Here is a 116,944-nt window from a genome sequence, read left to right as displayed (position 1 = left end):
AATAACTACTCTGAATCTACTTCCATATGATAAGCACATGTCGAAAGCGGAAAGAAAACGTCATCTTGTAAGGGATTTAAAACTATTGTTCCCATAATGTCTTTCTTCATTTTAAAAAAGAAGAAATAAAAATACATACTGATTACAAGTACAACGCACTTGTTTACAGACAAGGGGAAGAAAATGTTGATACTTAGCTCTTACATGTATCCTTTAATAATTTAACGTAACGAATCATTGTCGTGTCTTTTTATTTATTGAATCTAGATTTTTGGCTCACAACCGGGTAAGGCTATTGTCAACACCAAGTGTCGTCGCTCGTTAACTATTGCTTCGCCCCTGAAACTAATAGGGCTGTTGAAATCATGGCCGAGGTAGTCCCCGTTGAATCTGTCTACCAACCAACATGGGCACCAATCGAACCTAAAATTATAGCAAACAATAGATATTTTTCCTAATATTGATAGAACTTTTTAAAAAGCGTTTTCGGTATGAATTGAATTTTGAATAAAAATCATATACACCAGCTGAAAAGTATATTCACCGCGCTAAACGTCGCGTGCTTTTTCGTTTATAATAATGGTAAAATGTTTGTAATTATGAAGGTGATAGGAAATGGATGGGAAAATGCAAATACAAAACGGAATGTACTAAGCTTGAAACCGAATTCATGAAGTTTATACATGGACAGCATTTAGAGTACATGTAAGAAAAAATACATACTCTTTTTTGTTATTGCTCTTTTCCATCTGGGAAAGACTACACAAGGATATGTAGAGTATACATGTACACCATACTATGGTATATACAATAGCTAGTGAGAAATATTTGGTATTAATGAGCTATCAATAGAAAGTGTATAAATATTTCTTCATTGTTGAACAAGGAAGTAAAAACAAAACAAAAATCAGTCACGTGTTTACAACTCTGGTGTCACAATTACTTCGAATTGAAGAAATCATATATATTTACTTTCCTTCCAAGAATTTTACCAAATTAAGTTTCAAATTTAATAATGTAGTAAGCGTTTCCCAATGTGATGTTTTTACATGTTGATCTTATTTAATTTGAAGTAATCGTAGAGAAAGTCAACTTTCGTTAAGACAGTGTTGACTTTGGAAATTAAATTCAACAAAATGACGCAACAATTACATTTGTATCAGCAATCGACGCCAAAAATAACTTAATTTTGTTAGATTAAAAACGAACAAGAGGATGTAAAGGAGGGAACGTTAGCTTGAATTACATATAATATTTTCACTGGGGAATGATTTCTACAAGAATGAATTCAGTAAGTCAGGGTTAGAATTTTGATGTAATTATACGACGACTTTTTATTCCGTAAGGAAATCAAACAAAACCATGAACAGGAATAGATTACTGAGGAAAAAAATCAAACAATGATCTGTTTTCAAAAGTCTAAGACGATCTTGATTATAGGGTTATTTTAGGAAATAAGATGTATCAAATTTACATCAATTTGAAAAACGAAAAAGACACATTGTCGCATTTAAATCCTATGCAAATATCGTCTTAAAATAATATATATTAATGAGCTGAGGGTCTGGTCTCTAAGGTTTTAATAGATGTGTTTGATAAATAGTAAATGATATGATACTATAGCTAGTACGGTGTGTGTCGAATTATTTATGTGACTCTCAGCTTCCCGAGTTAAATCGAAGCTGCGCCAGCACATGAAACAATACTTAAAATGTGGAGCTTTATTAAAATTGTAAGCAAACTGATAAATCTATCTTAAGTTATGATGGTCTTTCTGATATTGTTTAACATCATCCCTTATTTGATTGATTTTGCATTTACATTAAGTCATAGATCAAATTTATTTGTTCAATGTATGTTCACTTGTTGTGTTAATGAGTATTTTGATAGATTTAAGACATTTCAATTTTTTATAGTGTGTCTTTCTATGCTGTGAAGGTACACTATTGTTTCATGTAAGAGTGAAGGTCAGTACTATTGGTTTTCCTGGTTGAATTGTTTTACACTAGTAATTTTAGGGACCCTTTATAGCTTGTGGTTCAGTGTAAACCATGGCTCCGTGTTAACGTTGATGACAGTACTTTGATCTATTATAATTGTTCACTTTTACAAATTGTGACTTGGATGGAGAGATGTCTCATTGGCACTCATAACACATCTTTCTATATCTATTAGACATTTCTACCTTCTGTTACTAAGGTAAATGTGCTAGAATTGAGCTTTTCTGACAATTCTTACGCATGGGAAGCACGCTAATAAAAAAAGCAAGTATTTAATAATTAAAGAGCTATAAAATAAACAGCAAATGGGTTTTCTGTATATTGAATGTACTTTGAAGCTTGTTTGACTTACGAAGTTCTCGAAAATTGACACATAATCGGGTTACTTTGGACCAAAGTATCGACCAATTTAGAATTATTTACCATGAAACAATAATTTCACAAGAATAATTACATGTATACATTTTTGGTATTAAGAACTTTATTTAATGAAGCCAAAAACGAAATTTGAACTTATTTGCACAATAATTAACTTCACAAAAAGCTGAGTGTCAAAATTATTGTATTTATCAAACTCTAATGACTTGTAATTGGAATCACATTTTCAAAATGAATCGCTATAATTGAGTTAATTAATACATTACCTATAGACTTATTAAAAAACCTGTTTGTTATCATAATAATATGAAGTCTGTATTATCAACAAAATATAAAAAAGAAAACAAACTCTAGTAATCTTGGCAAGATCATTAAGTGTGATGCTAGTGTGTTATTACGAATAGAAGTAACGGTACATACTACAACTGACTTCGTCGCACCAAGTTTACCGATTCTGTCGTTTTATTGTTGCTACTAGCAAACTATCTTAATTCATAACTTTAAATTTTTACAATTGTCCTTATAACTTAGTGCACGTAAGACTCGTTCTGTATGATGTATTGATCTTTCCTAACAATTTCATATAGGGGCAGTACGTTTATTATAGCTCACAGTTCTACTTGTTATTTTGTTTTATTTTCCTCTTTTGAAGTTAAATATGTATGCAAACTTTTTATAAGTTGGTATAGGATCATGATGACTTAGTATACTGTTTTTTTCATAATTACCCTATCTGTAAATGTTATGTATACAAAATGTCAAATTTTTCATTTATAGAGTTTTCTTGATAGAGGGTTGCTGCTCACAAAGAAGCTATTAAACCAAGAGTTCCAAATGGTAAAGTTGAAATCATCCCTTCGTAAATTTTACGGACGCCATCACGAGTTGGTTGAGCGTTATGGAATAACCGTTTCACAAATGATATCGGAGATGTTCCTACGTCATAACTACAATCCCCTTCCTTTTCATAAATGTGACCTACCGATTTAGACTATTTACCGGATTTGTTATCACATAAGCAACACGACGGGGCACCTGAGATCACCCCCAGTTTTTGGTGGGGTTCGTGTTACTTATTCTTTAGTTTTATATGTTGTGTCATGTGTACTTTTGTTTGTCTGTTTGTCTTTTTCATTTTTAGCAATGGCGTTGTCAGTTTATTTTCGATTTATAAGTTTGACTGTCCCTCTGGTATCTTTCGTCCCTCTTTTAACAAACAATATACAAAAATAAAAATGCGTAACACCAAACAAATGTAAACAATTAAATCAACCAAAACAACATAATAATGATAAATATTGGATATAGATAAAGTTTAAGATACAGTTCAATGAGACATAAACACTGTCTGACACGATAGACGTTAAGTAAACACCAATCGTCAAACAATTTGACACGGATTGTCGATAATATGGTCAAAGAGTATGGCTTTAATTTTCTCATAGGACTGCATCTATGGTCTACTGATATAATGTGTAGGCTTCAATAACACGATACATATGTGTGAGAATGTTTGCAAAAAGATAAAACAAAAATTCTGAACTCCAAAGCAATATAAATGGGACTTCTATAAAAACTGACAAAATCAAACGCTATCAATTAATGGAACAAATAAAAAACAACTGCCATATTCCTATATGGACCGGACATTTTCCGAATAAAATGTTTGCTTTAACATGGTTTATTGCTAGCTTAACCTCCCACGTTTACAACGATTATAAGTTGGCTAGGTAGATACTTTTAAGTGATGTTTTCTTTAAAGTATAAAGGTAAGATGTTGTAAGTTAGAAAATAAGTAAGCCTCATTCGATGGTTGATTTTCAAAAACAATCTAGTTAGAACAGTAAATTGATTTCAGGTCCTGTTTTCGACCAATTTTCAACGTCGTTCTTTAATTTTTGTTTTATCTACAAAGCAACTTGCTATTGCTATTTCAAGGTCGATTATAACCTATAGTCAGCTATATGAACATGTATTTAGACTTGATGTAAATCAAACCAATGACCGATATGGCGTGGAAGATAACAAATCTTCCATCGAATATATGCAACCAACAATTATAGTCCATCTAATATTCAAAAGATTTTATGCCATATAGGCAACACCATCATTGTCTTTGGTAAATAACTGGATGAAGCGCAACTAATTTGTTCGAACATGTCGGATTGTTTTTTTTTAGCATTCTTATTGGTTGGGTTATTCCGATAGAAGATTTTCATTTTTTGCAGAGCAATCCTATTTTACCTGAACATTGAACCATTGTTTCTTCTGCACGATTAAGTGAACATGGCATTTCTCATTCATATCAATTAAACGTCCTTGGAAAATATTTTAATTCCCATTCATTTTTTATAAAATTACTGCAATTTTATAAAACTCAATCTTTCGGAAATAATATAACATGCAAGAAATTGATGACCAATCTTACATTCAATATTTTTGATAAAGTGAAGATAGTATTTCTAAGAGAGTTGGTAATTTCCTTGAACGGTAAACATGTTAATGTGATATTTAAATTTTTTTTATAACAATTGGCTAGCATATATTAGCATCGTCAAAAGCTGCTCAATGTTACATCTCCGACAGGTGCTCAAGGTTGTCTCTGTGAAAGCTATTCAAGGTTGCCTCCGTGTAGGCTGTTCAATACATTTCATCCTTATAACACACTATGAAAATTCGTACAGACAAAAAACATTGCATCGTTTTTTTTTTTTGCAGGAATTTATTATAATTAATCTTTCTGTAGTTTAGTTGTACGATATCAGTGTATTGTGTGCGAATATTTGTTTGTGGTTTTCTTTTCCTATTTTGCCGATGATAATGATGGTTTATTTAATTTATATATCAAGAATACATATCTACACGAATCCTCGGATATGAACAACTTATTAAAGGGACACTCGCTGTCAAATTCATGTTCACTGATTTGACTCAAAATTTCATATTTGATATAAATTGTAATATACTAAAATGAATATCCAAATTTAAAAAAAAAGCTAAAGTAAAAAAAATATTAGGCATGGGGACGATAATATGATTCATAATTTTGTGTGTATTTTAGTCTAGACGCCATCTAATTAACTATCTAGTTGGCCCCGATATTTTACCTTTGTTTCACTTTCAATGTTGACATTCTTTTCTATTTGATATCTTAACACGCATAATTCATGCGTAATTCGCCTTTAGCTAAGGGGTTTAATTGAAGTTTACATGAATACGGATTCAATGAAATCGAACTATTCACTTGCAAGTTAAAAAACTCATCAGTGACGCTCGAACAAAAAAAGCAAAAATCAACAAATAAATTACGAAGTTGTAGAGAGTAAAGGATCCACAGTTTTGTCAAATACAGCTAAGTTAATCTATTCCTTGGGTAGCAGAACATTAGTATTTCGAAAAATTCATTTTTGTGAGATAATGCATAGTAATAATCGTTTAAATGATGATTCATGTCGACACAGAAGTGCCGATTAATACTTAGGCGAAGGAACATGAAAACAGAAGGCAAATGGGAAATTGTCTATTGCTAAGGCAGAAAGCAAAATTAACCTTTACCCACTTCAATTTAGCCAATAAATTTTATCCTAATAATCTCTTTTAAATAAAATATTTTATGTAATTCCTAACAATTGCTGCTACTGCATATTGACGACATTTACGTTTCTCTTTGTGTTGTTTTATCTACAGACAAAGTAAACATATACATGTATATCTAACGAGCATATCTTTAAAAGATCATCAATTTTGCCCCATTAGAAATATTTGAAATATCATTGAGCACCTGAACAATTAAGTTATAGTTACGCCACCTGTTATATAATTCATTTAAATATGAGAACGATCTACGATAATGGGAAGCGAAATTATTAGTATTCCACTTATGAAATTAATTTTTATCTTTGATATATTTTATACACTGTTTATAAAACACATTGTTTCGACTTACTTACATTTCATTGAATTTACCATATGGCTGACCCGAAAAAAAACTATAACATCAAATAGTTTAGCTAAATTTATTTTTATTTAAACCTTTTATGTTTTGCAATAAAACCACAGAAATACATATAAAACATTGATTAAAACATAAAGAATTGATTTACAAGGAGGCACACAAAACTGTAATTTACGACAAGTTAATTTCGTAGAGACATAAAGAATCAAATGATATGCAAATTTTCCTTGTTTAAATTGCAAAATGGATTTCTATGATTCAAGTATTCCAATAATCAATTTTATTAATATAATACGCAATCATCCATAGTTTATTAATATGCACCAACAAGCAAATAGAAACATCGTGAAAACTTAATAGAGCAGTATTTGCATACGATTAAAAACTGTTATACCAACTTACATTCATCAGTACACATATACATGAATAAAACCAACTTTATTCATTGAAATTTGCGTTTGAAATCATGACGTCAGTCCTGTTTGTTCATAATTACAGGATTCACTTAAAATATCAAATAAGCTTTGATTTCAGTACCGTAAATAAATGTACATTACAAATATGATACATGGTTTTCTTTTTTTTCATACAGGTTTTTCTAATTAATAGAATTAACCTAACTAACGTCTAAGACGGTTCACATCAAATTCACGTATAGTTTTCTTTAACATCGAGATGTCTTTTGTCTATTTCTGTCGTTCCGTTCCATTGACATAAAACCTGTAACTATAATTGCTATTAAATCACCCTATGCAAAAGTAATACATAATTCAACATTTTGTCCATTTCAACAATAAAGTAAATTAAAACTTGTTATACATTGATAAATGCAAAATATGTTTATTTGATGTTTTTCGTTTTATATCATATATATAACAAGTAAAATGATACAAACCTGGTTTCATATGTAAGTGCCTGCACCAATTCTTGTCTTTGTCGCCAGTAATTACCACGATGATCGCTGCTATCGGTCTGCTGGGTTCCAAAAAGTTGTGAAAGGACATTGATTACTTGTAAGTGACAGGATGTTTGATACATATGTTTTTGTCCTATTGATAACCAAACAAGCAAATAAAAGAAAAAGAAAAAAGAAAATGGATTCACTTTGCTTCTAATTTAATGGAAAGAAACAAAAGTTACTTATTTCAAAACAGTCAATAAAGGTGTGATTCTTGTAAATGAACATTGGTTGTCATGTCTGATTGTAATCTGATAAAAAAATGTTAATGTTCATGACATCTTTCTACCTACCTTGCATATTGCATTTCAATATCTATCAAATTTTTTTGTTTAGGGTTACTGTCTCATTTTTCATCTCATTTATATTTGTATAAACGTAAACCATATTACCTTTAACAAAATACAGTATTGCTTTTCAATATATCTTAGAAACTGTTAATCCACCGTTTGTGGCCTATCTCCAATTTCTGATTTGTTGAGTATAAGTTGGCATGTCGGGTGATGCATGCAGAGCACGATACGCCTCCCTGTCGACATACAGGATCACACAGGGTGGTTCCCTTTGGAGTTTTCAACAATTTTTACTTGTAACCTTGATTGCATATAATGTATAATCGATTTGCTAGATCTGAACATCGGTAAAATAGTTTCACCTTTAAAATTAATAACACGCGCCACTTCGAGTCTGTCACAAGGCAGTTTCTTTCAAAGACTAGACCTTGCATGAGACATACAATTTGACAAATCGTGTTTTCTCTAATTGCTGATTACTAACGTTTCTATCAGGCAATTTGTTATGATACATGATGCATGGTAGAAAAAAAATACTAGTTTATCTGTCTGCTGTAATTTTCATAGCGGATTTCTTTCTTTGATTGGTAAGATTTCGAATCATACGGTGCTCATCAGAGCAAATATTAATCATGAACAATTTTCATTTCCTAATTGAAACATCTTTGTAAAATCAGCTTATCAAAAGTACATTTTAAGGTTTCCTCAAATTACATAGTGTTAATTAAAATTATTAGAAATGTTTCACTTATTTTCACACTGATTCAGCGTATTGATATTACAAAATTTTCTATTTGGACAGTTTTTTTTACGCTAGAGGGTAGAAAATACAATATGATATATAACAGGGAACATAACGTGATTATGGCGGATAATACCAACTTGGGTTGATTACTGTCCGGAAATAACATAAAATAAATTAGGATTCGTATTTATTGAAACTGTTTGTTAATTACCTTTCCTATACCAATATGTTGCTGATATCGTCTAATCTTTCTTGTGTTCAGTATGTTGGTTAAGTTATATATATTATGTCAAGGTTTATTTTCATTTTCCGTTTTTGTACATACATGTATGAATTATATATGTTGGACCACCAAATGACATTAATCAATGGCTAGTTCGTAACAAATAAAAAAACACTATTCACGAACGAGGAACACAGGCCAAAGTGTCATGGATACAAATCCTTATATATATATTTCTAAAATTAGGAAGGTCGTTAGTGATTTAATGCTTTTGTCTCTTGGTTTGATTTCAGATATTTTTGTCACATTTGAATTCATTTATAATTGCATAAACGAGATACAGTATGCATCAATACGGCTTTAAAGTAAAACCTTTTTTTAAACCTATATATACGTCTATTCAAAATGCATATAGGTTGCTGTCCTATCGAATTTGAACTCGCATCCAGACATTTACCTCATTTCCATATTAATTCATAGTTATCATGATTAAAATTTCACTGAATTATTTGCCACAATACACACTACATCGATCTAAATACATTCGATTGGTTTTGTTTTGATGTATTCAATGATTGCCTCAGCTGTATTTTGCGTATTCCAAAACTCCGCACATTATTTAAGTTTGGTAGATAATGAGGTATGATGATGTCATGCTATTCGAAAATACAAATATTTTGAACTAATCGTTGCAGTAAATTAATTTGATGAGACGTTGATCTCGAATGCCTTTTAAATGTGATTACAAACATGTCTAGGTAAGGATTTCGATAATTTATATTTCATCAATAATAAAATAAAAAGGTTGATTTGTCCACTTTGTTACGTGTACTTATTGATTTTTCCTAACTTCCTAATCGGTAAAATGGATGAATCGATTTATTACCCCAAAGTATAAGTGATCTAAGCCGAATTTTTCACAACGTTTCGGACATTTCGTAATGTACAAAGTCATATTTGATTTGGCCTTTCAACTCTGATGTACATGCATGCATGGGAATGCATATATTTAAACCAATAACGTATCTTCAAGGTTGTGTAGACTACGGAGTATCTGACTTGCTCTTTGCATTTCTAGTTATCAGGTATCGAGGACCACAGTCTCCCTAAAATCTGATAACATTTCATTACACTGCTGGCTCTAATCATTCGTGTCCCTAGTTAATGTCGGACACTTGCGTAGTATGTTGAGCGCATGCTGATCTCGGTTCACACATATCATCGATTATAAATGTTGACATTTTAGATAGGGTTGGACAACAGGTAAAAGGGATGAATTGGTACCGATTTCAATATTTACGCTTTATACAAATACACGAAAGCTAATCAAACGGAAATACATAAATCAAAGGTGTACAGAAGTTGGGAACTCTAATAAATTATAGAAAAATCTCCCTGGTAATAAATAACATGTACACCTACCGGACCAATTATTCCTCACCAGGGGCACATTTAGACAACTTATGCATCTTCATTGATGCTTGAAGCAATATTATTTGAAAATCAAGAACTTGTTTAAATAATTTGTATATATATATATATTAAGAAAAAGTCGTATGCACAAGCCTTTCTCTTTACCGATACTATCTGAAATCTTTCTGAAAACTATAATGTTGTATATACCTTAATATTCGTTTGGTGGGTCTGCAAAGTAATCTATGATTTTATTATCAGTGATCAACATTCTCTCTCCGAATGATGACATATCGGTATATTTATCAGCTCATTGTTCTATCTCAGGAATAGATTTCCTTAGCTGTATTTGGCAAAACCTTTATTGAATATTTGGTCCTCAATGCATTTCATCTTCGTACTTTATTTGGCCTTTTAACATTTTCTTGATTCGAGCATCACTGGTGAGTCTTTTGTAGACGCAACGGACGTCTGGCAAAATATATAAAAAATTCAATTCTGGTGTCTATAATGTGTTTATTTGCATTTATATCTTGTTTTTATATTATTAAAGGATTTCTTTCAATGAAAAAAAACCCCAATGTACCTTTGAATTCCTGTCATTTTCAAATAATTTCAGTGTGCATAACTCGTTTTTCTGTCATGTTTTCACCTTGTAAGTTCCAGACCAAATATGGTTTCCACTAAATGATACTAGTGAACTAGATATTAAATATAAAACCAGTCAGCAATTCTTCACATCAAAGATACTAATTGGAAGAATCCTAACTATTTCGGATATTAAACTAGAAATACAGGGCTATTAAACAGCCAGCGAAGCTGTAAATACAGGGATTTTTTTGTGTTCATTTTTAAAATAAAAAATAGTAAATGATTTTAAAAAACACAATCATAAAAGAACAATTAAAACCATCCCATTATTATTTACTGATGTATATTTAGGGTCTTTTTTTATTGTCAACTACCGGCTCGAGGTAGTAATAGTTTAGGACATTAACTAGTCTATTACTGACGACCTTAGCTTGAACTCTTTTGTATTGGAGATTTGTTTAACGCTGCTAGTTTTCTATCTCATCAACCATTATCTCTTTTTATTCATATTAAATACGCAATAAAATAATACTATAAAATGGTATCAAAATAACAGTTTGTAAGAGATAATTTTGCATTGTATTGTTTTCATTGATGCTTGTTTTATACCATCATGTATATGTTGTTAATAAGTAGCAGTTAGCTACCCATCAATGACCTTTATCCTTTTTTTAGTTTATTTGATTTGAGTAGAGAATGAATAGCATACTGTATGTGTTTTTCAATATTCAGATCTATTATATTGAATTCAATTTAATAGCAAAATGATGAGGCCAAATTTTGCTAATATTCCAAAATAGACAAAATCGGGTATATGAAGTTTAACCAGCAAAGATACAGTGAAATACTTTCTTACACATAACTTTAAAATGTAGTTAATAGGATATGGACTATTTCATATAATTACTGTTACTTACTGTTATTTTATAATTAACTGCAATGTTTTGTAAGAAAAGAAAGTTGCATAAATCGCACAATTAGCATTACCATATCAAAAGAATTAAAGGAAACATTGTCATACATTATTTACTGACGTTATATCTTTTGTCGAGACGTTTTACCATAATTCTTCTTTTGAAATGAAAGGAACCATAATCAGTTACACACTTTTATATTGCAATCGTTTTATTTAAGAATTGAAGTAGGTACTATGTGATATTCAGCCATTGACCACATACACTCAAAAGCCGTATACACCAAATAAACTCATCATAGATACCAGGATTGGAAATTTGTATTTAAGCCAGACGCGAGTTTCGTCTACAAAAGACTTGTTAGTAACGAGAAACTAACTTACTTCAGCTGGCCCCTAAACAAAAAAGTATACTAGAATTTTATTTTAGAGTTCAGGGATAATAGACGTCATACTAAACTCCGAAATAAAAAATAAACACAAGAAACTAAAATTTAGAATCATACAAGACTAACAAAGGCCAGAGTCTCCTGACTTGGGACAGGCGCAAAAATGCAGCGGGGTTAAACATGTTTTTTTGAGATTTAAAAGAATGCCTGATATTTATTGAAAATGTAAACAAGATATAAGATTCAAAATAGTTTAACTTTAATTTTTGATTCGACGATAATGGGAGAGTTTAACGACTTATTTTGTTGTGTAGCGTTTGGTTAAGATGGAGATACCGTTAATATTATTTCAAAGCCGACATTAACATCAGTCCAATAGTAACGAGGGTATCACTAGTTTAGTGGCCTTACTTGGGTATTGGCATGAAAATACGGTTATCGTTTGATGAACATTTGCTGTTAAAAATATTTAAAATTAAGGAATATAAAAAGATCAAACACTTCAAACGAACTCTGATTCCTGGTCAAAATTTCGCTATTCTTATAGTTCTTTTTTGGTTAGATTTGGTCTTCAATAGCTGAATGAGATTTTGGATACTCAAATATTTTATATTTGAGCATCACTTAAAAGACGTCAATTGTCGAATTTTACATCTTTTGCTTTAAATTGATACCAGGCGCCATTTATGCCATTAACAAAATTTATATACGAAGTTACTTCTCTTTCACAGGTATCACCCGCCTCATATAATTTATATGTGAATTCGGCTATTAAAATATTAAATCTCAATAATGTTGATACGAATAACGAATCAATACTTTATGAAACGTAACATGTTATTTAAATTAAAAGGCTATATGTAAGAGATACAACATTATCACATACAAAAAAGAAATATGTAATTTTTATTCCAAGTATATATCCTACTAGGATGTGCACTTTTTTCTGTGTACACAAACGTAATATTTTGACAAGCGCAACTGCTTTGATACAAGAAAATTTAAAACAATTGTATATACATGTTAAAACGTAAAGACATAACTTATATACAAACAAAACATTTGAGTTATTCCTCTTTCAATAATATAGGCACACTTATTGGATTGATGATGAGTGACCTTTTCCCTTTATCTTAACACGAACGACCACGTAAATTTTGATTTTGATAATTCATAATAATTTGGGAGGTGTGATAATGTAACAATTATAGTTTGTTACAGAAAGGCAATATTAAGGTTATATTAAGGTTGATCTGATATCATCTTCAAGTTTTTATGATTTTCAATAAGAAATTATCCACCCAAAATGTGATTGATTTGTTCGGAAAAAGCAATTAAACCAAAACCGGTGACTATATAGTATACACATACTTACTGTAACATCTCCTTATCCTAAACATGTTTAGGCCTTGTACCTTTGATAACTATAAGCATGTCTAAATGTCTTATTGTGATGTTTATTTGTGTATTTCTCTGTCCTGAATGTTCTTGCATTTATTTGTACTGTAGTTTTGTCAAGAAAGGTTGTTATTTTAGTGTTATATTTAATATTGTCATTAACGCGCGAGGTTTGGCTAGCCGAAAAACCAGGTTCAGCCCACCTTTTTTTCTTCTTGTATTGTCCTGTACCAAGTCAGGAAAATGGCAGTTGTTATAATAGTATTATAGTTCGTTTCTGTGTGTGTTGCATTTTAGTGTTTCTGTTATGTCGTTGTTCTCCTCTTATATTTGATGTGTTTCCCTCAGTTTTAGTTTGTAACCCAGATTGTTTTTTCTCAATCGATTTATGAATTTCGAACAGCGGTATACTGCTGTTCCCTTTATTATGTCATTCTAGTTTGCTTGACGACTACCAATATCTTGATAACGACAAAAACTGCATTAAACTTTTATATCTATAGGAACGAAAATCTAATTTCTCTAGTTGCTTAATGGGTAGGAAATAATTTCATACATGATAGGGTTTGGTGACAACAAAATTTAACCTTTTTAAGCAACGAAAATATAACTGCACATGTTAACGATACTATTTGCAATTGAAATATTTATCTGCTATAAACCGAAAGTTATAAACAATTTTCAGTAGCACGGGAATTTCTTATAACTGAATTCAACACTGGTAGAAGTGTAGATGATTTTACAGATTGAAGGGTGAGAGTAAGACTAAAACGTGTTTTCAATAAAAATCACATGACAGTAGAAAAAAATTAGTACTAAGAGACGGAAAAGAAAAACTGAAAACATTCTATAGTTTTTTTAATGTGATGTAGATATATAGTATGTTCTTGATATAATAATTCAACTGGAAACCAACTGTCATACTGCTGACTTGGTACAGACATATCTGTAGACAATGATGGTAAAAATCGGGTTTGAAAGCTGTCCGACCTTTGAATTGTATGACAGGTGTTTATACTTTCGTAATATTGACAAAATTAAAAACAAACCATAGACGGTTTTGTCAAAACATAATGAATTTCCAATTTGATGATTCTGTTTTACTTTTTGTTATTTTGTTCTGTTTTGATATCTTCTCCCTACTTATAGCTCACGCGTACATTTCTGTTCAGATTATATACATTCAACAAAGATACTTTATTTCAATGAAATCATTAAAAAAAAACCTTGGTTCTCGAGTATGGTATCAGCTTGCTCGAGTATCTGCACTTACAATGACCTCTATCATTTTCTCGTTATTTTCTTTACTGAGCGACCTTTGGGTTTCTTTTATTTCGTGATGACATTATTCACATTAAAGTTTGTTAAGTAATTGTATTAGCATGTAATGTCATTAACTTAACTCGATGTCTTGTATATCAATAATCACTTCAAGATAAAACAACCTTTGTGTAAGACTTTGATATCGTGGGATTTAAAAAAAACAAACAATTACAAAATCTTTTCTGTCACAAATCAATAAAAGGTGATATTTCTTCAAGGATTTCATGTTTTTGAATTATAACAAGTTTCAAGCAATGCTTTCGGGATCCGGATTATAACATGCAATGATATAAGAACATTCTGGAGTTAAATTTCTTCTAACGTTTATTAAAAATACAAACTAATTCTGATTGAACCTTAGCTACGTTATGAGGTTTGGTCATAGTAATTATAACTAGAAAAACTAACGATAACATTATAATACTATATAACGATATATTATTATCCCTTATATTTTTCCATATCTTCCCTTCCAAACACAGGTTACAATTTTTAAAACAAGGTTTAATCCATCATTTTCTACATAGGAAAATGCCTTTACCCAGTAAGGTATATGACAGTTGTTATCCATTCGTTTGATGTGTTTGAGCTTTTGAATTTGCTATTTGATTAGGAACTTTCCTTTTCGAATTATCCTCAGAGCTCAGTATTTATTTGGTTTACTTTTTACTGGTTTTAAGAGTCTCTGAGGAATGTCAATTTGAAAAAAAGCCAGTGGTAAAAACGGAAATTACTAAACTCAAAGCTAAAGAGAAGTTTAGATTTTATAAGCTACATTTCAAACCATCAATGACATAAATAGACATCTCCCTTTTCTCGAACATACCACAAGAAAACTTACATAATCTGACGTTAACGAATTCTTTTGATTAATCCATGTACTCTATCTCATGTTTACAGGAAAATAGAAATAAAGTGAGACGGTAATACACTACATATAACTTTTTTGATACACCTTTACTTAACATAAAGGAAACTGTTTTCAATTACATCTATGTTTTACTCATAGGTTAAATCACTAATGAGTAGTTATAAAAGAGAAATGCTATTCTCAATTGAGAATATGTTAACATGTAATTTTCACAAAACTTCGTATCAGAGCACATACATTATATTTATTCCCAATATAAAATTGTTTGTTGTATTATGTCCATTTCGTAAATATAAAAAAGAAGATGTGGTATGATTGCCAATGAGACAACTATCCACAAAAGACCAAAATGAAACAGACATTACAACTATAGGTCACCGTACGGCCTTCAACAATGAGCAAAGCCCATACCGCATAGTCAGCTATAAAAGGCCCCGATAAGACAATGTAAAACAATTCAAACGAGAAAACTAACGGCCTTATTTATGTAAAAAATGAACGAAAAACAAATATGTAACACATTAACAAACGACCACCACTGAATTACGGGCTCTGTATTATAGCCTTTTTTGCAATTGTGTTTTCTGTTTATCTAGACTTTTTTTAATATCTATCTTTGACCTCTTTATCATATTTATTGCTCCCATGTAAAAGTTTCTGTTAAGATTTGAGACATTAAACAATGATACTAAAAGTGTATTGTGTACTACTTTTATCTGTACTTCTATCATATGATCTGACATGAAGTGTCATTGATATGGTTATATTTATAAATTTACTGTTTACAAATTTTTAAATTTTTTTAATTACTAAGGCTTTTCTACCTCAGGCATATATTACCTTAGCTGTATTTGGCAAAACTTTTAGGAATTTTATTCTTAAATGCTCTTCAATTTCGTACTTTATTTGGCCTTTTTAACTTTTTTGGATTCGAGCGTCACTGATGAGTCTTTTGTAGACGAAACCCGCGTCTGGCGTATATACTAAATTTAGTCCTGGTATCTATGATGAGTTTATTCATAAATCTTTACAAAAGTCTTTTTTCCCGAATATGTTTGCATACTAGTGTTGTTGCTATACAGCCGTATCTGCACTTCAATTGACTTCTATAAAAATTTTTTTTTATAATTTTCTGTACTCAACGACTTATTTCTATTTCGTGATGACATCATTCACATTTAATTTTGTTAAATAATTGCTTTAGCATGTTATGTCAATTATTTAGCTCGGTATCTTTTATATTAATACTTGATTCAAGAAAATAAAATTTATTCTGCCTAAGATACCGTGGGTTTTCTTAAATAACAATTACAAAATCTTTTGCGTTACAAATCAATAATAAATGGAATTGTTCGCAGGAGTTCATGTTTATACTTATAACAAGTTCCTAACAATGCTTTTGGGAATCAAATTTTAGAATGCGATGGGAAAAGAAAATTCTGGAGTTACGTTTCGTCTAACGTTTATCAACTATACAATTTTATTCTGTTTGAACGTAAGCTACGATTTGATTACTTACCATGGTTATTAAATATAAACTATCAAAACTAACGTTAGCGTAAAAATATTAAATTAAAATTCCATAATAATTTTTACTCTTTCTATTTTATAGATTACAATGTTTTAAAGACCCGAGAAATATCTTAAGTATAAAATAGCGAATGGGAAAATTGTTGAATTACTGAACTGATAAGAAGTATACACCTTCTTTCTTTTATTAAGGTAACAAAATATAAACTGAGAGATTCGAATGCCCAAATTAACAGAACGCGACTATTTTGGTATGTAAAGAGCAAGGACTGCGGAAACATATCGCTAGTGGGTTGAGCTCAGACATATCGTATCGGTCAACCAATTTGTGAAGGTAAACTTAAACTAGTATTCGTATTATTTTCATTATATAACACACTTGAAAGAAATAATATGATGTATGCCATGAAAGTCTCTGTCAAAACTATAACGCACTTCATGATATGATAATATTGCACATATTGCATTAAATGAGAACGTCTTTTTATTTGTCCGAGTACAAATGAGTAACGCACTTCCATGATTCTAAGGCACCCTTTGTCAATAAGTAATATCGCATCACTTGATGTTCATGTAAGGATGAGAGAAGTATAGAAGATGATGTAAGATTAGCAAAGATCTATGTTAATTTTGTACTACTGTTTTCCCATTTAAATAACAGCAACACCTTCAAAAAGATGACTAAAAGGATTATGCATTGGACCACGCAAGAAATAGTTCACGGACGAAAATTCTTCTCACAAATGCACATTCTACCTTAAAACCTACAGGAAAATAGCACTAATAATGATAATAAAACCTTTTTAATAGATTTAAAAATAAAGCCATCCACCATTGTCTGTTCCTATAGAATACTCTTAAATAGAGCAATATCTTGTTTTCATTCTGATATCCTTTGTTTAAGGTGAATACGGTTATTTTGTCGTAGGATTCAATAAAAAAAAATCATTAAAGAAACCAGGCTTATATAATGTTGTATGTCAGACGCGTGTTTCGTCTGCAATACATAAATATATAATTGCAATAAGTCATGATAACTTCAAGTTCTTGTAGTGTTAACAGCTCTTTTAATCTCTGCTTAAGTTATATTTGTTACATCAAATCATTTGCCATTTTAAATTAGCAATATCGCAATCCTTATCTCATCTCATAGAAATAATCAAAGACCTCTTGCTTACATTGTCAGATATAATCCTGAACTGTTTAAATCAGGATCGCGTGTGTTTCTGTCCTTTACAAATCAGAAACTTTATCACTTTGTTGGGTGGTTCAAAGATATATACTAGATCAACCTTCTTAGTATTTGAATAGCAAAATATTAGTTATTGTACGATGAAACTGATTTATCTATTTAATCCTTTCTTAAAACTATGTCTTATGTTTTATGGATTTTAAAACAAAAGTGTAATCAACACCAAACCAATACAAAAAAGGTTGGTAAGAGAATAAACAAAGCTACAAAAATAAATAAGATATCGAATAATAATTCAGACAAACAATATCTCTCATATATATAGTGAAATTCAAAAGCTGTATAGATTTCTATTTTTGAAATGTGACAACTGACATTTTCATCCTATATCTTTTGTAAACTAATAACCATAATAGCATGAACAGTTTTATTCATAATATAAAAATTCCAAGGATTTTTACTAGAATAACAGTTACTCTCCTCTACTCGCCGACTTGTTTCTTTATTTTTATGAGGCTGACTTCATGCAGGAACTTCTTAGAAAGAAAGATAAGAAGTTAGCAATATCCTTTAACTCTACTTTCCGCTATATAGATGATGTTCTTTCACTAAACAATTCAAAATTTGGTGACTATGTGGAACGCATCTATCCAATCGAACTAGAGATAAAGGATACTACAGATACAGTTAAGTCGGCTTCATATCTTGACTTACATCTAGAAATTGACAATGAGGGTCGGTTGAAAACAAAACTTTACGACAAAAGAGATGATTTCAACTTTCCAATTGTGAACTTTCCATTTCTAAGTAGCAACATTCCAGCAGCACCTGCATACGGGGTATATATCTCCCAATTGATACGATATTCCCGTGCTTGCATTTCCTATCATGATTTTCTTGATAGAGGTTTGCTGCTCACAAGGAAGCTATTAAACCAAGAGTTCCAAATGGTGAAGTTGAAATCATCCCTTCGTAAATTTTACGGACCCATCAAGAGTTGGTTGACCGTTATGGAATAACCGTTTCAATAAATGATATCGGATATGTTCCTTAAGTCGTAACTACAATCCCCTTCCCTTTCATGAATATGACCTACCGAATTAGATTATTTACCGGATTTGTAATCACATAAGCAACACGACGGGTGCCACATGTGGAGCAGGATCTGCTTAACCTTCCGGAGCACCTGAGATCACCCCTAGTTTTTGGTGGGGTTCGTGTTGTTTATTCTTTAGTTTTCTAAGTTGTGTCGTGTGTATTATTGTTTTTCTGTTTGTCTTTTTCATTTTTAGCCATGGCGTTGTCAGTTTGGTTTGGATTTATGAGTTTGACTGTCCCTTTGGTATCTTTCGTCCCTCTTTTATTTATACTGGAAAATATTTTAAAGAATAACAGACACACAAAATTTGCACTGAGTAACTATATATCAATGGAAACCCCAATATATTGTAGTCCTGTTTCAGTTCAATTAAATTCAAATGAGAATCACCTAACTGGTCAAAAGCGTACATATATTTCTTAGAATTAGATCGTCAGGTTATCTTAACAAAGGTTTTAATGACTGATAAATTTCCTTTTTTTATTGGTAGTGGTTTTATGTTTAAAGGTTATTAAAAGTAAGATGCTGTAGGTAAGAGGTGACTAGTTTATATGCAATTTATGGATTATTATCGTATATATTTGCAAATCGATGCATTATACATGTACCATTGTTATAAAAATCAGTCGTCTAGGTTTCGCTTATAACTTTGAACAGAAGTAAAGGTGTCTGTGTTTGAAATGTATGATTTTTCTATCAGCAAGGAATGTTTGACATGAACAAAAAGTATCCTGTCTATAAGTATTACCATTAAAAGTCCAATTTTGGCAATAAATTACCAAATATGTAGGAAGAATGTGTCGGTCTTATATGAAATTTATTGAAAACGGTCGCATACCTTTCGTCAACGACGTACTTAGCAGTTATCGATGAACAAAAAAAATACCGTTTGATACATTCAAATGCAATATAATAATCTTACTGTAAATTACATCTCAGTACATTGGTGTAGATCCACATGCAATTTTCAGTGAAAGGAATAGCAATAAACGCTGTCAAATATTGATTATTGCTGGAAAAAAATTGATTCTCTCTGTATCTGTACCTGCAATTTGTTTTAAAATTTCCAATGTATATAATTAAAGTTGTATCACTACATAAACCCCAAAAATTGTCTTGAGTATTTCATGTAGCAGTTGTTTTGTACTGTTCTTATTGATAGTGCTAGCTTTAAAAAAAGAAATTGTTCTTCCCTTGGTGAACGTCAGGATCATATCCTTGTCTTCTTGTGGTTGATTTAAAATTTAAAACGTTCGTGGTATGACCCCTGGGTTACTATGTGCGAATGTTGCGATATTCAAGTTGAATAGTTGCTATTGCTATCAGTAGTTTAGCTGCGAATATTTAAATTTCTTCTCATGAAAGATACCTGATTGGTATCATTTTCGTTTATTTTACAAATTCTTAACTGTTTCAAACAAGACGACCGAGCGCATAGAGATTGGTTAGTGTGACCACCATTAGAAAAAAAGGGATTGTTGGAGACTGACACCAATTTTACACTGTAACAGCTAACCTTCGGGCTCCATGTATTTTTAGATGTGCAGGTTTCTTTGCATACTCCATTAACCTCTAAATTCCGATTGAACTGTGAATATAAACATAATGAAAAACGAGTCCCGTTTCAGCATTAGTTATAATGCTCGAAGGAAGAAAACATGAAAAACATGAAATATTATTGGTTGAGATCTCATATGGGGACTGATTCACATAGCCACTAAGATGACCGTTAATCCATGTATGAAATAGAGTGTCTAACCCTCCAACCTTCTACAAAGGGTGTTTACATGGGTACAATCAATATATGAAATACATAGAATTCAAAAACAATATTTTTTTTCGCAGTTACATTATATTTTATGGTGTAAGTAGTCCATGTGGAGTAATGGAGTAAACGATAGAGTTTATAGGATGTTATTTTTTAGTTTATCAAAATTTGGACGGTACATCTGAAAAAACGGTGACTCTTTTGTCATCATTTTATATCTTTATATTATGAAATATATAAATGTGTGCGTGATCGTAAAGTATAAATCATTTATTTCAAATTGAAAGGCGCATTTTTAAAATTTAAAGTATATATATATTTAGGATATCTTCTGCTAGAAGATATATAAACATTTATCGATTGATTTTCTGAATAAAAACTACAAGATGGAAACCGAGTGATTACAAAGCATTACGACAGCAATATAATACCTACTAAAAGCTTACACTATTCTCACCAGAAATTAAGAGCAATTCGTAGCTTTCGAATTTGCAGTACACCAATTTAGCGATATATTTATGCAGACTTGTCATGCTGGCCAAACATAGGAATTAAGTGGTACATTGAGTCTTGTGTTTACAACTTTGAACAAATATATTTACACTTATTACATATGTACATAATACCTTACGGTAAATATATATAAATTAACGCCCGTCAATGGTTCACCTTGGGGGAGAATAAAGATGCTGATTATATGTCAATTATATAGTAACCAACCGACTCATAGAATCAAATCACAAAAAGAGGGCAACCAAAAACCAAAAACATTGTTAATGAACGCAATAGAAACAACCACATATATTCTATCAGCCCAAATGAACAGATGTAATGATAAAAAGAACAAACAAAGTTACAGCAAATATGCACATCTTCTAAAAAAACCTATTGAAATAGAGAAAAAGAAAAGGTTCATTTTTACTCTTTTTGTACTTTGTACAGCTGGATCTGAAGTTACATATTTTTTAAAAATTGTGTTAATTAAAAAAAAAATCATTTTTATACACATATATGTTCAACCACGATCTTACAATCTGTCAATACATTTACTTCTGCATTGCACATGCTCATGTTTTTCTCTTAATTATAATGACGTTTTCCTACTAAATCTATTTGAAGTTGGATGCACACGAATATATATTTTTGTCTTAGATACATTTTTTTAATTAAAAGTTGTTATTGGTTTTGAACAAGCTTTCAGTAACTGCAGGTACTCTCCATTCTGTTCCTTGTTACTTTATTAGGATTATATTTTTGCTAAATATTTCGTGCTGATAAATTAACATTTACTGTTACAAAATGATAGAAATTATTTTAAATTAAGGAATGTATCTCCCTCATGCAAAGCTCTGATTCCTTTCCCGGATTTGGCTATACTTTTTGAACCTTATGGATTATAGCTCTTCATCTTTTATATAAGCTTTGGATTTCAAATATTTTGGCCACGAGCAGAAGAGACATGTATTGTCGAAATGCGCATCTGGTGCAAGAAAATTGGTACCGTTAATTTTATTAAGCCCTTTTCGACTGATTTCCATAGTTTGTTCTTATGGTAAATTGTTATACCACTGCTCCCGGTATGGTGAAGGTTTGGCACTATCAAACAGGTTTACCCTTGCGACATTCTAAATGTGCCTGAGTATTTCAGTCAGGAGACTAATTCAGTGGTTGTTGTATTTTTCTACATATCATATTTGTTTTTCGTTTTTTTGTTTGTATATACATCGGGTTGTCGATTTTCTCGCTTAAATTATTTTTAATATGTCATTTTGGGGTCTTTTTTGCTGACTTTGCAGCATGGGTTTTGCTCATTGTTGTTAAGTTCTTTTCGTAGGTTGCTCCACTCCAATTATCATTGGAGCACCATTGCTTTCTTTTAGGTATGGGGTTTTCTCATTATGGAAGGCTGTACGATGACCTATACTTGTTAACTCTACTTTCTTCAGTCTCTGATAAAGAGTTTTCTCATTGGTAATGATAACAAATATTCTTATATTAATATTCCACGAAGTAAAAAAATGAGTAAAGAGTAAAATCACAAAAATATTGAACTCAATACGGCTAGTCCCTAATCAAATGGCAAATTCAAAAGCTCAAACATATCAAACGAATGGAAAACAACTGTCATATTCCAGACATTGTAAAGGCATTTTCTTATGTAAAACATTGTGGATTGAACCTGCTTGCTAAACGTCTCACTCGTAAGATAGTCGTATAAAATTCAATAGTAAATGTTAATTACAGTATATTTTTATTGTATAAGTATGGTACAAATGTACAGTAGATGATTTGATATCATTACAACCATTTTACAGCTATTATATACAAAGCATGAACATTCGGACAAGATACATTAAGGTGTGGGATTTTTACATGCACTTTATTATACACCATTTAGCTATAGGCCTTGCTTACTTTAATGTACAAAATTTAAACATTTAGCTTACTAACATATTTGTCTACTCTTGCACGCAAACGGCTTCACATCATTTACTCATTATAGTGTTTTCTTTCATTTTCATTAAATATTTAACTGCAAATATTGCAGTCGATAGCACACTTAACCTATGCATGATTTCAGCGGAGGGTGGAGCAAATGAATATTTGATAGACAATGGTTCATTTCAACACTGATAAAATACATACAGAAAAAGCATACATTTGTACGGTAATACCACAGCGCTCAACTATGAAATGGTCCCGTTGGTTATACAGGTATGTCCGTCGGTCTGATGTCCACACGTTGTTGAGACAGTTATCTGTATAATACGAATTTGTCAGACTTAACATATCAAAAAGAGACCGAAGAAATTGTAAAAATAATCGTTCGGATCAATTTTCATCTTAATCACTTCGAAACTAGTATTTCAGTAAAACATAAAAGTAAGTTATCATATATCAAAGTTAGAAATAGCAAATGCTCCTAGCAACCTTTAAAAGTATATTGATTCACATCTTTATATGAAAGTTGAATCGATTCATAATATTTTAGCAAAAGAAAGAAGTGATTAGATATAAAGTAATGACTGAAAGATTGACACACTTGTAATTAACATGAGAAATGAAAATGATTTTGATTATTAAGGTATTTTTGGTACGCGTAATTCTAGACGATGAAAAGAAGTGAATAAAGACTAACATCTAGCACTACGAATAGTTGCAGAAGAACATATTTAATGTGTACTACAGAACCAGAAGACGGTTACTTTGGTCCCGATTTCCTCAGTTTTTAGTTGTTACCTCTTTTATCTTAATTCGAAATTGATTTGTGAGATTAGAACATCTGTAAGCTACGCAGTTCCCTAATTAGCCACCCCTTGAAAATTGTAAAATATTTTGACACGACCATGATCAATGAACATGTATATGTGTAAAATGAAGTTCACATTTTATTGTAAAAAAAAACCGATATATATGATATATACAAAATTAATTAGTTTACAATTGAAAAATCTATCATTTATAATGACTTTATAAAATGATTATATTAACAGATAAAAAGGTTTATTATTATCGTTTAAAAATATAAATGATTATTTGAAATTTAACAGGTCAAATGTTGCGACATCACGGAATGAAGATAACGAAACAAAATAACTTGAATATATAATATCGCTTGACAAATTTAAATAAAAGAGTTATGAATGACAGATGCATCGAGATCAAAAATAAATATGTGCCATGTTTTACCGATTTTGGGGACATAGTTATCTTTGATTAAAGCATATTTAATACAGTTTTTTAACGCTTTTCGATCAAAGATTAATTGTCCTTGAGGTTTATCATTCATATTTCTATTCAACAATCTTTATATGCATAAATGAGTAATGGGAGAACTTCAAAATAACATACAACAGTGAACAAGTTAGACGTGTTTTTTCAACTAAATAAAATGTATTCCCATTCTCATTTTATTCAGATGAAAAAAAAAAATAATCCTAGTACCAAGATATTAATATGTGAAATTTAGAAATTTGTCGTTTTATAAACCCACATCAAGATAAGTCGCTTGCGCCTATTTTTGGCAAACTCCTTTTTCAATAATAAAAAAGCAGTTTAAACACATCATGCAGACATAATGCTAGAGTTGTCACTTCTTTACAATCGGTAACGAGGGGAATTAAAAAGGCATTGGGCATTGATGGTATTGGACAAAACTGAATCCTGCGAAGCAAAAGCTTTGAAAAACGACAATTTAGAATAATATGTTTACCATTTGCTCTTTTTTGTTTTGTAATCTCGACAAAAAAATGAGTTCGATATCGGTCTACTTGTCTCCCTAAAACGGAAAGAGATAAATTACACTTTATACTGCGTTTTGTTTTGTTTATTCGCGCAATCGAGATATTTCAACATTATAGTACCAAAATACATGGTTACTAGTACAAAAATGACATATTGATCAATTTGAGTAACAAATCTTTATAATAATTCATTTTTATATAATTTAAATTATTTATCGGTGAGAAAACTTTCTTCCAAAAACCAAATGACCTAGCATAAGTGTTATTCTGATTTCCTACAAGGTTTTCTGTCCTTGCTTTTAATTAAACATTTTTGTTTAGTGTCCTTCACCTATTTGTCATGTTAGCAATGTCCACATTCTGCTACTATAACATATCAAGATTTTCTGTCTCTCCTTCCTTCCCTGTTGTAGTCACACCAAATCTTTCATCATAATTTACACTTAACTTTATACGTTCCCCAGCACCGCCATCTGTAAATATTCAATATTTATTAATTATTTCATGTATTTTAACTATGTGGCAGATGTGGATAATTGCACAAGTGCTACACCTCAAGTAAAAATCAAATAGATATGTATCAATCTATTACAGGCGTGTAAAAAGCTATTGCTGTGAGAAATTTAACTACAATGTATAATATTACATAAAAGAAAGGCGAAAGATACCAAAGGGATATTCAAAGTCGAAAATAATCTGACAATGCCATCGAAAAGAATGAAAAACGACGAAAAGACATATAGTCTAAATATCGCAATATACAAAATTGAGCTACACGAACTAAACAAAAAAAACCGGGAGTAATAATAGGTGCTATGGCAGGGTAGGCAGATTCTGTTTTATTTCAAGATTTTGAAATAATTTTTTAATTATAGATTCCGATGAAAATTATGGTTCATTTTTTTCTTCTAAAAACCCAATCATCTAGAATAATACCTTAACAGTAAAATGTTTTCTCTCTCCTCGTTTAATCATATTTGCATTTACAGACTTTAAAAAATTACATTGAAATGAATTATACTTCAATACGTCCAATGTATAAAATCGAATTTATCAAGTACATATGACCTTAGAAGTTCTGGTAGTGAATGAAAAATTACTGGAAACATTATATTAGTTTTTTTCTTCTTCTAGGAGATGGTTTACTTTGAATCTCATTATGCATTCACTCATACCGTTTGTATCTTTATTAGGGAACTACACAACCCTCACTGCTTATGTCTTACTTATAGCAGTAAATAAAGGCAACAGTAGTACACCGTTGTTCAAAGTCAAAAATCGATTGAAAGAAAACAAATCAGGGTTTCAAACTAAAACCGAAGTGAAACACAACAACTATAAGAGGGAAACAGTAGAATAACATGTCACTGAGGCGCAACAAAAACAAACGCCAATGCAGCATACATAGAAACGAAATATTAGATAACAACTACCACTAAAATTGTTACAGGGGTGAAATAGAAACAAAGACAGAAAATTATGAAGGTTCATGTAGCAAGACTACTGATACTTGAAACCGTCAAAGTCAGATTATCCTATCATGAAAAGAAATTAATTTGATTCACGAATAAAATGAACTTATTTTGACCCTTGCAGTCCACCTATCCACTTATTATTAACAAGTGATAATTTTACGATAACTTATTATTTCTAACATTTTATCAAACTACATGCTTAATGTTTTATGTTTGAAATCTTAATTTGTCTTTTTGTTCGTTGAATAAAAGTTGTATCGAAAATAAATTATCCTTCCACAATAAAAGAAGTATTTCGTGCCTTTCAACAGTAAGAAAAAAGAAATGATGAAATTTAAATATGACCTTAATATGAAACAGATTAATAGAAAATGATTGCAAATAACCGTAATTATGATATTATAAAGTCATAAACCTGTCGTATCAGAGGAAGTGATAACATTTTAAACATTTTATGTAAATTCTAATAAGTGGAAAATATCATTTTATTGCCATTTTATATGAAGAAGAACACATTTTATTCACAGCTTCTTTTACGATCATATCGGCTATTAGAACTAATTACTCTATATTGGTCTAGAAAAAAATGTAGATTCTGTTTATCAAGGAAGTTTAGACGATAATTTTCTGTTGTACGACAGTAAAATGTATCATTGTAAAAGGCTTATATTTATTCATTTTTTTTTAATAATGGGAATAAAACGAAAACAAGTCAATTAATGTTATTTACAGCTTAATCCTTAGTATAGACACTCGTCTAATGTTGTCATTATCTCTTTCTAGTTATTCTCGTTCTCAATGAAGCAGAGGTAATAATGTGCGCTGTTTGTCTGAACATATAATAGATTCAAAATAGCCAGGACAATCGCAGCAAACAACAATCGCGGTTTCAAGAACTTTAGCAGTATTTTACCACTTAAGATAATATTTTGATCTCTTTACGAACAAAAATGTCAACGAAAAAGAGTTTTCTGGTGACCGTCACGTTTTCATAGTGAAATATTTTGTACTTTCCAAAGAATATAACGTTTATACTTGAATAAAATTCCCAGGGCATGTTTTTTTTACTAATTGTATAGGGACTATCGGGCAACACATTAGAGCATTAAACTCAGAGGTCTAAAACGCATTATATTAAAAGTGTCTATAAAACGAAATATAGATTGGTCAGGAATTTCATACCATTTGATACATTTGATGATAAACCATGCCATGTTTACATTTAAATATAAGATTTAGGAAATTAGCTATTTTCCCGATTCCATAAAAAATGGACGAAATTGTGTTTCAAAATCTCAAATATCTATAAACCTATAAAAATTTTATTTCTAGTATATTTATTAGAAACTCAAGATTTTGAGTTCATGATAATTATCACTGTAACAGTTGTCTCTGCTTAATGTCTTGGAATTTTAATTTTGATTTCTTTTAATGTTATAAGGACACAAAAAGTACGAAATTATATATAGGTTATCCAGCATACAAATCATACACCAAAAATTGGTTATATTGGTTTTTGTCTTGTCCAAAACACATGTACATTTTGTCTATATGGCTGTCGAAATATCAATAAAAGCTGTATTTTTCGCAATTATTTATTTAAATTTAGGTTCACTGTCTTCTGGAAATATGCTGCCACCGAAAAACGAAGGAACATATGCTGGGACAAACAAAGAAGAAAAAGACGAAATCAATGTATTTGACTCCCACAAACACATGTGATAAAAAAAAAATTGCCATATGTAAATATAAGGAGATAAGGGTATATGCATATACATTTGTTTTCGGTAGTTACATAATTAATCGGTACCATTGGTTTTTATTTTACATCAGATGCACATTTCTACAATCAATATCTCTTCCGTGATGTTCGAGTAAAACATATTTGAAAATCAAAAACTTATAAAAAAGATGAAGAGCTACATGTATTAGCCAAAAAAGACAATCAAAGGACAGCCAAAACAAGGCAAGACAATGTAAAGGTTAACTAATATGCAATAATTGTTAACAAAAACAGCAAGCGCCCAAGCTTAATTACAGGAGATGCTCTGTGTAAAAACGTCTATAACTTGCCACCAAATCCTGTTAATTAATTTATTTTGTTATTTATGTATCATGTATATTTCATGAATAAAAATATGTGCAAATCAAACTCTTAATTGCTCCAGCAATTCGACAAGTTGTGGGTGAAATGAAAATAGATTACTAGTATCAATATGCACTTCAAGATGGAACACCAAACCATCACGAAGTACGATTGATTTGTACATGTACGAATATAATATGTGAGGTTTTATCACTTATCTTAAATATAAATTATCCATATCAATTCAAACGTTTTCATTATGTTTAATTATATTTACTGCACCTAAATGCCATGCATTCTCATCTATTGATTTCTTCCATTCCAGAAAACCAAATATTTAAACGTTCAGGTTACAGAAAAAACAATTAACAGTGATAGATATCTGTGTTTCAGGGAATAAAACTACAGAAACTTGAAGCGATGTACTTTTCAAAATCGAAGACTTAAAAACACATTGACTTAATTCTATAATTTGCTATTAAACAGAACGAATACGCTGAGTGTATCACTCCCTACTGTGAAAACACTACGCGTAATGTAATATAAGTGATTAATACATAATCCTTTATTCTGTCCTAATGAAAATTGAATGCCCAACAGGACCGCTGTTTAACTCTATTAATCACCAACGTATACTACAGGTTCATCTACAAACGCTTTTTAACTCCGAGAATGTTGATTTAAAAAATAAAGTACTTTAAAATGACGTCATCGACCATGTCTTTCGAAATCAAATGCTTAATTTTCAATTCTAAAAGATACAATTGATTCATTACACCAAACTTTAATTCTAATTGGTGCTTTACATGAAAAAATTACAGCTGAGAGAACATGCAGCTTCCAAAGGATATTTTCCTAAAGATAATTTAATATGCGTTTTATCTACTTTGAATTTAGAATTTTAACTGTTTTTGAAGTTTCTGTCAAAATTCAATTGACAACAAGCTGAACAAAACACTTACCGCAAAATAAACTGAATTAACATAGTTTTGGTGGTAAAAGAGTCTAAATTATTTAATCATTAAATTGAAAATGAAACCAACATTTTTAGTTTCCAATATGGTCGTCTGATCTGTAATATTACCGATTGTGACTTTTTGACCGAATGTGAATTTGGCATCCATTGCATGATACACTCACTCTGTCGGCAAACAAGCATCGCTTCATCTATAGAGTTATGCGATTCCCTTAGTTGTTGTTTGTTACATTGATTTGCCTCGTATACGAAATTTAAACATCGGTAAACTACTGCTGCCTTAATAAATACATATTAAGGATTGCAGATTGTATTTTTGCATTCCAAATATACCATTTTGCACCTTCCTAAATTGCATGACATATTTGCGAAAAGATTTTTTGTAAGCAAAAAACAAGCAAGCTCAACATAATTATCTTAGAGTTAGTATGATTGAAATTCTGATTCTATTGTATTACAAAATTATGCAAATTCATAGAAAGGCCTGAGTGATTCTTTTGTTTAAGATAGAAATAAACATTAAACTGTAGCTTTAATCCTTTGATGATACACTTCTCATAGATAACAGGCGTATAATTTTGGCGACAATCACCGTTTTCGTTTACAATAAAATCAACGGTACTAATTTTGTTACACCAGATGCGCATTTCGACAAAACATGTCTCTTCAGTGATGCTCGTAGCCAAAATATTTGAAATCCAAAGCTTATATAAAAGATGAAGAGCTATAATCCAAAAGGTCCAAAAAATATAGTCAAATTCGTGAAAGGAATCAGAGCTTTGCATATAGCTCGAATAGAACAACTTATAAAGGTAAAAAAAGTATGAATTTGAAGAGCATTGACCAACAAACCCTAAGGTTTGCCAAACACTGATGAGTTAATCTATTCTTTAGGTAAAGAACATCATAATTATTTATAAAAATAATCCATGATTCGAATTATTAAGACATTAGGCAAATTTCAGGATATTTTACCTATTTATATTTAGGTTTCATATTGAGTAATAAAGGAGCTGATGCCAGCCAAGGAAGAAGACGGAAGGATTCCAGCATATTAAGTATGACAAGAGAACATCATTTATAACCCTAACAACTGCACAACTGTAAGTATGAGACCGTGCCATATTCTTTGCCTCGGGTCGGCTATATAGCAGTGAGCCAGGATCACACGCAAATACATACTTCCATCGGACTTCTAAAGACTAATTAATTCCAAGTAAGGAAATATTGATGAATAATAATTTTAGATAACAATTGAGACGGACGTTTGAGCAAATCAATCATCAACAATAAACACTTCATTAGATTGTATTTATTGTATTACAATATTAGACAATAAATTTGTATAAAGTATAATTCTTCTCAGGAGTCAATTATATCATTTCTCTTTATTAATCAATGAGACGTGTCAACTAACATAACAGATAGCTTCCGACAGAACATATTTGCAATAATTAATAGTTCTTGGAAAAAATAACTGCAGACAAATCCTTAGATAATTTGTTCTCTCTTCCTGACGAGTTAAAATTGCATTTAACGTATAGGAATGTACATCAGATTGAATACACTCGTGCTTCAGACGAATTCTTGAATTATCACTGAGTAAATCTTAAATGTTGCATTCTCTTTCTATTTAATTTGTTAGTAAAAACTGATGCTTTTGCATTTAAGGTTTATGCGCTTATATTATAAAAACGACCAATGTATAGGTAACACAATACCAAATTATTTTTTGTGTGGCTTGTCTGGTTCGGCAACTGGAGTAAAAACAGTGACAAAATCCTGTAGGATATTTTTTTCTCCCTTAAGACATTTGTAAATCCCACAGGATAATGAAATAAATTGAATGAAAAATTTTCTGACTTTTTGAAGATTTTTAAAATGGCTTCAACTAATACAATAAAGGCAACAGTAGTATACCGCTGTTCAAAATTCATAAATCGATAGAGATAATAACAAATCCGGGTTACAAACTCAAACTGAGGGAAACGTATCAAATATAAGAGAACTACGACACAACAGAGACACAACACCGAAATGTAACACACACAGAAACGAACTATAAAATAACAATGGCCATTTTCCTGACTTGGTACAGGGCATTTTATGAAAAAATGGTGGGTTGAACCTGGTTTTGTGGCATGCCAAACCTTCCGATTTAATGGCAGTGTTAATTATAACATTAAAATGACAGCATTATACGACAGGGTTACAATAAATAAACTGATGAATGGGAGAAAATATAGGACAGAGAAACAAATGAATAAAAGCCGTCAAAAGGTAACAGGTTAAAAAATATTTTTATACGCCACAATGTTGAAGATCGCCGAGGACCAAACATTCCAAAAAGTTGTGAGGCTAGGGTTATCCGCCTGGGACAAAAACTTCATTATTATTAAGAATAATACATAGTTTTGAAAACAGTAAATTTTATAAAATGACTATATAATAGATATACATGATTAATCTATTACAAAATTGAAATAAAACAAAAAAGTTTATTAAACGTTTTTGCAGAAACAATATCTTCATTATTTTTATGTGTTTATTAACACCCCAGCCCTAATCACACCTAATCATTTATATCAAAGGACCTAATCTACACGATAATTGGTAGTGAATATGATCATCGGTCTTGCAAATCCAAAATGTCGGCGCGTGCATATAAAAACTTTTAAATAGCTTCTCAAATATTGAATTAATTTCATCTAATCAAAATATATACAAAATAAAAAATTAAAATTTCTATCGAATGCATATACCAATAACATGCATAACCCTTCGGATATTTTTTTATCCCACTTTTTTTCTGTAATGACATCCCTTAGGATATTTATTAATCCAATAGAAATGTTTAAACCCATGGGATTCTTTTAATAAACAAATATCCTATAGGGTAAGCAATATCCTGTAGGAAATGCATTTATTTTTCCTTAGGGTTTTATTTAATCCTAAGGGAGATAATATATCCTAAAGGATATTTTTTATTCTGTAGGATATAAAAATATCCTATTGGATTATGACTTTATCCGATAGGATTTCTCAAAATCCTGTAGGATTTTTAAAAATCCCATGGGAGAAAAAAATATCATATAGGATTTTGTCACTGTTTTTACTCCAGTTGCCGAACCAGGCGAGCTAGACCAAATTTCTTTGTATTGTGTTATTTATCCCCAGAGGTACATTATTGCCAAATTTGATGATTCTACGACTAAAGAAAGTGTGGTTCCAATTTGCACTTATGAAAATTAATCCAAGAACATGTTTTGAGTTAAAACTCGAATATAACAAGCAATGAAAATTAATCCAAGAACATGTTTTGAGTTAAAACTCGAATATAACAAGCAACTGTTTGATGTTTATTTATTAGTTTTTGTATGTTCAAGTAATTAATCATTGAATGTACCTTTTGTATTAAAAAAGTGTATGATGTCAATGAAACAATGCAAACTCAGATGAAGCTGCCTTAGTTTATCGGAACCGTTTTGTTTAAATTGCACCTTCTTTGTCATAACCTATTTCAGCTTCTCTTTTATAAATACGAATTCTTTCTGTAATATTTTCGTTTTTTATATCAAATTGACCGTTGTTTTAGTTTTAGAATTTATCAAATTCTTGAAACTATAAAATAAAATTTGAATGTTAAAATATATAATACTAACCGTAATTGTTACTGTTCAATACAGAACTACTAGTTAACTGTGGTTTCTTTGTACTAGTTGAATTCATAGTTAGTTTTCGAACATTTTTGGCAGGATGGAAGACTATAATGTACATTTTTGGCGTAAACAAACACACTAGAATGACTGTTGCGCTCAGACTAATTGACACACTTAATGTTGTTATCTGGATCTGTGAAGAGAAAACAAACAAATTTAATATGACTTTCACTAATTTTATACAAAATCAAGTGCACTTTACATTTTCTTCAGATTTCTGTTAGTTTTTTTTTTTGCTCTGAAACGATTTGATTATTATAGTATTGTCCTTTAATGTGATTTTCCACCACTGTTTCAGGTTAGTAGATGTTTGGGCGCATGCAAACAAATTTTATCCCGCCTTATTCTGCATGTTCTACTCCCAATGCAGGGTCCTGTAATTTAATGGATGTCGTTTGACGGTGTATAATATATTTTTTTTTATTGTTTTGCGCATAAATCATGCAATTACGTTTACTTATTTGAATTGTTTTAAATTCGTTATATCTGGGCCTTTTATAGCCGTCTAGACGGTTTGAATTTTGCTCATTGTTGAAGATACAGTATTTGGACCCACACTTGCTAACTTCTACGTTAATTGATCTCTTGCGGAATGTTGTCTCACTTGCAATCATACCAGATGTTTTTATCTTTATAAATCATCTGAACTCGGATTCCCATATTAGCTTTAAGAGTACAGAGATATATAACCGCCGTCTTATGTCAATGTAGAATACTGATTAAAACAATAAAAATACCAGTCTTATCATGCCCATAATCAATTAACGATAAACAGTAACGTACTATTTCTCTTTCTAATTAGTTTCTTTTATTTAACAGTATCAATAAAGATACTGGGATTTCCTTGTATTAAAGAAACTAGTCCAAGAACTGTCTACTAGGTTGCCATAATTTGCCAAGCTGATCTAATATTAAAAGGTTTCATCACAGACTTGTATAAATTAAATGAATAAATCAAATAAGGTTATAATAAATTTAGTGTCTTTGGTAACATGGTTACAGCTAAGCTGTCAGCTCCGTCTAACTCTGCTTTATTACCATCAATGTACAGTGTTACAAAACTTCCGTTTTAAGAATCAAACGCGATTAATATACAACTATTTCAATTTCTTAAATTTCATTTATTTTCCTTTTTAACAGTTGATGGACAAATTTAGTTAACCTCGATAAAAACTAAGACATTTATTTGGAAGATCATTTAATTCTCTTGGGAACACTGAGCAAACTTCTATAATAAGACAATCAATTACTAACAAATATCGATATCGGCTTCTTTTATAAATGTGAACTTATTGTTTTGACCTGACCCAATCAGAATTAAACCTTTCTATTTAGTAGGGTGCTATTTAATAAGATATTAAACGGAAGAGGCTGTCAGTAAAAATGTAGATTTATAAGATGATATAATCCTATGTCAAGTCAGGGATCGATACGATCTTCCGTGTTGATCCAGGCATGAAATTGTTCTGATAACAAAATGGTCCATAGAGTACAAGAAAGAACTGGTTGTAGCAGATGGAAAAGATTACAAAATAATTTAGTCCCTTCATCATCATTGGTACTGCAGATTTTATTGATGAAGGATACATAAATACTTGTTACAAAATGATCCGTCGCTTGATAGAAATAATGAAAACACATTGAAAAGTCATACTAATATAGAAATATTTAGACGTTCTGCGTTGTTAACAAAATAGATAAACTAAGGAGATTTGAAATAATGATTGTCTATGAGACAAATCTACCAGAGATCAAATGACGCGTTGATGTTCGCAACTATAAGTAACTGCTCAACCTTCAATAATAAGCAAATCCCATACTGTTTATTAAGCTATCATAGGTCACAATTAGTTTATTTACTTGGGCGAACCGTTTATAATTACACAATTTATATCATTCAAAGAAACATGCTGCGGTATAAGACAGGAAATAAGAAATGTAATATGACTTTATGTATTGGTAAATATCGACGCAGGTGTAAGTTCTTGTCTGTACAAAATTGTCAACATCCAAGTGAGTATTTAGTCCAGGGTTATGACACATATATATAAATGAGTAAGAGGCCCACGTGATAAATGATAGTAGATTCAGTTATATGTAATGATTTTGCTAAAAGTGATGTCCCACATTAAAATTGTTATTGAAAATTATATGATTCATTTTTGAAATGCTGCATATTTCTATCACTTTTGTAATCAAACGAAAATGAGGGAATTAAAAAGGAAATTGCATTAGCCAGTCACGAATCTTTAAGATAACAGGCAATAGTTTAGAATAAACAAAATAACTTTAAGCTTGTCATAAAAAATAATATTCCAATCAGTAGTTATCAATAGGCCATAACAAAAAGTTATTAAAATGAAAAGAACAAATGCTTTGCTATGTATTAAACAGGTACCCACTTGCATGCTAGTTAAAGTGACTATGATAAAACTTTTAGAGTTAATTATCGAATGCTTGTAAAATGACACTATTGTTGGCTTGCTTGTTTTGTTTGTATCAATGCTTGCTACAGCTTTCTTATTAAGATTGAATTAGGAACTTAGCTCTAAAAGTCACTCCTAGGAACCCATAGGTTAGTATCTCTTTTATCAAGCTGTTTCTAAAACATAGTTGAGGTGAGGTACGTACAGAAAAATATATTAGTATAGTCTATATGAAAATAATGCAAGAATGTTGTTTAAACAAACCCAAGCCGCCTTTTTCTGACATATTTTAAGAGCGATTTCCTTTTTGCGATCTCTGGTGTAAAGTTTCTTTCAGTCTATTATTACAAAGTCATGATAACATGACAGAAATTATCTATTGAAATGCACTCAGAATAATAATGCATGTGTATGGGGTTGAAAATTGACAGGAATTATCCCATTGTTTACAGTCTTGTCGGTTTTGTACTAGCAATAAATGAAATATCAGCAGTAACCTAGTTATATAGTGTGTGCAACGAGGCTAACGAAGTTGAGCACGGCCTTGTTGAAAGTGAGTGCAACCAGTAAAAGAAGAAGAACACATCCGCTATTCAGTTGAATGTAGCATGGCTAAAAGTGCATTAAACCAGAGAAAGACCTTCACAGAATATAATCCAAAGGAAAACCTTAACAGGATATAATCCAGTTGTTAATTAACTGGTCAAAAATGCGTACAACCATTGAAAGAACATTACTGTGAACCAACTAATTTTCGAGGTCGATTTATTTTCGCGATTCGCAAGTAGATATTACTTTACTTCATCAAGTAAATTTAAGAATCGCGAAATTTAATCGCCACAAAAGGGCTAAAAAGGGCTTAATGCGACATAAAGTATCCGCGAAAATAAGTTTGTTTACAGTATTTCATATCGGTTTCTCTTATTGGATAACAAGAGATCACATGACAATCTGTATTCTTAATTAAGTTCATTTTTGACCAGACTGTTTAAAAAAAGTCATTATAGTGATGCATTGGTTGCCCGTATGACAGTGGTATTGACTGCGATAGCGACAATGACATCACTCATGGGTAGTCCTTATCGCTGCCTTAGTCAATACCAATGTCCTTTAGGTAGTCCATATATCACGATAATGACCAGTTTTTCAATAATCATTACGTAAATAGCAGGAGGAACTCAGTTCTTCATAGTATGTTCAAAAATACATGCGACCAGTGAAAGAACACAGCATGTGTACAACTGTTGTAAACAGCATATAGTGCAATCATCCATTGAAAGAAAATAGCAGGAGTTCCCAAGTTAAATACAAGCTAGTCAAAAGAGCTTGAACACAATGTTAAAACATAAGAGGGGAAATCCATTGTAATCAGCCTGGTCGAAAATGCACATAATCAATGCAAATAAATACATTATAAGAGGTCCATAGTTGTATACAGTCTGGAAAGAAGTACATGTAACCAATGATGGGATAAAACAGGAGAAATGTAGTGCTATACATATCCTGGTCGAATGTTCTTGTAATATTGTGATCATAATGAAAGTTATATGTTGACAAAGGGCATGACGTAAGGATGGAATAAGATGATTTTTGGTTTACAGCCTTGTTGAAGATGCCCGTGTGTGTATAGTACCACGACCAGAGTTATAATTGGTCTACATTTATTGCTTCTTTCATTTAAGCGCACTTGAACGTTTGAACATTTCCGTGATGTTTTCAAACTCAAATTTAAATATGTAAAAATCTTTAAATCTTATTATAGGATATGGTTTTTTGCTTATTGTTGCCGTATAATACTTAAAAGTGTATTTATTTATACTCTCGCCATTTGGTTTCTGCCGGATCGTTGCAATTATTTCACATCGCTTTGTATTTATATAGATACAGATGACATTTGTTTTATATCTTTTCAGCCCAGTTCTAAGTCAGGAATATGACAGTTGTTATCCATTCGTTTGATTTGTTTGAGCTTTTGATTTTGCAATTTGATTAGGGAATTTCCAATTTGAAATTTCCTCGACGTTCGGTATTTTTGTGATTTTACTTTTCCTTGATGTTCTGTTTCCAAAACAACTTTGTTTCTTGCAGCAATATTAAAGAAACAATTGTCAAACTTAAACAATAAAAATCTTACCTGGAATGAATTTAAAGTTCCAAAATATATCGGAATGAATGCTAACCAAATTATACATGTAGTGTACATGGCAAATCCGATGAACTTGGATTCGTTGAAATTCTCCGGAATTTTTCTCGTTTTTATTGCAAAGTATGTACATATGATAATGAGTAGCATGTTATACACTAATGACATGAGGAATGATATATCGTCTGTCCTACACTTCAGGATAACCTCATCCCTTCGCTCATTTGGAGTATACAATCTGGTTCCTGGTCTTTCTAATACTAACCAGATAGCAGTGAATAATACTTGTATAAATATGAGAATACTAGCTATCACAATTTGTGATTTTGGACTTATAAATGGCGGTCGCCGTGCAGACCGTCTAGCACTATCAAAAATTCTTGAAATTCGGTTTGTTTTCGTCAGTAGCGAGGAATACATCACAGAAAACCCAAAACCAACACCGAATCTTTGAATTCCACATATAAAGGTGGAAGGCTTGGCTATCAGCACGAATGTTATTAAATAACACAAAATACACCCTGACAACAACATATAACTAAGTTCACGTCCCGACGCCATCACAATGGGCGTGTCTCTAAAATTGAAAAACGTGACTATAACCGTACATGTTGAAAATAGCCCTACACATGCTAAAACGATGGGGATTATAGCGTATATTGTATTCCATTGCATGTATTTCTCAGCAAGAGAATGACAACCCTTTTTATCCAGATCCGGCCATTCACCGTAGCCACACTCCTCACAAGTAAACTCGTCTTTTAAATATTGATATTCTTTACACTTAATACACATCCAACAACACTGATTCGCGTTTCCGTTTTTCCCAACATGCTTATATTCGTCGAATTCACATGGCCTACTGCATCTTGAAGATGGGATATCTTTTGTTCCGCCAGCCCAGACAATCTTTTCAGTATCAAGCTCCAAAGAAGTGGACCAGTTTCCAACTGCAACGTACTCATATAACCGTGTATTTCGATTAAGTTGATAATTCATGATATTGTATCTTCCTAAAGCATCACCTTTCTCGTTAAATTTTACCAGTGCGCCGTATTTATCTGTAAATATATATAAAGATAATGCATAAATACATAAAAGATGCGAGTAATACGAACGTCAACGAGACCCCAACCAAACGACATCTCGAAGTCAACATACAGTCTTCAACTTATGTCTTTCCAATACGTAATCGCAATTTAGTCTCGTGGGTCAAAACAATGAGTGAATAAATAAAACAGAAACTATCAAAGGTAGTGTTCTATTATAAACATACAATGTTTAAATAAATGAAAAAAATATATATTAGATACTGGCAAAGCAACCATTGACGAGATGTCTCACTCAGAAATATATATATACATGAGTGAGCAAAACTAATTAATATGCAGCATAGAGGTGACACAGGGATGCTTATTTCCTACTTCCAATTGCAAGGTGACGAGCGTTTTTGGCTTAAATTATCCTGCTTCTATATTTTATGCCAATTTGCGACAGAGAGTATATTGTGAGAGATTAGAGATTTAGGAAACGAAATGAACGCAATGACGGATAATCTTCCCGTGTTATAATATAATAAACGTATGTCTAACAATATTTTCTGTTTCAATGACAATATAAACAATAAAAGAAATACTAAAAAGATATATATGGTTTTACATCATGAGTACTATTGGTAAATATTGTCCTAAATAGATGTTTATATTGCAAGTTCAATATAATGCTTCATGAGGTAATATGCATGCAATAACCCTATTTTATTGCGTATGAAAACATGATTTTTGTCAGAGCCTGATGAAGCATTAATGTGACGCATTTTTTACATATATGTTTTTGCTATACACTTATCAAAATAACAAAGAAAAGTTACGTTTTGGACATATCTGGTGTTTATAATCAAAAAATTATTTGGACCTTACAGATTTTTATTCTCGATGTTATTTATTTGTTTACTCATCTTTCATATTCACGAGGTAGTGTATTTGTCATTTCTGCTAATTCATGGATGATGTTATATTTTTTGTCTTCCTTGCTACTTAATTCATAAGGTAGGGTATTTGATCCTGTCTGATCAAATATGCATTCAGTTATGTTTCGTCTCCTCTGCTGTTTATATGTATGAGATCATGTATCTGATCATCTCATGCTTTTGTATTCTTTCTGTTATTTATTTGGTCCTGTCTGCTATTCTTTTCATTGGAAAAAGACCCCTCCTAATCTTTTATTCATTCGGTTATGTATTGGGACCTGTCTGGTTTTTTTTAAATCATGTGGTTGTGTTTTTCATCTCTGCTCCTTTTATTCGTGATGTTTTGCATTGTAGCCCTCTGCTGTTCTTAATAATGAGTTGAGGCAAATGGTCTTCTCTCTTAGTTATTTATAAGATAATAGCTGGTCATCGTTGCTGTTTTATTGATGAGGTGAAGTATTCGGTTCTAGCAGATTTTATGTAGGCTTAATAATTTGTATTTGTTACTTATGATGTTATACTTTGGTCCTCTCTGCTGGTGTTATTAACCTCATTTTGATTAGATTTTTTCACAGAACTAGCATTAAGTACTTTTCCCGTTTATACATAACAATAATGGCCGTCCTGTTACCTCCATTTCGGCCAATAATAATTTATAACACAATATTACAGATGAACAAGTGTGCACGTCAAATATCGAATTTGTTCACTCTTGTTCCAATTATTTTTCAGCCTAAAAATTAAAATAACAAAAAATGCCAAACTCCAAGGAAAATTGAAAATGGAAAGTCCCTTAAAAATGGCAAAAATGCAATTAGATTGCAATACTGTATCACACACTGTTACGTAAACAACAAACATCCAAAAGTATAATAAAACAGTTAATATTCCACACATGTTGAAATAAATTAGTTTATTCTGTGACGACTTCGTACCAGTGTCATTAACGACATTGCATGAGTATTTCGTTGATAACTTAATCTGTCATTAGTAAAATTAGTATACGCGAAAATATATGACCAATGCATAAAACGATTTTTCTTTGGAAAATTAAATAATACAATGAAATAATTATGGGTATTGACTTAAATTCTGAAAATTAAGAAGAATTGGATGAGCTTTTCAATCTGGAAATTGCCTGAGATATTCCTTAACGCGATGGAAAAATGATATATCATTAAGACATATATTAACTTAATATAAGTTGGATTCCAGTGCACTTGTACTGAAATTTGATAACTATTAATTCATGGTCTCAATCTGCATCTAAATTAAAATACTCAAAATGTTGTAAAGTTGATTGATTCTTGATTGACAACATATTTGTTACGTTTGGATGAAGAGTTTTCAACAAACCATCGGCATTCATATGTGAACCAACTGTGTTCCCCCTCTTGCGACTTAGTCTGTTATTCAATCAAGGCAACCTTCATACATGAGATTCTTATAAAGACGAAAAGAATTTAGTATTATTTTTTAAATTTATGTTCTGCTATAAAGATGATTTCCTTTCACTTTTTAATTTAATGTATTATAGATATGTTGAAAATATGTTGAAAAATATTGGAAAAAGGGATACGACAGATACAGATACGTCTGTCACATATCTAGAAATGGACAATGAGGGTCGGTTAAGAACAAAATTTTAAAAGAGATGATGTTAGCCTTACAACTGTGAATTTTCTATTCATTTGTAGCAACATTTCAACAAAGCCAGCATATGATGTATATTTCTCCAAAGTAATACAATATTAAAGAGCTTGCTTATCTTTTATGATTTACTTGATCGTAGTTGTCTATTTACAGTGAAGCTAATAAACCAAGAGATTCAAGTCGTTAAGTTGGAATCATCTTTTGCTTAATTTTACAGTTGCATCACAATTGGTTTACCGCATGGTAAATAAAGGTAACAGTAGTGTACCGCTGTTCGAAATTCATAAATCGATAGAGAAAAAACATATCCGGGTTACAAACTAAAACTGAGGGAAACGTATTAAATATAAGAGAACTACGACACAACAGAAACACAACATTAAAATGTTACACACACTGAAACGAATTATAATATAATGGTAATATCTGTTTAACAGACGACGATTGATATGTTCCAAGTGCCGTAACCACATTCCAGTCCTTTTTTCCTAGAATGTGACCGACCGAACGACACACAAGCCTTGGAAATATTGACATCATGATGAATTTGTAATGAATGAATAACGTCAGACATGTTTTAAGTAAAGAGTGGGAAACACACTAGCAATGTCTTACAAGAAAATGGTAAACAATTTACAGTCCAGATAAAAAAAACACAACAACATATATGTTTGTTTTAATATGACATTGAACATTATTAGTCTCATTACCGATGAGTTAACACGTAATCGAGTTAACATTTGCATGTACTAACTACTTGTAATTCGTATGGAATTTGCAACTGGTAAGGGTTTTCTGTAACAAATTAACACCTGATAATTAAAAAACAATCAGCGAGAGGCAGGTTTCACTCGTTTGGTATATGACTTTAGCCAACATTTTTGAAGAAGACACTACTAAATACATTTCTCTGGTAGCACATTTAAGCCAGTGAATACAGTTAATACAGTTAATATAGGCAATATATTATAGTGTAACATCCCGCACAGACTGGTTGGTATATGAAACAGAAAGAAAACTAGGCGTTCATGAATATGTATTATTTGCAAATCAAATAATTTTTATTCAGAAAATACGTGAAATGGCTAAAAAGGCACACCCTATGTACTGTTTTTGAGTCATGAATAGATAACTCACATCCTTTCTTTTTAAATATACATATATATATAATTTGATTTTACAGTTGGAAAAAACAAATTGGAGAAGGTTGAAAATTACAAGTATTTAGGGATTACATTTAGTCATAACGGAAGTTTCATAACCAATGCGGAAAATTTGTCGAAAGGCGGTGGGAGAGCACTAGGGTCGATCATATCCAAAATTCATAACAATAAAGACTTTGGATTTAATGCCTACGAAAAACTGTATTACTTGTGTGTAGTTCCTATCTTAGATTATGCCTCAGGTGTTTGGGGATACAGAAAATTTCTAACAATAGACGTCGTTCATCGTTTTGTGCCTACTCTCGCCCTACATGGAGATGTTGGATGGATCCCAAGCCAGTTTCGAAGATGGATAAACATGGTCAGGTATTGGAACAGAGTCCTCAAATTTGAAGATGAACACATAACGAAGGTCGCCTTTAATACAGACTATAATCGTTGTACCGACAATTGGTGTAGCGAATTGAAAGACATTCTCTGTAAACTTAATTTAGAACATTACTTTGATTCAAAAACTGCTCTTAATTTGAAAACTGCAGAAATGAACATCAGCACCTTTATTCAAACATGTGGAATGATGATATAAAACAAGTGCCATACTATACAAGAAAAATATAAATGAAATCTAAACGTCTTTAATCCTGTTGTTAAGTGCCACCTCGCATGAATCTTTTGAAAAATGATTTATTAATATGATCGAACGTATAAATGTACTTCCCTTTTTGAAAGCTTAATTAAATTATTAAATATTTTGTAAGTTAGTTCTTGTCATTAAGTGCAATGGAAAAGAACAGTTGTAAGTAAGCATATGGACAAGTTTTGTTTGGTAAACATAGCAATATGTTCTTTTCTAGTACTTATTGCAATAGTAAAATATTATTTCAAACGGATACAAATCAAGAACTTTTAGATATAGTTACTGTAAACATAAAGATCAAAAGGTATTCAAAACACGCTTCTGTTGAAACAGTCTTGAAAGATAATTTAATTATATTAAAAAAAATCTTGTAAGGTAATTTATATTAAAAATAATTGAAGGAGTGTGTAAATAAAAATCAGATGACGCAAAATGAAACACATGTGTAAACTTTGATTTGAAATAAACATATGCTTATGAATTTTTTTTTCACTTGAAAAAACAGAAATTATCAAAGCTTACAATAGTTACAATAAGTTAGCCCCTCTCAATAAAGATCTTCCATCAGATTTCAAAAGATGTGCTGTCTATTCTTAATATATAAATGCTTATTTTGTCTTTAAAATCGGTACAACAAATGTTATTACAACCACTGTACCAACCCTAGACTGTCAGTTAACGAGGTTACTTACAAAGTAGTAACCAGTGCTTACCTACTTGTATGCATAAACTAATGCATTTAGATTATTAGTTTTCATATTCACTGTATATTTTCTCTAATTTTATTCATAAACAAGAATGTATCCATAGTACACGGATGCCCCACTCGTACTATCATTTTCCATGTTCAGTGGACCGTGAAATAGGGATCAAAACTTTAATTTGGCATTTAAATTAGAAAGATCAAAGCATAGTGAACATGTGTACTAAGTTTTATGTTGATTGGACTTCAACTTCATTAAAACTACCTTGACCAAAAAACTTTACCCTGAAGCGGTACAAACGGACGAACAGACGCACAGACCAGAAAACATAATGCCCCTCTACGATCGTAGGTTGGGCATAAAAAATAGGTGTGTACATTGTAACTCGTCCAAGTAGAGTTGATCTGATGACTTAATGTTATATAATGTAATATTGAGAATTGAAGTGTAAACCCTCTTTAATTTCGATGTGCATGCATGTTATGCGTTGCTTATCTTTGAATTTTTACATTGTTTGTGTCAAGCGTATCTAAGTGGTCACCATTAATACTGCTGCGAGTGTAATTTCATTATCCGAAAAGGTATCATCCGCCCAGTAGCAGTACTATTCATATGTAAGGAATGGATGACCTTTACATACGCTAATTGCAACTTTTAAAATACTTTTGTTGGTTTATACTGTTAATGTATATTTAAATATATTAAAAGGTATGAGTTCGATCCCCCAAAAGTTTGTTAGCAAAAAAAGATTACTCGAAACTATTAGACTTATTTAAATAAATTTATATATGTTACGTTCATAATCATTATGTCAAATCATAAAAATACAAATTGTTTAATAGTTACTAAACAAGAATGTGTCCCCAGTACACGGATGCCCCACTCGCACTATCATTTTCTATGTTCAGTGGACCGTGAAATTGGGGTCTAAACTCTTATTTGGCATTAGAATAAGAAAGATCATATCATAAGGAACAGGTGTACTAAGTTTCAAGTTGATTGGACTTCAACTTCATCAAAAACTACCTTGACCAAAAACCTTAACCTGAAGCGGGACGAACGGACGGACGAACGAACAGACAGACGGACAAACGGACGTACAGACCAGAAAATACAATGCCTCTCTACTATCGTAGGTGGGGCATAAAAAAACTTTTAGCTATTTTTTTCAATTTTGGGATACGTAAAGTGCTATGTTACCATATACCATTGTCAATAATTGAAATCCAGATATTCGTATTCGATATACCTAGAAGTTATAAATCTCTATGTTATTTTGTTAGCTAAAGTTGTGTATAACTGTTTTTTTCTTCAATTTTGACTTCTTGCAGGAAATTGATCAACTAATTACAGTGAATGCATCGATGTGAGAGATAATGAATACATAATAACACAGTACTTCGAGCAGCGGAGAATAAATTCTGGGGCTTTCCCGACTAATTATGCAGTTTGACATGAAATTACATGGCTGTTTGGCATCTCTTATGTAGAGTTCAATTCTATTTTTTTTTGGTATTAATGATTAATGATTAACTTTTGGAGCCAAAAAGAGTCATATAACATTTTTCTAATGTCAACACACCTACGAATCGTTAATTAAGTGACCGATATCGCGATGTTGTTAAAATCGTTTTATCATGAATAGGATAACGTTACGTTACTTGGAAATTAAATAGTTTCAATCAATACAAAAGTTGATTGAATATGCTTAGTTAGGATAATGACGATTACACATTTTAACCCAAAACGAATCAAGTGAAAGACGAATTAATTTGGCAATCTTTGTATTCGATTATTGATATTTTTTTTTTCTTTGTAGAAGAAAAAAGAAAGTAACGACAAATGCAGGACAACCTACAACAACTCCATCAATAACATGGTATACAATAAAACTACGAAGAAATTCTACTCATTTATCAAAATCTGAAAACGCTTGTATTGTCCCACTATACGTTACGAGGGTACTTACATTCAACATCATCAGAAAAAGCGGAAATACTGAACCGCTAGTTTTTGTCAGTCTTCAACACCAGAAACTCAAACAGTATGCAACATCTTGGGGGAATTACTATAAAGCCAAACACACATAGAAAGGTGTTCTGAAATTGCTAAAAGACTTTAATCCTCACAAAGCTCGACAGAATATCAACCAAAGTCACGAAGAATACGGTGACAGTGATCACTTTTTTAAAAATGCTGTTCCAACAATCAATTGACCAAGGGACCGTTCCAGATGATAGGAAGCTAGCATTCGTCATTCCAATATGTAAGAAAGGAAATAAAGCGATCGTTCTGTATAACAAACATCAGTTTGCTATAAAGTTGTAATGCACATTATTTACAGCCATATCATCAACCACCTAGAGGCCAAACACACCAGAGCCGATGAATAGTAAAAAGGCAATAATGCGAGCGCCAGTCCATCAATACGATTGATGATCTGGACAAGGGACTGAACAGCAGATAGATGCTACACGTATCCTGCTTGATTCAGTAAGGCTTTTGACAAAATGAGAGTTTTGCTGTGAAAATGAGAGTTTTGCTGTGAAAATGAGAGTTTTGCTGTGAAACTGCACTTATATAACGTGAATAGCAGTACACTGCAGTGGATTAAGAGCTTCCTTGTAGACAGATAACAGTAAGAAATTGGTTGATGGCGTGTCATATAATGCCACTAGGAAAGTCTGTCCACCATTAAATAATCTAGTCTATAAAAAGTAAAATTACAAAAAATACCGGCCTCAGAAGAAAATCAATTCGGAAAGTCCACAATCACATGGCAAAATCAAACAACAAAACGCATCGAAAACAAATGGTCAAGAACTGTCATATTCCTGACTTGGTACAGGCATTTTCAAATGTAGAAAATGGTGGATTGAACCTGGTTTTATAGCTAGCTTAACCTCTCACTTGTATGACAGTCGCATCAAAGTCCATTATATAAATATGACCTACTATCAAAATTTCAAAAGATCTTGATTAACTGCAACAGTGATAGAAAGACTGGATGATGAGGTTCATAACATGACCAACAAGCGGAAAATAACTAAGGTCGATTTTTCCATGCATGGCTTAATTTTACAACCGACTGACCGGGCGAAATACTTGGGCGTTACAATCAGCAGTAAGAACACTTATCAGTAGCTTCACGAAAAAGGCAAACAACACCTTTAGATTTTTGAGGTGACATATAAGCAGCTCGTCCTCCAAATACACAAAAGCAACAAGCTACAACACCCTTGTCCAATCTTGTCCGCCCACATATCGAATGTTTGTGTACTATTTTAAACCATTCAACCGGAAAACATAGCCATCGCAACTATAAAGCGTCGTGCAGCCAAATTCATCATAAGTTACTATAGGAGAGATAGAATTACATCACGTTCCAACAACTACAGAAAAGCTTGCAGTCACGCAGATATCAACAATTGTTTTAACCAGTTTTGATAGAGAAGAAGGGGCTAGTGTATACTGCATATGTTGCATTATACTTGATTGAATAGCAGTCTTGGGTACTGATACGGCCGTTTAATTTTTATAATTACGTCTAAAATGTATTTAAAGGCATCTATTACTTCAAATTCGCACTAGTACTTCATATTTACACTATTTCTCAATTTTGATTAAAGAGTGACTTACTTAACTTAACACCTGGTTTAATGTTTTATATGCATCACCCCATATCCTTTCTTTTAATGTGTAAACAGAGGGACTATGCTTCTTTACAAAAACAAGTCTTCAAATTTGACACAAGGAAAGGTTCTAATATTTTGCAGTAACAAAATGTTTGTTCAGCAAGTTTTTAATCTTTCAAGGAGTAAAGAATCAAGATTAGCACTGTTATTTGGTCGATTTCGTTTTGCTCAGACTTTAGTTTACTATACAAAGTGTGTTGTAGATTGTTGTCTTTTGATCTCATTAAAGGATTGTGGACCTGTTAGTTAGTATTTCAAGAAGTAGAGTATAGACTAAAACAGATCTCAAAAACTCGAAAAACCATTTGTTATATAAAAGAAGAAGAGAAAAAACCCGGATGAAATCGAATGAATTAAAAATTTATCGACCTACCACGTGCACTACCCGAGATCCAGACTATGTGTGTACACTATGACACAATAGGGAATTGGACTTAATTAGTAAATGTTTAGATCAGATGTTTTAAGACTATGTTACAAACACAACTGTTAAGATTAACATTAAAAGCAATATGTCTTTAACTATTAATGCCGGTTACTTCCTGGTATGCACTTAAAAGATTGTCTTCTCTGATACACCCACTCTATATCTTTTCATTTTCAATTAAGTATTGCTCTTTTGTTTGTCACACAATTTTCTATATGAATTAATTCAATTTATAATTCTGAACCCGTTCCAGTAATGGAGCTTCCTTTAATAATACTGAGTCTCACTCACCTGTAAAGGATGTGTTTAACAAATATGACTTTAATAGTGTTTCCCCATTCAGCTTGGTCATTTCAGCACACAACTCTGCCTTCCCCGTCCTATTGCCACAAATATTCGCATGCATGTTGTGCAAGGCGATAGCTAATGCATACACGGCATTATAAATAAACTGGACTTTACTCTCCTGTTTATATACAGAAAGTGACAATCGTTCTTTCCCAGTACAAAACTTTGCCAACGGATTTGTAATAGGATGGGTAACGTTAGGCCAACTGCACTTATGAACCTTTGCCCAGTATTCTCTAAACCAAGGGTTTCTTTTATTGTCTTGTGGGTTCAATTTGAAAAAGTACTTGTCGAATTCGGGTAGAAAAGTAGATTGTAATTCTAAAGTCAATGCTCCCTCAGCCGCTCTTTCGTGGTCTGCAACAGCAGCCGTTTGCTGACCCCAACCGTCAGCGGCTATCCAATAGAACCGACCATACATGTTTTTCTCATGAACAGCTCTTAGAATACCTTTCGCATCTTCCTGTCTAAGAAATAAAATGATAACTTTGGCATTTTCTGGTGAGGCTGCTAATTTTTGTACCGCGTCAATATACGAGTTCTTATTAGCATTGGAATTTATTTTGATTGACTCTGAAATGCAAATATTCCTCGCATTAGCTTCCTCTACAAATGCTTCAATACCGGAAACCCCATATTCTCCTTCCGATGCCACTGTGGATACGTATGTCCAGTTGAATTTTGACACAATGTCAACCATAGCCTTAGCTTGAAAATTATCTGGTGGGACTGTTCTAATGAAATAGTCATAACGTTTTTTATCACTTAATCTTGCACTGGTGGATGCGTAACTTATTTGGGGGATTTTAAATAATCGTAATAGATTTGCAACTTGCTCAGAAACAGAACTATACGAGCCACCAATAACACCTGCTATTGCTTTAGGTGTTTTATTAGCCTTTGCAAGGGATCCATCTTCACACCGGAAGTCGGAAGCATCAAGAGATGTAAATGTTCCGCGTATAAACTCTAAAGATCTATCCAATGCAATTGTTTCCCTAGCACACGTGTCAAATATTTCGGTTCCGATTCGTATTCCAGGAAGAATATTTTGATCCAGATTTATTTCATCCAAAGTAAAGAGCATTGCTTCTAACCTTTGAATTCCACGGTCAGGATTAATTGCACCACAAGTGCCGTCTGCACCCTTTTGGTGAACAGGGAAAAGTCCGCCAAAGAGAAATCTCCCCGGTATCGTGGCTGATCTTACTGATTGAGTCACAGCTGTCCCATGTAATATACAAATATAGTTTAAAAACACTGTTATTTGTATTAATTTCCAATGTTCTCGGCCAGAACGTTGTACGGTGAAAGATGTCGCCATTCTCCGTCCATTACTGGTCAGTTATTATTGTAATATCCCAACAAATATCATTAGTGCTATCAATCAGCTCCATAATGTGACTTATAAAACCATCAACAATAAACTGTTACTACACCATTATCTTGTTCTCTGAAAAGGACAAATTGCATCATTATAGATTTATATTGAAAATAATTTGCTACTATAGCAGACTCGAACAAGTGATGATGGAATTTTTCACTACTGCTTATACCTCATTCATATCAGAAGTTGGAGTATTTATCAGATTAAATAACCAATTTTGTCACAGAACCAAGCAGAAAATTCTCTAATGTAGGCATCCCATCTGTCAGAAGTGACAAATTCTCACGCCATCACTATCACAACCCGACACATGGATTGGAAAAAGTGTTTTGTCAAGATGAATGTCACAAAAACATTGGACGAATGCGCAGTTTTCGAGAAAAAATTCTAAAATTGTACTGTAATAAAGCCACGTACCACTGATGAAAGAGCGCTGAAAGCTACAAGATTATGTTGATCTTAACAAATTACAAATGAAAAGTAAAGAAGATACGTCACACAATCTAGACATTATTACAATTTAATCAGAACATGACATGAGAATTCTCTCAACTAAATTAATTTTGAAAGGTTATTCTTAAAAACATTTTTTTTCTCTCTCAAAAATTCTAAAAGAAAATAAGCTTCCGAGTCCAATCTAATCAGCGTCTTTTGAAGGTAAACGTGAATTTTTATGTAATGATGAAACTATTTTAAAATATCTTCTTAAAATAGAATTGTAGCTTTTAACGGATGCAAGCAAAACAAGCTGCGCAACCAATTAACTCTTTCAATAAAGTCAAATAAAAAGATAACTTTACCCGAATTTGCTATTTTCGACATAGATTTTGTACAAGAAAAAAAATCGCTGAAGTGTTGCACATATTTTATTTCTCTGGTCGTCGGAAAACATCATCTCGTAATTAATAAATATCACTTATACAAGTGAGAAAGAAATCATCTGTATTTAATATGATACTTTTCTTCATACTCTACCACTAATTATGGACTTTCCGAATTGATTTTCCTCTAAGTTCAGTATTTTTGTGATTTTACTTTTAACAATGTAGTCCTGGTTCTCAGTATGAAACTTACAAAGAATTTTCTCTTCAAATAAAATATTAATCTACATGTAATTAGAAGTAGTTCCATATGTAAAACGTTAAGCGCAAATGATAATTTACCGATTTAACATTGCATATTCAGCAAACCCATTTATATTATTCCTTACCCATCAAATATGTGTTGTGCATTCTTTTGCTGAAAGACAATCACAAGCCTTGTTTATGGTGTTTCATATAATACCTTTTACAAACGTCTTTGTAAATTGTCATTTGGGAACTGGTTACAACTTTTACGATATAAATTTCACAAAACATGTGCGCTGGAAGACTTTTATTATATACAAACACTAATATTGAAATCAAGCACGATTCATGTGCTGGAGCTTCTATTGGGAGAAGAATTAAACAATTTTACACTCGACAAAATGCTGCAACTCGACCATTTAATTCGAGAAATGGAAAGCTACACGTATATATATATATATATATAGTCATGACCAGTGGGAGACAGTTTGCTATAAAAATCAATTATATGTCCAATATGTCAGTTGGGATGGTTAATGATTTAACTATTATGTAGAAGTGATAATATACTTGTATCATTAGTTTATTCATAGGTTTGCCCCGTTCTCATCGCTGCTATGATGGTTTATACAATTCTATAATTATCTATGATAGAATAAGAGTGCGGATTGAGTAAATTTCGCTTAGTAGTAGAATTGAAATAAGAAGATATTATATGATTTTCAATGTGTTACATGTACCTACCCATAGACCAAAGAAAAAACATTCAGGCCTTCAACAATGACTACATTTAGTAAGCTATAAAGGGTCCCAATATGACAAAAATGTTAAACAATTTAAAAAAGAAAACAAACAAAAATAGGCCCCCATTTTTTCCTACAACAATGCAGGAACAATAACTACATATGCAAGTAGCATTTATTTATATTAATCACAAAAAAAATGAACTCCGAGGAAAATTCAAAACAGAAAGTCCCTTATCTCATTAAAGCTGTTAATATATATACATGTAACTACATGTATTTGTCTTGTTTAATAATAGCATACCGATATTAAAAAAAAAAAGAATATGAATTCAATTAACTTGTTAATATAATGTTCATATTATTTCATTAAGGTTGGAACTCAAACTACATTGGCTATAACCGTAAGCGGAAAAGTATTATTTTTTAAAGATATGATTGTACAAACAAACATGTGTTGTGGAGGATTGTCCCATTGGCAATCATACCACATCTTTTTTTATATATAAAAAGGTAACACTGGATATAAAAATGCTAATAAGAAAACAACATTTTCAGTGCTTACATTTCTTTTAAAATTAAATTGTATCATTAGACATGTGATTTTTTTTTATATCTTAACGCCCTCTGAAATGAACAAAAATCAATGATAGAAAATGTCAATTGGACAAACAGCGAAAATCACATTCCTCCAAAAAACCTTTAGAGGTCACCATTCGTGCAACTGATTTTTATTAAATATGTTTGTTTCCAGAAAGGTTACTCCTAAATTACATGATCGCTTAACTTTTAAAATACTTAATTTAACGATAAAATTATGATTACATTCATATGGTGTTATCTAAGAACGAAGGGCAGTCATAAGTAATGTAATGTTATTTGATGAACTGAAAATCGTTTATAATTTTGGAGAATTGTCATTTGTGATAATTCATCCTTATCTCATCATTTTTTATTGAAGCAATTTTTGTCATTTAATTTTAAAATATGACATAAAATGTGGTAGTGAAGCGATAAACAATTTATGCATAGTCTAGAAAGAAACATTTATGAACAAAATCAGAGCTTTACGAAAAACAATCAAATACATTTAAAAAGAATAAAAACAACGCCAAAGGAAGGTTAGTTCGGTAGGATAAAAGTCATAGAATTATGATTTATCTTTAACACTAGCTAAAGCTTATATCATCTGTCGCGTAACGACAAATCCACAAAATATCTGTTAACAAGATTAGGCCTGGTGGTAATAAAACTAAGTACTCGGAGTACAGATGTGTGCCTGAAGCACCATATATATTATTTTGATTGGTTGATTTCTACGTCTGACCTCTTGTACTCGTTTGTGTCTGAAATAAAATATTTTGTCTTTAAATTTGTCTTGAGTACAATTATCGCACTCGGAAGTTTTATGACAACACGTTTAGGGGTTGAGGTCATAACACTTTTCTCAGTGCTCGGAGCACAAAATTATGCTCGAAACATGAAATGAAGTTTTGATTGATTGATATGAGTATGAGTGCAACAACAAACTGAGTCGAAAGTTAACAAATGAGTTCGATTATCGTACTCAGACTCAGAAATTTAGATGTGTTGCCTTGAGCGCAATTATTGTCCCCAGGGAAAATGAATACTGAGAATATTATGTATGACAGAAACCAAAGATATATTGATGGGGGGGGGGGGGGGGATTTTCTTCAGGGTTGTTTCTGTAACCATGCAGACTACTCATTTTGCTCCTATGTTATATGTACATTTATCTAACCTATATATTGATGGGGATATGATTGGTTAACGTACTACACGTGGTGACTATATATATTTGGTATAAGATGCCCTAAAAAATACACGGTTAGTTACCATATATGGCTAGCAAGCACATTTGGCTAGTAAAGAGTTACTAACCTTTCAAAACAAAAAAGAAATCTGAAAGGTTTAAACAGGCGAAGGAACTGATAATGAACGATTGCATTCATAAAACAAATGCAAAGCTAACACGTTGTTATTGTTGGCATATGTTTTTGTATAGACAAATGGAAGTACGAAATGTACGTTCTTAAACATGTTAAAACTAAGTATTGCTAGGCCGATAGTCTAAATACCACATATTTAGAATAAACAGTTGAAACAGTTAAATAGTTAAAATAGTTCAGATTTCTAAAGGAGAGTCATAACGTGTTTCAATAAATCATTTTGCCTATCATTGTCTTTGCTCATCTTGTAACTGTGAAAACTTACAAACTTTTTAAGTTTTGATGAGATTTATCAGGTGTGTCGACAGGTAAATTTCATCACGTCATACATATGCCATTTCATGTATTATCCGTGGTATTTGTTAAGTCTAGTCAAACTGAAGGCAGAGTTAGGTAGATTTGTTCAATGCCCTACATATGGCACATACACGACATAGGTTGTATCGATTATCGGATTTTTATGACTCTAAAATAGCAGCTGCGAGTAGCAATATGAATCTTTTTGCCGAGTTCAAAAAGGGTTCGACATGTGTCGCACATATGTTTTTTTATTATGTCAGGCATACTGATAAAAGACATGAGATTTATCTTAATTTTACATATGATTTTTTGAAAGCTTCATTTTGATCTCTGTTTTAAGAAGTAGCTCCAGAAGGCGCGTGTCGCCAACCTTTATTATTAACAGCAAAATAATAGAACGAAAAAAGAAACATTAGAGAACACTATTGTATTTAAAATACATATAACAAATATAAAAATAAGAACATGTAGTATGTTTGCCATTGGGACATTTATCCTCAAAAGGCCAAAGGACAAACATGTCTTCAAATGTAAAACCAGTTTTTCGTAGATAAACAATTTGAAAGTAAATGGAAGAACTATAATTCATTTTCTGTCGTTAAGATTTCCATTTCCTTAAGTACCTTGTTGACTTTCAGAAGTTTTATTTTAAATTGTTATTTTAACGAATTGATACTTCCAAACAGAAAGTAAAATAATAGCTCATTTCATTAAGTGGCAGGACATTAAAACTCAATTATCTCGACAACATTGTGTTTTTATATGGCGAATTACAGAAACGTATCAATCCTGAATGGTATGAGGGTATTTTGTATTTAATTCTGTTTTTAATATATTTTTTATGAATGATCTTTGACTATGTCGATTAATGTCTCGACGCTGTTTTCGTTTGCCCCTGGAAATTTTAATGTATAATTTAAAATACAAAATGCTTATAGCCATTTTCCGAATGCTTTAACAAGTATTTGAGGTTTTTTTTAGTATTCTTTGCATAAAGCAATCTATATACTTAATTTAGACTGCAAGATGAATATTTCGGTTCCACGACCAGGATTTGCAAATTTAAGATTGCAGCTCAAAGTCATTGACTGTCTTCAAATCTGTTTTTGTACTACAATGATTACTGTCCTCCCAATTGCTGGTACAGTATTTTATTGGTTCGACATTAATAAAATTGATAATAGAAATGGGGAATCTGTCAAAGAGACAACAACCCGACTAAAGAGCAGATTAAAGTTGAAGGCCACCAATAAGTCTTCAACGCAGCGAAAAAATCCCGCACCCAGAAGTGGTCATCAGCTGATCCCTAAATGAAATTATGTACTAGTTCAGTTAAAATGGACGTCATACTAAACTCCAAAACATATAAATAAACTAAAATAAAAAAAAACAAGACTAACGAAAAATGTGTTTATTTCTAATGCAAAGACCCTATACTGTATGAGTGAATCAATATTAATACCAATATCTGCAACCCTTAATGACCTGACAACAGTATTTAAATAAGTATGTTCTATGGTTTGGTGAGCTTTTAAGGTAAATGTCGAAATATTTTTCTGCTTTTCAAAGAATATTATAATAAAAGATTGGATGTTAAATATCTGAACGTACAAGATGTCTGCATAAAATCTTTTTTTGGAGCTGCATATCTTTATTTTGTCCGATTATTCTTCCGCTATTTAAGCCAGATTATTTAGAACTTATTTTTTAATGAAATTGTTTTCAAAAACATTTTGTCGCATTTTAAGATTGCGGAAGTGTTTTTTAAAGTACTGCTTGTATCTTTCAATCGTTTACTTAGTATCATGTGGAACTAGTTTACTTTAACTATGATTAGTAATTGCTAAAATTATCTTTAAAAATTTCAGTAGTTGTAACTCAGCATTAAAGTAAATATTTGTGGTTCATATGTTTTTGATGTGGACTAATGTCTTTAGCATTCCTTGGTTTTAGAAATGTTTACATAAGCCATTCTCTTCACACAGTTTTGTAATTATTTCATAAAATAGATTATTTCACCTGTTGCATATAAGAAAATGCTTAATTAAGCTTCAAAATAAAGCAGTGCATATATTTCAAATTTCCAATTTTTCACAGTACACATAGTTGATTTGGAACATCCAAAAGAGTTGATCTCTTGTGAATGTTCTAAATCAACTCAAGTCTCAATTTAACTTTTTGTCAGATTTTCGGTATCCACTGGTTATGTCTAATAGAATGAAATTCATAACAGTGTAGCTATGGCCAGTCATTGACTGGGGAAAATTAGGTGAACGTTCGTCTGTAATGCCCACTGCTCACGACGTACTTATCATAGAAATTTAAACTGTGAGGTCACCAAAGGTTCTAAACGCCTAAATAAAATAATTAAAAATCCTAATCAGGAATAACCTTTGTAATTTGAAAATAAATAAAAATGGCCTTCAACACGGAGTCTTGGCTCACACCGAACAGAAAGCTATAAAGGTTGAATACTTAAAATTCTTTACTTGATTTTTTGTTATGGTTTGACCATCAATTTTCCTAATATGATATCGCACGTTCTTTCAGATTTTTTTTTTTACTTAATTGGCTTTAAAAGTTACAATGCATGATGTCGTCTGTTTATGTAGTTCATGTGTTTTTCGTTTCTCGTTGGTTTTCCCGTTTGAATGGTTTTACACTAGTAGTTTTGGGGCCCTCTATAACTTGCTGTTCGGTGTGAGCCAAGGCTCCGTGTTGCAGGTCGTACCTTGACCTATAATGGTTTACTTTTATGAATTATTACTTGGGAGGAGAGTTGTCTCATTGGCACTCATACCACATCTTCCTATATCTATCTATACATTTTTTTCAACAAAAGAATACATCACAACAATATAAGTTTTGTAAGAAACGTGAGAAATTGTGTTGGACTTAAAGATAAGGCAAAGTGACAAATATCTGAAAGAATGAATCGTTTTATGGTATTAAACAAACAAATCAAATGATTTTTTAATTATCCAGAACTCTTCACAAACAAACCCAACATGTATACGCATTGAATAAATAGTAGGCCATTCTTAAATGATCACACCGTAGAAGTAGTTGTGCTCTTAATCAATGAGATATTTTGTGAATTAACCCCATCAACTTAATAGTTTTTTTTACAATGGATAAACCTATTTTTTTATTATTATTAAATAATATTATCTCTGAACATTATTATTCTTATAAATGACACGGTTGTATTTGATGATTATAATAAATATTTAAAACAAATTCCTTTCAAGCTTTGTAAAAAGAAAGTTTCATTTTATGTATCGGAATGTGTAACAAGTGAATATTTCAATCCCCACTGGAAGGCCTCTGACAGACTGGGTGAGCATAAAATCATAGCCGTTGACAAACAAGTTACAACCTACAAACGTTTTACTGTCGACCACACTGTTATGCAATTAATTCTAAGTGCTTTTAAAGATTTGGGTCAGCTTTTCGTAATGTTGTTACATATAGTTTGTTTATGACCCCTTCTGTAGCCATGTGAATTACGAAATTTTGAAACTGCAATAGTACCAAAACAGCAAAGGTAGTGAATAACAGAGATGGACCATTATGTATTATTCTCGCCAAATTTTCAATGGCTTATATCTCATAAATCAGGACATGGATCTTTCATATTTTTTATTGCTGTTTTAGTTCCGTCATTCATATATCATCAATGTTTAAATTTAACAGTCTTTAAAGAAGCTTCTTATTTTGAAACAGACTAGCAAAATGTACATTCAAAAGGACAAAAAAATGGAATAAAGTTAAACAAAATGAGGTTTGAAGAGCTCCGTTTTCGGACATCATCATGATATGAGCCTATAATGTGATAAAGAATTTGTAATTAGTTCTTAATTTTAGCTTAATGAATATACAACTTGTTCTTTGGAGCATTTGAAACTGCTCAAGATGCGGAAGAATATTTAATCCTCGAAGCGAAAAATATTAAATGTGACGAACATACTTCTAATCAAACATGAACTTTGCATGAATAATAACATCAATTTAACGGCATGAGAATGTCATAAGTCATCTCTAAAGATTGCATCTAAATTTAAAGGTTAGAAATAATCCGTTGAATTTTCCACGAGTACTAAAGTTCAAATGAAAGTCAATTTGTACTTGGAAATCATGCCCACATCTCTCTAATCGTATTTAGGGACTTAATTGTCAGATAAAGCAGAAAGGTTGACCTCTCAATTTACTGCACCCAATGTATCAAAAAGGCATTATCATCAGCAACATATCGTGACCTAAGCCGGGATATACTGAACAAATATCTTACCCGGAAAGCCTACTGTCGAATTCATATATTCTTAACGCGCTTCTTAGTATTTCTCATAGATGAATGTATATACCGTTTCAAGGGACACACGGATATTCCTTTTGAATAGAATCATTTTCATAACAGCGTGGTCAATACCATTTCTTGGCGTGCTAAGGTTATCAATTGACTGGGTCAGATTAGGTGAACATTCGTCTTTAAAGCACACTTGTCATATCGTAGTGTTATGGATATTTTAACTGTGGGGTCGACAAAGGTTCTAAACGCCTAAATAAATAATACTAACAACTACATGTAGCAGAGGACCTTGTGTGATGATTTAAATATTGATTATTTTAATTAAATCCGCATTGGAAGGCGCAAAATCACTGTTATTGATAGCAGATGACAACCAAGACAAAGGTAGATGATTCAGTATTATTACCAAAATAAGTATTGCGGTGGTCCACGCTGTTCAGCTGTTATGAAAATGATTCCATCTATGTTGTAAATTACTACAGAATAAAAACCAATCGCTTAGTACATGTACATGTAACGGTACGCGCAGGTGTTAGACTGACCATCATGTAATGACGCTTCTTTAACATACTGTGTGAAGATATGAATGTTTGAATTGTATTGGCATATTCAGCATATGTATAAAAAGGTTGTAAATCTGTAACTGAAACTTTTAACGAACAAATCGATTCACGTTTAGGTTTGTCTTTTCTTATAATACTTTTTATTTTCTATATAATTATTTAACTTAATAGTTTACATTTCACATACATTTGAAATTAAATCTATATAACATGCATTTTTAAAAGGGAAGAAAAACAGTGAAGGGTTACAATAAATTTCTTTTCAGAATATTGGTAGATTTGTTACACATAACATCGAGCAAAGAAGCTTCCACAAAAAGCAATTTCACATCCTCAATTAAAAAGAACTGGCTTAAATTCTTTCCGATGATGAATAGAAACTTCCCCCTGTGATTTAATTACAAGTAAATTACACGCTTCCATTCGATCACAAACGTTGGTAATAAACCTGACAGAAATTTACTGTTTTAAACTTGCTGTTGAAAATTTAAAAGCAAAAAATCATTACTTTCATTTCTTTAATGTATTAAATTAAAATGTCATCTTATTACAAACCGTTTTGCATTTTGGAAGGGACAAATATTTCTACGGACGACCCCAAAAAAGTCTTTACGCTACAAAAACTGTATCTTAAAGAATTTGGCGAGTAGAACTAGCACCATTTGTATCAGGAGTTAAAAAGAGAATATGCCATCAATTTGAACGACCAAAATAATACTTATTTGACTTTATAAAAAACCCGAAATAATTGCAATCAAATAATTAAGTCACGGAAAAAATTGCAATGCAGACTAACAAAAATATAATATATATATATTATACATGTGGTATGATGGCCAATGACACAACTATTAAAGAGACATACTGATGTAGATGTTAACAACTATAAGTCACCATATGGCCTTCAACATGAGCAAAACTCATACCACATAGTAAGCTATATAGATGTTAACAACTATTAGTCACCATATGGCCTTAAACCTGAGCAAAACTCATACCACATAGTAAGCTATGATAAATGCCCCGAAATGACAAATTTAATACAATTCAAATAAGAAAACTTAACGGGCTAATTTATGTAAAAAATTAAGATGCGTACCACAACTGTAAAAAGAATATTATATAAATACAAAGTAAATTAATCTTTCAACAATAGTCTCTGTAGTGGCAGTACATAATGTCTACTCTCTCGTTGAAGAAGTTGAGTGATGTCAATATAATATGGAATAAAAACGATTGTAAGATACTTAGGCGAACACATCAAATCATTGCTGACAACATAATACTAGGGGATGATGTAACCTTTTAATAAAACATCATTAATTTTATCTGAATTGAACAAATAATGAATAACTGTTCAATAAAATCAACACCGACTTTGTTACAACATCTGAAACATTCATATAACACCGCTATTAATTCTCAAGGCGTTTTGGTATATATATCAAAACGTCTTGTTTTCTTAAGAAAGGCAATAAGCTAGACCTTTGGGTGTAATGAACATGTTCAAGTTAATGTTACATACACGATAAAGGTGTCTATGCAGTAAGCATGCACATTGAGACATCAAAATGGAATAGTCCCTGTAGACATGAAAGACATAGATCTGCATATATAACATGTGAATTCCAAATCGTGACAGGGATTAATATGAAAATCAGGCAATACGGTTTGAAAATGAGACAAAAAGGCGGGAATATAAACGACTACCATGACTACAGACTACCATGACTACAGATTACCGTGATACTCATCAATGAGCAACATTCATATTGATAGTGAGCTGCTATGTAAAGCTCGATGTGAAGCTTCCTAAGAACCGAACGAAAAACAATTCGAAAAACAGTCAGCGAAAACAAAAACAGACTGCAAAATATTGGAAATTCACAACAAATTATTCCCTCAAATGATTTATCAAGCTTAGTGTCAACAGTATGTATAATGTCCGACTTCCTTTTGTTCTCGTATTCCTTTATATTTGAAATGTCTATATTTATCAAGGTGATGTGGTACATGTTTGATTGTCAGCAAGAAAATTATTCACCAAAGAGGAAAGTACAGGGTATGTACACAACTACAATGTGTAGGATACAGTCGAAAATTCAGTGAAGCTAAAAAGACGTATACCAAATAGTAAGCAGGCTTTATCTAAGAGAAGAGTATAAAAACTTTTGAGTCGAGAATTTAGATTAAATTGTCGAATTTTTAAGTTGATTATTTTAAAAAAAAGTACATGTATGTAAGCACTGATTGAAAAGTGTCTAATAGTCCACAGCTTTTATGTAAGCAGCAGCAAATCAAAGAACAAAGAAATCGATAATTGCTCTCAACATGAAGTTTTTTTTCTGAGTAGAAGTGTAAGTACAAACGTCAGGTTCATGAACTTTGCAAAGAAATGTTTATTTTCAGTTAAAATGATATTTGTTCGTGCTTGATTATAAATCCACAATGTTAAAAGATAAATATATAAAACACGACATTAATAGTATATTATTGTGATAAAGAACAACAGGAGGTAATATCAAAACATATACTTTGGCGTGTTTAACACTGGCAAGAATATTTGCATTGTAGTAGTAATCAAAAAAAAAAAAACCAGTGTCATGCCGTACTGATGAAGGTTAAAACAAGTGTCGGTCGCACTGAAATAGGTATCATGCGTACTTCAGTTGGAATGTCAACCTAAACTGAGAGAATCATCCACACAGAGAAAACAATCTGGCATAAATAAAGTAATGAGTTTTTGTCGAAAAAGCCGCGTGGTCGGGACTTGGTGGTCTTTTTGTCCGGGGCGCCAATAATTGTAAAAAGTTTTTTTTATCATGTCTGTTTTAACGAAACAACTAATGGTACTTCATGGATTTTGTTTTATATTGACCCTAAATTTTCAAATCAAAATGAGATAATTAGAAATATAACGTGTGATTGCAATACATATATTATATAACTAGATATCATTGAGATGGGAGCCATCTCTGTGGGACCCGCTGTGAATAATGTGCATTAAAAAATTGTATCTTTACCATAGGAAATGGGTTTGTCAACTGAAATCAAATGTAAATAAATTATGACACACCCTTTGGTGTTGGTTTATAAACATGTCAAGTATAAACTTTGAAATGATAACGGTTCTCAAGATATAGAGCGGACACGATCTTTACCATAGGACATGGGGTTGTCAACTAAAACCAAAGTTTTTGACCTTGACCTTTGACCTAGGAAGTTGCTCATAAATTATGACAAACCCTTTGGTGTTGGTTTATATACATGTCAAGTATAAACTTTGAAATGATAACGGTTCTCAAGATATAGAGCGGACACGATCTTTACCATAGGACATGGGGTTGTCAACTGAAACCAAAGTTTTTGACCTTGACTTTTGACGTAGGAAGTTGTACATAAATTATGACATACCCTCTGATATTGGTTTATATACATTTTAGGCATAAACTTTAAAATGATAACGGTTCTCAAAATATAGAGCGGACACGATCTTCACCACAGGACACAGGGTTGTCAACTGAAACCAAAGTTTTTTTTACCTTGACCTTTGACCTAGAAAGTTGTACATACATCATGACACGCCCTCTGGTGGTGGTTAATAAACATGTAAAGTATAAAGTATGAAATCATAATGGTTCTCTAGATATGGAGCGGAATCAAAGTTAAAGTGTTACGGACGGACGGACGGACAGACTGATCACTATAGGGCGACGCGCCTAAAGGCGGGGCCCTAATTAAAAGCGGCATAAGCTACGATTTTGACAGATACATTGACAATCTTCAAAGATTATGTCAATGGTTAATTGGATGTTTTCCCAACTACATCTATGCACCAAATTTTTATTCTTTAACGATAACAGCTGACAAGCACTGATAGTAAAAACAAAACAAAAACACTTTATAACAATGATCTCTTCATCCGCTTCGTGAAGAACGATCTTGCAAACATTTTCAAAGCAACGGTTGCATGAAAGCGTAAAGAAGTTCGGGGCTTAATACTACAAAAAAGAGCTAAAAAGAATGCGCATATGCATCTTAGGTAATTTGCCTTAGGGGGTGGTAACAAAGTATCTTAACGATTTCGTTAATAATCAAAATAAGCTTTCATTATATTTTGATTATTTGAATACGTTCGATAATAATGTTTCATGCAAACAGTGTTAGTTTTTCTTCTATTCCAAATATGTTTCTTTGCAAAACAAGTACACAATGTATCACCAATGTCATAAACACTTTGAAATAAATATGTTCACTGCAATACATAAATTCTCTAAAGATAATAAATTTCAGCAAATACAACACGAAATCATAGGGGAAAAAAATGAAAAACTTAAGATTCCGGCAAAGTTGTAAATTGAATGTTTTGTTATTCTGATCGATGTATTTCTTGTTCCATGAAGACTTTAAAAACTTCAATCATACATGCTATATAGCATATTTTATAAAAAATAAAATGTGAGGATTCTTCCATTCGGAACTCCCAAAAATTGAGTTGTTTACTGTTAAAAGGACCGTAGGACGGATTAGTCTAATGGTGTCGTATGGTAGACATTGCAAATGGCGAATGAAATGACCTCGTCCCTTAATTGCTTTTGTTGTAAATTGAACGATGGAAAACACATAAATATATACAAAAATACATAAACCACACCAAGATGACAAAATCTTGGTCAAAAACGTCCAAAGAGTACACATGAAATCCATTACAATAGACATCGGCTTATACTGAAATAGATTTCATTTAAGAGTACATTATAATGGCCACTTAGACTGAAAGTATACACTAACAGGAAAGACGTTCAAAAACTTCCTGTCACTTAATCTCGTTAGAACCTTTCAACTTTATTGGGAAATTTTATAAGGAATAAAAACAATAAGGTTACAAATATATCTTACCAGGAACACGAAAGCTTTTATGATAAATTACCAGAACAAAAGTATAATGACATTACTGCATGGTTCAAAAGTAATTGCTTAACAAATTTACCTATATGACGATTTTAGTTCATCATTGTCGTTTTAAGAAAAAAATAATATTACACATTTAACTGCTTAATCCTATCCTGTTTCTTTCTAGGAGTGATATTCAGAATTACTCTCAATAAAGAAATACACGAAGATTCCATTAACACCTCTTTGATTCCAAAGTAATTCCGAAGTGCTTATCAGCTGTCAGCATATCTTGGGGCACTGACAGGTTCCGTACAAATTTAAAAGCAAAGCATTCCATTAAACTTGTCAAATGTTAACTAAGTTCTTTTTCATAAACAATGATGTTTAGCGTGATATTTGGTTTGGTGATAAAAATGTAACCCTGAATAGAAAGCGGTATTTTCGCCCTCCTCTCTTACAAACGCACAGCATATTCAGTCACCTCAAGAAATCAACAGGCACGTATATTGATTTTGAAATTTTACTGGCTTTGAAATATTAATGACAGAGCGAAATCCATTCGGAAATAAGAGCCATAGCACAATCATTTGATATGTCCGGAACTATCAAACTGCAAAAATACACCATCAATAATTCATCCAAGAAGTGACATTGATTAGGTTGTTTTTAAGGCATTTCTAATGTTTTGTTTCATTTACCTATTTCTCTTAAGTGCTAAAGTGCGAAACAGTATTAGAACTTAGAAAGCCCGATGAATTTTATGGGATTTCTTTTGCATTGCAGTTTCATTTTTATTAATAACGAAAATTATGTGCAATAGCGGAATAAGCACTAAAAACATTGAATAGCCTTGTATTGTACATGTATTATACGTTGCTGCATTTGAAAACACGAACTTGCGTGATTGTATTATATGGTTACATGTATTTTAAGTTTGACGCATGAATTTTCAAATAAATCTTAATTTCTTTTGTCGGAAAATGTCATTTCTTCTTTCCATCATGATCAACTTCATTAACCATGATTGCAACAACTAATTATTAAAATTCTGCTTTGGTTTTTTTTTTAACCAAAAACATCAAGCAGCAATTTAGACTTGCAATCTGTTTATTACACAATTATGCAATGTATTAGTTTTCCCTAGTTTTGAATTCAATTTAGTAGTGTTTACTAACCATGATAACTGTTACCGCTTTCAGTATCAGAATATACATTGTATATTGACACAAAGCTGCCTAAATAAAACAATAGTGAATGGGTGGTCTGCGTGAATAGTATATTCGACAACAAGAAAGGGGGAGTGAGTTTCTGGTGACTTTATGTGATTCCTTCCAATCAGATTTAATTTGCCATTTCCAACCTACTTCAAATTTGAAGTGTTTGCTTAATCTGTGTTGTATAAACTTTGTCCGAGGTTTTGAGGGAAGAGTAACACCACACTATAAAATTATATACTTATCCTAGGTCAGGGGTCTGTAATTATGAAGTTGTCGTATATTTGTTTTTGTTTATGGTGTTGTTTTAAATCAGACCGTTGGGTTTAATTGTTCACGTTTTTTGCTTTACGTCAGGGCCTTTTATATCCTACTGTCGGTAGTGGTCTACTATCGGTAGTGGTTTATTCAAAATAGGTGCCCTCTAGATGCTAACATCCGCTTCATTTGGACTGTTAGGGGCGACATCAAAAGATCGATGTAGGATAAAAAAAACTTAAATCAAATAGTTTGGGGGTGGGGGGTGGGGGTTAAAACTCTGCAAGTTTTGTATATCTTAAATCGATTTTTACATTAATCCCTATTGGTAAATCAATTTTTCCCAAATTAAGTTAAGAGGGGGGGGGGGGGGGGTCAGTGAAAAAACTATGTGAATTAAGTTTTTTATCCTACATTGAACTTTTGATGTCGTCCCTTAGATTGTAGTCTCGTTGACAATTATGCTACATTTTAGAAAAATGTACAGTAGTGATTTTTAAAGTCTTATAAGCTCAACTCGATCCAGTGGTAAGGATGCAAGGATGTGCTTTTTTGATAGAAGAAACCATGGTATTAGTTCATTACTCATAATAAATCCTCTCAAATTTACAAACAATATTAAAAAAAAACGAAAAAGTGTACATCTCCATCCCATGTCTAAATAACATCGGTCCCAGTGATACCAAATGCAAACTTCATAGGCCAGAGGTAGTGTTTTCAATCTAATGCATTTAATGATTCATGACTCGAAATCGATAATTGAACTAATTTAGAATTAATTAAATTAAGTTTAAGAAGAGAATGATTACCATTTATTGTACAATTACTTTACATTGTACTTCCTGTTGGGTTACCGATGTAGGATTCATTGTTTCTAGAAAACCACACAGCAATGGTTTAGATTTAATTCATATAGAAAGGCAAACATTTCTAGACCACAGTAAAACAGGATTTCGCCTTCAGTCATATTTCTTCATTTTATTGACTCGATTCGATACATTTTCATTAGATTTTATTATATCATAGAAACTAAATCATCGCTAGGTAAATATACAGACTTTACCTTTTTAAATTAAAAAGAGATAAATATTAGTAATAGATATCGACCACTTGCCGATTGCTATTTTCTATCGGTAATCCTGTTAAATTTAATATTTTGATCTCTTGATTAAAATGCGTATGACATTTCAGACGGAGACACAAGTTTCTTCATGTCTGATACTAACAGATAAGTTGGAAATTCCAGAAAAATCTAAAAAAAAAAAAAGAGGTAGACAAAAGTTTAATATCGCCTTATTCAAATTAGGTAGAACATTTGCAGATGCAATTATGCATGATGACTTAATATTAATATTGTGAATGCATGTGTTGTGTTATGGTGTTTTATTCAAAGCCTTGAATTACAGTTTTAGTGGCGACAATTGGTATTTCATCTTAAAAGATCAAATAATAGACGTCTGAGATTGTTCATTTCAAAATGGCTTTTAGAAAAAATCAAGTAAGATGATATTCTTGTCGATACTACCAGAATTCTATGAAGTTAATTGTAATAGTTATGATGTATATTTTTTTTTAGAAAATTTTGTCGTATACGCCAACATTTCAATACCGTTCCCGTACTGCGTTTTTTTATCTACTCGTTAGAATATTCAATAGTGTACATCCAACTGACTCTAAAGCAAAAACATTGCACATATATATATTATCTAACAGCATGACTGTTTATGTTTAGGTTTAAGACACAAGAAATAAATATTTTCAAAGAAAAACCAACTCTGCTTGAAATGCTTCAAAAACAAATTTAATTCAAAGATTTATTATCTTGACCTTGCTACTTGCTGGTTGCACTAAGGTTTATGTGCAAGATGGTTTTTTAAAATGTTATAACACCCTTGATGCCATAACTTCATTTCCTATTTCCCATGGTCATATTTCTATAAAACTTCAATTTTATGAATTATTTAGTATGGTCTTTATCTCTCAAACTGAAGTTATCATTTCAACACAGTAGGGCACATACAACGCTTGGAATTGGTAAGCTTAGATTAAGAAAAGAATAATCATATTTTGAAAAAAATCATATGGAGCATTGAAAGCTGATTTTGTAAAGACACGAGTGACGTAACATACATTTTGTACTTTGCTGGATGCTTTCAAGAACTTCATTTTTTTTTAAATGTGACGTAATTTGGCAATCTTATTATTTCATTCTGACAAAAGCTCAAATTGTGTATTTTTAAAAAGCTTATACAAACGATATTTCAGAAAATATAACACTCACAAAAGGGATTCTTTGACAACTAATTACTGTTACCAAATATATGTTTTAGTTTTGAAGATTTTGCTGCCCTGTTCAATCATATTCAGCTTTAAAATCACACTTTTAGTATATAACACATTTTCAAATCATGATATATAAATGAATTAGGGTAAAAGCAATATAGAATAGGAAACATTCTATACATAATTGATTATGAGAAAATAAGAATATTCTTCATCAAACCAAAATAACAATTAATTGTAAATGACAATTTGATTTAGAGCCATGGATGAAAGCAATACAGTTTGTTTATTTTAGTTTGAAATAACATAAACTTTATTTACACAACATCACTGGGACTTTAATTAATATTTTATTCTCCCTAATGCATAAAAACTTATCAATAGCAATCATAAACGAAGTTCATATTTCATTGTGTACATAATCATTGGAAAGCACATTCGTTTAAATGGAAATTCCATGAAACAGAAATGGAAATGTACAGGTTTAATAGTACGACTTACTCTCTTACAAATTGAGTCATTATTGCCATTATTGGAATGCTAAGTTTATTTTATCCGAGTCTTTCCCTTCTTTTTTTTTTATATCATTCTTGATGTGTGTGCGTGTGTGTGTGTGTTTGTTTATGCAAGAGGACTCAGGTGCCTCGATGGCCGTCAGAGTGGTGTAAGTAGTCGAACTACTGTATCACATGTTTGTCAACACATAGGTTATAATTTCGAATTCCGCACGGGACAGGTGCACTCGATTCCACATTAATTGACTAGAATTGTTAGTTTTCCAACCGGAGGTCGGTGGTTTTATTTTCGTCAATAAAAAATGGCCGCCACGAAATAGCACAAAAGTGTTGGAAAGTGGCGTTAAACACAAGTCCATCAATCGATGTATGTCAGAAACTTTTGACGAATCTAAAGGTGTCATGAGAATAGTTCGAGAGCTGAGGATCATAATGGATTTTAAGAGAGGTTATAATGATCTAAACAATAAACACATAATTATATAAATATAAGTCTGTTTTCTGTTACTTTTGAATTTTTGCTACACACGAGCAAAAGAGCAAGATATTATGTAAATGCAGTGAATCGTTGATCACAAATAGCATACTTGTCCTCACACGAACAAGCTACGTGTCTATGGTTCGAAACATCTTTCAAATTACTCATACATTAAATTTCGTTATTTAGCAATTAAAACCGTGATTCAGAATTATTGTGAAGCTGCTGTTTGTTTAATAGACAGCTTCAAACGTGCGATATATTAAGAAGATTCTACCCAGATTTCCTGTGTGTTTGAATTTGTAAGACATGTTTTCTTTTGAAAACCCTGGCTACACCATTCAACCAAAACAATTTTTTTAAACTATGCAAATGGACCATATATATTTTAACAAAGGTGACACATGCATGATTATGGTCAATTTTGTTAAAAACTAAAACTTAAAATTTAGGCAAAACATGGCGTTGTCAATGGATATAAGAAGATGTGGTATGAGTGCCAATCAGTTTATTTTCGACTTGCATGCATAAGTCGGAATGTCCCTTTGGTATTTTTAGCCTCTATCTAGTATTAAAGCTGGATGTGACCAATTTTGCGTTTTTGTCTTGAAGGTACATGGGCGACAGCGCAAATACGTAAAATTGGCAACATCCGGCTTCCATAATACATGTTGCATTAGTCAATGTTTCCATTTTGTTGTATATTGTGTTTCATATGTATTGGTATTGGACGAAAATAATGTGACACATGTGAGGTGCACACTATCACACTTTGATCAAATGTAATTATATAGTTTCGATTAAAATACAATCAATTTAAATTTCTGGCGGGAAATGATTCCCTCTAGATTTTTCATAAATTTCACAATTTAGTGTTTTTTTCAACAATAAAAGATAACACGGATTATACAAAATGTTATAAAATTATTTTTTTTTTTTTAACTATATGCACTACAAATATGATAAAAAAAAAACGAAAAAAAAACGTAGGGATATTGAGGTAAATATATATTCGCACTAAATAGAAAAATCAGAGGATTCCGAATATCTGACAAAAAAGGTGAAAACAACAAATCATATTTGACGGCAACAAAATCTTGACAGACAAGAGTATGATTATTTATATTTCCGTTCTATGGTCGATGGTGGATACATATAGCTGTCCCCTAAGCAATCATGATTATTTTAATTGCTTCACATTTGGTCATGTCAAACCTTTCAGACGGATTATACCATTATGATACTATAATATGGATTTTGCTAATTGTTGAAGGCCAAAAGGTGACACATAGTTTCTAACATTATCTTCTCAACAATCATACGACATGTCCAGATTTTATATATAAAACTACTATCCACTATACCACATCTACCTTTTTAATGTCGAAAATAATACCATGATTATAAAACGTGCTTGTTGTTTAAACCTCAGTTTCATATAAATATCGCGACATCTATTACGTAATACAATGTGCGTTTTATCTTTATTCAAAAATTTGGATTTTCCATAACGGTTACATTTCCACAGTCTTAATTAATCCATAGTTCCAAAGCAATTCAGATCATGAAAAACGTAAAGCTATCGGATTTAACGTTAATCCCAGTAGATTTGTCTGGAAATCTTTTCATAAAATAACGTGTAAAACTCATTGAATTTTTTTTTGAGATTTGAGATTAGAGAAACTATGTTGGCTGCACTCTAGTAAATTTTGCAATGATAATTTAAATTGTAATCATTGAATCCGCTAGAGACGGTCTGTATCAAAACAAACATTGAATAATTCAACGGATTTGTGCTTTATATAACATCTTTAAATCCTTGTAGTAATTCCGTTTGGTTGGTAAACATCTAATAAGATTCAAAAGTTTTTTTTTTTTTATTTGAAAGATATTATCTTTTACAAAATACGTCTTGTTTAAATTCAAGATTCATTTATCAAAGTCTCGACTAGAATATTTCAAATAACAAAAGGGTTTTCAACAAAATATGTTGTAAAGGAAAGATTGAATTCCTTTATTCATTTTTTTAAAATTAATATCAAAAAAAGTATCTTTCTACTGACGATTGTGTATAAGTATTTTAGTGAATGATTACCATGTTTGGTGTTTAACGCCACTTTCAGCACTGTCTGCTATTTCGTAGTGGTAACTTTTATTGGTGTAGGAAACCGGAGGCCCCCCCCCCCAAAAAAAAATCATCAGCAGGTAAACGAACAGTCCTAGTCAATTAATATTGTAGTCAAACGCACCTGACACGTTACGCACGGTATTACAACTCACAACCTCAGCGGACAGGCTAGTATATAGACAATAATAGTGCATTGACTTGACATATCAACGATATAAGGATGAGTGAGGCTTAGAAACGGGGAAATGCGAGGCTTTGCCGAGCTTTTTTACCCGTTTCGGGCCGAATCCTTATATTCAAAGTATCTAAAGCTCATCTTTGCCTACATGTACCTTCAGACTACCATCTGTCTATATATAGGCTCTGATAACTAAATGTCATTCTTTCTGACATTAATTTTAATCAAATTTTAAATGATGTTTATAGAGTGTTCATAAATGTATTTCTGAAATTAGATTTGAAAACGTTTGGAATATATCCTTTAGTGTAAAACATATTAGCACGAACATCTTAGTTTTGCAATTCAAATGTAAATTAATCTGATTTAGTTCATTGCGTCTATCAATGCTACATTTTATAAAATTATGAAACATTTGTGATAGTCTATCCAGATACTTTAGCTTTAGAATTTGTAAAAGCTAAATAAGTTTTTAATATTAATGATGTTTCAATAAATTATGTAAAATCTTTTCACTCAGTACCGTGTCGCTCAATTTTTTAAAATAAGTTTTTTTGCAAAGTTACGTAAAATTATGCTTGCTGTCTGTTTCAGTGTTTTATAATTTGTTTGTTGAACTCATTGTAGGAGAAACGTTTGGACGTTTAACATATGATGGCTATTTTATAAACGGGGAAAACTATGTCTTATTGAGCTAATTTCCAGCGTTCTCAAACGAGGAAAATATTGATCAAAACGCCTTCAACTTCAGAAATAATAATAAAGTATACAGTTATGGAAACACTTTAAATTATTAAGTACAAAGACTCACCGAAAAGTTATTTAAAATTAGTTTCATTAGTGAGACGTACTTCAAGATGTTTTTGCGAAGCTAAGAGTTCACCTATATGTACTAAAATCGGACTATAATTGTTTCATCTTATGTATAAAATATATCTTTGTTCCTTCCGTATCATGAACACAAAATCCCCAAAGGACTAATATTAGATTATTTTGCCTTCTGTATTTTTTTTTTAATATTTAGTATGCAGTTTGACAAATTATTCCAAACTATTCGATATAATCACTTTCTAATAATTTATGAAACATTTTAGTGGTAAATAGCGTTGTAAAATTAGCCAATTGGGAGTTCAGTGTGACAACCTGTTACAATATACAGAATATCTATTCCTCCCCCAACATATGGAATACATAATATCGGCGAACACAGACACTCAGAGGTATATAAACTGGTGTGAATATGACTGGAACTTTCATAGTTTAAGATCAGGGAATTTTTACATCATTTCATGTTTACAAAGTGTTTATGCAATTCGTAAAGAAAAAAACAACATTGACTGGTTGCCAACATTGCTGAATTAAAATCAAAATATTTTGTTGTTGTTGATATGTTAAAGTTATCGTACGACCTTTGTCTTCAAGTACAAGATAATACATTGCAATACATGCTTCGGGAAGTTCCAACAACTTTACTGAACTCAAATAATCTTTATAATACAAAGAATTTGATTTTTGCATTAGTCTGCTAATAACTATGTACTGTAATGAGACGGAAGATTTCTAAGAGCATTTAAATTACGTTGTATCGTAGAATTTCATATCTGACATTCACTTTGCGTACCGATTTAACTGTGCGCAATGACCTCGTTATACAACATAACAATTAACCAATTAATTTTTAATAAATACAATTTCATAACTGAAATATAAGTAAGAGTTTGAAAATAAATACTAGATTAACATTTTCTGTCTGGGTAGAGAAATCTGATTCTTTTAAAAGTCATCAGAAATAATTAAACCATAAGCTTGTAACAAGGGAATTCTATTTAAAGATTTAATAATTCTACACATTAGAAACGTTGTTAACTACAAAACATCTATTTAAAAGCAAGGGTATGAATTGAATTATGCTGTAACTGGAAAGAACTGTAGTGAGAACAGAGTATAGGGATATTTTTTTTTCACATAACAACATGTGTTACGGTAACCAGGAAGAAAAGTCCGTGGATGGTCCTTTAAAAATGTACTCTAACGTCAACGTTGCTAATGAAGGAGTTTACATGGATAGCCGCTAACATGCAGGTATTTTTACGGTTGGCGCCCAAAACCGAGTGTCATTAATATTGTGATTTTGTTTATGAATAAAATAGCAATCCCCTAAAGCTTACACGTGCAACATCGTTCGGTCTTGTGCTCATGATCAAGTTTTTGCAAGGAACACGCGTCGTACCCTTCATATTTGGTATCATACGCATTCTTCTACCACTAAATATCTATTATATTTGTTCTTTGTAAATATTTTTTTAATAAATTCGGGCGACAATTTCACATATCTTTTAAATAAGTCGAAGCCTTTTAAAGATTGTATGGTATGGGGTTTTCTCATTGTTGGCCTATAATTGCTTTTATCCACTTCATGTAAACTTTGGTGGATAGTTGTCTCAATGGTAATCGTGTTTTAGACATACTTTAATCGTAAATTGATATTGCATGTCAACATAAGTGTATCTTAAGTGCATCTCGATAATTTACGTAGAATACAACCTCCTGCCTGAAGCAAACAATTTCTTTACTGATTTACATGATATAGCTTGCCTGACTTTGCTCTATTATCTATGAACGCTTTAGAATTTGAAGAGTAATTATAGTGATTGCTTGTGATTTAATGCCAAGAGGTCCGTAGTCTTTTTATTAAATAAATTATCCATGCTAGTAAAGTTTCGTGATTGTATCGTACACCATACTGTATGAGCCTTGGTTAGATTGGCTTGTATAGTTTACATGTCAAACTGTCGTGTTGACGTGCAATTTTAAAGTATTATAAATAGATATAGCAAGTAGAATGGCGTTTGTGCTTTCGAATTAATCTGATGACATTAACTTTAAAATTTTCAGGGATGTTTTCAATATACAAACTCGTAATAATCTTAAACTTCAAGATTTATTGGACATTAATACAATGTTGTCAGAAACTCTTTCATTATCTTTAAATTTTCATTAACTGTCTTTTAAAGTATACGTAAAGAACGAATTTGCTGATTGTACAGGGAAATGCATAGCCCTGAAAGATATATAATAGTTTAAATTGTTCATGTTGGAGTTTCTTTTACAGGCACACATTTTATCAGGTTTGACGTGCCACATGAACATGAGAATTTTGAAATTCTATAACACTAAGAAATATTTGAAATTCTGTGAATTCACGTATTTAACACTTGTGTATGAATTTGCTTAGAACAAGTGAATTTGTAACATAACAAGCCAAATCATTCTCAGCAAAATAAAACTGCAATTTTATATTCTAAATTAAACAAGCAAATTATCACAAATAAATCAAAGCAGGGGGTAGAGTTCTTTTGCCAAAAGTGACTGTTTATTAAAAATTACATATTTTCTGTAATGACCCTGTTTTTTTCTGTGATGGCCCTGTTTTTTCTGTAATGGCCCTGTTTTTCTGTAATAGCCCTGTTTTTTCTGTAATTGCCCTGTTTTTCTGTAATGGCCCTGTATGAATGCCCAGTTGTCTGTATTAAGCCCTGTTAGGTTTTTTGATAAAGTTAATAAAACTAAGTTGTAAAGAGTATAATATCTTTTTGTATTTTATTTAATTAATTAATCAGCAACCAACATTAAAGAACCATATAAAGGGATCACTGTTCATCCTGTTTTTTAAAACATATCTCTTTCAACTTAATATCTTGGATATTTGGTATATTTAAAGCTTTATAATGGTGAAGTACAACTTATTTTGTTCAAACTAAACTGTCATTAAAAGAGTAAGATAGTACATCAAGCTAGCAGCAACTGTTACACATACACTTTTGTTCAGTTGGTTAATAAATGTATTAAGAAATGGGTGTTTTTATAATGGCCCTGTTATATGTCCTCGATCAGTAGTAATGGCCTCGGATGTCTGTAATAGCCCTCGTCGTTGCCTCGGGCCATTACAGACTTCCTCGACCATTATTACAGACCTTGGACATATAACAGGGCCATTATAAAAAACACCCATTCATTAATACTATAGTATTACTCAAGGGCCTAATATAACAGGTCCAAGCTAGATTACAGTTTTTATCTAATATACCGTGCCCATCTACCATTACAAGGGAAAGGACGTGCTTTGCTTTCAATTGCATTTTGTAAAAATTATGATTAAATGATGATTGTATCATATGACTGACAGAAAATCCCTATAGGGTTTTATTGACCTTGTCGATAGATGGTCATCATTTTGGTCAAATGATTAAGCTATACCAATTTTATTTTCAACAAATGTAGGACTAAAAGGAGATGATGGACATACGAATGTGAGTCTGCAACATAAATACATGAATAAGATAATTAAAAAAACTAAAACTAAACAATTTTCAATGAAAAAAATATAACTTCAGAAGATGTAATTGAAACAAAAACGAATATGCATGGGGACAATTAGATATCAATTAAAAAATATATTTTCCTCAACTTTGTACTTTTTCAAAGTAAGTATTCGACAATGAAAAGAATCACTCACTCAAAATTGATGAAGATAAACATTTCATTACGATATGAAACACATTTTAAAAGGAGAAAAAAACATAATATAAACTTCCTGTTCGGCAAATTATTTACTTAGTCAAGAAGTAAAGTTAAGTGAATTTAATCAAATAAAAAAAAACAGCAATAAGAAGCAATCTGACTCTTATGTTATTATGTTTCAAATTAACTTAATTTATAGTACACTTGACATTTGAAGCTGTAACTTTAATTACACAGGATTGAAGTAATTGGTGTTAATAACTTGCGTACTTTCGTATAGGAAAATAGAAACTTTTGTGTTTTTAAAAGCAATCGAATCCTCCAATGACATTTCTCTGTAATAAGGAAGTTATGTCTGGGTAAGAAAACATATTAAGATGAACATCTTGCATTTGTCGGTGTAAAACAAGTCTGTCGTAAAAGTGCCCCTTTTTAATGGACTTCGCCCTCTGCCCTCCCGATTCCAGCACAGAAATATCAAATAAAAGCTATTTAACTGAAGTTTAATTTTGCATAGGAATTGAAAAAGAGAGAGCATGAAAAATCAACCCCGGGTACAATTAAAAAGAATTAACTTTGAGAAAAACACAACACACAGACACTAAGATATCCTTATTGAGAAAATTGACCCAATCTAATAGTTATCTATGAAAATCATTTATTACAACAAATATTTCACTTCAAAACAAAACCTTAAAATATTTACTGAGACAACCAGTCGGCAGTCCCGATATCATACAGGCAATACAATGATTGCGCGAACTCTAAAGTTCTAGTGTTTGTTGTATGTGTTCCTGTCCATCTAAACTGAAGTTTCATATACATTCCACGAGAGCATTCTTGGTTAGAATAATTTTATATAAGTTATTTTGATCAGAACATCGCGTATCTATATATAACAAACTTTACTTATCGTATATATACAATCTCAATTCTAACAAAAAAAAATGACAGCTCGTACAGATAAAAACCTTGAAAATTGATGCGTTTAGATTTGTAAAGCAATAATACATTTTATATTTTAACAGATAACTATAATACCGTGTGTAAAGGTTATAAAAGTATAAATCTCGGTAACAGATGTCAATATATAATTTGAACTTTACAAACTTATAACTTCAATGGGGAAAAATACATATATAATAAAATATTAAAATTACAAAATGTCAAAAAATTAATATGAATTAAAAAAATATATTTATATATTGTAGGAAATGAAATATCTTACCTTATTCTAGACGGAGCTCGTTCAGAGCCAGGTAAACACTATGGAATAACAGTGATATTGATCCCTATGTCTATATTGACTGACGATCCAGTCGACTTTTGCGTGCGTTATATCTACTTTCACAATTTGAACATAGGTTGTCTTTCAGATTGTAGAATATAATAGATTTAAAATTATACCTTACAATGCACTGATGGACTTAGTGGTTTAAGTTATGCGAGAGCAAGTAATGTTGCTGCTGTTTTAGAAAAATGAACAATGTTAAATCGATTAAGTTGTAAAAACAGAAAAAAATCAGATCAACTTCTTTTCTGTGAAAATATATCATTGAATTATTAATGAAGTATCTATATTTTTACAACGCATAACATAAACGTACATGGAAGATTATGAATTTTAATATCAAAATACAAATATTTCTAATAAAATCCCTAAGGAAAAAATGTGTCGCATTTAAAATTTGAGAAAATTGATATCAGGAAGTTTGCCAAAAAATTTGTGTTTCAGCACTTAGGAAGAAATAGAAATTTCGAATGTGAGCCGGAGTGTGGTGTACATTTATATCTGGCAAATCTATACTGGTCCTAAATAGTAGACACCTAAAGAGAACAGATGAAGAGATTCAGTACTGCACCAGTTATTGATCATATCTTATTGCAATTAACTTAATATATAGAAATGGGTTGTAAAACTATTGAATACAAGATACAGGAACACACATAAGTGGTTAAAAAGATAAAACACTTCCCGAAGGATGTCAACTGTTATATAATTACAGAAGAGACACACAGCAGAAAATAAGGTCACTATAGGGTTTTAGGTAATTAGTAGAACCTTTGACAAGACTACTAAATACACTATAAATATTATATCCAGAGTAGTAAAGATTTTTCATATTAAGTAAAATTACATTTCCCTCCAGAAATCATCAATACTTATTGTGCTGACCTAGAACGTATAATTCCAATAACATCGGTCAGGAAGTCACAAATTAGTATTATATTGTATATTATTTCTCCATCTGCTTCAAAGCTTTTTTAAAGCTGTGTTAAATATAGTTCAATGTGTAATATTGTGTATTATAAAGTCATTAAGGATTTCTCGACAACTCAAATTAAATGAGTGAACATATTGAAACTTGTGAATCTTCTGGCAATAACCTATGTTCACATCGATAATTGAGAAGGAAATAAAAAATATTTAGTTTTCAATTGGTGCATCAGAAGAGATTTTCTAAATCCCCCTTCATCAGGACATATGAATTTATACATTATACAAATGTACCTTGAGTTTTAAATATCTAAATAAACACGTGTCTGTATTGTTTATATCATCGACTTTATCGTATTATATCATATGTTTTTAAAAAAAAAAAGAGCATTTCTTACATACTTACATTGTATTAATGTGCGTATTCTTATGCGTTTACTTTTCTACATTGGCTAGAGATATATGGGGAGGGTTGAGATCACATAAACATGTTTAACCCTGCCGCATTTTTGATTGTCTAAAGTCAGGAGCATCTGGCCTTTGTAAGTCTTGTATCATTTTTAATTTTAGTTTCTTGCGTACAATTTGGAGTTTAGTATGGCGTTCATTATTACTGAACTAGTATATATATTTGTTTAGGGGCCAGCTGAAGGACGCCTCCGGGTACGGGAATTTTTCGCTGCATTGAAGACCTGTTGGTGACCTTCTGTTGTTGTCTGTTCTTCTATGGTCGGGTTGCTGTCTCTTTGACACATTCCCCATTTCCATTCTCAATTTTATTGTACCGTAATTACAACATATGGTTTTCTTAGAGCGAAAAACAGTTTTATATTTAATTGATTGAAAAAGAGGTATACTGATCGACCTTGTTGACTTACATTCTCCATAAACATATCGCTATTAAAACGTGTTTTTTCTTCTTCATAAAACTAAATTTCAAAGCGTAAAATCTTGATAGTTTGAATGGTGACGACAGTTCGGCGTTATTTTCACCTTTCAACACTACGAATACTGAGAAATCACTGTTAGTATAGTTTTGGACGGAAGATTTGTTCGATAGTATTCTTTTGCCTCAGATTTAAATGACGTAACTTAACTTAGTCTCATTTTTTTATGGTTTAAATATCTAATGAATCAAATCCAATATCTAAATAAGAAGTGTTCTTCATGAACATGTGGTTATACATATATGTCAATCTTTATGTACGTATCGAAAAGATGTTTTCCATGGAGATTTTTGTCATATTACGGTGTTAATATAATATGTGCCAATCGAGGGTCCTTGATTGGAATAATAAATATTCTTATTCTTATAATAATTTTGTTTTCTCCTTTGGGATCTTTTTTTTTTTTTTGTATGTGGTTTTTTCCATAATGACCGTTTTGTTTGGACATGGATATTGATTCAGGAGCGCCCTTTTATACATTATAACAGTCTATCTTTTAAGGGAAATACAATTTTAGAAAGCTTCGGTTTTTTTTTTAACTGAATCAATATTTAAAGAGGTTGATTTCCCTGATATATTGGTTGTTATGCTAAATGATATACTTTTGTCTAACAAAGAAGATGGGCCTTTGTTGAGAAAATGATGATACTCACAAAGTTAGCATCTCCCTGCAACTAAAATAATTTTAACATAAGATGTAAACTGCATGATGACTGATGATATCAAATCGTGTTTAGAAACTGTTAACAGATAACAATAACATTAAGAAGATGCTTTTAGAAAATCTTTGTAACATTTTTATATTGGTGGCATTTTGAAATTTCGATTCATTATAACACATTCTTACTCCAAGTAAGAGAAAGTTTTATAAAAGAAGTGTTCCTCGATCGTATACTATCATAGATGAAGACAAGACTCAGGTATTCCCCTAATGGTGCGAAAGTGGTAGTTGCCTATACAAAATGTTTTGCACAAAAAATACTTAACCTACCAGACAACTTATCGTCTGTTGTGGTTGCACAAAATGTATGTTCGGTTTGATTGGTTGTCTCGTTTTCCTGATAAACATACTCACCAGAAAGACCAATGGGGCCTCTTGTAACGAAAGTGAATGCACTATAAATCTTTAGTGCTCTATTAAAATGCACATCTTAAATGATTCATTGGAATCCATTGCCTGTGATGAAGATTTTTTGAAACATTAATCTAGATAAAGCAATTCTTTCTATTTTATCACTGTTAACAACTGTTTCTCAGTTAATTAATTTGCTTTTAGCTCTGTGAACATACGTTGAAACGAGTTGGGGTTATAACATAAACAAATGTAAACAGAAATGTCTCTGAAGTTTGATGATCGCATCTTTTGATATCAAACTCTTGATTAAAAATGTCTTCACCGTTATAAGCAGAGACATTGTGTTTCACGGTTTTTAACAATCTGTGAAGTAAAATGTGAACATTGTTTTTCTTCTTGCGATAGTGCGGTCTGCCCTTTTTACTTATCTGTCCATTGCCTCTTTTGTAACTTGTCATGTTCAGAACATATGTTTTCGTATGTCATTTGAATTCGTACTATGCGTACTTTTTGAATGCAATTTGTGACGTCTATTCATTGTATTTAAAAGAGCACATCAAAAGCTTTTCTTTTACAATAACAGCAACCTTTAAAACACTAGAACTGATTTCTATCTTTTCAACTGAAATATATCATTCTGCATTGAAAGTAAAATAACAAAACGAAAAGCATCTCTTAGTGTAAATCAGATTCACCCATGCTCTTCATCTTCGTACTTTATTTGGCCTTTTTAACTTTTTTGGATTCGAGCGTCACTGATGAGTCTTTTGTAGACGAAACGCGCGTCTGGCGTAAATAGAAAATTTAATCCTGATATCTATGATGAGTTTATCTTAGACTATGACGCCCTCAAGGTGTATCTAATATATTTTGGTATAAAGTTTGACATATGGTTTTGACTCTGTTGACTACTGCAAGTTACCATTGGTCTTTAAATGCCGTTTTGCATTTATAAGTTGAATATGTATTCTTTCTCACCTTATGCATACTTTTTTTAAATTTATTTTTGCGTGCATTTTCACCGGGTATGTACTTAAACGACCATCAAGAGGGGTGTCGTATGTAGAGAAAGATCTAATTCCCTTTCCAGAGCATCTGAGATCACCCGGTGAAAGTGTGGTTTGTGTTCCTCAGTTTATTAGCTTTTACTTTGTTCTGTGTTTGTAAACTAATTTGTTTTTGGTCGTTTTTACTTTTCTGGTCATGTTATTCTCCGTTCGTTTTCGACTAATGAGTTTTAACAATCTCTTTGGTATCTCCCATATTTTTTCTTTTGCATATAGAAAAATTCTTTGGTGTCTTCCATATTTCTTTCTTTTGCTTATAGAAAAATTCTTTGGTATCTTCCATATTTCTTTCTTTTGCGTATAGAAAAAGGCTTTGGTATCTTCCATATTTCTTTCTTTTGCTTATAGAAAAAGGCTTTGGTGTCTTCCATATTTATTTATTTTGCTTATAGAAAAAGGCTTTGGTATCTTCCATATTTATTTATTTTGCTTATAGAAAAAGGCTTTGGTATCTTCCATATTTCTTTCTTTTGTTTGTAGAATTTTTTTTTGGTATCTTCCATATTTCTTTCTTTCGTTTATAGAAAAAGACTTTGGTATCTTCCATATTTCGCTCTTTTGTTTGTAGAAAATTTTTTTGGTATCTTCCATATTTCTCTCTTTTGTTTATAGAAAAAGGCTTTGGTATCTTCCATATTTCTCTCTTTTGTTTATAGAAAAAGACATGATGAGGTTCTTTTACCCATGCATTCGGAAAACAGAAAATTATTACATAACATCTAAAAAATTTCATTCATGTTTGTTAAATTGTTAATTGCAAGGGAAATGAAAGGACTGAATTATTTTACATTTTGATTTTGCAATGTCAATGCCAAATCAGAGTCCATTTAAAAAAAAACACACAATCATTTTCGCGTGCATACATTTTAAGTCTATACTATATACATATTTTTTTTTAATTTAGACTTAATTACATAATTTATACTAAATCATATAAAAAGTGCCACAGCAAATCTTAATTGAATACACACATTTTCTGAATAACAAGCAAGGACCATTTCCGGAAAAAAATGTATGTACTAGTGTTATTTCAAATACTGTGACAGGACGTGACATAAATGTAAGCAAACAATGAATCCTTTCCATAGTAATGTTGAAGGTAGTATGAATTAATTCACCTGAATTTTATACAGTGACGTGTTTCCTATTTGAAATGGCTTCAAATGTTCGAGCTAATGTATTTTACTTGTCAACATGCAAACTATAATTCTGAGTGGTATTGAATCATGCATTAATGACATGAACTGATTTGAAAATGTGAGATTCTTATAATCAGGATATATTTGATCCCATATCCATATTTAATCAGATATGCAAACTTTTATTTTGAGGTGTATGGAAAGTATTAATAATATGAAATATTGCGATTGATTTTGAAAAGGGCACAATCAAGTACTAGTACCTACAGGTACATTATTTGATCGTATATATCCATAATCGGAATTTAGAACAATTGGTAAAATTTTAGGTCAGACGACTATTCACGGCAGGTATCTAAAGATCTAGGACAGCGAAAACATGTTACTAATTAGTCAGGTACCGACAAAACAGAACTGTGGGAAACAAAACAAAAAAAAGGCCGACGGAAAAATAATTAAGTCTACATCAAAACAACAATGTAGCAAACCATTGAAAAAGGTTCCCCTGAATGATAGACAAATTATGTTCCACCAATGCACACATCGTGTACACAAATGTAAGTAAAATTTCACGATAAGTATCATTCACATTGTCACAATCAACGAACATTCCACTTCGATGAAAGCATGAAGAAACTTAGCTTAAACGATTCTTTCTAATACTCAACCCTCTGTTTAAAAATGCAACCTTATATAAAGATTATAATACTTCTATTGGAACTTAAATGTTGCTATTTAAAATAGAAACTGGACAATAGGAATCATTCACGACTTTTCACGCGAGGCGGCGTTGCAGTTCTATAGGTGGTTAGTTGGACGCTTGATTTCACGGAAACGCTTGACGCGTAGATAAACAAATGGACGTCAACGATCAGTACTTGTATTGGCCTCTTAAAAGGTTAAAGAATGAGCTGGCAAGTCGTGGTGCAGTTGGAACAGGAAGAAAGGCAGACCTTATTGAAAGGTTTTTTAATATAATATTTCTTTTTAATGAAGCTTATCATGGCTAATACCCTGCTAAATTCAGCGAGAAAGTCTGTCAGTTTCCATTTGTTTAGAATATAATATAGTTATCCCGTTTATACGTATGTTTATGCATATCGCCACATGTAAATATATTTCATATAAAACTACGTTTTTGTAAATATGTATTTTAAAGTCATTTCTCTTTTTGAATGTTATTTTATGACTGAAGCCCCACCCCCCTTTGGGTCAATCAGCAGGCCCCCCTTATGAAAAGTTCATTAAAAAAATAAGGAGATTTCATATGAATTGCGAACTGAGACAACTATCCAATGTCTTGTACATTTTAATTCAATAAATGCAATTTTAGAATGTACTGAAATATTATTTTGTAATTTTCACTTGTCAGAGAACACCTTCACCTTTATTCAATTTTTTTTACTCAAATTTGAAACAACACATTTTTGCCTTTCTTTTGTAGACTAAGAGCATATGATAGAAATCAGAATTTTAAAAATCCTGTTATCCATGCTCCAGAACCATTGGAAGTAGAATGGCCTGTTTCAGGATTTAAACAGTTGAAAAAGGAGCACAAGGTTATCATGCCAAAATTATCACGAGAGCAAATAGAGGCTTATTTCTTGTATAGGATGGCATGTAGGAACATGTTGTTAACCCTGTTTATTTATAATCTTCACAAATGATTTATAATAACTGTTTTTTTGTACCTATACAATCTTTTTGCATCAATATTATTACAACTGTATAAATGAACCTTCACATTTAAGTATTAAAAAGAGAAGCATGAGAAGGAAGAACCAAAGGGGGAACACTGAAGTTATAAAGAAACAGAAGCAACAGAATTTTAAGTAAAAAAAATATATACCATAAAAAAATTATAAAAAAGAAAAGGAAAAACCTCAATAACAAAACTTCACATAGAAAACTAGGGACTAGAAAATCATACAGGCACACAACATCTTTGGGGCATGTTATAGTTCTACAAAGCTTGAAAGATTTTAAAATATATGTTCACGTCGTTGTGGCACTGTTTGTTTACGTTGGTTACAAGCGTCTGACGTGATTCAAACGCTCGATTAACCACCTATGGAACACCAACGCCACCTATTGCGTAAAATATGGAGGGTGATTCCTATTGCAAAATTGAAACAATATGTTTGTTGTGAAGCTAGTTGAGATCTGTTTCATAAAGAATTAATACTTTTTACACGAGTAGAGTAGTTATAAAGATCGAAGATAACCCGTATTGGTAAAAGGAAAATGCATTTTTTTTTTTTTTTATCTTAAACGAAGGGGCAATCAAAAGTGATATAAATCCAATAAAACCAGACAGCACCTGGGACAAAAAGGGAAAAATATTACGTGGAAAGTAAAGGTTGACAAACAAGGTCACAATTGGGGATAATAACTATCAGTACACTAATTTTGAAATGAAGCGTCCAATTTGATATAAAGGCAACAGTAGTGTACCGTGTTCAAAAGTCGTTAATCGATTGAGCGAAAATTAATCCGGGTTAGAAACTAAAACCGCGGGAAACGCATAACCTATAAGAGGAAAACAAAGGAACAGCAATAACACTGAAGCGCAAGGTAAAACGACAAATCTGTTAATGCCACTAAAAAACTGCGCCAGTGGTGATTTCAATATGTGTAGTATTATTTATTTGCATGACATTAAACGATTGACCGCATATAGATATGGAACTCATTGATAAAAAGATCCATGATAATTTGCAGACTAATATAATCCAATATAGCATGTATGGTAAAAGAAAGACATTTTTCATAATTTCGTTACGGGATCTACATAGAAAAGAAATTCTATTAAACGTGATACAGACACAATCAACTGCAATATAATTATAAGTATAGGAAAACTAAGCTTGTGAGTAATAAACCAATGTTGTGAAAGATTTCAGATTGCATTCCTGAAATGTGAGTGGAATATTAAACTAGAGATAATTTGAGGTGCGATAATTGAGTTGAGGCACATTTTTACACTTAAGAAAATATAAAAACTATAATATATCATTGTCAGGATCTCGATATCAGTTTTGGATTTTCAAATATATTGGCCTCAAGCATCACGGAGGAGATTTTTCTTGTCGAAATGCACATCTGGTGTTGTACAATTGGTACAGTTAATGTTGTTGCCAACATGTTCTATTGTTATATATAACCAGGTGTTTTACTGTATTCAAGTTTAACAAATTGTTCAAATGCGTTCTTTAAATGAGTCTTTGAAGAGCTTTTTTAAGTAGATAGGTTAAAGCAAAATAACCACTACAGATAAGTTTTGGAGTCAATATTCCTTTCTTTTAGTTATATATTTCAAGCACCTACGTAACACATTATGGTTAACATAAGATTTGGAGGATGGCATAGGGGAGAATAAGACCACCTTCAGGAGCCTGTAATTCAGTGGTTGTCGTTTGCTTATGCGTTACACATTTGATTTCGTTCATTTTTTTTTTTGCATAAATTATGCCGTTATTTTTCTCGTTTGAATTGTTTTACATTTACATTTCTGGACCTTGTATAGCTGTCTATGCGAATTGGTTTTGCTTATTATTGGAGAGTTGTCTCATTGGCAATCAGACCACATCTTTTTTTTTAATTTTTATATTAAATCATAAATGACGGTGTTTGCATTATTTTTTTTCAAAGGTATATAGGTTAAAACCTTGTTGAGGTAGACAATGATCACACATTCTGTATAAATTACTTTTCACAAGTTGAAGAAAACCTCCTTTGACTTCATACCTTGAAAGGTAGGTTGAAATAATGTGAACTGAATATCAAAATATTATGTGAACTGGATATCAAAGTGGAAGGAACAATAAACACGTTATATTCCTGGTCAAAGTAACATGGTGTATTCCATATAAAAGTTATGAAATGTGGTATGCTAATGGTATAATACACTGAGCAATTTTTATGAATAAACTCGTCATAGAGATCAGGACCAAAATTGGTTTCATTTTCGATAGACATTTAAGGTTCTAATCAAACTTCCAAACCAAATATGTCTGTCTTTAAGAGGTAATTTACATTTAATTGTATTGTTGGGTAACAATATTCCTGAATTAACAATTCGTTAGTGTTAAAAAGATAACGTTCGCTGAAATAAAATAAAACCAATATATTGGACGATTTATGACATCAGGAACCTGTCATTGCCTATGGAGTCTTTGTAGCGAGCCAAAGGAAAGACAGGTAACCCGGAGATACCGATATATAACCGTTAATTAATTTCAACGGTAAGTCGTTTCTTGAAAACTGTCACTAATTCTCCGTATGCTTGACTGGAAAATACAGGCAACAGTAGTATACCGCTGTTCGAAAGTCATAAATGGATTGAGAGAAAACAAATCCGGGTTGCAAACTAAAATCGAGGGAAACACATCAAATATAAGAGGAAAACAAATAAACAACAGAAACACCGAATAGCAACAAAAACAACCATTTGAATATACATTTATCACTTTATAACGTCTAAAATAGTGCAACAGTTAAAATGACCAAAGACCCAAAAAAGACCATTTTGTACATTTCGACAAAAACTATACAAAGACAAGTGTAAGAAAGGAATGGATTTGATGTCTCTGGACCGATATTGTTTTAAAGAAAAGAAAAAGAGTAGTATCTGATTCTTAATATTCAATGATAAGTAATTGCAAATAAAGGCAACTAATTAAAATAACAGAGCGAATAAAGAAGAGTGTAAAAACAAGTTTTTACTTTTAATTCTTAATTTCATGAAATTTATGTCTTTTTTGTGAGATTCGTTGTGTTATCAAAAAAAAAAAAAATCATCGTGATGCATGTATTATGTTCACTGAAATCTGTATTTAACGTCGATATGAATATCACAACAGAACAGACCTACTTAAATTCGAATAAAGGGAATAAAATACGCATCAATAATCTAACGTCAATTACTCTTACTTTGTGGTGTATAAATATCTCAAAAATAGAAAACAGTATCAACAAATATCATTATTTTTTAATATGTCATTGTCAAATATTGTTATACAGTTTTCCTATCTTTGTATTATATTTATTCAGCGAATTATTATGGCCATTATTTCTCACTTTGTGTACTAAAAATGAAGTTTCGTTAGATTTTGTCTGGTATATTGTTATTTAATTATGATTTTCTATCAGTTATTAATGTAAACACAGGATATATAGACCTGGTTTATTTAGATATGATTAATATAGAAAATGACCTACTGGGAGTCAATGAGTAGTTAGTCTAGAAATCAACTGCTCTATTTGGCTTGAATATTTATAAGAAAAGACGGAATTATGTGTAAACGCAAAAGAAATAGCAATTGATTGACAAAACGAGAACACAAATACGTTGCACAAGTTTAATTTAACACGTTGTCAGGGGTTGCTTAAATGTTATCAGTTGTATTCCTTATTTATTTTGGTGTTGGTAGAAGATCTACGACAGTTAATGTATTAAGCAATGTCCTGCTTCGGGCTATGAAAGCAAATAGTATTTTCTATTGATTATACCATTATGTGCACCCCTGTTATGTCTAATTTGTTCCGTCGCTCTTTTTTTTCGTTTACTATTTTCCCAATCTTTAAATAAGCACAAATAACATATACTTCATCTGAAATTTACCACACCAGATCAACCATAGGAAAAATCTATAAATAAATCATAGCTACAGAGTTTAACTATATGCCAGAAAAAAAAATCACAAAATTAAACAACTCCGATGAACATTTAAAAAAAGAGGTCCTAATCAAATGGCAAATTCAAAAGCTCAAAAACATCACACGAATGCATAACTGTCTTAATTCTGACTTGCATTGGAACAGACATGTTCTCATGTAGAAAATGGTGGATTAAACCTGGTTGTATAGCTAGCTAAACCTCTCACTTGTATGACAGTCGCATCAAATTCAATTATATTGACAACGATGTGTGAACAAATAAACAGACATGAGAGGTAAAAATGTCGAAAATTATGGTACAGCAGTAATTTATATAATTCTTATAATCTTAATCACTATAAAAACAAACAAAAATGTATGATTCTGTAAAGATATTTAGGAAAGGAACACTATACATAAATATAACACTTTTGTCTTGTCACATATCCGATATGCTGAAATTTATCTCTGTTTAATTGCGGCGTTGAAATCGTCATGGGCACTATAAACTTAATGAATAATAATTTACATGGTTTGGTTGTGTAAGTATTTGTTAAGCATTATTAATATTTTTTTTATGTATCAATAATATCATAAAAATAAAAATAAATCAATGCTTTAGGAATTCTCAATAAATTACTATAAAAGTGTAAGTGTTGTGACACAGGCGATAACAAAATTCTGATCAATATTGCTTCAAATAGAGGCATTACTTTGAAATGGTTATACCGTTACGACTAAACAGGAATACATACACATTTCATATAAGTAATATCAATAGACAAAACAGCGATGCTTTGATACATATAAAATGGTCTTTACATTTAGGATTAGTGTCATCTTTCGTTGAATCTTTTCATCTGAACTTCCTTTAATTTGGTTGTATATGTAAAAGATTATCAAGCACCAATACTGAAGAGGGATAAAAATTAACTAGAACAGACGATTTAACGTAAAACAAATATAACTCTTTCTTTCGATGGATAACATTTAATATAGTGGACTACAACTACCGTAAATTAATCGTTAATTGATTTATGTATTATGGTCATTATAGCCATTGGATGGTGTAAACTTCCCATAAAAACGTGTATGGTGTTATTGTGTGTGGCAAATGGTGCAATGGTAGAAGGTGTATGATGCTATGGCGGAAGGTGTAAAGGGGATGGTGTAATGATGTACCGTGCGATCGGAAATGGTGTGAATGAATGGTTTACGAGATTTGATACTATGCAAAATATTGATAACAATCTTATTTTTAATTTTATACATTAATTTACAATATTGTGATGAAAATTCGTTTTTTAAAATGAATAAAAAAAACGCTTTCTTTGGAATTAAATTGTATTATGGTGTAATGTGTAAGGTGTATGGTGCAAAAGTGTAACGTGTATGGTGTCAGGGCACATGGTGTATGGTGTGATGTAATGGTGTATGATGTAAGTGGGAATATTACACCATCCAAGAACTGTATAACAAACAAATAAAACAACAAGAAAATATATGAATTTGGTCTTTTATAAGTAGGATATGAAAACATATCAAGACAACACTTGTATATCTTAAATTATGAATGTTTTGTGATACACGATATACAGTTTTCAGTATAGATGTCTGAAAGACATCCTTAATATTTTCTGAAACCCTTCGATATACTACTCAAACCTTTTTTTATTATGATTTATCTATATATATTAATATTTGTTTAATAATTTGGATAAAAAAATAAGAGTCTTAAAGTCGCTTGTGTAACCAAAAGACAAACTGGATGGGTAGGAGATATCTTTCTTAAGATTTCAGCATTTACAATAGTTTTCCCCTAGCAATAAGCAATACGAAAATAGGTAGCAAGACAGAAGAGACACTCACAATTGCTATCTATTCGTTTGATATGTATGAGCTTTTGATTTTGCCATTGGATTAGGGTCTTTCCGTTTAGAATTTTACTCGGTGTTCAGTATTTTCGTGAATTTACTTTTCACAAAAGTGTATCACGAGGCTTAGAAGAGAAAAGTCCAGAAATCCCAAGAATAGGAAATATATTGCATCGCCACGTTCTTAAACGGAATTTCAAAAGAAAGGGAAACAGAAATAAAGTTTGTCGGGAATATTCAGAGGAAACATGCTGAGAAAAACACAAACTTTTAAACAAACCAACGATATACCGGTATGCATTAACTGCAGGTATTAAAACAAAGATCTCTATCTAAAAGAATAAACGCTCAAGATATCAATGTCTACCAAAGAGGCAATAACCACAAACAGACTGCAGGAATTAAAGAGGCAATAACAACAGACTGACTGCAGGAATTAAAGAGACAATAACAACAGACTGACTGCGGGAATAAAAGAGACAATAACACCAGACTGACTGCAGGAATTAAAGAGGCAATAACAGACTGACTGCAGGAATTAAAGAGGCAATAACAACAGACTGACTGCAGGAATTAAAGAGACAATAACAACAGACTGACTGCGGGAATAAAAGAGACAATAACAACAGATTGACTGCAGGAATTAAAGAGGCAATAACAACAGACAGACTACAGGAATTAAAGAGGCAATAACAACAGATTGACTGCAGGAATTAAAGAGGCAATAACAACAGACTGACTGCAGGCATTAAAGTGACAATATCAACAGACTGACTGCAGGAATTAAAGAGACAATAACAACAGACTGAATGCAGGAATCAAAGAGGCAATAACAACAGACTGACTGCAGGAATTAAAGGGGCAATAACAACAGTCTGACTGCAGGAATTAAAGAGACAATAACAACAGACTGACTGCAGGAATTAAAGGGGCAATAACAACAGACTGACTGCAGGAATTTAAGAGACAATTGCAACAGACTGACTGCAGGAATTAAAGAGGCAATAACAACAGACTGACTGCAGGAATTAAAGAGACAATAACAACAGACTGACTGCAGGAATTAAAGAGGCAATAGCAACAGACTGACTGCAGGATTTAAGGGGCAATAATAACAGACTGACTGCAGGAATTAAAGAAGAAAAAACAACAGACTGACTGCAGGAATTAAAGGGGCAATAACAACAGACTGACTGCAGGAATTGAAGAGACAATAACAACAGACTGACTGCAGGAATTAAAGAGGCAATAACAACAGACTGACTGCAGGAATTAAAGAGGCAATAACAACAGACTGACTGCAGGAATTAAAGGGGAAATAACAACAGACTGACTGGAGGAATTAAAGAGACAATAACAACAGACTGATTGCAGGAATTAAAGAGGCAATAACAACAGACTGACTGCAGGAATAAAAGAGGCAACAACAACAGACTGACTGCAGGAATTAAAGGAGCAATAACAACAGACTGACTGCAGGAATTAAAAAGACAATAACAATAGAGTGACTGCAGGAATTAAAGAGGCAATAACAACAGACTGACTGCAGGAATTAAAGGGGCAATAACAACAGACTGACTGCGGGAATAAAAAAACAGAAGAGAATCTTAGCAGAAACAATTGAAGATGTGCACAAAGGTGCCACCAAGAGATTCAAACAGAGACACATGTGCCTGTAAACTTCATGAAAACATACATAATATTAATCAAGATGATACTGAGTAATCATTACTTTTTTCTTTGAAAGTTTCAACTGATGGCCATTTCATACATTATTGTGGCAGTATAATATATTCTAGAATATTTCTACTTCTTGAAACCAGACGTCCTTACTTTTTTTAACTGGCAATGTGTTGGTAACAGAGCAGTTTAAAGTGCAAGTGAATACTATTGAAAATGAATGCCTGTGTTGTTGCTGTATAATTCATTGTCTTTCTACAGAATAATTTGCAGTAACGAAAGACATGTCTGCATTCAAAATATATTGTTGGTTGTATATATAACTTTTACCTGACTAGACCTGCACTTCAGTAGCTTTACAGGAACATTGATTAATATTAACGGTCGTGACAGCAATTTGTAAAGGCAGCCATCAGCACATTAATTTCAAGAGGGAATAAACAGATAAAGATAAATGTATAGATACTTTAGTGTTTGGTTATATTTATGTTTGTATAATGGTCTGAAGCAGCTAGTAAAGGAAGCTAAAGGAACAATAATTTACCGCCTACTACGATAGACGCAAAAAGAAATTTATCAGTTTTTCAACTCTAAGTTGTTTAACTACGAAATATGGTAAAAGTTTTAATGAATAAAGGAAAGTTTGGAATGAACTGCATTTAGAAACGAACCACACAACAAAGAAATTTAAAAAGACGCATATATCCTTAACAACTTCAACAATATAAAACAGATAATAATGTGTAAACATAGTGACAGTAGTAATGTATACATTATGTATGACAAATGGGCGAGAATGTATTTTAGAAGAACACAGGTATCTATACTGCTTCCGAAAAAAAAATAGAAATATCAGAGAATTATTTATCAACATTTAGGAAAACATAAACACAAAATTAAATTTATAAATTCAAACCTCTCGAAACTATCAGAAAATAACGACAATTCCATTAACAATTTGAAGATTCTCGTACAGTTATCGAACGGTCTTGGATTAAATAACTGTATTCAGCATAAATTATACCCTTGGACTAAATGACAATATAATGGGACAATAAAACAGATGTGAAACATCTTCTATTATTATCATGAATGTTTTTTTTTATAAACGACAACGTAATGATAGATCTCATGGCAAACGTACGATACTATCAATCGAAATCAACGAAGTTAACATGATATAAATTATAAACTTTACGATCGCCCATCTAAAAACCCTAGTATTAGTTATCATGTAAATAAACACATCATAGATAACAGGATGGAAATTTTATATTTACGCCAGACGAGCGTTTCGTCTACAAAAGACTCATCAGTGACGCTCGAATAAAAAAATGTTTAAAAGGCCAAATAAAGTACGAAGTTGAAGAGCATTGAGGACCAAAAATTCCTAAAAGTTTTGCCAAATACGGCTAATGTAATCTATTCCAAGAAGAAAAGCCTTGTTAACAGTTAATTTATAATTATGAACATATCAATCATAACTCAAGTCAACACAGAAGTGCTGACTACTGGGCTGGTGATACCCTCGGGAAAATAAATCTCCACCAGCAGTGGCATCGACCCAGTGGTTGTAAATAAACTCATCATAGACACCAGGATTGAAATTTTATATTTACGCCAGAAAATTCCAATTAGTGAATTGAACGATATTTTCAAGGAGTATGACACAGTCTTATTTTTTCAGCTTACTCTATGAATGTGAAATGTGCGCATATGATTACAATTGTTCACCATAAGCTGTTATCACGTCTTGATAAACTAGAAAACCATAAACAGCACTTTCTGAAAGTTTAATATATTATCAAAGGTATCTATCTTATTAAGGATTCTACCGTTCAAAATTCTATATCACCAATTTTTGAAGAACCATTAACGGGGGACCTTAACATCATTAAAGACACAGAGGTTAAAACTAAATTGAAAAAAAGGACCAATATTATCGTCCTTTTTCTGAAATGGATTGGAAACAGTGTCGCAATAGATTGGAAATAGTGTCGCAATATATTGGAAACAGTGTTGCAATGTCATAAAAAGCAAAATTACAAAAATATTTAACTCCGAGAAAATTCCAAAACCTCAAACGCTCCAAATGAATGTCCATGGGCTTTTTCTTTTGTATTATATCCTTTACTATGATGTGAATAACAAAGATCTGATAAAGGAATCTCGTGATTCTTATCTAATATGTGTCTGTTTGTCTTTTTATTTTTACCCATGGCGTTGTCAGTTTATTTTCGATCTATGAGTTTGACTGTCCTTTTGGTATCTTTCGTCCTTTTTTTTTGAGCTCACCTGGCCCAAAGGGCCAAGTGAGCTTTTCCCATCACTTTGTGTCCGGGGTCCGTCGTCCGTCGTCGTCCTGCGTCGTTAACTTTTACAAAAATCTTCTTCTCTGAAACTACAGGGCTAAATTAAACCAAAATTGGCCACAATCATCATTGGAGTATCCAGTTTAAAATATGTGTCCGGTGACCCGGCCAACTAACCAAGATGGCCGCCACGTCTAAAAATAGAACATAGGGGTAAAATGCAGTTTTTGGCTTATAACTCAAAAACCAAAGCATTTTGAGCAAATCTGACAGGTGTAAAATTGTTAATCAGGTCAAGATCTATCTGCCCTGAAATTTACAGACCAATCGGACAACCCTTTGTTTGGTTGCTGCCCCTGAATTGGTAATTTTAAGGACATTTTGCTGTTTTTGGTTATTATCTTGAATATTATTATAGATAGAGATAAACTGTAAACAGCAATAATGTACAGCAAAGTAAGACCTAAAAAGAAGTCAACATGACCAAAATGGTCAATTGACCCCAAAGGAGTTATTGCCCTTTATATAGTAATTTTTTAACAATTTTCACAAAATTTGTAAAATTTTACTAACATTTTCCACTGTAACTACTTGTCCAAGTTCATTTTAGATAGAGATAATTGTAAGCAGCAAGAATGTTCAGTAAAGTAAGATCTACACATCACCATCACCAAACCACAATTTTGTCTTGAATCCATCTGTGTCCTTTGTTTAATATTCACATAGACCAAGGTGAGCGACACAGGCTCTTTAGAGCCTCTAGTTTATTATCTAGTAATGCATATGTATCTGCATATTGTGAATATTCAAATAACACATTTTGAATAAAAGGGTACTAAATACATCTTTTTTTTTCTAGGATAAGAAATAAGATATAACAAAAAAAGGTATGTTCTTCTTTTTCAGAATAATCAAAGGTTGTTGTATAGAGGAGGGTTTCGGTGCCAGCAAACAAGTAGTTTAAACACATTTTATTTGCTTAAATATGCAAAAGGGATGAGACACATTTAATCAAACTTAAAAAGTCTTCTCAGCAAACAAGTATAACCGCGCCCTATTCTTCAATTCTTCATGTGCCTATCACAATTTAGGAACTTGCTATTCAACAAGAGTCTGTTGTTGCTGAACATCATGTTTGTATTATGTTTTGTGCATAAACAAGTCCGCTAGTTTTCACATTTTTCCCCCCGGAACTTTCATATAAAAAGGAAGATGTGGTATGATTGCTAATGAGACATCTGTCCACAAGAGACCAACATGACACAGACATTAACAATTATAGGTCACCGTACAGCCTTCAACAATGAGCAAAGCCCATACCACATACTCAGCTATAAAAGGCCCCGATAAGACAATGTAAAACAATTCAAACGAGAAAGCTAACGGCCTTATTTATATATAAAAAAAATGAACGAAAAACAACTATGTAACACATAAACAAACGACAACCACTGAATTACAGGCTCCTGACTTGGGACAGGCAAATACATAAATAATGTGGCGGGATTAAACATGTTAGCGGGATCCCAACCCTCCCCCTAACCTGGGACAGTGGTATAACAGTACAACATAAGAACGAACTATAAAAATCAGTTGAAAAAGGCTTAACTCATCAGATGGACAAAAATACAAGTGGACGTGGCCGGGTACTTATACATCCCGACACAAAAAGACACAATGAACAGATCTGAGAGTACTCGCAGTTATCTGACAGCTAGTTCAAAGCCACTAACAAATAATTAAAAAATCATGCATCTAAGACTTAACTATCAATCCGTACACATCCAACATCCAATGGATTTAGTGTAAAGACGTCATAAACAGCAAGAGAAAAACATGACCTTGTGCAATGTCAAGTTACAGGTATCGACAGATTGTAGATCCATGAATGTGTATATGTATATAGCATACTAGTAATATTTAGTTAGCTTTTAATTTACTGATAACAAAATCAATATTTATACCAATAAAAACAATTTTCAATGATCTTATTACAGTGTTGAATAGGTAACCTTTTAGAATAAGTTTAATTGAAGGAGTATAGCTTACTGCGCGATATAGGTTTTTAATATCTTTTTATATATTTGTTGAAGGCCTTACGACCTATATTTGCTAACCGTTTACGTTTTTTGGTCTCTGGTAGAAGACTGTCAAGTTGACAATCATATTACATCGTATTTTTTTTTTTTTTATCATTTTCACTAGTAATGTGCAATTAAACAGGGGCTCCATTTTTAGAAGAGTTCCTTCCTTTCTTGTCCATTTAAAAAAAAATATCACTATAATCCGTCCAATTTTCTGATTAAACGCTTTTGATTGGATTCACTTTGTAATTTAAATGAAATAATTGTCATGGCAGTAATAAATAAAGTAACGTCGGTGATCACCTGACTCACGAGAAGGTTCCAAGAAAAAAACCAAAAAATGATTCTTAATTAAACATAGTCTTAATAACTTTCATTTGTGAATATGACTGTAAACAAGTTTGGCTATGCAAGATTTTAAAATATGCAGTCACGCTCGGCTAAAATGAGAAAGTGCATTTCGCTGTCGAAACCCTTTGCAACAACATTTTGAGGATCTGTAGATGGCATTTTGTATGTCAAAATATCTGCCTCTTTCAATTTCATAACATTCAAACTTTCCATCTTTCTACTTGTCAATCCACTCTACAGAGCCTATGTATTCGTTTTTAAGAGTCTTGTGAAGACGAAACTCGCGTCTGTCGTATTAAATTATAAACCTGGTACTTTGAACTAATTATATTTTAGGCCACATACAGTTTTCCCCCGGAACTTTCATATAAAAAGGAAGATGTGGTATGATTGCCAATGAGACATCTGTCCACAAGAGACCAACATGACACAGACATTAACAATTATAGGTCACCGTACAGCCTTCAACATTGAGCAAAGCCCATACCACATACTCAGCTATAAAAGGCCCCGATAAGACAAAGTAAAACAATTCAAACGAGAAAACTAACGGCCTTATTTATATATAAAAAAAATGAACGAAAAACAACTATGTAACACATAAACAAACGACAACCACTGAATTACAGGCTCCTGACTTGGGACAGGCAAATACATAAATAATGTGGCGGGATTAAACATGTTAGCGGGATCCCAACCCTCCCCCTAACCTGGGACAGTGGTATAACAGTACAACATAAGAACGAACTATAAAAACCAGTTGAAAAAGGCTTTACTCATCAGATGGACAAAAATACAAGTGGACGTGGCCGGGTACTTAAACATCCCGACACAAAAAGACACAATGAACAGATCTGAGAGTACTCGCAGTTATCTGACAGCTAGTTCAAAGCCACTAACAACTAATTAAAAAATCATGCATCTAAGACTTAACTATCAATCCGTACACATCCAACATCCAATGGATTTAGTGTAAAGACGTCATAAACAGCAAGAGAAAAACATGACCTTGTGCAATGTCAAGTTACAGGTATCGACTGATTGTAGATCCATGAATGTGTATATGTATATAGCATACTAGTAATATTTAGTTAGCTTTTAATTTACTGATAACAAAATCAATATTTATACCAATAAAAACAATATTCAATGATCTTATTACAGTGTTGAATAGGTAACCTTTTAGAATAAGTTTAATTGAAGGAGTATAGCTTACTGCGCGATATAGGTATTTAATATCTTTTTATATATTTGTTGAAGGCCTTACGACCTATATTTGCTAACCGTTTACGTTATTTGGTCTCTGGTAGAAGACTGTCAAGTTGACAATCATATTACATCGTATTTTTTTTTGTCATTTTCACTAGTAATGTGCAATTAAACAGGGGCTCCATTTTTAGAAGAGTTCCTTCCTTTCTTGTCCATTTAAAAAAAAATATCACTATAATCCGTCCAATTTTCTGATTAAACGCTTTTGATTGGATTCACTTTGTAATTTAAATGAAATAATTGTCATGGCAGTAATAAATAAAGTAACGTCGGTGATCACCTGACTCACGAGAAGGTTCCAAGAAAAAAAACAAAAAATGATTCTTAATTAAACATAGTCTTAATAACTTTCATTTGTGAATATTACTGTAAACAAGTTTGGCTATGCAAGATTTTAAAATATGCAGTCACGCTCGGCTAAAATGAGGAAGTGCATTTCGCTGTCGAAACCCTTTGCAACAACATTTTGAGGATCTGTAGATGGCATTTTGTATGTCAAAATATCTGCCTCTTTCAATTTCATAACATTCAAACTTTCCATCTTTCTACTTGTCAATCCACACTACAGAGCCTATGTATTCGTTTTTAAGAGTCTTGTGAAGACGAAACTCGCGTCTGTCGTATTAAATTATAAACCTGGTACTTTGAACTAATTATATTTTAGGCCACATACAGATAAGTATAAACATTGGGCATTACAATTGAAAAACATAGCATCATGTTTTGTTGAACGAATTTGGTATATACAAATGGAATCGTTGATACATATAAACATAGTCTATTTTAATCACAAATTGATATCTATGGTGTTATCGTTAATTAGTTAGTTATACTTGTTTTCAATATGCTTCTTTAGAATTCCTTCATACTTATATGTACGCGTATAAGCTCGATTAACGTGAAATTCACGTTCATTGCACGTGGACAAAATTTGCCTCTGCACGAATGAACTCATAACAACAACACATGTATTATCACTGCGTTTATGTTATCATTTCATTTTTCTTCGATATGACATAAGGTAGGGCCAAAAACTGTCATCTATAATCAAATGTAGAGTGTGATTGCTCAGAATGGAACGATCGATTAATAGATCACATGAAAATTGCTTATGGTCCAACGTTAAAGGGACACTAGCTACGAGATATATAAAAAATCTAATATATTATTTTTTTGTTAAATCATTAATGAAATGTAAATAGTGAAATAATAATTCGTTTTTAGCAGCTAGTATGGTTCAATTTTGTCAAAATAAGCTTAAAAATATTTAATACTTGCAAGTGAATAATTCGACCTCATTGAATCCGTATACATGCGAACTTCAATTTAACCCCTTAGCTTTAGATGGGTAACACGTGAATTGTATGTGTAAAGTTATTTAAAGGAAAATCAACATTGAAAGTGAAACAAAGGTAATTCATTTGTTTGACTGATCCGATCCATAAAACGTCATTCTTATACAGGTAAAAACGATGATAAATAATTATTTTTCATCTATAATATTAAATTAAATAAACCTAGAAAAAATCCAACAGCACGGGTTTGCTTAATCTATTTATAACTATATGTATGTTAACATCGCTTATATGATCATCAGATGACTTTAGAGGTCAACTCGATAGTTAATTAGATGGCGTCTAGACTGAAATAAGCACGAAACAAAGCTACGCATTTTCATTCCCGTGCCCTGTTAATTGTTTATTTTAGACCTTTATAGTTAGGATAAATGTTTTACAATGTTATAAATCAAACATGCGAATTTGATTAAAATCGGTGAACATGAATTTGACAGATAGTACCCCTTTAAATAGAACTTTTATTATCAGGAAGAAATAATGAAAATGAGGTTATAGTTAAACAATGGTCGTTTATTTTTTCTTCTGTCCTACATATTCACAAAATATTTGACCCTGGACTTCATGATATCAAACAACATTGGTATTTCAGAGCTTGAAGCTGCTATTAAGACTTAAACGTCACCATTGTTCAAGCAGAAAGTTGATAAATGTCTAGTCCTTTTTAAAAGAAAATAAATCATACGAAGATAACAAGACCTTCTTTTTAAATATTCCATTTCAACTTATCAAATAAAACACGATGGTAGGGTGGACAATTTGTCTTTTTAGTTTATCCTGACTGAAGAGCATCAAAATAGATATTTTACGAGCTGTTATAATTGGGTTATGGTATTTATCCTATATCTTAGATTTTTTTTTATTACACCCTCACACAACTTTTGGCAAAATAATATTTCAACGAAAAGATCTCGTTACATGACCACTTGGAAGCTTTAAAAAATTGAATTAAGTGATCTTTCTGTAATACAACGTTTCACTGAATTGCGTAAGTATGATGAATATGTACTCCGCATGTATGTTGCCTTCAACAGATTAATCTTTTTCATTGATTATATCAATTATACATGAGAAATAGATTAAATAATCAGACTGTAAGTACGCGTGTCAAGCTATATCATTACCACAAGATGCCAAATTTATATCGCACCTTGTCAATTCACCTGGTTGTCATTTGTTGCTGTATATTATATTTGTTTTTTCGTTTATTGTTTTGCACACAAAGCAGGACTTTAGTTTTCACGTTTGAATTGTTTTGCATCTTCTATTCTTTTTATCTTTAAAGTTTCATGTGCAGTATGGGTCTTGCTGATTATTGAAGTGCGGTGACCTACAGTTGTTAACCTTTAACGTAATGTGTTCTCTTTTCGAGGATTGTCTTATCTCATGGACAATCGTACCACATCTTCTTGGGTTTCTTTTGTATATTTTACTACTGATATGTAATAAGATAATAAAAAATGGCTTCATTTATAGAATATTTGCTTCCGTCCATGTCCATATTTCAAGAAAAAATCACTATAATCCGTCCACTGTTTCGATTTACTGCCTTTGATTGGTAACTTAAATGTAATAATTGTCATGTCAGTAATCAATTGGCCACCTGAATCACAAGAAAGTTCAAAGAAAAATGACATAAAGTGATTTACCTTAACAAACATCGTCCAAATGATTTCAATTTGAGAATATGATCGAAACATATCATAGAATAAATCTTATTTTTTTAACTTAAGACGAACTAAACACACCCGATCAAAATCAGTTTCATGCATATATATTACTGTTGTGGAAAGCCGGATAAGGTACCTATTTGGTTTTTTAAACATCATGAAGTATCAAAATTAAGTACTTTTCCCCATAGATACACTTATTATGCAATCAATTTCAATGTTTACATCTACCCTATTTACAGACTTTAGATTATGGTCATGACTCCCTGATGCGAGCAATCATGTTTAACATGATCTTCATAGTAGAAATTTCCACAAGACCTTCAGGAAAACCTTTTTAAAACCAAAACGTTTGATGAATTTTTAGAACAACTTTGAATAGAAAATATATTAGTCAGATATAAATTAAATGACTTTTCTTCTCTCGTAATTGTAGGTTTAAGTTTAACAAAAAGTTTCTCGTTTTCATAACACATCCATGATGAATTGCTTATAATCTATAGCAACTCATTCGATCCTTTTAGATCTGTTTTAATATGGTTATGGTATTTTATTTATTGTTACTTCGACCTTTTTTTCTTGCACCCTCACAAAAAAAACATGGCGAAAATAATATGTTAACGAAAAGATTTCGTTACATAACCACTTGAAAGCTTTTAAAAAGTATAATTTACTGATCTTTCTGTAATACAGCTTTTAATGGGATGAATGTGTACTCTGTATGTATTTTACCTTCAACAGACTAATCTTTTTCATTGATTCTATCAACTAGATCAATTATACATGAGAAATAGATTAAATCTGACTGTAAGTACGTATGTCAAGCTATATATCATTCCGACTTTGTGCCAGATTTACATTGCACCTTGTTAGTATAGGTGGCACGGTAGTATTTGTATTCCAGAATTAAGGTTGCTCTTTTGTGTACCCTACCTAAGTCAATGTATCTGAACAGTGTGATTGGACAAACAATACAGTATCAACTGAACACACTTTCCCAAACTGAGGGATGAATCAGGTGTAGATGATAGTAAAATGAAAGTACTTCAGTTAACTTTGAATGTAGAATTTTTTGACAGTGTTAGAAAGTGGTGAAAATTCTAAAAAGGCTATCATTATCCCTTATGGGCCAGGAAATACTACCGTGCCACCTATACCTGGTTGTCGTTTATTGCTTTATATATTTTATTTGTTTTTCATTTGTTACGTACACAAATCAGGCCTATTATATATAGTTTTCATGTTTGAATTATTTTACATCTTTCATTTTGGACGTTTATTATAGATTACTGTGCGGTATAGGTCTTACTCATCATTGAAGGCCGTGCAATGACCTACATTTTTTAACCTTCCGCGTCATTTTTTTATCCGATGGAAGATTGTCTCATTGACAATCATACCACATGTTCTTGTTTTTATGTATTTTTTACAACCATTGTGACAAAACAGTCAACAGTGGCTTCATTTATAGACTCGTTCCTTCTTTCCATGTCCATATTTTCAAAGAAAAATCAATAAAATTCGTCCACTGTTCCGTTTGACTGCATTTGAACGGATTCACTTTGTTACTTTAATGTAAGAACTGTCATGAAGAAATCAATTAGTGACGTCAATGACCATCTGAATCAGAGGAAGTTTCTAAGACACTTATATAGCCACTCCTTAAACTTAATATTTCAATCTTTAAATACGCAGCCACGCTCAGTTGTAATTAGGCTATTCATTCGATACGGACGGAAGCTTTCTAACGTTCAAAACCCTTGCAACAACGTTTTGAGGATCCGTAGATCTGTCTGCCTCTTCCGATTGCAGTTTCATTCAAACTTTCCATCTTTCTACTGGCTGGTCAATCCACCTTACAGAGCCTACAATTTTCATTCGTCGTTTATATTTCCATTGTCCTAAATATTCACGAAATATTTGACCCTGGAATTTAATATACCAAACAACAAGTCGTAAAACATTTACACTACTCAGACTTAACTTTTACCAGTTTTGGAGATGAAGTTGATGAACCAGGGTTATGTAAAAAAACATTTCTCGTTCTTATTCTAAAACAGTTCATCGGAAGATAACAAGACATGTTGATAACTATTATTTTACTGTTTAGTCCATTTTTGGTAAAATCAATTTCACATAGCTCGTTACTTATACATCCCGTTATTGTATCAATATGCTATTGTAAATTTTTGTATTCTTTTATTTCGTTTTTGCTAATATGCTATGTCTAGATATGCCTTTTTGTGTTTCGGTTTTGACATGTTTGTTGGTATTTAAAATGATTGAGAATAGAACACAATGTTGACTGCTGTTCCCCTAATTTGACACCTATTATCATGTAGTTCTGTTTATTGGAAATTTATTCAACTGTCATACAAGTGAGCGGTTTAGCAAGCTATCAAATCACAAGAAAATACCTGTACAAAAGCAGGAGTATGACAGTTGTTATCCATTCGTTAGATGTGTTTGAGCTTTTAATTTTATCATTTGATTAGGGAATTTCCATTTTAAGATTTCCTCATAGTTCGATTTTTTGTTAATTCACTTCTTACTTAGTGTGGTACTTGCCGAATTTGACTCAAACCGCCTGTTCCATATTGACATGACAACACATACCTAAGCAAAGTATATTGATATCAATGTGTTGATTGTTTGCTTTTAAATGCTATATAGGAATGCATGAAAATAGTGATTTTTTTTCACAACGATTGTTAGCCCGGAATATAAATCAATATTTTTTTCAATATTGAAGATTGCTTGTTAATGATATAATCTTCAATATCTTAAAATGTTATGCAATTCATCAAATAGCTTTAAATTAAAAAGTATATTTGAAAAGTGGTGCTGTATAACATGATAAAAATAGTTTCCCTGGCGGTATCAGGAGGCTATACTAAATTAAATGAAATAGTGTTTTGGATGACTGCATGTTAGAAGAAATCTTATTTACTGGACTTAGAGACGAGGTAAAGACGCGCGATAAAAAATCTGATATTATCTAGAAATCAGGATGTCGTATATACATGAATATATTTCGGATTTGTCGAGGGCAAGTCGGATAGAGAGCCTATTTTTGTTTTAATACATCACGATAAACCAAAATTAAGTACTGTTTTCCCTAGAAACTTGATATACTTATCATATCAAATAGAATTTCAATGTTTACATCTGACCTATATACATACTCTGGATTATGCTTTTAATTCCTTGGTGCCAAGACCATGAGGGAGATCTAACGAAATAACTTTAAAGAATTTTTATAACAACTTTGAATGTGAAATAAATTAGTAAGATATGCAAACTAATATTTCTTCTCTATAACTGTTAGTTATAGTTTCACACCTTATTATTCGTTTTTATGCCATATCAGTTGAAGAGGTACTGCTTACCAATTAAGAGCATCAATTAAAATTGCATCTCTTTGGTTGGTCATGGTATTTGTCTTGTTTCTTAGACTTTTTTTTATTACACCCTTATAAAAAAAATCATGGCAAAAATAATATTACATTATCTCGTTACATGAAGCTTTGAAAAGGTAATATAATTTACTGATCTTTCGCCAATACAGCATTGCATAAGTATGAAGAATGTGTACTCCGTATGTATTTTACCTTCAACAGACTAATCTTTTTCATTGATTATATCAATTATACATGAGAAATAGATTAAATCAGACTGTAGGTACGTGTGTCAAGTCATTTCATTCTCACTGTGTGCCAGGATTATATTGTACATTGTTATAGTTCACCTGACATATTCACCTTGAATTGTTAAATAGAACTTTTGATATAATAACCGACAAATCAGGTTTGTGTAGTCCCTACGTTTTAAAAAGTTAAAGAACAGTGGTACCGAACTCGGAAGAAAATTCAAAACGTAATGTCTCTTATCAAACGGCAAAATCAAAAGATCAAAGACATCAAACAAATGGATTACAAAAGATTTAGCCTTGTATTTTAGCTAAGACTTGACTATTTAATAGCCAACAAGGGACGATTTCTTTATGTTTTTCACCTAGGCAGAGCATAGTTCAGACCTTTGATACATCATGTGAAGTTTTGGTAGAATTGGTTCAGCAGTTTCAATCCATTAAACAATGATATTTTCCATAGATTTCATAGGGAACTTTGTTACTTGGAGAATAAGACGTTTGAACAACGGTATGACAGCAACTAAATATACAAATAGGATTTTTCAAACTTGAAACCAATACTAAATGACATGGGGGAAAACATCAAACGATCAAAATACAAATTACAGTAAACAAAACATATTATAATAGAAAACTAAAAACACGAGTAACACGAACAAAAACCGAGACGATAGCATGTCCTTAGAATGATAACAGAACATTTACCTGTGCCAATAATAATTTTCATTCCATTGAAACCCAAACTGGACTTTAGACTGTTATACAAGTGAGAGGTTTGGCGCTATAAAATCAGGTTCAATCCACCATTTTCAACATTTGAGAATGCCTGTACCAAGTCAGGAATATGACAGTTGTTGTTCATTCGTTTGATGTGTTTTATCATTTGATATTGCCATTTGATAATGGACTTTCCATTTTGAATTTTCCTCGGAGTTCAGTATTTTAGTTATTTTACTTTTTAGAGATGTACTTTCTTACCATTTTGCTAAGATTTGTAAAAATTTGTTTCGGGCGGACAAGACCAATGCAATGCCACCCCCTCCCCAACTCCACGAGTAGGGAGTTAACATTAAACTAGTATATTTATATTATATTCAATCGATTTTCACAAGTGCATGAATTCTACTTTTCAAAATCGTTAATAATTGATAACTCGTTTCTCTTTTATCAATATTACCAGTTCTTAACAAAAATATTTTCAACCTTCAAACTGTATCTCATAAAATACATCCTTGATAAATAATAAATGCAAAGATAATGTTTTCGAAACCCGAGAGAAATTTATCAAGAAAATACAAATAGATATTGTCTTATCAACATCTGTCTGCTGAAAGATACCAGCAAATAAGTACGACTTTATTAAAGAAATCTATTAATCGCTTCATAATAGGCAAACCAAAGTCATTTCCTGTCTATAAACGATTTGTGCAATATATTGTTCTGTATGTGTTTTATTTCTGGACTGGCTTATTTTATGCTTGATGCCCTTAATTAACTTCTTTGCAGAACTAATTTAGATCAAGATTTCCATAAATCAAATTTTGTCAGATAGGTCTTGACTTAATAGAAAATAATAAGTAAGAGTTCAATGAACAAATATCCAGGCAATTAATAAAAACGGTTGATCTGTTGAACTGTCAAGCTGACACGAGCAATGTTGACTTATGAATGGTTGACAGTCAAGTAGAGCTATTGATCAGACATTGGCCTCATCTTAAAAAAAGCTTTGTCAAGAAAATAAACCGTCTCTCATTTTTAGGATTGACACATTACAGTACTGTATAATGCGGATGTTGGTATATTTTTATATATATATATCTTACTTTAAAAAACTGAGAACTATTTCAGTTTTATTAAAATGTCGGTTAGAAAATATATAATGATAAATAATATTTAGAGACTTTGAGATGAAAAAGTTGAAAATTGATAGGTGTTAAAATATATTTTTCCCACCTTAACTGCTAGTTATAATGATATACACATGTGAAAGCGAGTCAAAAGATACCAGAGGGACATTCCAACGCATAAGTTGAAAATAAACTGACAACGCAATGGCTAAAAAGAAAAGACAAACAGACAAACAATGGTACACTAAACACAACATAGAAAACTTATTCTATCATATTTCGGTAGGTTTCTAATTTATCATGACCTGCTTCCGTGTAAGGAAAATTTACAATTGTCCAGGGTACTCGTACAGATTGACATTGTAGTTGGACAGAAAGGAAAATACCCATTTGTGGGAGATTCCCGGTTATTTGACTTTCAGCGATTTGCATACCTCGACAAGGTAAGATATTGTACGTTTAATGACATTTAAATGGATTTTCTTCGACATACAAATACAAAAAGATGTAATTGAAGTCGGATGTGCTTATAACATGGACAACTCAAGCTCTACTAAGCTTTAACGCAGACATTGACAAACATTAATATACTTAAAGTACTAGTATAGTATATAGGAACAGATTAGAACTGATATATAAAAAGATGTGCTATGATTGCCAATGAGACAACTCTCCACAACACGTTAGACTTTTGAATACATAAGCATATACTAATATTGAGCAGATAGACATGAAATGAAGTTTAAAACATCCAAACATTGTCCTGGTGTATTTGTATATTTGACATCTTTAGTTAAGTGAAACATGTGCAGTTAATTTAGCGTTAATGTTAAAACATAAACCACATTCTGTTGTATAGGTCTGATACTAACATGTCATATTACAGATAACCAATAAATTTTGTATTAACATAGTTGTAATTTCGCCATATGTTTCAATAATATTATATAAATAAAATTGAGAATGGAAATGGGGAATGTGCCAAAGAGACAACAACCCGACCATAGAAAAAAACAACAGCAGAAGGTCACCAACAGGTCTACATACTACACAGACAAAAACATACTACACAGACAAAAACATACTACACAGACAAATAATTTGGACACCTATCATTCATATGTGAGGAATGAGATAATAAATGGATTTTTAAGTCAAACAGAGATTGTATAATTTCTGACGGTATTAAGGGCGAAGTTGTACTAATATAATATCATATTATACAGAGTATACATGTACATTGCACTAGACTTACTTCAAAGCTTAATTTATGGTATAAGTTATGATCATTGTTAAAGGCTGTACAATACGGTAACTTATTATAGCTTTTTACATATTTTTCCTTTGGTTGTCTCTTGGGGACAGTTGTCTCATAGACTTCCAAAACGTGACATCTCCTTATGTTCATATTATTCCCGCCTGAATGTCATAACATTTTGCTCGTGTACCTAAATGTTGTGTGCTTGGTGAATGGAGTACCAAATTTAATATAGATTTTCAACCATCATAAAATTTCAAGAAAAAAAAAACTGTTATAGTTTCTTTTCCAGACACATTACATACAAATACTTATAATAATTTTAATCTTTCATACAATTTATTTTATTGTGAAAAATCAGTAATAAAAGAGGGACGAAAGATACCAGAAGGAAAGTCAAACTCATAAATCGAAAATAAACTGACAATGCCATGGCTAAAATTGAAAAAGACAAACAGACAAACAATAGTACACATGACACAACATAGAAAACTAAAGAATAAGCAACACGAACCCCACCAAAAACTAGAGGTGATCTCAGGTGTTACGGAAGGGTAAGCAGATCCTGCTCCACATGTGGCACCCGTCGTGTTGCTTATGTGATAATAAATCCGGTAAATAGTCTAATTCGGTAGGTCACATTTATGAGAGGGAAGGGGATTGTAGTTACGACGTAAGGAACATCTCCGATATCATTTATGAAACGGTTATTCCATAACGGTCAACCAACTCGTGATGGCGTCCGTTTGGAACTCTTGGTCTTATAGCTTCCTTGTGGGCAGCAACCCTCTGTCAAGAAAATCATGATAGGAAATATAAGCACGGTAATATCGTACCAATTGGGAGATATACCCCATATGCAGGTTCTGCTGGAATGTTGCTACTTAGAAATGGAAAATTAACAATTGGAAAGCTGAAATCATCTCTTTTGTCGTAAAGATTTGTTTTCAACCGACCCTCATTGTCAATTTCTAGATGTAAGTCAAGATGTGAGGCCGACTTACCTGTATCTGTAGTATCCTTTATGTCTAGTTCGATGGGATAGATGCGTTCAACATAGTCACCAAATTTTGAATTATTTTGTGAAAGAAAATCATTTGTATAGCGGAAAGTAGAGTTAAAGGATATTGCTAACTTCTTATCTTTCTTCCTAAGAACTTCCTGTATGAAGTCAGCATATTAATAATAAAAAAAAAGTCGAGAAGTAAGAAGAGGGGCACAATTTGTTCCCATTGGAATGCCGACAGTCTGTTGAAAAACACGTCCTCCGAACGTAACACATATGTTGTCAATCAAGAAATCAAGCATCTTGATAATGTCAGTTTCAGAGAATATTTTGTTTGAAACAGAGTGATCCTTTACAAAGTAGGATTTATCCCTCCCTTAGACAAGATACTTGTATCTACGTTGGCCATTCTTTTTTTATGAAACAAAGCAATACCAACTCTTTCAATTTGTCTTTTAGTTTGGAATGTGGAATACTTGTGTAAAGTGTAGAAAAGTCAAAAGTTTTAATACTATTACAAGATGAAAAGAGTTAGATTGTATGTACTCTAAAATATCTTTGGAATTTTTAAGTATCCACATCTGATTCACGCCACCTCTAGAATAGGCAGTTTCACAATAACTTTGAACCCGTCTTTGATTGCTGATAAAATAGATGTTAATAATTTAGAAAGCGGTTTCGTGGAGCACTTGGAAGACCCAACAATATACCGTTGTTTGTAAGGACACTTATGTAGTTTAAGTATCCAATACAATGATGGAAGATCCAGTTCTTCATCTTTGTTTGAAATTCCAAAGGAACATAGAACAGACCTATGATTATCCTGGATTACCTCTTTGGTAAGTGTCGTGAGGGTATATGTTGAGTTTCCAAGTGAATTGTCAATACCTAATTGTTTATCAAGCAGTAAATGTAATAAGTTTTACGAAACGATGCTGTTTGGGGCTTTATCTGCGGGGACAACAACATATTTGTCATGGAGGTAGGATAAGTGTTTTGCTACATTTGGGTCTTTAAAGATTGACGTAGCATGACATTGATAGACCCATTCAGTTTTTCAATTCTGATTTGTACGGACTGATCTTTGAAATAAGGAGGTATTTTCGATTGAACTATTTTATGATGAAGGATATTGCCTAAGCTGACGCCATCGATACCTTTGTTGACAAAGAAAAGATTAAGGCAATGTCTTTTCTCTTTTTTCTTCATTACCATGTAATATGCATGGTCAGGACTATATGTATTAAGCACGGAAATTGTTTTTTGTATTGTTATGTTATCTCCTTGATTTCTATTGACAATAAATAACAAGGCAAAGTTATCAACTGTATTCGTAACTTGACCTACGTCTTATAAGCGGATTATGTAAGTAAAACCGGAATAATTATTCCCTGTGCGACTATCGATAGGTTATCACACAACAATAATACTCAATGTACGTTTTAGCTGTTCTTTACGATACGATAACTCAGTAAGACGATATTTGTTGATGACAAATCATATTTGTATGACTTCTAATTCCATAATAGAACTCTAGGGAGATGTTTTTGTCTTGATTGTGTGAAGGTACCTCTTCGAAATAAAAACTAATAAAATCAAGTTAAAATATCAAAATTGCTTGATATTTTTTATCGGTTGGAATGCGGAAGAATTGCAACATTTTGTTTTCATTCATTACAAAAAAGTAAAATTACAAAAAAAACTGAACTCCGAGGAAAATTCAAAACAGAAAAATCCTAAATCAAATGGCAAAATTAAAAGCTCAAACTTCGAGAATAAAATACACGGATTTTGTGGTAAAGTGCTTTGCTAGAGTCAGGTCAAAACAGAGACTTGACATTTCTGAATGCAGCTTCCCTGTTCCATTGTTCAGAACGCAAATTGAAAGAAACGAGTACAAAGATAAGACAATTAGTTTAAATTGGAGTTTCTAAATAACATGTCTTCCTACGAACTGTTGTTTTGCTATTTATACCTGTCTAGAACTAAGTAAACAATTCGTCGTATCGTGTCTGTCTAGAACAAAGCAGAACTCCTTTTCATTTACAATTAACATGATCTCGCCACTGGACATAAACGACCTGTATTCAATTAAGGCAATAGTAGTATACCGCTGTTCGAAAGTCATAAATCAATTGCGAGAAAACAAATCCGGGTAACAAACTAGAACTGAGGTAAACACATCAACTATAAGGGGAAAACAACGAAACAACAGAAACACTGAAGTACAACAAAAAGAAAAAAACGACAATGCAACACACACAGAAATGTACTATACGATAAAAACTGCCATTTAACTGACTTGGTACAAGAAATTTTAATAAAAAAATGGTTTTTTGAACCTGGTTTTGCGACTAGCCAAACCTCCCGCTTTTATGGCATTGTTATAAATATAACACATAAATGATAACATTACAATACAGGACTACAGTATAAATAAATGCAAGACCATTACGGACAGAGAAATACACAAATAAACATTACAATAGGACATTTCGACATGCTAATTGTCAATCAACTGCACACAAAGATTACGCCATTCTTGTTACAATTGTTATTGAAACTAGCATTGTTGCATCTAACAGATAGCAAATAAGGATTTGAGGAAGGATTGCCAAGGAGACAAGTAACAAATGGTGTATTAGTTATTTGTTGCTTAATGTCCCTTAGCAAATACGTATGCATCTTCAGGACATATAAAACTATTGAACATTATTTAGCGTAGGTTCTACAAACTCGATCAATCGTTGTGAAGGACAGGAACTCCGACTGTCACTTGAAAAAAGGAAAATTTATAGTCGACGGGTGTGACTGTGTACTTGTGCATCCTACGATGCAATATTGACAACCGTGCTTAACAAAGCTTTAATTGACTGAAGGAGAAGTCCAGAGATGGATCTTTATTCCTTAAATTTATACATGTAGTAGCGAAATTGGAGAGTTTGTGATTTTTATTAGTGTAGTATATTATGTTTATTTGGTTTTGTAGCAGTTAGTCATTAGTAATTATAGACATTGTAATAGTTTCCTTCCATTTTCTTTGTATACTCCTATAATCATAAATGATGGTTTGGATTTAAGTTGATAAATAAATCATGTATCTACTTGAGAACTCTTTTTAATGATTATTAACTACACTACAATCAGTGTCCATAAAATCAAAATGTCATTCAGACCTGGTACCTTTCTTTGGTTATACCTATTTTAAATATTGCAATTTGTACACGTTTGGCTGAAAATTAAATTCATAGAGGACATTAAAATTATAAATTTAACAAACATTTATATTAACACTAAAAATTTAGCCAAATCATGCAATGTGTACCGGAAAATTACCAGACATTTTAATAGATTAACGAAATTAATCCTCAACTCCGTAAAGTAAAGTATCTCCTTATCTTTTGTTGTTTGACAGGGCGTAAGTCTGTCTACCTTTGAAAATAAGCAGAATTTGTCATTAAAATGCCAAGTTTTCAATTGGAGTCTTAGAACTTTAAAAATCAATTTGAAGACCCAACATGATCTTGCAATTAAAAAATATGTTAGAAAGTCAGAGCCAATTTAAATGATAGATCTGGTAAAAATCATTTACAATGATGGCATAAAATATTTATTATTGTTGCTTCAAATAATGGAACACAAAAAATATCTTTGGTCATCTATGATAAAGATTAGCAGAATGTATCAACCAAAACGATCATTAGGACATCCATTAAATGTTCTGAGATGACTTCATTTTTCTATAATACATCAAGCAGCAATGTTTCATCAAGAAAACCGTAATCTTTAACAGAAGTTCTGGAACATAAAAGATATTTGAGATACGGTAAAACTATTGGTGATTTAAAACAAGCTTGTTCGCATTAAAGACTAACTTGCCATTACTCGAGTTGAGTATGGGTCCAACGAGGCAACGTTTGCGGTTATTATTATAATTTTACTTTCACGTTACGTGTGATCAATCTATTTTACATGTCTTCTAGCATGTATCAAGTATGACGCAAGTGTCACAGTGACACTTCTGTAAAAACCTTGATTAAAGCTAAATGTAATATTATATCGCATTATATGTGACATTGATGGAGGCGAAATGTATATGTATTGCAAAAAAGAGGAAATTAAAAAATGCAATGATAACTAATTATGAGTATTAAACTAGACGTAATACAAGTATTATGACCAGCTAGTTCCATGGAATTAATTAAAGAAGCACCACATGTTCAATTAATTTGTTTTTGGAGAACGTTCGATTAAAAAAATACGTGTCACATTGTATATATTTATTTACAAAGATACCATACAGAATATCACAAAGTATATTTCATTCCCATATTATAATAACAATTCATATATTAAACTTTCGAGTCAGTTATTTACTCAAACTCCAAAATCAACAAATCAACCAATCAAAATGCTGGATTTCAATTTTCGACCACAATTTTTTTTTCTCCGGGCACTGAGAAAATTTTTTACGACTTCAGGGCCTGATCTTGTACGATTTGGAGAAGAATTTTAGCATCCCAAGTTTGGGTTCATGGCAAATCTCCATGTTTTCAATACGGGCTGCACTTTTAACATTTTTAATTTGTTTTGTTATAAATTAGGTCGTTAATTTTTCTAAATTAGATTGTTTCATATATTGTTTATGTCATGGTCTTTTGTAGTCTGCACAGTTGTATATTATTGTTCACATTCACATCGTCTCAAATTTGGTGGATAGTTGTCTCAGTGACAATCCTACAACTTTTTATTATTTTATACACTATGCAATAGTTTAAAAAATTAATAAAAGTATTCTTTTTGTGAATTTTTTCATTATTAGTACCAGTGGAAATTCTCATTATAATATATTACTATTTTTTAAATCTGTTATTCGGTTACAGAGAAGGAGATGTTTGTTTATATTTCCTTTAGGTTTCTAAGTTCAACTATGTCCTGCTGTAACACTCTGACATCTTTGGATCGGCACCAAAACACATATATGTATTAATATAATCTGATTATTCGAGCACAATATCAATGCAATCTGTGAAACAGTTAAATGAGAAGTTGTGTGTACGAATATGTACTTCCCGTAGACTTTTTTGTTAACTTTAATGATATCTTTCAATTGTTGAAGAATTGTATTTCTACTCTTTATTCTTTTGAATTTGCTCGTTGTTGGTTTGTTGTCATATGAACACACTACAACATTTCATGATATTGAAATAAAATTATAGGAATAATTGCAAATACTTACTTTAAAAAAATCATAATTGAGTGTAAAACTATGTATATATATACCTACCTTTCAAATTATGTCAATGTTCTACTGTCACCTTTCATACCAGTTCTATCTCTATCTCATATTTTATCTGTTCATGACAATTTTTAGTCGTTGATCTAAAGCTTTATTTTCCTCATAGACTTAGTCTTTGTGTTCTGGTGGGATCCATTTTTAGATACCTATAACAATAGATCATACTGCATCAAATACTTTGCATGCATTTATAAAAAAGTTGTTTTTCCAAACATGCATGTTATGGTATTAATTATGGACGTAACACTTTGTAAATTGTCCTTTGAAAAAATACATCATGAGATAAAGATTGTATCGATGATTTACAAAATTCTGTAAAGTGGTTCAGGAGTAATTGATGACACTTACGTGGGACATAAGGACAAGATTTGTTCCATATGTGAACACATTCTCACTAAGAAAATGTCACCAGAATTGCAAGTCTGTCATCACAACGGATAATGTTTATGTGATACAGTAAAAACAGTGAAAACATTGGTAGTAAAATTGTGCGGGATGTTTAATTTTCAACAAATGTAAGATTGGTCACCTTTAATCGGATGCCTCATATAGCATGTATAGAAAGAGAGTGCCATGATCTCTGCAGGTTAATAACTATTGCAACAACTCTTTAAGAGGCCATGGGTGGCCTTTTGTCTGAATATGCAGGAGGGCAAATTCCTGTCCACCTTCAATATGATTTCGTTGTCCAGTGGCAGTCCAAGTTTCATTGACCTTCTTTCACCCCAGATGACATCTTATACAGGACTTACCTATTGTACTTATTTAACAATTGTTTTGAACATGCATGTAATATTTGCCACTGGACATTAAGCAAATTTTAACACATGTACTCCAATATGTTATTATTTTGAGAAATCTCAGTAGGATCATTTTAAACTATTGGGATTATCCTCTTGAAATATAAATATTATTCATACAAAGTATTGCTCAATAATTATGTGTCGGATTACTAAAATTAGTGTGTCGGTCCAATGGGTCGTCGGAACAGAAAGATTTAAAAGGCAAAAAAATTTTTAAAAATGTGCAACTTATAAAAGGGTCTGGTCTGGAAGTGGTTTCTTCATTTCTGTATTCTGTAAGATTCTATACCATTTTTCACTTTTTATTATTAATTTTGCCTGTTATTCTCTTTTCTTTATATTCAAGCACCACACTATTATCGATTCTTCATTGCTTTTGTCTACTTTATAACAACAATGGGAATAATATGAAAGCCAGCCAAATAGGACATTGGAAAATTGTCTGTTTTCTGTTTCTTGGTTTATTCTTGCTTGTCGTTGGAGGCAAACTTTTGTCTTTCTGTCTCTTTAGTTTGTGTGTATTATTATAAATTAAACTAATGTAACACAAATTTGCCATCTTAAAACAAATATGTTGAACATTGCGTCTGTTATATAATCTCTTTTTAACAGAAGGAAAAAACTAAGATTAAATATAATCAACAGAAGTATAAAAAACTATGAACTAAGTCTTTGAAGTTAGATGCATGATTTTTGTCGAGCCTGCAACTTTTGTTGCAGAAAGCTCGACATAGGGATAGTTATCCGGCGGCGGCGGCGGCGGCGGCGGCGGTGTTATCTTACTTCTTAAAAGCTTTATATTTTGGAAGGTAGAAGACCTGGATGCTTCATACTTTGTATATAGATGCCTCATGTTACGAACTTTATGTCAGTCACATGTCCAATGTCCTTGACCTCATTTTCATGGTTCAGTGACTACTTGAAAAAAAAGTTAAGATTTTTTGTAATGTTAAATTCTCTCTTATTATAAGTAATTGGATAACTATATTCGGTATGTGCGTACCTTGCAAGGTCCTCATGCCTGTCAGACAGTTTTCACTTGACCTCGACCTCGTTTCATGGATCAGTGAACAAGGTTAAGTTTTCGTGGTCAAGTCCATATCTCAGATACTATAAGCAATAGGTCTAGTATATTCGATGTATGGAAGGACTGTAAGGTGTACATGTCCAACTGGCAGGTGTCATCTGACCTTGACCTCATTTTCATGGTTCAGTGGTTATAGTTAAGTTTTTGTGTTTTGGTCTGTTTTTCTTATTCTATATGCAATATGTCTACTATAATTGGTGTATGGAATGATTGTAAGGTGTACATGTCTAGCTGACAGGTGTCATCTGACCTCGACCTCATTTTCATGGTTCAGTGGTCAAAGTTAAGTTTTTTAGTTATGGTCTATTTTTCTAATACTTTATGCATTAGGTCTATATTTGGTGTATGGAAATATTTTATGATCTATATGTCGGTTACGCAGGTTTTATTTGACCTTGACCTCATTTTCAAGGTCCATTGCTAAGTTTTAAGTGTTTGTATTTTATTCTGTTTTTCTTTATTTATAAGCAATAAGTCAACTATATTTGTAATATTGAAGAATTTTTAGCTGTACATGTCTGCCTGGCATGGTTTATCTGACCTTGACCTCATTTCCATGGTTCATTGATCAATGTTTTAATTTTCTTGGTTAATGTTGAGTTTATGTGACAGTTGTAATAAAGCTTTATATTTAGGTCTATCAAGATAGTATCAAGGATTAGTAAAGAGGGCGAGACATTTCAGTGTGTGCACTCTTGTTGTTATTAGTTGTTAGTGGCTTTGAACTAGCTGTCAGTAACTGCAAGTACTCTCAGATCTGTATTTAGTGACTTTTTTTGTTGGGTAACGGTAACGTCCATTATGTTTTTGTTACTGAGATGTATTTCTATTTGCATTCATGTTATTTTCAACTGAATTTTATAGTTTGTTGTTATGTAGTACTGTTACAACTCTGTTCCAGGTTTAGGGGGGAAGACCCTAGCATGTTTAACCTCACCACATTCTGTATATATGTTCCTGTCCGAAGTCAGGAGCCTGTAATTCAGTGGTTGTTGTTTGTTGGTGTGTTACATATTCATTGTTCGTTCATTTTTGTACATAAATAAGAACGTTAGTTTTCTTGTTTGAATTCGTTGACATTTGTCATTTTGTTGCCTTTTTTTAGCTGACTATGCGATATGGCTTTGCTCATTATTGATGGCCGTATGGTGACCTATATTTGTTAATTTCTGGTCATCTGATCTGTTGTGGAGAGTTGTGATTATTCCACTCATTTTGGGTGCCATGATTGGCAAATAAAATATATGTTGTTGCTGTTGTTGTTGTGTCGTTGGCAATAATATGGCATCTTTTTTTATAAACATATATATATATATATATATGTAAATCGAATGTTCTGTTTTCCCTAATGAACCACATTTGAACTAAACTCTTGAAGGGAAAGACATTGTTTTTGTATAAATGTCAACAGAATACAAAATGTTGTGTCAACAAAATACAGAATCAACATTCTGTATTCTGTTGACACAGTATACAGAATGTTGATTCCGGCAAAATATATGATCTGACAGGATGCTCACGGAATAAAACTTGTGATGGAAGAAGACATACATTTGTAAAACATACATGAACAATAGCAATCCGTAGATGATTCGAAAAGGATCCGCCATCTCTGACTTGTCGTAACAATCGTCTCTTTCTGTAACTTTAAGACTTTCTGCAAGTGGCTGGTAAACCGATATTTTCTCTGCTGTATTTCTGTATCCTATCCTTCCCGGCTGATCTGCTGTTGTCTCAAATTTTGCCGTTGATGTTATTATCGTAATCACAAAAGCGCGT

At 31.8% G+C, this 116,944-nt stretch overlaps 1 protein-coding gene and 2 long non-coding RNA genes across 3 annotated transcripts in view; 1 reads left to right on the top strand and 2 right to left on the bottom strand.

The window, feature by feature from the left end:
• Positions 1-23,273: 23,273 nt before the first annotated feature.
• LOC139489791 (metabotropic glutamate receptor 3-like) lies at positions 23,274-77,211 on the bottom strand. Its single transcript, XM_071276635.1, has 5 exons — positions 76,743-77,211; positions 48,648-50,157; positions 38,100-39,169; positions 33,483-33,672; positions 23,274-25,756 (listed from the first exon to the last, which is right to left on the bottom strand). Exons 2-5 carry the CDS (start codon positions 50,026-50,028, stop codon positions 25,650-25,652), a joined length of 2,748 nt encoding a protein of 915 aa, XP_071132736.1. The 5' UTR covers positions 50,029-50,157; positions 76,743-77,211; the 3' UTR covers positions 23,274-25,649.
• Positions 77,212-82,717: 5,506 nt separating this feature from the next.
• On the top strand, positions 82,718-83,841 carry LOC139519983 (uncharacterized). Its single transcript, XR_011663778.1, has 2 exons — positions 82,718-82,924; positions 83,405-83,841. It is a non-coding gene; the product is annotated as an uncharacterized lncRNA (long non-coding RNA).
• A 29,422-nt stretch (positions 83,842-113,263) lies between these two features.
• LOC139489787 (uncharacterized) overlaps positions 113,264-116,944 on the bottom strand; it is a 3,794-nt gene continuing 113 nt past the window's right edge. Inside the window, exons 1-2 of the long non-coding RNA XR_011656238.1 lie at positions 116,732-116,944; positions 113,264-113,421 (exon numbers count right to left, since the gene is read on the bottom strand). The exon at positions 116,732-116,944 is cut by the window's right edge and continues 113 nt beyond it. This is a non-coding gene — a long non-coding RNA (uncharacterized lncRNA). The remainder of the gene's footprint in view (positions 113,422-116,731) is intronic.

This window comes from Mytilus edulis, chromosome 1, assembly GCF_963676685.1.
Source record: "Mytilus edulis chromosome 1, xbMytEdul2.2, whole genome shotgun sequence".
NCBI classification, from domain to species: Eukaryota; Metazoa; Mollusca; class Bivalvia; order Mytilida; family Mytilidae; genus Mytilus; species Mytilus edulis.
Note: the sequence above shows the minus strand (reverse complement) of the source record. Positions and strands in the feature narration are given on the sequence as shown.

Excerpts from the sequence above, each read along its gene's own strand:
- LOC139489791 (XM_071276635.1), bottom strand. The coding sequence starts at position 50,028 with ATGGCGACATCTTTCACCGTACAACGTTCTGGCCGAGAACATTGGAAA. Across the intron at positions 33,673-38,099 it reads GAACTTTAAATTCATTCCAG|ATCCAGATAACAACATTAAG; the intron begins GTAAGATTTTTA and ends TTCTCTTCACAG. Across the intron at positions 25,757-33,482 it reads ATTGAACAGTAACAATTACG|ATGGCGGTGCTGGGGAACGT; the intron begins GTTAGTATTATA and ends GAATATTTACAG.